At 50.5% G+C, this 136,812-nt stretch overlaps 11 protein-coding genes across 15 annotated transcripts in view; 7 read left to right on the top strand and 4 right to left on the bottom strand.

The window, feature by feature from the left end:
* FIS1 (fission, mitochondrial 1) overlaps nt 1–545 on the top strand; it is a 3,743-nt gene extending 3,198 nt beyond the window's left edge. The window contains exon 5 of the mRNA XM_070412724.1: nt 235–545. Within this exon, the coding sequence (XP_070268825.1) occupies nt 235–332 (98 nt within the window). The 3' untranslated portion in view covers nt 333–545. The remainder of the gene's footprint in view (nt 1–234) is intronic.
* A 1,736-nt stretch (nt 546–2,281) lies between these two features.
* On the top strand, nt 2,282–8,031 carry CLDN15 (claudin 15). Its single transcript, XM_070412723.1, has 5 exons — nt 2,282–2,787; nt 5,769–5,933; nt 7,151–7,232; nt 7,313–7,429; nt 7,513–8,031. Exons 1-5 carry the CDS (start codon nt 2,571–2,573, stop codon nt 7,637–7,639), a joined length of 708 nt encoding a protein of 235 aa, XP_070268824.1. The 5' UTR covers nt 2,282–2,570; the 3' UTR covers nt 7,640–8,031.
* An 8,106-nt stretch (nt 8,032–16,137) lies between these two features.
* Nucleotides 16,138–21,769, bottom strand: ZNHIT1 (zinc finger HIT-type containing 1). 2 transcript variants are annotated; one of them, XM_070412721.1, is made up of 5 exons: nt 21,260–21,769; nt 17,314–17,484; nt 16,782–16,861; nt 16,488–16,678; nt 16,138–16,392 (listed from the first exon to the last, which is right to left on the bottom strand). In XM_070412721.1, exons 1-5 carry the CDS (start codon nt 21,279–21,281, stop codon nt 16,371–16,373), a joined length of 486 nt encoding a protein of 161 aa, XP_070268822.1. In that variant the 5' UTR covers nt 21,282–21,769; the 3' UTR covers nt 16,138–16,370. The 2 variants fall into 2 exon arrangements, with proteins under 2 accessions (XP_070268822.1, XP_070268823.1); XM_070412722.1 differs by having other exon boundaries at nt 16,488–16,657; nt 21,260–21,753.
* A 139-nt stretch (nt 21,770–21,908) lies between these two features.
* PLOD3 (procollagen-lysine,2-oxoglutarate 5-dioxygenase 3) lies at nt 21,909–29,363 on the top strand. 2 transcript variants are annotated; one of them, XM_070412720.1, is made up of 19 exons: nt 21,910–22,389; nt 22,720–22,811; nt 22,955–23,091; nt 23,214–23,377; nt 23,534–23,646; nt 23,817–23,880; nt 24,351–24,448; nt 24,787–24,888; nt 25,028–25,153; nt 25,441–25,562; nt 25,827–25,931; nt 26,044–26,169; nt 26,458–26,599; nt 26,684–26,797; nt 26,986–27,054; nt 27,559–27,663; nt 28,151–28,297; nt 28,459–28,584; nt 28,923–29,363. In XM_070412720.1, the coding sequence occupies exons 1-19, from the start codon at nt 22,275–22,277 to the stop codon at nt 29,076–29,078; spliced, it is 2,223 nt and encodes a 740-aa protein (XP_070268821.1). In that variant the 5' UTR covers nt 21,910–22,274; the 3' UTR covers nt 29,079–29,363. The 2 variants fall into 2 exon arrangements, with proteins under 2 accessions (XP_070268820.1, XP_070268821.1); XM_070412719.1 differs by having other exon boundaries at nt 21,909–22,389; nt 26,458–26,797.
* Nucleotides 29,364–32,667: 3,304 nt separating this feature from the next.
* LOC139008198 (2-acylglycerol O-acyltransferase 2-B-like) lies at nt 32,668–34,454 on the top strand. Of its 2 annotated transcripts, XM_070411517.1 has the most exons (6): nt 32,668–32,750; nt 32,958–33,136; nt 33,258–33,462; nt 33,642–33,816; nt 33,914–34,095; nt 34,260–34,454. In XM_070411517.1, exons 1-6 carry the CDS (start codon nt 32,669–32,671, stop codon nt 34,412–34,414), a joined length of 978 nt encoding a protein of 325 aa, XP_070267618.1. In that variant the 5' UTR covers nt 32,668; the 3' UTR covers nt 34,415–34,454. The 2 variants fall into 2 exon arrangements, with proteins under 2 accessions (XP_070267618.1, XP_070267619.1); XM_070411518.1 differs by lacking the exon at nt 32,668–32,750 and having other exon boundaries at nt 33,016–33,136; nt 33,230–33,462.
* Nucleotides 34,455–34,726: 272 nt separating this feature from the next.
* MOGAT3 (monoacylglycerol O-acyltransferase 3) lies at nt 34,727–37,612 on the top strand. Its single transcript, XM_070411515.1, has 7 exons — nt 34,727–35,081; nt 35,321–35,428; nt 35,503–35,573; nt 35,847–36,051; nt 36,320–36,494; nt 37,055–37,257; nt 37,340–37,612. Exons 1-7 carry the CDS (start codon nt 35,009–35,011, stop codon nt 37,492–37,494), a joined length of 990 nt encoding a protein of 329 aa, XP_070267616.1. The 5' UTR covers nt 34,727–35,008; the 3' UTR covers nt 37,495–37,612.
* Nucleotides 37,613–52,307: 14,695 nt separating this feature from the next.
* Nucleotides 52,308–59,889, top strand: NAT16 (N-acetyltransferase 16 (putative)). The gene is given in 8 exon segments (XM_070411514.1): nt 52,308–52,636; nt 56,191–56,335; nt 56,401–56,568; nt 57,553–57,625; nt 57,628–57,761; nt 58,365–58,408; nt 58,410–58,543; nt 58,546–59,889. Coding segments are annotated over 7 exon segments (828 nt in total). The 5' UTR covers nt 52,308–52,636; nt 56,191–56,194; the 3' UTR covers nt 58,680–59,889.
* Nucleotides 59,890–64,710: 4,821 nt separating this feature from the next.
* Nucleotides 64,711–67,853, top strand: VGF (VGF nerve growth factor inducible). Its single transcript, XM_070412717.1, has 2 exons — nt 64,711–65,080; nt 65,555–67,853. The coding sequence occupies exon 2, from the start codon at nt 65,575–65,577 to the stop codon at nt 67,435–67,437; it is 1,863 nt and encodes a 620-aa protein (XP_070268818.1). The 5' UTR covers nt 64,711–65,080; nt 65,555–65,574; the 3' UTR covers nt 67,438–67,853.
* Nucleotides 67,854–68,955: 1,102 nt separating this feature from the next.
* On the bottom strand, nt 68,956–75,096 carry AP1S1 (adaptor related protein complex 1 subunit sigma 1). The gene is made up of 5 exons (XM_070412718.1): nt 74,996–75,096; nt 72,508–72,686; nt 71,760–71,868; nt 71,023–71,160; nt 68,956–69,736 (listed from the first exon to the last, which is right to left on the bottom strand). The coding sequence occupies exons 1-5, from the start codon at nt 74,996–74,998 to the stop codon at nt 69,689–69,691; spliced, it is 477 nt and encodes a 158-aa protein (XP_070268819.1). The 5' UTR covers nt 74,999–75,096; the 3' UTR covers nt 68,956–69,688.
* Nucleotides 75,097–90,437: 15,341 nt separating this feature from the next.
* On the bottom strand, nt 90,438–96,629 carry SERPINE1 (serpin family E member 1). The gene is made up of 9 exons (XM_070412715.1): nt 96,516–96,629; nt 95,671–95,942; nt 94,526–94,759; nt 93,784–93,978; nt 93,002–93,200; nt 91,889–91,989; nt 91,686–91,772; nt 91,115–91,198; nt 90,438–90,823 (listed from the first exon to the last, which is right to left on the bottom strand). The coding sequence occupies exons 2-9, from the start codon at nt 95,939–95,941 to the stop codon at nt 90,786–90,788; spliced, it is 1,209 nt and encodes a 402-aa protein (XP_070268816.1). The 5' UTR covers nt 95,942; nt 96,516–96,629; the 3' UTR covers nt 90,438–90,785.
* Nucleotides 96,630–124,686: 28,057 nt separating this feature from the next.
* Nucleotides 124,687–128,384, bottom strand: TRIM56 (tripartite motif containing 56). 2 transcript variants are annotated; one of them, XM_070411512.1, is made up of 3 exons: nt 128,306–128,384; nt 127,087–127,163; nt 124,687–126,991 (listed from the first exon to the last, which is right to left on the bottom strand). In XM_070411512.1, the coding sequence occupies exons 2-3, from the start codon at nt 127,131–127,133 to the stop codon at nt 124,699–124,701; spliced, it is 2,340 nt and encodes a 779-aa protein (XP_070267613.1). In that variant the 5' UTR covers nt 127,134–127,163; nt 128,306–128,384; the 3' UTR covers nt 124,687–124,698. The 2 variants fall into 2 exon arrangements, with proteins under 2 accessions (XP_070267613.1, XP_070267614.1); XM_070411513.1 differs by lacking the exon at nt 127,087–127,163 and having other exon boundaries at nt 128,306–128,376.
* Nucleotides 128,385–136,812: the final 8,428 nt, after the last annotated feature.

Here is a 136,812-nt window from a genome sequence, read left to right as displayed (position 1 = left end):
TCTCTCTCCCCACCCCATGCCTGGGCCCTCTGATCGCTCTTTAAATGACTTCCCCTCCCAGCAATTCCTCCTCAAAACCCCAGAAGCCTTTGTCCAACCCTTGGAGTCCCTCACCCCATGCATCCAGGTGGAGAGGCACAGCTGTTGAGGAGCAGTGGGCAGGAAGAAGATAGTAGCCAGGGTCCTAGTGGGCGGGGGCTCAGCTCCTGACAATTTCCCTTTTCTTCTCCCCAGATGGACTGGTGGGCATGGCCATTGTTGGAGGCATGGCCCTGGGTGTGGCGGGACTGGCTGGACTCATCGGACTTGCTGTATCCAAGTCCAAATCCTGAATGAGACTGCACCTCTGCCTCTGCCCAGGGATACATGGGAGCCCATGGAGATCACTCAGAGAGGGCCCATCCGTTCTCGCTGCGTCCCTGTCTTCTCCTGCACCCTGTCGCTGTCCTCTGTGGCCTCAACCTCCTCTCCCCAAGATCTGTCCTCTAGCCCCAGATCGTGTGCTTTAGGATGAGTGTAAATAAAATTGGGCTTTGACTTGCGAACTTCTGTGTCTGTGTTGAAAAAAGGGCAGGTTCCCTTGGGCCCAGAAGTTGGGGTAACACGTGCTCCTTTCCTGCGCTTTGTTCTTCTATTACCTCCGTGCTGGTATAGGGTTCTCGGGTTCTCCTTTGTTTGCAGAGCTGCCCAGATCCCACGCCCTTCCTCCCTCAACCCCACCAAAGCCACGTGGCCTCCACACAGCCCTCGGATCCTGAGAGAAAGTGACAGGAGGTGGGACAGGTTTGGATTTATGTCTCCTGTCTCCTCTGACCCACTCAGCTGCCTTTTAGCACGTGGAGTTTTCCACACCAGGGGGCCCCCCCACTCAGTTTCCTCCAAAACCTCCGCCCTTCCCCTCCCTTTGTCTTCCTGCTTCCTCCCCTTCCTCCTACCCTAGCCTCCTTAGGAGAGGGGGTGATGTTGGGGGCGGGGAGGGAGATGGTGGGGAGGAAACAGGCATTTGGCATGGAGTTGGCAGGAATTTTAAAAGAGGTTTGGAACCCAGGACACCCCAGTTGTAGCCTCCGAGTGGAAGGTGGGGACCCAGTCCCCACCCAGCCTGCTTTGCCCCACACCCACCTTGTGCCAGGCTCAGCTTGGGCCTGTCTTGCTTCACTGCATACCTCTCATTCCACAGCCAAGCCAGCCCAGCTGGGGGATCGATTGGGGAGGAGGCCCCTGCGGGGAGCGGGGAGCACAGAGCCGCCTGAGGTGGGGAGGAGGGGAATGGGAGCTTACACTTTGGTTCAGCGATGTGTTGTGCGATTGCCTGGGTGTAGTAGGGTCAGCCCCTTGGAGACTGAGCCCCAGCACACTTGCCAGAAGAGAACAGGGCTGCCCTGCTGTGGCCTTGAAGCAGGAAATGAGACTGGCTACACCAGGACAGGTGCTCAGCTTGGGGTGGGAACCCAGAGGTTTCTAATCCATCATAATTAGCAGAGCTGGTGACAGTTCTGATAACAATGAGCTGCGTAGATTAGCCATGGGATCACCTAAGCCTGAGATTCATCCCCGCTCTGGGACCGTTGGCAGCAAGATCAAGCTTGTTGCTGAGGGTCAAAGACCAACCCACCAAATGGGAGAAATCAAATTCAGGAAGTTGAAGTTTGCAGGAAAGCAACCTCTGATGGCTTCACGCTGGGTCTGTAGGACCGAAACCCAGGACAGTCAAGTATCGAGTAATTCATACGTGTGGGCAGCTTGGATCTGTGGTCACAATTCTTACTACAACCTATGAGATTGTAGAGGAGGAGGAGCTTTAGTTCACAGAAGCAGAAGTAAACCCATGGGGCTCCAACTTTATTCTGTGTCACTTTGGTAAATGATGGGATCTGGTGCAAATCTAGGTTGGTTGGACTCGAGAGCCATTGGTTTCCCCCACAGACCCTGTTCCCTTCTTCAACCTTAATCTTCCTGGAAGACTCAATGCCCCAACCCTTAGGTCTTCCAGTTTCCTGAATTGTTCTCACCAACAGCAACAGGTAGTGCCTTTGCTCCCTGTTCTTTCCCTGTTGAAGGCTGCCGTGCCTGTCCGTGGTCACTGTCTCTGTCTCTTCTTGTCCCTCTTATTCCATTCTCTGGCCCCTGATGAAAGCTGAGTCAGAGACACGCTTCCCCTTGGCTCCCAATGCCTCCCGTGGGGGCCCCTCCTTGGCTGCATCCGTTAGTCACTCCCCGGTAAGTCCCCCCCCACACCCTGTGGGGCGGGGAACCCAGGGCAGCCAGAGGCAGTGGACTTTTGGCCCGTTTCGTTTATTCCTTACATCTCATCAACATCTGCCACGGGCTCTTGGCTCATTCTTCTGGCTGCTGGCCTGCAGGGAAGCAGAAACCCAGAAAGAGAGAAGGAAGGCAGAAATCTGGAGACAGACCTGAGGCCGAGGCTGCCGCTGGCCTTCCGCCCTTCCCCTCTCTCTCTTCCCACCCTGCCCTAACACCTCTCCCTAGCCGACGCCCGTCAAGGTCCCCTGGGGCTCAGCCCTTATCCCTCTGGGGCCACAGGTGCCCCTCAGGGCCTGCGTCCCACCATGTCAGTGGCTGTGGAGACTTTTGGCTTCTTCACGGCAGCTGTGGGACTGCTGATGCTGGGTGTGACTTTGCCAAACAGCTACTGGAGAGTGTCCACTGTGCATGGGAATGTCATCACCACCAACACCATCTTCGAGAACCTCTGGTACAGCTGCGCAACCGACTCCTTGGGAGTCCACAACTGCTGGGAGTTCCCGTCCATGCTGGCCCTCTCCGGTACAAGGTGGAGGGTGAAGGGAGCAGAGGGAGAGTGGGAGGTTGGAGAGAGCTCTGGGAGTTTGGGTGCTGCCTGGGTCTGGCCTTGGGTGCCGTACAGATGAGAGAGGCCTGACCAAGCTCAGAAGGGCTCCTGCAGAGGGATTGCTGGGGGTAGCTGCCTGTCTAGAACTGCAGCGGTGACCTGGTCACATGTGGCCCCCTGCCCTCATGTGCCACTCGGTCTCAGTGGTGACAAGTGCAGGCACCAGGATTAGACGGCCAGGCCAGCGCCTGCTGTGTCCTAGCTCTGTGCCTTGCACAGGTGGTAAAATGAGCTTTATTTGACCCATCTGTAAAATTAGAATCCTAATAGTTGTGGGGACTTTAAGAAATAAAAGGTGAAAAATGTTAACATGATGTTAGCATCTGTATGCACTCAAACAATGTTAGCATGTTAGTGTTGGGTTGGGAGTGCTGGGGTTTGTGGGGTGAAGAGGAGGCCCCATCTTGGATTCTTGGGAGTTGAGACGATCTCCGTAGCCTCATAGGCTCCCACGGAGACGCCAACACCGTGGCGAATGGGAAAGGACTGTTTTAAGGAGTCCTGAGTGTCTAAGGCAGGGGTCCTCAAACTTTTTAAACAGGGGGCCAGTTCACTGTCCCTCAGACCGTTGGAGGGCCGGACTATAGTTTTAAAAAAACCTATGAACAAATTCCTATGCACACTGCACATATCTTACTTTGAAGTAAAAAAACAAAACGGGAACAAATACAATATTTGTATTTGCATGTGGCCCGCGGGCCGTAGTTTGAGGACCCCTGGTCTAATGTGAGCAGGTGAGAGGGTGTGCATGTGTGTTCGAGGTTCCTGGGGGTATATTTTTTCAGTTCTTGGTGAGCTAGAGCCTACAGCTCTTTTGGCCGAGAAAGATTCTCCCTGGTAGCTGTAGCATCTTCCTGTTTCCTGCTCACCCTATGAATAGCCCCCCATTATTCCCTAGGGGAGTCTCCCTTCAGTCAGCCCCATACCAAAAACCAAGAGGGGATCATGACCAGAAACCCTCTGTAGTGCCATTCCCAAAGCCTCACTGGGTTCTCCCGGAGCCTTCTCACTCTTCCAGGTCCCCTCCTGCAGGTGCCGGAGGCAGGGGAAGGAACAGAGGCCAACACTGGGTTAGAGCAGGGCCACACCAAATCCCCCAGGAATGTCAGAGATGCTCTGAGCAGTTAGGGGGTCCAGGTGGGTCTCTTGTGTCCCCACTGTTTCCAGAATCTCCCAGAGCAGTTGCAGAGGCTTCATCCTTTCATCACTTTCTCTAGGACTTAACAAGGCAAGTGCCCCCATCTCCCCCCGCCCCCCCCCAAAAAACTATAAAAGCTAGTATGAACTGGGCCAGAAGCCTAGAATGCTGAGTGGCCAGAAGGGACACGGGAGGCAGCCAGCTCAGCAGCCCTGGTCATCCCACCTCACATACCTCCCAACCACACCGTGAGGAAGGGCCTTTGCTGTGAGCCTGCCCTTGAACTGCTGCTCCTGACCTGAGAGAAAGCATGCGTGTGCATGAGAGATGAAGAGGCAAGAGTGGGCTTGGGGGAAGGGCAGAGTGCAGCTGCCCATGCAGAGGGGCATCTTGGTTCCGGGTGTGGTGCTGGGTACTTCACTGTTTACAATAGTTCTGCTGTTGGGGGTGTTAGTATCCTATTTTTAGAGAACTGGGGAAACTGCAGGCATAAGCATTAGTGTACCCCGAGGCACACAGGTTGGAATCCTGACTTGTGTTTGAGTCCAGAGCTGGCTGACCTCCAAGGCTGGTTCTAGTCCTGAGAGGGGTCCTGCCATTTAGTCACCTCCAAGCTGTGCACCCCTAGCCTGCAGCCTTCCAGCCCATGTTCTCACAGGCCCTTTAATAATCTACCCTTTGTCTACCAGAGCTGGTCTGCCCAGGTGGAGGTGGGTAGATGGACGGGTGGGAGGGAATAGGGTATGGGGTAGGTGAAGAGGGTGGGAACTCCAGAGGGAATGGCTGGGAGTGAGAAAATCCTCCCAGAGAACTTTGTCCCTCCTCCCTCCCCGCAGCTCCACGCCACTAAACATCCTCTTGGCAGGGACCCAGCCTTTCCCCTTCAGCACTGATGGCACTGCCCCACCTGGGAAAGGAGTGCAAGGTCCTTGGGTGCTTGGCAACTATCAAAGTCAGGGAGGGGGGAAGGGGAACCAGGAAGGAAGCCAGCCATTTCCTTCAGCTTTGAGAAAGGGGAAACTGAGGCACTAAAGCACATGTGCAAAACTGACTTGGCTTGGTCCTGGGCCCAGGTATCCCACCTCCCAGATTAGAAACTGTCCTGGACCCAGAGACCCATAGGCCACTGCTGCCCCCTACTGATCACTCAAGGAAGAAGCTCAGGTCAGGATAGCTGGCACTGTGCTAGGTACGAGGTGGGACCTGGAGAGAGGCAGGTGTGGGAAGGGGCTGGGGTTACACAGGTGGTTTCCGCTATGCACAGCAGAGAGTGGTGGTGATGTAGCAGAATAGTGTTCTCAACTAGGCGATTTTGCCCCCCAGGGGTCATTTGACAGCCTACAAATTTAATTGTCCCCCTTGAGGAGACTACTGACATCTAGTGGTGGAAGCCAAGGATGCTGCTATACATCCTATAATGCGCAGGATGGCCCCCCAGAACAAAGCATCATCCAGCCAAGTCAGTAGTGCTGAGCAGCCCTATACGGAGGTGGAGGTGGAGGTACAGGGGACGTGCACTGGTGCAGGTGGCAGGGCAGGAGGGGCTGAGACTCCTTGGGACTGAGGTGAGCTGGGAAGGAGGGGGTGTGACCCCTCAGCCTATAGGCTGGATGGACCCCAAGGTGAAGAAGAGGATTTGAGGACTTCTAGGGACTGAGGCCTGAGCAGGGGCTGTAAGGGGCTGGCTGTCACTGAGGGGAGAGGAGATGGAGGGGCAGCGGCTGGCTCAGGGACCCATGCTGTCACCCACCTCCCCAGGGTACATCCAGGCCTGCCGGGCACTCATGATCACCGCCATCCTCCTGGGCTTCCTGGGCCTCTTCTTGGGCATGTTGGGACTGCGCTGCACAAACATTGGGACCTTGGTGCTCTCCAGGAAAGCCAAGCTGGCGGCCACTGCCGGGGCCCTATACATCCTGGCTGGTAATTGAGGGAGGGTGATGGGTGGGCCCTGCGCTGTGGTGGGGGGTTGGGAGTAGTCCTCGCAACAGACCCCAGGAGTCTCTGTCTTCTCCAGCTCCCACTCCTTCCCCTCTGCATTGACACCGGCCCTCCCAGGCTAAGCTCTTCTCTCTCTCCTTGCTCACCTCAGCGTCACCTGCACTCACCCAATCCCTTGGCTACAAATCAGTCCATTAGCAATGTTTCTTGAGCCCCCACAGGAGCTAGGCAGAGGCGAGGTGGGGAGAGATTCCAAAGGGAAAAGTGAGGGTCTGCCCTCCCAAGCTTACAGCCTGGCTGGGAAGATCAGAGTCAGGGTATGTGTCCACACACACACACACAGGGAAGATCAGAGTCAGGGTATGTGTGTCCACACACACACAGTGCACAGAAACTGGATCTCCCTTTTGGTTTGTAAAGCATACCTACACACATCACTTCATAAGCCTGTGAGGGAAGGAGGGTCTCGTCCTGAACTCCAGATGTGGAAATGGGCTCAGAAAGGTCAGGAGACCTACTGGAAGACAAGCCCCTAGCGAGTGGCAAGGCTGGTCCTGTAGCCCACTGGCTTCAGGCTTTCCCTGAGTGGCAGAGGCACGTCACAGGCTCTGAGGCAGTGGTTCTCAACCTTCTGGCCCTTTAAATACAGTTCCTCATGTTGTGACCCAACCATAAAATTATTTTCGTTGCTATTTCATAACTGTCATGTTGCTACTGTTATGAATCGTAATGTAAATACCGATATGCAGGATGGTCTTAGGCGACCCCTGTGAAAGGGTCGTTTGACGGCCAAAGGGGTCGAGACCCACAGGTTGAGAACCGATGCTCTGAGGGCTTTGGGAGGTTAAAGGACACAGGTGTCAGGGCAGACAGGGCTAGCTGGGCCTTCTAGGAAGGATGGGGCATAGTCCAAGTGAGGACACTAAATGATCAAGGCGCTGGAGGGCAGGGAAGAACAAAGCTGGCCAGGGATGAAGAGGGGGACAAGGGCTGGCTGAGGAGCAGAGTATGGGTTGGGTCTTGGGTTCACAATTGGCCCTAGAAAGGTCATGAGCTGGGGAGAGGGAAGAAAGGGAGGGAATGAAATTTGCTCTTGGACTTGATAACCCCACAGCCTACTCTCTAGGCTGCTCCTGCTTGGCCCTCCCCCTAGTTCCCTAGGGGCCTAGGGCTCCAGTGCAGTTCTCTCCCTACGCTAGGTTGCTGCGGGATGGTGGCCATCACCTGGTATGCCTCCAACATCACCCGGGACTTCTTTGACCCCTTGTATCCCGGAACCAAGTGAGTGTGGGAGCCCCACCCTGGGGGTGGAACTTGGACATGTCCCGGATCTAGCACCCCTTGCGTTGTTTTGTCCCCAGGTATGAGCTGGGCCCTGCGCTCTACCTGGGCTGGAGCGCCTCCCTGCTGACTATCCTGGGTGGTGTTTGCCTCTGCTCCAGCTGCTGCTGTGCTGCGGAAGAGGACCACACCACCAAGTAAGGGAGGATGAGCTGCGGGGGGGTGGGGGGGACACACAGCGAGGGTTGCACCTCCTTCTGACCGGCCCCTCCCTCGCCAGCACCCGGCTGCCCTACAAGGCCTCCACAGTGCAGTCCACTGGCCCCGCTGCCCATGTGCGCCCCACAGCAACCTCGTATGAAGACGACATCAGCTTCGGCAAATACGGGAAAAACGCTTACGTGTAGGAGGCCTGGCCTATGGATTCTATTCCCTTCCCACTGCCCCCAGTGGAAAGGGGTCCCTCGAACCCCGGACAGCAGGCGCAGGCCCCTGCTTGGTATTACCACCTCAGAGGCAAGCCATGCCCCAGGGCCAAGCCACTCCCAGGACTCCACCTCAGGCCTGGAAGCCACACCCCGCTCAGGCTCCTCTCTGTAGTCGGAGCTCTGCCCTGGCTACGCTTCCCTCCTCTGGCCAAGAAGCTGCCTCCTGAGGACTCACTTCGGACTCCTGAGACTGCACCTGACCCCTCTCTATCCTGAGTCTGGGGTCTGAGCGATTAGGCCAGCGGGGACACCCCCGAGTGCTTACATTCTATATAAATACATGCTTAAATAAATTTGTATTGTGAACTGTTCAGGGGCAACTGGCCAAGCAGGAGTTGACTGGGGCAGTACCCAGAGTCATCTCAGTTCTCAGACACCCGACTGTCACCTGTCCCCTCTCCATCACCTTTGGACTATCTAATCCCACAAAACAGAGGCAGGGTTGCAAGTAATTTCAAGAGTGTGGCGCTCTTTTTTATTTTTTTGGTTAATCCTCACTCAAGGATATTTTTTCCATTGATTTTTTTTTTCCTTTTTAGAGAAAGTGCAAGGGAGGGGGAGAGACAAAGAGAAACATCGATGTGAGAGAGACACATCAACTGGTTGTCTCCCACATGCATGCTGACTGGGGTTGAGGATCAAGTCTGCAACTCAGGTACAAGCCTTTGACAGGAACCAAACCAGAGACCCTTCAGTCCATAGGCCGACGCTCTAACCCAGCGGTTCTCAACCTGTGGGTCGCAACCCCTTTGGCGGTCGACGACCCTTTCACAGGGGTCGCCTAAGACCATCCTGCACATCAGATATTTACATTACGATTCATAACAGTAGCAACATTACAGTTATGAAGTAGCAACAAAAATAATTTTATGGTTGGGTCACATGAGGAACTAAATTTAAAGGGCCAGAAGGTTGAGAACCACTGCTAACCCCTTGCCACAACAGCCAGGGCAAGAGTGTGGCACTCTTATAATTACTGATAAGAGTCATCAGGGAGCAGATGGGGAAGGCCCAGCTCTAGGAAACTGGTCAGCCTGAGATAACAAGTGACTCGTTTACTCTCAACCTTTCTTCACAGCTGTACAAGGACACAGATGGTCTAGACCAGTGGTCGGCAAACTGCGGCTCGCGAGCCACAGGCGGCTCTTTGGCCCCTCGAGTGTGGCTCTTCCACAAAACACCGACTTCTGCACATGGACCACGAAATTTCAATCACACTGTACATGCGCGCCCGCACGTGGTATTTTGTGGAAGAGCCACAGTCAAGGGGCCAAAGAGCCGCATGTGGCTCGCGAGCCGCAGTTTGCTGACCGCTGGTCTAGAGCAGTTACTTTACCTGGGCCTGAGAGTGGATATCAAACTGACCAGCCCTTTAAAATTGTGCCACATCAAGGGTCTGGTGCAGGTACATTTTTCTGGGGAAGGTTCAATAACTTCCAGAAAAGGCTCTGAACATCTGTTCACAGAGTCTTGCATATCAGTGGCATGTGTATGACTCCATGGTGTCCAGTTCAGACAAAGCACTGGGTACTGAACAGCCTTGGTACCCACTTAAGACTGGAAAGTGAGGTGATTAGAAAGAAGCTGGGCATCTAGTGGAAGATGATAGGGCCTTAACCTGGTACCTTCCCTTGTAGCACCGACTACAGTGACCTCAGCCTTTTCCCGTTTCCTTTTCATCCCATCTGCTCACCTGTGCTCTCTTCTGGGATGTAGAGATGCTCACAACTACATCCTCACAGCCCTCTCTCCAGAGCTTCAGAAGTACATGCACCCCCTGTGTTTCACAGGCTGGGCGAATCCATTCCTTTCTCCCAAAGCCACAGTTCCTTTCACTCCTATTAACATTATCGTCAACTTCTCAGTCACACAGATCGACAACCTCAATCATCTCTGGCTTCTCCCTTCACTTCCCCTCCCCTCAGCTGCCAAATCCCATCAGTTTTCCCTCCAGTGTCTTCACATCCACCTACTTCTCTCCCCTCCCTGGTCCTGGTCAGGCCCTCATTCTCCCTTGCCCAGATTGGTCATAGGGTTTCCCTAATTGAGTTTGTTTTTGTTTTTTTAAATGTTTTTATTGATTTTAGAGAGAGAAAGGGAGAGTGAGATAGAAACATCGATGAGAGAGGATCATCGATTGGCTGCCTCCTGCGGGGAATCTCACTCACAACCTGGGCAAGTGCCCTGACCAGGAATCAAACCAGCGATCTCCTGGTCCATGGGTTGATGCTCAACCACTGAGCAACACAAGCCGGGCCTGGAACATCATTTATTGTCCTGCCCTGGAAGTTCCCCGATGGCTCAGAAAAATGAACAAGGACAATTAAGACCCTGACACACTGCCTGGCCCTAGCCCATATTTTTTATCCCCACTTATCCCTCTGTACAATTGTACTCTTCCAGCAAGCTGGACTGTTCCACTGGCCTTGGACACACATTTGCATCAAGGCTTCCCACTGGGCTTCACCCAGAAACAATGGTGTTTTTTGAGTCCACAAAAATCTGTATATCCTACCCACTTCAGACTCTGCTTTTGGGCAGTCCCCTGGCTACGTCCAAAGCCCATAAGGGACTGTAGAGTGCAGACACCCGGAAGTGTGTTTTGTAGGGGTCTTTACTGTAACAATCTACCATGGCACGTACCAGGCCACCTGACTTGCTTTGTTAGCAAACCAATTGTAGTTTCTCTCTCTGGATGAGACACACATCTTTAAAAGGGTCTTACAATTCTGAAAGACCATGAAAATGCCACAGGGATGCCTGTATACCCACAGTGAAGGACAGAAGCCAGTTGCAACTCCTGATAACTGCCACCCAAGCACCTCCAACCCAAATTCTCCCTCTACCATCCCCCACAGCTTCTACCTCCTTTCCCACACTCCATCCTGCCTCTTCTCTCCTCCCCATTACTGGAAAACTAGCCTTAGCTAGGTCTCACATTTGAGCATTTAAATAAGTGCCTTAATGTGATCACCAGGTTAGGTTTTAATTTCTTTGTCAATCAGTCATGGTCACATGGCTGTAAAGGGCTATCGACATGTTCTTCTTTCCTAGAAGTTAGAGCACTAAGACATAACCCCTGCCCTAAAAAAACTCACAAGATAGGAGCAAAGAGAAATGTAAACAGCTAGTTACCATATAATGGACAAGATGCCAGGTTACTCCAAAGAATCCTCTAGTTTTTTAAGGACCTGGCTATGAAAATGCTCCACAACAAACTGCTTAGGTCTTGGGCAATAAGGTCAATAGCTATCATTTTCGGAGTACTTTCTAGATGCCAGACGCCGGGCTAGGTGCACTGCCTCACTTAATCCTCACAATATCTGGGAGGTGGCTATGCAGTCAGAGAGGTAAAGTGACCTATCCAAGCTACACAATCCGTAAGTAGTAGGACCAAGATTTGTCCAAGACTGAAGGTACACCTGGTCTGCTTCCCAGAATTCCTGGCTCTCCAAACTAATTCACATCAATTAGAGTCAGTACTCACTGAGGTCTTTAGCTACGAGCCCCCCAAGCCTCCAGCCTTCCAGATCATAGCATTAACCTCTTCTGCTCCTGTGTGCCCAGGCAGGGGCTGTGGGGCCCCAACAAACAACCCTGGCTTTAGCCGCTAGTAGCTTTTGGCATAGTGTATGTAGATTTCCCAAAGGTCTGGGTGCCTCCTAAGGTGGGGACCAAGTTTCCACTAGTACACAGGAAGTGGCAAAAGTTGGTCAAGGCTTTTCTTGAGGAGCCATGGTTTTAAATGGGAGTCTAGAGACCCTTCCTAGAGAATGTCAGCGATGACTGGTAGAGACAGCCCATGTCAGAGCAAGGGAGGGCCTTGAGGTCTGGCTCTGTCCTATCAAGGTCAGTTGGGTCAGGCCAGTGGTCAGCAAACTGCGGCTCGCGAGCCACATGCGGCTCTTTGGCCCCTTGACTGTGGCTCTTCCACAAAATACCACGTGCGGGCGCGCATGTACAGTGCGATTGAAACTTTGTGGCCCATGTGCAGAAGTCGGTATTTTGTGGAAGAGCCATGCTCAAGGGGCCAAAGAACCGCATGTGGCTCGAGAGCCGCAGTTTGCCGACCACTGGGTTAGGCTGAGTGTGTCAGTGAGCAGACAAATCTCACACCAAGCAGAACCCGTGTGATTGTTTTTAGAACAACAAAATATGAAATAAAGTCCGTGAACTTAGGAAATAAACCAAAGAGATTGTGCTGACTCAGTGGAAATCTGACAGGAATTCCAAGGCAGGTGGAACACAGCGAAGCACAGGTGGTGCTTCTCTGCAAGGAAATCGTCTTTTCTTCTGGTTTCTCTCTTGAGTGTACTTCTCCGTGGAGAGGAAAAAAGAAAGATTAGAACCCAGGAAAGTTTCTCTTCCTGAGAGAGACAATAAACCGAGGCCAGGAATTAGAAGCCAGTAAGCTGGATTAGTGATGTCCCAGTTCCTATTGCATAACAAACCATCCCAAGACTCAATGGCATAAACTTATTACACACACAGATTCTGCAGGTCAGGAATTTAGACAGGACCCAGCAGAGATGGCTAGTGCTTGTTCCATGATGCTGAGGACCAAGCTAGGAAGACTCAAATGGCCGAGGCTGACTTGGTGCCTTGGCTGAAGTCATCAGGAAGCATCTTCACTCCTATGATGGAAGCCTGGGCTGGGATGGCTTGAAGGCTTGTCAACTGGACCTGTCACCGGGAGCACCTGCACGTGCCTCTCCATGTAGCCTGGGTTCCTCAGAGCATGGTGGCTTCAGAACAGTTGGATTTCTTACATGGTGGCTGGGGGTTACAAAAGCAAATGTCCTAAACCTATATGGTCCTATTAACCAATGTCACCTCAATAAATTTAATTTAAAAAAACAAACAAACAAGTGTCCTAGGGACAAGGCAGAAGCTGCACTGCCTTTTACACCTTGCCTTGCACGTCACATGGTTTCACTTATGCTACTCTCTCCTAGTTGAAGCAGTCTACCCAGATCCCAGAGGAAGGGGACAAAGACCCCCACCTTCAATGGAAGAACAGTCAAAAAATTTACAGCCATCATTTAAAACCAACCACTTGCCCAACTGCAAGTCTCCAGAGAAAGGGCAGGCAGTTCCTCAGGAAGACACCAGGAACATCCGAGCCAGCCTGAAGAAAGTCCTCTGAAATGGGGAGAAGAGCCTAAAAAGGTGCCTAACTCTGACTTGGCTGGATGTCGTTAATATTTTATTGAGGTCATATGTTCAACCAATACTTCTTAAGTACCTGCTTGGTTATGTTCCAACAGAGTCCTGGGCAACTAGGAGAGCAACTCCTATATAGCAGCTCTTCTACTGTAGATGGCTGGTCCTCACAGCCTATCGGCCTGGAGGCCAATTCCTCCCAGTGATGCCAATCAAGGCTCAACTACAATAACACCGTACACACAGCCCACACAGGGGCACACCTAGAATGCCCAGCTCTGATGACTGGAAAGGCTCAGCCACTGGGCCCTGTACCTATTACACAAAGCCACTCTACCAATTCCAAGAAACATAACAGCTCTACCTAATACATTGAAACAAACACAGGGAAGCAGCCAAAATGCGGAGACAAAAACATATGTTACAAATGAAAGAAAAGGAAGCAAGTAAGTTATTGGATAGAGTTCATGACAATGGTTGTAAGATTACTCAAGGATCTTAGTGAGAGCTTCAAGGGACTTAATGAGAGCTTCAAGGAACTTAGTGGGACTTTCAAGGATCTTAGTGAGAATGTCAAAGACATTAAAAAAGATCCGAGCTGGTTTGGCTCAGTGGATAGAGTGTTGGCCTGCGCACTGAAGGGTCCCAGGTTTGATTCCGGTCAAGGGCATGTACCTCGGTTGCAGGCTCCCGGCCCTAGTCGGGGGCATGCAGGAGGCAACCAATCGATGTGTCTCTCTCACATCAGTGTTTCTCTCTGTCTCTCCCTCTCCCTTCCACTCTCTCTTAAAAAAAAAATCAATGGAAAAAAATATCCTCAGGTGAGGATAAAAATAAAGACAAGTCAGAAATTAAGCATACACTAACTGAAATAAAGAATCATTTGTAGGGATCCAACATAAAGTAGAGGATTCTCAGAATCAAATCAAGGATTTGGAATACGAGGAAGCAAAAAACACCCAATCAGAAGAGCAAAAAGAATCCAAAAGTATGAAGGTAGTGTAAGGAGCCTCTGGGTCAACTTTAAGCATACCAACATTCACATTATGGAAGAACAAGGTATTGAAAACCTATTTAAAGAAATAATGACAGAAAACTTCCCCTACCTGGTGAAAGAAATAGACTTACAAGTCCAGGAAATGCAGAGAAACCCAAACAAGAGGAATCCAAAGAGGCCCACACCAAAACTCATAATTAAAATGCCAAAAGTTAAAGACAAAGAGAAAATCTTCTTTTTTTAAACATATTTTATTGATTTTTTACAGAGAGGAAGGGAGAGGAATAGAGAGTTAGAAACATCGATGAGAGAGAAACATTGATTAGCTGCCTCCTGCACACCTCCCACTGGGAATGTGCCCACAACCAAGGTACATGCCCTTGACTGGAATCGAACCTGGGACCTTTCAGTCCGCAGGCCGACGCTCTATCCACTGAGCCAAACCAGACAGGGTGAGAAAATCTTAAAAGCAGCAAGAGAAAAGCAGTTAGTTACTTACAAGGGAGTGCCCATATGACTATCAACTGATTTCTCAACAGAAACATTGCAGGCCAAAAGGGAGTGGCAAGAAATATTCAAAGTGATGAATAGCAAGGACCTACAACCAAGATTACACTACCCAGCAAAGCTGTCATGTAGAATTGAAGGTCAGATAAAGAGCTTCACAGACAAGAAAAAGCTAAAGGAGTTCATCACCACCAAATCAGTAATACACGAAATGTTAAAGGAAGAAGAAGAAGAAGAAAGAAGACGAAAGAAGAAGAAAAAAAAATGAACAATAAAATGAACATTTTAGATTCAACATTTGAATCTAAAAATCAAAATAAACAAACAAGGAATCTAATGAACAAAATAAACTGATGAATAAAATAGAATCAGAGGCATGGAAACATGGAGCAGACTGATAAATCTCAGAGGGAAGAGAAGTGGGGGTGGGAAGAGATTAACCAAAGATCTTATATGCATACTAGAGGCCCCGTGCACAAAATTCGTGAGGGGGGTGGCGGTCCCTCAGCCCGGCCTGCAGCCTTCTCGCAATCCGGGACCCCTCGGGGATGACGACTGCCAGTTTAGGCCCGATCCCATGGGGATCCCTACGAGATCGGGCCTGAACCAGTAGTTGGACATTCCTCTCGCAATCCGGTTCCACTGGCTCCTAGCCACTCGCCTGCCTGCCTGCCTGCCTGATCACCCCTAACCACTCTGCCTGCCTGCCAGATCACCCCTAACTGCTTGTCTGCCTGCCTGATGGCCCCTAACTGCCTCTGCCTCAGCCCCTGCCACTGTGGCTTAGTCCAGAAGGACGTCAGAATGACGTCCGGAAGGTCATTCGGCTGTCCAGTCTAATTAGCATATTACGCTTTTATTATTATAGATATGCATTACCCATGAACACAGACAATAGGGTGGTAGGAGGCCTGGAGCAGGACAGGAACCAGTTGAGGGGGGTAATGGGGGAGAAAAAGAGGGACATCTGTAATATTCTCAATAAAAATGATTTTAAAAATATAAAAAAATTATTTCCTTAAAAAAACACACACACACACTTAGAAGAGGTATGGGCGGAAGAAGCTCTAGTCCCACCCAAGAGTTATAACATCCAGGGACCCCAAGAACAGGAGCCTCTACACCATGAATTCCTCCATGCCTCCCAGAAACTTCTGGGTTTTCTCTGCTAATAAGTTCACATACCACAGCCCCTGATAATAAGAGCTTCCTCAGGACAATCCTCAGACTGGCCATTCGTGGGGCCTTGCTGTATTCAAAAATCATTCAGAAGAACTAGAAGAACAAAAAGCAAAAACAGCCGAAGCCGGTTTGGCTCAGTGGATGGAGCGTCGGCCTGCGGACTGGAGGGTCCCGGGTTCGATTCCGGTCGGGGGCATGTGCCTGGGTTGCGGGCACATCCCCATTGGGGGATGTGCAGGAGGCAGCTGGTCGATGTTTCTCTCTCATCGATGTTTCTGACTCTCTGTCTCTCTCCCTCCCTCTCTGTGGAAAATCAATAAAATATATTTTAAAAAAAAAAAAAAAAGCAAAAACAAATTAACTAAATCAATAACCAAAAATGTGACCTAAAGAAGCAGCCAAGAAATGCAGAGACATGGAGAATAGGACAAAATCTTTCATGGTCAGGGACCTAGAGGGGCAGAGAGTAGGAGCAGTGTTTGACAGGTAGGAAAAAAAGGACAGAGTAGCGAGTAGGCAAAACAGATGACCCATCACCCTCACCCCTGAAACACCATGTGACCAAAAGGCCGGTGCCTCCTCACATAAGACCTTTTATTATGATAGTACCCTGGGGGGTGGCCCACTTCCCTGCCACATCCCTGGGAGTAAGACTGGTCTTCTCTGGAGGAGAAGACACAAGGTTTGTTGGGTGAGTGAAAGTTCCTCTCTTGGTCCTGGGGAGCACCTTTCATTTCCGTTGTGTCCTTTCTGAGGACAGGTTGATGCACAGAGGGTCTTCCTCTCCAGGGACACCCAGGCTCACACAGTCCACTTCAGGCATCTACAGGCAGAGAAGCCCAGGATGAGAAGAGGGTCTGGGAGGATGTGGGGTGTAGGAGGAAAAGGGTGTGGACCTGGGGCACATTCCAAGCTCACCTGGTTTCCTGGTGGGTGCCCAGACAGCGCACAGTGCAGTACCGGGCGCCACAGCTGACGCAGGTGTATGGGGAGGGGAAGCCGCATACAGCACAGAAGGGGCGCTGGGGCCGGGATGGGGGTCCCGCACAAGCTGTCAGGTAGTTGGGGCCCTCGGCCACACTCAGGTTCTGCAGATACAAGGGGGCAGACTACACAACTCCTCCACCCACACAGCAAACACCCGCCAGGGACAAGCATCTCTGTGTGCTTGGCCCTTCTCTGTGGGTTCCTCCCCGCCAGCTCCTCTCTCACCTGCTCCTCTAGTAAGGCCTGAAAGTTTTTCCGGAAGCGAAGTTTAAAATGATCACCTCGAGTTTTCTTCTTTTTCTTTCCTAAAGGTCAAGAGAAATGAGTTACTTGGCACGTTCCAAGAAATACACCACCTTTCCCTGCCCCCTCATTCCCAGTGCCTCGTCCATTCCCTACTCACATACTCACCTGGGCTCTCAGTAGGCCTCTGTCTACCATCCTTTTCCCTTCCCCCAACTTCTCTAATCCCAGCCTTTCTTCATCTCTACACTCCCTAAATCTAAGCCTTTATATTGGAACTGGAAGGGAGTTCAGAGCTCACCTACTCCATCATCTTTATTCTACATACACAAGAGGAAACTAAAGCACAGAATGGGGAGAGTGACTTGGTCAAAGTCACAGGAGCCAGTTCCTGGCAGAGCCAGAGGAGCTCCTGGGTCGTCTGCCCCCCAGCCCAATGTCCTTCCACAACCCTAATCTAGGCAGACGCTTTCCCCTTCCTTCAGCCATGTCTCCCCAGTCCCATCCGCCTCACCTGTGTCTGCATCATCGTCAAATTGAGGCAGTCTCTTGCCAAGCTGGGGGAGTCCTGCATGGGGGTCATCCTGGAAGTTGTCATTCTCCAAGGCCTCAAGCTGCCTGTTGATACGGCGCTGCCGGGCAGCCCTGTCCAGCACCCGCCGCTGTCCAGGGTCCTGGGAGCGAACTAGATGGGGCAAAACCAGAAGAGTTATTGGGGGTGGGACACACAGAGAAGAGAGAAGCTGGGGTGACCCAGGCTCTGGGCAGTGTGTGGATGATATCCATGGGGTGTGGAGTCACAGTTCTCTGATCTCATCCTAGTCACTGAGCCCTCGGCCCCGATATCTTCTACCAATACAGTAGTTCGCCCTTATCTGAGATTTCATTTTCTGCAGTTTTAGTTACCTGCGGTCAACTGTGATCTGAAAATATTAAATTGAAATAAACAATTCATAAGTTTTAAATTGCACACTGTTCTAGCTCTAGTACCACATAAGAGTTACAGCATCCAGGGCCACCAAAAACAGGAGCCTGTGATGAAATCTCATGCCAACCCACTCCTTTCTGTGAATCATCTCTTTCCCAAGTATCCATGCTGTATACACTACCTGCCCGTTAACCACTAAGTAGCCATGTCAGTTATCAGATCAATTGTTGTGGTATCGAAATGCTTGTGTTTAAGTAACCCTTATTTTACTTAATAATGGCCCCAAAACACAAGAGTAGTGATGTCAAAGATATGCCAAAGAGAAGCTGTAAAATATATATACGTATAGGAAAAAACATATGTATAGGGTTCAGTACTATCCGAAATTTCAGGCTCCACTGGGGGTTTTGGAACTCCTCTGTGGATAAGGGAGGAATATATATCAGCCCCTGTTTTGCTTCCTTCCCAGCTAGTTAAGTCTGCCATTTCAATCACTCATGCCTGTTTTCTATTTCTTTGGCTGCAGCCTTTCCTCCCAATCCCGGAGGATCCCATCAAAGAAACACTGGCAGAAATCACACAACCGTGCTGAGGAGACCACTGTAAATTCAGGGCTCCCAGGCTCCATTGGTACCTTAATGCACTTGGCCTTCATGCAGTTTCATTTCCTACCTCAAAGGAAATGGGCCACTGACACGCAAAGACACTCATCTTTTATCATTGCTGGGGCACCCCCACCAAGTCTCACTGCTACATCCAGTTCTTCACCTGCAGCTGAGTCCTTCCCTCCCTCTTGTAGCTTCAAACTCTCCTCCTCAACTGGTACTTTCCCTTCATGGAAAAACCTACTAAACTCTCTCGTGTCTACCCAACTTCACAGCTACTCTTCTTTGACAGAGTGGTCCATGTGATGTTTCATTTCTTCATCTCCCATCCACCCCCAACCCCAGTAACCGGCTGGTTTTTTATGAAAACCACTCACACTCAGGACACTGGTGACCTCCTCAGGCCAAGCCCAGGGTGCATCTTACCTGAGTTCTCTGCACTCTGAGACTGTGTTTTCCATCTCCCTTGCATTGAAAGAGTCCCTTCAGAGGCTTCTTTCACATGACTCCAGTTTTCCTTCCACATCTGGCCATGCTTCTGTTTCCAACCTCGCCTTCTCTCTCTGCCTCTAAGGAGATGGCTGTCCCTGTTATCTTTCCTGAGATTTTTAATCCAAACACAAGGCTCTCTCACCTACAAGCAAATGACTCCAAAAGTGATTTTCTCAATCCAAAACCTTCTCTTGAGCTCCAAAACTGACAATTCAACTGGCGGCAGGAGATTACCTGCGGACTCCATTGACCATGCAACTCAAATTCAAAAATCTTCCCACCCAAGTCTGCTTCTCCTCCTGTAGACTTTAAGTGAAGGAAACCATCTACATAGACATCCAAACCAAAAACCTAGGATTAAAGCACTCTCTTCATCACCATTATCAGCTGTTCACCACAAAATGTCTCTTTATTCATTAAACAAATATTTGTTGAGGGCCTATAACCATAATAATCACATCAGTGCCAGTGACTAACACTGGGCATGTACAATGAGCCACACACTATATGAAGCTCCATATAAATGGAATCCTTTAACCCTTACAACAACCCTATGGAAAAGGTATCATCATCATCCCCAGCTTACTGAACTGTGCATAGCTGGTAAGTGGCTGGGTCAGAATTCAAATGCCAAACTGCCCAGCATCAGAAAACATGCTCTTGATCACTGCACTGTTCTGCCTCCCTTCTAAGTGCCAGGTTGTGCCCTAGGCTCTTGGAATACAACCAGCGCCTATAGTCTAGTGGGGAATACAAATGACAAAACAAGAATGGTCAAGTATAGTATATGCTGGTATAGGGAAGTACAAAGTGCTACAGAGTGCATGACAGAAACACTTAGCCTGGATTTGGGGTCGTCAGGAAGATTTTCCAGAGGAAAATATGCCCAGGTTGAGGCCTGGCTGATGAGTAGAATTTAACTTGGTTGGGAGAGAAGGGAGGGTGTCTCAGGCCTTGGAACCAGCATGAGAGAAGGCCTGGATGGGAGACTGTGGTGCCTTCAAATGAAAAGTTCTGTATGGCTGGTATATAAAGTGTGTGTGGGAGGGAGGGAAGGTATGAAGTCATGTAGACCATTAAAAATCTTTCTTTTTAAGTATCTATAAAAATTTGGATTTGAGGATTGTGTGGTGGTGAGAGTGATAGAAATATAGTAAGGAGTTTTAAGAAAGTAGTGACGCTCGGCTGGGGTGGCTTAGTAGTTGAGTGTCAACTATGAACCAAGAGGTTGCTGGTTGGATTCCCCGCTAGGGCACATGCTCGGGTTGCCAGCTGATGCCCAGTAGGGGGTGTGCAGGAAGCAGCCGATCCATGATGTTTCTCTCTCATGGATGTTTCTATCTCTCTATTCCCCCTCCCTCTCTAAAAAACAAAACAAAACAAAAAAAACCAAAACATTTTTTTTTTAAAAGAAAGGCGTGACATGACTGGATTTATTACGAGTCTATCTGGAGGTATTCTGACCCTCATCTCATTTTATCTGGACCACTTAATGGCTTCTTAACTGGCCTTCCATCCTCTAGACCTGTGCTATACAATCAAGTAACCACTAGTCACATGTGGTTATTTAAAGTCAGATGTAGATTAAGATGAAATAAAATCTGAAATTCAGTTTTTCGATTGCACTGACCACATTTCAAGTGCTCAACAGCCACACGTAGCTAATGCTGCCATGAACAGTGCTGATTAAAAACATTCCCATCATCCCCCAAAATCCTACTGGACAGTGCTGCCCTAGTCCCTCCCATCCATCCTCTGCACTGAAGCCAGAACTGCCTTTCTAAAAGATAAATTTGTTTCAGTCACTCCCCTGGTTTAAAAGCCTTGGATGGTTCTCTACTGCTCTGAGTTAAAATTCATTGGCAGTGTGTATAATGCCTTTCAAGTGTGCCTTTCCCTAGCCCTCCAGCCTCTTTTACTATGCCTCTGCAAACCCAGAACTGTGAACTTGGCTTCCTAAGCAACTTGCTTTTTCTTGCTTTCTTGCCTTTGCAAGTGTGGTTCCTGCTGCGGGGAATGAGCACAGAGGCGCCTGCAAGGAGCGAAATCTAACGAGGCTTTCAAGCGTTCTCTTCCCCTCCAATCCTTCACTGTCCCGTCCTTTCCAGCTGGATTGGGTGCCCCTCTTTCATGCGCCCAGGCGCTGTGCATCCCACTACCATAGCACGTACAAAGGGCAATGGCAGGTCTGCATGTCAGTCCTCCTCCCAAAAAGCCAGTTCTAGGAAAATAAGGATCTTTTTTCCTTTCTCCACCCCAGAGTCTCACTGGGAAGAGGCATCAATAAAACGTGAATGGATGATTTGGGGGAGCCCCGATTCCAGGACCCGAGGACCGAGGAAAGGATTTGAGACTAATAATTAGGTTAGAAAAATCTTAGGCCAGGGTCGGATTTGAGAGAAGGAAGGGAGCAAACCCCCCGGGGACTCACATACCCGAAGTTTTCTTCTCCACCATTTCCACAACACAGCTGACGGAAGAGCCTGTTACGCACGCACACGCTTGCTAAACCAGCCGCGTTAATAGCGGCACATCACTTCCGGCGATGTATGCTTCTACGCGTGCGCAATAGTACGCCTTGACTAATTACGCGATGTTCCCTTGGAGATGAGCACGCTTTTCTGCCATATTTTATAGGGGCAAAAGTACTTCCGGCCTCAGTGTCGTTTTGTATTTTGCGGGAACCTGCAAATGGGTCATTTTAAAGATGTGGTGCCAGTGGTCTTTCGAGAAACATCATTTTCCTTTGGTCCTTCTTTTCTTGCCATTGTCAGAAAGGCAGCCACTGGAGCTTCTCCCGGGACGTAAAGATGACTGCCGGGACTCCCAAAGACTAGGAGCAGCAGGCTTGAGTGGGCGATCCGAGAGGTCCCTGAGGACTCTCCACAGACACTTCAACAGCTCGCCCCTATGGGGCTTCAGTCTCCTCGGCCTCTCTCTGCCTTCCGCCCTCTCCTCTCCGCCCCCGCTCCGCGTGTCCCCACAGCCTCGCTCTCCAGTCTTCCGCCCCGCCGCCGGGGCAGGGCAATGGCGAAGACCCGCCTCTCGTCGGACCGCAAGGGGTCACTTCCCTCTCCGGGTTTCAGTTTTCTCCGGTGTCCGGCGAGCGGTGGGTTGGGCTGCCTCTGACCGAAGTCCTCAGCTCGTGACCGCGGGCCCGAGCCCCCGCCCCTCTTTCGCCTAGCGGCCCAGCGGCCCCTCCGCTCGCTCCGCGCCGCGCGCCCGCGCCCACGGACAATCCTCTCCTTGTCTGGGGCGCCGGCATCTAGAGTTTTCTGTAACCTCCGGCTACGCCTTTTTTCCAGGGCGGAGCCGCCGCCCTGCTCCTCCTCGCAGGGAGCCGCGCCGCAGCCCGGGTCGCCTTCCCAGAGCCCCCGCTCCGCGGTTGGGATCCAGGCGCGCACGGGAGCCCGGTGCGGACCGGTGTGCGGTCTCGGCCAGCTCCCCGCCATGGCCTCCAGGGGCCCCGGACTCCCGTTCCTGCTGCTGCTGCTGCTCCTGCTGTGGCCGCCTCCTGCGACCTCGGCTTCCGACCGTCCCCGGGGCGGAAACCCTGTCAACCCAGGTGAACCCCCAGGGAGAGCCGGGCGAGCTCGGGGCTGCAGTGTCGGTCTACCGGGGCCGGGGGGCAGGGTCGCGGGGGGGGGGGGGGGCTCTCCCTCGCCTGTGCTCTTGGGGACGGAACAGCTCACTCCCACCCGGTGCTGGCTGGTCCCGTATTCCGGGTGTCACTGCTCCCACTGGGGTCGCAGTTTCCTTGGGGGAAGATCTAGGAGGGATGGGGAAACAAAAAGTAAGGGGCACGAGCAGAGTTTGGAGGAGAGGAGGAAGACCTGAGATGAGTGCATGTGGGGCGGTGAGCTGGGGGAGTGTCCTCATTCCCCGCTGGTCACAGAGAAGCTGCTGGTGATCACCGTGGCCACAGCCGAGACGGAGGGATACCGGCGTTTCCTGCGATCCGCTGAGTTCTTCAACTACACAGTGCGGGTAGGAGAGGAATGCCTCCTGGCGCTGGGGGGACGGGGGGGAGGATTCCAGCTGGAGGAGTGCGCTGAGGGCTGGATGCCTGGGGTCCCACGGTGAGCCTGGCCCGCTGAATGCCTGCCTGGCGCGGCGGATCTCCCCCGCAGACACTGGGCCTGGGAGAGAAGTGGCGAGGGGGTGATGTGGCCAGAACAGTCGGTGGAGGACAGAAGGTCAGGTGGCTAAAGAAGGAAATGGAGAAATATGCAGACCGGGAGGATATGATCATCATGTTTGTGGACAGGTAAAGGGGCTGGGGTAGGGAGAAAGGGGGGGGGGGGGGGGGGCGGTGGCAAACAAGAGGAAGAGGGTGAGGATACTACGGTTCCCAGTGGCTGTCCTGTTCATCCTCCCCTTCCTTGCCAGCTATGATGTGATTTTGGCTGGCAGCCCCTCAGAACTGCTGAAGAAGTTCGTCCAGAGTGGCAGCCGCCTGCTGTTCTCTGCAGAGAGCTTCTGCTGGCCTGAGTGGGGGCTGGCAGAGCAGTACCCTGAGGTGGGCACGGGGAAGCGCTTCCTCAACTCTGGTGGTGAGTGGCAGAGTGCCTGAGGCAGAGGGAGCCGGAGTGATGGGGTCTAGAGTGTTCCAGGCACCTGGAGCCCAGAGAGGGCATGGAGACAGGTTCATGGGACCCAGGGAGTCTTGGAGTCAGCTCCTCTCCAACACCACCCCCCCACCCCAACAGGATTCATTGGCTTTGCCCCCACCGTCCACAAAATTGTCCGCCAGTGGAAGTACAAGGATGACGATGATGATCAGCTGTTCTACACTCGACTCTATCTGGACCCAGGACTGAGGGTAGGGACGGACAGAGAAGGGGTGGCCACGTGCAGCTCTATGGGGATGGCAGGCCTTAGCTGAAGGGGAGAGAAGGGGTAGAGAGGCTTTGGGAAAGACGTAAAGAGAAAAGAGTGAGAAATGATGTCCCACCCCTTCTTGAATTAACTGCTCCATCTTATCCCATCCAGGAGAAATTCAGCCTTAATCTGGATCATAAATCCCGGATCTTTCAGAACCTCAACGGGGCTTTAGGTGAGGAGAAAGGCACATCAGAAGGGGAGATGAGAGAGGCTGCTGGGGGTCCTGAATTAGGAAGGGGCTCCTGCTGGAATTGGGGTTGTCTTCAACTCATGTTTCTGTTAACGTCATCAAATGCCTGAATGGCTGATAGATAAAGTTGCATGGTGCTAACAGTGGTAAAAGCAGTGCTGTCGTACCTAACATCTATAAAACACACTATGTGCCAAGGCCCGGGGTCAGGGGCTTTACTTCTGTAATTTCATTAACACAACAATGCTACAAAGGAGGACTGGGGTCTGTGGTTATCTACAGGTTACAGATAAGGAAACCGCCTCTCTGAGGGGCTGGTGACTTGTCCAGGTCACACTGAAGGACATCCCCGGGGTGGCATCAGAGTAGCTGGATTCCCCCATATTTTGAAGCACCTGCTGCAGGGCAGCTTCAAGAGAAAGCAAGTCTAAATCCTGGCATGTCTTCCCCAGATGAGGTGGTTTTAAAATTTGATCAAAATCGTGTGCGTATACGGAATGTGGCCTACGACACGCTTCCTGTTGTGGTGCATGGGAACGGTCCCACTAAGGTACCCCAATGGCTCATACCCTCAGCCCCAGCCTCTGCCCCCTTCAATCCTGGCCTCAGGCCTGGCCCCAGCTCCTGCCCCATACCTAGCCCCAGCCCCTTACCCCTGTCCCAGGCTTGGCCCCACAACCTCTGTCCCTGCCCCAGACCTAATCCCAGCCCCTGAGTACCTCCTGCCCTTCTGAGCAGTTGGTCCTTCCCAGCCCCAGCAAGAAGAGATGCGAGGAGAGGTTCTCAGTGCCCACTGCTCCCTTCCTTGTTCCTGTCTGTCTACCCGACTTCCCTCATCTCTGGTGATGGGCTCCTCTGCCTAGCCTCTCTCCCTGTCTCTTCCAACAGCTCCAGCTGAATTACCTGGGAAACTATGTCCCCAATGGCTGGACTCCTGGGGGAGGCTGTGGATTCTGTGACCAGGACCGGAGGACACTCCCAGCGGGGCAGGTGAGGAGGGGTCGGGCAGGAGAGCACACTGAAGCAGGGGCGGCAGAGCTCCTGGGAACCCCCAAACCTGGCTAGGTTGTAGAGGACAGACCAAGTGGGAGTACCAGGCTTTCCACAAGCCCTGTCATGTATCTTCCAGCCTCTCCCCCGGGTGCTTCTGGCCGTGTTTGTGGAACAACCGACCCCGTTCCTGCCCCGCTTCCTGCAGAGGCTGATGCTCCTGGACTATCCCCCCGACAGGATCACCCTCTTCTTGCATAACAACGTGAGACACCCTGACCGTCTCTCCATGTGGCCCTTCCAAGGGACCTGCCCTGATCAGAGCTCCCCCCTGCCCCCCGATTGCTTCCTACGCTCTGTTCACTCACCACCTTTCCTATCCCATCCCTCAGGTGCCATCTTCTCTATTTTTTTTACTCTATCTTTATTGTTGAAAGTGTTACAAATGTCCCCCTTTTTTCTCTCCATTGACCCCCTCCACCCCATCCTTACCTCCCAGGTGCCATCTTTTCTGCCCTCTCAGCACCTTCCCCCATTTCCTCCCATCTCCAGGAGGTGTACCATGAGCCCCACATTGCCGACTCCTGGCCCCAGCTCCAGGACCACTTCTCAGCTGTGAAGCTGGTGGGGCCGGAGGAGGCCCTGACCCCAGGCGAGGCCAGGGACATGGCCATGTGAGTGAGACCTGGGCAGGGAGGATCAGTGGGGGAAAGGAGGTGGGAGGTGATGAGGCTGCCACCCACTGCAGCACCCTTCCTTCTCCATCCACCATCCAGCTTCTCCATGGCCTCCATAGTGCTGCCTTCCTGGCCTCCATATGTACTGTCCCTCCCTTGCCCTCTCTCACAGACTGGACAACCTGGAGGTCCCAGAGTGAGGGGGAGTTTCACCCCCTCTGCAGCTGCTTCAGTTTCAGCTCCTCTGTCTGTTGGTCGCAGGGACAAGTGTCGGCAGGACCCTGAGTGTGAATTCTACTTCAGTCTGGACGCTGATGCCGTCATCACCAACCAGCAGGTCCTGCGCATCCTCATTGAAGAAAACAGGTTGCTTGCCTGGCTCAGCCAGAGGGCCCCCAAGTAGTCCCCCGGGGACCCCAGCTCCTTCCCTGGGCATGGGGCTCGCCTTTGCCCAGTCCTCACATCCACCTGTTCATAGGAAGGTCATAGCACCCATGCTGTCCCGCCATGGGAAGCTGTGGTCAAACTTCTGGGGAGCCCTGAGTCCCGACGAGTACTACGCGCGCTCCGAGGACTACGTGGAGTTGGTGCAGCGGAAGCGAGTGTGAGTCCTGCCAGGGCTGCAGCCCCTCTCCTCCTCCCACCTGGGCCTGAACAGATGCCCCCATCCTCTCCCAAAGCCCCCGTCTCAGGGATCTTCTGGTGCAGCTGTGGGTAGAAACTGACTGTGGAGGGGGACACTGGTGGGTTGTGACCAGCAGTGCTTGATAGAGGAAGTGAGATGGCCTCTCAGCTCAGAGAGTGGGTGCCCTGACGGAAGAGGCTCCCAGGCTGAATTGGGCAGAATTTGGGGGGCTACCCACCTAGCTGACCCTAGTGTCGGTACCTCCAGGGGCGTGTGGAATGTGCCCTACATTTCCCAGGCATATGTGATCCGGGGGGAGACCTTAAGGACAGAGCTGCCTCAGAGGGAGGTGTTCTCCGGCAGTGACACCGACCCAGACATGGCCTTCTGTAAGAGCCTGAGGGACAAGGTGAGCATGGCAGCAGGACCCAGTGCTGGGGTGCCGGGAGGCAGCCACCTCGTGTCTCCTTCTCACACCCTCTCCCCACTCCAGGGCATCTTCCTCCATCTCAGCAATCAACATGAATTTGGCCGCCTCCTGGCCACTTCCCGGTATGACACAGACCACCTACACCCCGACCTCTGGCAGATCTTTGACAACCCCCTGGTGAGTGGGGGGCCCCTGGCTCAAAGAGTGTGAATGCCCTTCACTATAGGAGGATGCACATGGGCATGACACCCTTGCAGGACCTGCGACTGCCCAGGGAGGGGCTGTCCAGGTGCTGGGGTTTCCTGGGTGGGACCAGAGGAAGTAAAGAGGACACACATCAAGGTGTACCCCTACTTCCTCCCCAGGACTGGAAGGAGCAGTATATTCACGAGAACTACAGCCGGGCTCTGGAAGGGGAGGGGCTCGTGGAACAGGTGAGCCTCTCTCAGGACCCCTTACTGCCTGATGGCTGTCATCCCTTGGATCCACCGTCTGGATTAGTGGTTTCCAAACTGACTTTCCTCAGTTGCCTTAGGCTTTTCTGCTCGGGCAAGATGAAGGCAAAGGCTGATCAGATAGGCTTTCAGCTCCCCACCCAGCATGACTCAGTGAGCCTCTTGTCTACAAAATGACACTTTTGTGGAGAAGTTTGGAAAGCACTGTCTCAGAATCTGCGCCTCCAGGACTCTCCTGCCGTTTGTGCTGTGTTCTCCGTGCTGCTCCCATTGCCTCTGGCCCGGCCTCTCCTGGCCGAGCCCTTGCTGTGGCCCATCCCCTCACTCAGACCCCCATTCTCCTAGCTTCTCTCATCTCCTGGCTTCCCTTTCTCCTCCTGCTTTTTCTTTCCTTCGTTGGCTGCCTCCCCCCTGTGCCCCCCTCCCCACGTGTCACCCAGCCCTGTGACTGAACAAGTTATTCTTCCCCTGCCCTGTCCTTAGCCATGCCCAGATGTGTACTGGTTCCCTCTGCTCTCAGACCAGATGTGTGATGAGCTGGTGGAGGAAATGGAGCACTATGGTCAGTGGTCAGGAGGCCGGCATGAGGTGAGAGGGGCTGGGGAAGGGGAGAAGGGAGGACCCCTTCCAGGAGAAGGGAGTTGTTGGGTCTGATGGAGGGAAAATAGTATCAGGAGAGTGGGAACAGAGAGCGGTCCCCAAGGGGATTGGCCCACAAGGGTCACAGCTGCATTTATTTATTCATTTATGAAGAAATCCTTATTGGGCAGGTCCTCAGTGCCAGCCCCTGAAGTGCACTGTTGAGTTGTGCAGGCCAAACACTGCCCTCTCACCTGTGCTGTCACTCCAGGTGCTGTGGGAGCCACAGTAGGGGCCCTTGGCCCAGACTTGGGGGACCAAGGGACCTCACAGAAGAGGTGCCATCTTAGCTGATACTTAGACAATAAGAGTGGGTCAAGCTAAGAAGCAGTTGAGGCTGTTCCAGACGAGGGAACAGGGGCTTTAAGACCTGGGAGCAAGAGGAGAGGAGAGGCTGGCACGGCTCTGTCAAGGGCTCAGTGCCCACTGTCCACAGGACTCAAGACTAGCTGGAGGCTATGAGAATGTGCCCACCGTAGACATCCACATGAAGCAGGTGGGCTATGAGGACCAGTGGCTGCAGCTGCTGAGGACGTACGTGGGACCCATGACCGAGAGCCTATTCCCAGGCTACCACACCAAGGTGGGTGCTGCTCCTGCCACTGTTGCTCCCTCAACCTCCCCACACCCCAGTCCCAGACCCCTGTAGCTACTCCCACTCCTTGGACAGCAGCTATCACTTCCTCAGAAGAGCCCCAGGACCCTGAGGGTCATCCCTCCACCTCTTTTCTCATGTCCCCACAGACCCGGGCAGTGATGAACTTTGTGGTCCGCTACCGGCCGGATGAACAGCCTTCTCTGCGGCCACATCATGATTCATCCACCTTCACTCTCAACGTTGCTCTCAACCACAAGGACCTGGATTATGAGGTGAGCCCCTAGCGTCTTCCCACTTCAGGGCACCACCAGGGCGCACGCACACACACACACACACGTGCACCCCTACTAGAACCTTGTGTCCACTCCCTTACTCCCCTGCACACAGCCTGCCCCCTGCACATTTCCCAGTTATTTTGCTGCTATCCTCTCCTGGGTCACTTCCAGGCTGGCTCCTGCCCGCTTCCTCCTGTGTCTCCCCATCTGCTGACCCCCCCAGTCCCCTAAAAGCCCCCTCCCTTATAGCTTTAGTCTGCCTCTTGTATCTGTCCTTGTATCTGTCTGCCCCCAGCACCATGTCTACTCACTCTCCCCTTCTGTCCCTTTCCCAGGGAGGTGGCTGCCGCTTCTTACGCTATGACTGTGTGATCTCAGCCCCACGGAAGGGCTGGGGGCTTCTGCACCCGGGCCGTCTCACCCACTACCATGAGGGGCTGCCTACCACGAGGGGTACTCGCTACATCATGGTGTCCTTTGTCGACCCCTGACGCTCAACCACTCTGCCAAACCTCTCCTGCCGTTGTGCCTTCTCATGCCCCACTCCTTGGAGAGGGTCTGTCTGGCTCTTCATCTACTGAGTGTATGTTCGGTGTGTCTGGGACCGGATGTCTCACCTCGCTCCCCAACCCCCAACACACAGCCCTCTCAAGAAGCTCCTGGAGCTCCCTTGTCCCTCCCTTCAGCCCCCAAGAGTTCATGGGAGAGCTTCTGGGGTTCCCCATGTGATAACTTATTGTTTCTTAGCCTCACTCCCAATAAAGGAGGATTTGTAATTTTCGAGTCCATTTATTATCTTTCATCTACCTATTGACCTTGCACCCCTCCTGCCACCCAGAGTAGAGAGAGACCAGAGTTACTCCAAAGAAAGAGAACAGAGAAGAGGAAAAGGCAGAAGCAGAATGTGTGGGAACCTGGGAGCTTCCCCGGATCCCAGTTCTCACTGCCCTTCATTGCCTGAGCTTGGGAAGTGCCTTAGAAGGGCCAAACCAAAAGGACTTCACTGTCAGGTTCTGTTGAAAGCCACCCCCGCCCCACTGTCCCCACTCCTCCCTGATAGCATCTGTCATCACGTGATGGCATCTTTACATGAAAGGTGGGTGGCATATCCCTGAGCTGGGCTCCAGGGACAGTGCTCAGAGAAGGAAGGCTCCCTGGGGGCATGAGTTCTATGAGGGAAGGCAGGCAGGGGCCCTACTGCTGCTGCTGGGACCTAAGCTTTTAGTTGGGGGGTATCAGGAAAGGAAAAGCCCTGGTGGGTCATTCCAAGGAAAGCCTCCTGGAAGAGGAATATGAAACAGCCTCGGAAAAGAGACCTCCTGAGAGCAGGTCTTGCTTCCAGCCTCTGGGGGCCATCAGGCCCTTATCAAGACCCCTTCACCCAGGGACCCTGAGGCCAGCCAGCCACGCCCCTTCGGCTGGGTCTTTCCCAGCCTTGCATCAGCCTATCTTCCCTGAATTTATCTTCAATTGTTCGCTTGCAGAAGAAGCCTTTTAAAAACCAAACAGGCCTGTTCACCTGTCCCAGGAAATTTCCTGCCTCCTACACCCCACTTGCTGTCCATATATTCCTGCCTGACTCCCGGGAAAACTTCCCTACGAAACCTTCCTTCCTTGGGGGGGTGGGGCAGGTCACCTGAGTGGGTGGATCGCCTTACCACGAGGACTGAGCATTTCTCTGGCTAGACTTTTTTATTATTATTATTTTTTTTATTAGTTAAGGTATTACAAATGTGTCCTCATTCCCCCCCATTAGCCCCCAACCTCCCCCCATTTCTCTGGCTAGACTTTTAAGTTCTCTCACCCTGGTGGTGGAAGTATGCTGAGCAGGGACAGCAGAAAATGCCTCCTGGTAAGGTCCCTGGACAAGGAAGCCTGCGCCAGAATGGGACAGAAAGGGTGTGCCAACCTGGGCATTGGAAGCTGTCTCCTACAGTGGGCCCATTCATTTACAAAGCATCTCCCAGGGCTGCAGTGATGAGGACATTACCTGCCTCTTGTTGCTTACAGTGTAGGGGAGACCTTAATCTGAAAATTACCATAATGGGGGGGAAATCTTTTTTTTTTTTTTTTTTTTTTTAATATATTTTATTGATTTTTTACAGAGAGGAAGGGAGAGAGATAGAGAGTTAGAAACATCGATGAGAGAGAAACATCGATCAGCTGCCTCACGCACATCTCCTACTGGGGATGTGCCCGCAACCAAGGTACATGCCCTTGACCGGAATCGAACCTGGGACCTTTCAGTCCACAGGCCGACGCTCTATCCACTGAGCCAAACCGGTTTCGGCAGGGGGGGAAATCTTTTATGCTAGGAAAGCATGTGACAGAGGCACTTGGTGGGATGGGTGTCAGACTTTCCTAAAGAAGTGACATTTCCTATGCCAGTGCATTCTGTCCTTAACAAGGCCGGACCTCCAGAGAAGCTATTTTACCAGAGCCTAACATATTGGAGTTTTATCAGACCTTATCAAACCTGGAGAAAGAGAAATGTACAGTCGGCCCCCTCTAGCCACCCTGCCGCACCTGGAGCAGACTGAGAAGTGTGGGAGACCGCCTATTGTCTTCACTAGCAGAGAGGTGTGGACAAGGAACCCGGAAGGCTGGTGATCCTTGAAGCCCTTGCAAAGGTCAGCAAAGGTCAGCGCTGTGCACCCATTGTTAGTCCAGACAATGGTAGCTGAAGCAACTTCCCCATTTATTATTATGTAAATCCTTGCTGATGGGCTAGTCTGCCTGTTACTGGAAATTACCTGCCTAAGGGCTATGGGTGTATCCCAAACCAATAAAGAGTTGGCACGGCCTGAGCACCAGTGGAAGTCCTTCTCCTTGAGTTGGACTTGCCCACATGGTCCCCCAATATTTCCAAATTATCTCTTGTCTTTTCTCTTTCATTTGTGTGCGGCTCCTCTTCCAGATCCTGAACCCTGAACCATGCGGGACGTGGAGGGAAACATTTACCACAGAGAAGCATGCGTGGAGTTCACAGTTCAGGGATACAGGCTCACTAAAAGACTGAGGCCTTGGTCATAGGACTGTAGACGCTTCCCCTTCCCCACACCTTACCACCACACCACTAAAGGCCTACTTACTATATAGTTCCTTTTATCTAGTACTAGAGGCCCGATGCATGAAGATTCATGCAAGAATAGGCCTTCCTTCCCCTGGCTGCCAGCACCGACCTCCCTCCAGCACCTGGGACCCGGGCCTTCGCTCCAGGCCTGAGCCACCTCCCGCCTTTGCTCTGGGCCGGAGCTGCCGCCTCCATCTTTGTCATGTCAATTTGCATATTCCCTCCTTATTGGCTGTGGGTGCCGCCATCTTTGTTGCGAAGTGATGGACAATTTGCATATCCTGTATTTATTAGATAGGATATCATGCCTGGCTTTCAACAAAAAATTGCAAGATATACTAAAAAGCAAAAAGCATAGTTTGAAGAGACAGAACAAGCACCATAACCAGATTCAGATATAGTAGTGATGTTGGCATTAGCACACCTGGAATAAAAAAAAATAAAAGAAGTGACTTTCCCTGACCTGGAGAAGGTGCCAGCTCCCACAGGCCTCTGGTCACGGGTTGGGTAGGGTCATGGAGATAGTGAGGACTGGCCCCATCCCACTTGGAGGGGTGCCCACTGTTCAGTGGGCCCTCTCTTGAGGGGCTCCCCAATCCTTAGCTTTTCCCACAAAGCCCTTCCCTCTGCAGTGTCTCTGCACAGAGTCCTAGGCTGCCTAAAGGTTTTCAGGCTGTTCTCACTCATGTTGGGAGCCCTGCCATTCGACACCACTCTGGCAACCACCCCCCTCCCCCCTCTGTTAGCTCTTCACAGAGGTGGGACAAACACCTGACAAACACAAAGTCCAAACACCTTCCTCCCCCATCCACCACCCCCACCCCCCGCTCATTTCCATGAGCCCAAGTAGTGGTTAACCCTTCCTTGCCTGAGCTCATCAGAGCCTAGTGTGCAAGTCACCAAAAGAAGTGAAAATGGGGTGGAACCGGGGTCAGGGCCAATGGGTTGGGCCAAAAGGGGGTATGCTTAAGAGCTCAGCGTGACCCCTGTGCGACTCCCCTCTACAGAATGCCGGCCTCTTCCAGCCTCTTCTGCCGGAGTCTCCAGGTGTTCGCTGTCCTACAATGGCTCTTCCTCTTCTTGGGGCTGTGTGAGTCCCTGAATCCCTGGACCTAACCTCCACACACACACCCGAGGCTCTGCTGCCCCATTACCACAAGGGGGGAGGTGGGGCAGGGATCTTCTGGGTCCTTCAAGGAGTGAGAAGGAATTAGTTGGGACAGGGAAGGGAATGGGCAAGGGGGAGACCTGGAACTTAAATGCCCAGGTTCTGAGACCCCCCTTCCCCATCCTCCAGCCCAGGTGTGCCTGGCTGTGCTGATCCTTGCACTCCTAAGCCGGGCCTGGATACTAGGGGTCCTCTACCTGGTCTGGCTCTATGGAGACAGGGACACGCCACAGACAGGAGGTCGCAGATCTGCCTGGGTCCGCAACTGGGCCATCTGGAGACATTTCCGGGACTACTTCCCCATCACGGTGAGGGCCCCCAGGACCCCCCTACTGGGTTGGGGACAGATACAAAATAGACCCTTGGAGTCATCTTCCCCAAACGTCCAATCTCACCGCCAGGGCGGGTTGTGCACCCTCTGCCCTCCAGCTGGTTAAAACCGCAGAGTTGGATCCCTCCCACAACTATCTCTTTGGCTTCCACCCTCATGGCGTCCTGGTCATCGGGGCCTTCAGCAACTTCTGCACAGAGGCCACCGGCTTCTCCCGCCTCTTCCCTGGCCTCTGCCCGCACCTGCTCATGCTGCCCTGTTGGTTTCACCTTCCTGTCTTCCGGGACTACAGCATGCTTAGTGGTGAGGAGTGGGGAACCCGAGCTCGGGAGCCAAGACCCTGCTGTCACCTCTTACCTGCCCTCCTCCCGCCTGGGGGCTCCTGGTCCCAGCTCTACTTTCCCGGTGCCCTCCCCTCCCGTCTCCTCTAGAGGACCCAGGCGCCAGGGCCACCCCCTCCCCAGCCTTTGCCTCCTCCCCAGGTTTGGTGTCAGCAGCCAAGGCCAGCGCCGCCTATCTGTTGTCCCGGCCTGGGGGCGGCCAGGTGGCCGTCCTGGCGGTGGGAGGGCCCCTGGAGGCGCTGGAGGCAAAGCCCGGAGCGCTGAGCTTGCGGATCCGGAATCAGAAGGGATTTGTCAAGCTGGCGCTGGAGCACGGGTGAGGATGCTGGGGTGGTCGCAGGAGCACGCCGCTGCTCGGTGCAGGGGGAGCGCGGCGCCCGGCCGGCCGGGAATGAGGCTGCCTCTCCCCCCAGGGCCTCTCTGGTGCCTGTCTTCTCTTTTGGGGAGAACGAACTCTACCAGCAGTTCCCGAACCCACCGGGCTCGTGGGTGCGGACGGCTCAGGAAGCGCTGCAGCCGCTGCTGAGGGTGTCCCTGCCGCTGTTCCACGGCCGCCTGGGCCTCCTGCCCTTTCGCAGGCCCATCTACACCGTAGGTGAGCCGGGGCCCGCGCGCTCCCCGGGCCGGACGGCACGGTCCCTGGTTGGGGTCTAAGGTCCTGAGCAGCCGCCGGTGGCGGCCACGCCGACCTCACCCTCAAGCTGGCCTTTGACAACTGTTAGCACCATGACCTCGGTTCGCTCCGCATTCCGCCCACAGTGGGGGCCCCGATCCCAGTGCGGCGGAGCCCGCGGCCCGCCCGGGCGCAGGTGGACGCGCTGCACGCGCTCTACGTGGAGCGGCTCACGCGGCTGTTCGAAGAGCACAAGGAGCGCTACGGGATCCCGGCCGACCTGCACCTCGTCCTCACCTAGGCGCGCCGTCGCCTCCCACCCCTCCCGGCCCCCTATGACTGTGGATGGGGGTGAAATTAAAGGCGGGGACAGACTGGCGGTGTTTGTGTGTTTTGCCCAGAGGGGAGGTCTGCGCGCTCGACTCAGCCCTGCCCCACCCTCGCCTCCTCCCTGCTCGGCTCCACTCCCGATCAGACAGTCTCAGTTGGGCTTCTGGGCCCCCCAGCTGCTGGGGCCCAGCCCTCCGGCTCTCCAGCGTCATCTTAGTCTCCCACGGTAGTTGCCTCACCTCCCTCCCACAGCCCCTCGCTCCTCCCAGACCCGCCCTGCAAGCCAGCCCAGACTGACTGACTCAGGAAGCTCAAAGATCAATCCGAGAACAGCCTGGACAGGTCCGACTCCAACCATCTCCCCGTCCACACCCCCCTCCACTCACACACACATACACACTCACACCGCCCCACCACACACGCAATCCCGGAGGTCCAAAAGGCTCGGCCCCTCGGACTAGAAAGCCTTCCCAGGTACTTTTTCTTCTGCGGTCCTGGAGCGCTGCTGGCCCAGGACTGCTCCTGGGATAGGAGTCTCCACCTTCCTGCCGCCCTCTCCTGCACCATGAAGACCCTGAAGAAGCAGTGGCTGGAAGTAGTGGGTGCCTACCAATTCGTGCTCACTTTCCTTTTCATGGGTGAGAGAAGTGGAAGAGGCATGGGTGCTGGGGGTCCGCAGGGGGAGAAAGGACTGGGGGAGAAAAGCCGGAGCGCCACTAATCTGGGTGCCCAAGAGCAAAAAGACAGGGAGAGGGCCAATGTGGGGCTGGGAGATAGCGGGAGGGTATGATCCCTGAGGGTGGAGGAGCGGGACAGCTGGATGACATGACTGAGTTTCAAAAGCTAATTCATTTTTATTTTCTCATCTTTTACACAGGCCTTTCTTCATTTCTTCTTGTCTTCTCCCTCCTCTTCACATCCCTCTGGTCATTCTCTGTTCTCTACTTGGCATGGCTCGTCCTAGACTGGAACACACCCAACCAAGGTGAGTACTGGAAGGGGGCCATGTATTGGGAGATGGCAGCTGGGCTTCCTCCACGCATATCTCTCTACCCTAAGGTGGAAGGCGGTCTAAGTGGATAAGGAACTGGACCATTTGGACACACCTAAGGGATTATTATCCTATCAAGGTGACTGGTTACCCTCCAGAAAGACTCTCTGCCTCCTTCCTCTCCCCTGCCTCCCCCACCTATTCACCCCTAGTAGTGCAGAAGCCTGAGCCCCAGCTGCCTAAGCTAAGGCAATGGGGCAGGGGGTGGAGTGATGTTCAAGAGTAGCCCCTCTGTGCCCTTAACCCCATCCTTGATCTCTGAAATCAGTTGGGGTGAGGGGGGAGCAACACTTTTCACCTGGTGTCCTGACTTCTATGCCTTCTTCCCCTCATCCTGCCCAACACCCCAAAGCTGGTGAAAACAGTAGAGCTGCCCCCTGACCGGAACTATGTGTTTGGCTCTCATCCACATGGGATCATGTGCGTCGGAACTGCCTGTAATTTCTCCACCGAGAGCACTGGCTTCTCCCAGAAGTTCCCTGGGCTTCGGGCCTCACTAGTTGGGCTGGATGGACTCCTCCACATTCCAATTTATCGAGACTACCTCATGGCCACTGGTGAGCCTCCATGTGAGTGGGAGGAGGTGCTCTCTGGCCAGGGTTACCTCCACCCACCTAGCTCAGAGACCTGGTCTGAACACTGGCCAGGGTCACAGTGGGCATCAGTGAATAGCTTTGGAGCAAGTGTCCTTGCTGGGACAGACACTGTAGGGCACAGTGACATGGGCATGGTGGGTAGAGGAGTTGGGAGGAATGGGTAGGCTGAGGGGCTGGGGAGCCAAGGAGGGTGTGGTGACTGCTCCCACTTTCTCATGCCTGCCTGCAGGAGTATGTTCTGTGAGCCGCCAGAGCCTGGACTTTATTCTGTCACAGCCCCGGCGTGGGCAGGCCGTGGTCATCCTGGTTGGGGGTGCCCAAGAATCCATGTATGCACTCCCAGGGGTGCATCAGGTTGTTCTCCAGAATCGCAAAGGCTTCGTACGCCTGGCGCTGAGGCACGGGTGAGAGGGGTGCGGGTGACCAGTCCAAGGCTGCTTTCAATGGTGAGAACTTCACAGCGCACCTCCCCATCCCTACACACCCGGGACCCTATAGATTGTTCTGCATCCACACTGGGCCCTATACCCGGAAGGTGCTCATGTCAGTGCTTGAGTGTTTACTCTGTGCCAAGCACTATGTCCACTTTGCAAGCTTCCTCCCACTCCGAGAGAGCCAGGGACATAGTACAAACAGCAGGGCACAAAACCTTCTCTGATACTATCTCAAAGGCAAGACCTGAGGCATGTTTCTTTACCTGTGAAAGAGTTAATACCTACCTTGCAATGGTTTGGTTGTAAAGACTAGATGAGGAAATGTATACATGAAGGTTCAGTACACAATCTTTTCTCAGGAAATGTGAGTCCCTTTTTCCAGATTTTTCACAGTAGCCATTGTCATTTGCTTTAAAGGGCTTGGGAAGTGGAATTATGAGGTTATACTGTCCTCTGGGGCTCCCATCCTTGGGGTACTCCAAGAGCTGCTGGCCCAACCACCCTTCTTCTCTATTGCCCTTCTTTTCCAGGGCCTCCCTGGTACCTGTGTACTCCTTTGGTGAGAATGATGTCTTCAGACTTAAAGTTTTTGCCACAGACTCTTGGCAGTATCTGTGCCAGTCCATCATCAAGAAGTACCTGGGCTTTGCTCCTTGCATCTTCTGGGGCCGCAGTCTCTTCTCAGCCAACTCCTGGGGCCTGCTGCCCTTCCCTGTGCCCATCACTACTGTGGGTGAGTCCTCATCTCCAGGGAAGAAAGCTGCCACCAGCTGTGTGGGCACTTCTTACCTCGTCTGTCTCCCCTCTCCCTGCAGTGGGCCGCCCCATCCTGGTGCCCCAGAGCCTCAACCCCACTGACGAGGAAGTTGACCACTACCACACACTCTACGTGAAGGCTCTGGAGCAACTGTTTGAGGAGCACAAGGAAAGCTGTGGTGTCCCTGCTTCTACTCACCTCACCATCACATAGCCCTGGCCTTGCCCTGCCCCCAAGCTCCTGAGCTCCTAATCCCAGTGCACTGAAACACCCCCCACCACCACCACCTACTGCTGGATCTAGTCCTCCAATAAAAGCTGGTTCTCACCTAGCTGGTGTGCTCAGTGGTCGACCTATATGAACCAGGAGGTCACAGTTCAATTGCTGGTCAGGGCACATGCCCCGGTTGTAGGCCTGTAGGAGGCAGCTGATCAATGATTCTCTTTCATCTTTGATGTTTCTATCCCTCTCCCTTCCTCTCTAAAATCAATAAAAACATTTTAAAAAATAAATAAAATTTAAAAAACAAAAGCTAGTTCTCTTCCATCACTACTTCGTAGAATTGGATGCCTACAGAGCTGATGCTCTCGCTCTGGGAGTTAGCATGCCCAGGCATAATCAGCCCCCATTCTAACGTGCTAGAGTTGCTGCCTTAGATTGGGCATCTGGACCCTAAATTCTCCTTCCAGTGAAAATTAATTCTGTTGCATGACTTTGCATAAGTCTCTTCCCTTTTCTGGCCCCTTCTCCCTCTGTAACTTAAGGCATCTGCTTAGCTAAGAGCTGGGGGATATTTGGACTGAGTTTGGGAGGGTGGCTGCAGGAGGGTTAGGCTTTGAAGGGGAAGCAGGATTTAGGTGAGTGGAGAAGATAGTGTGGATAGTGGAATACTATGAGTAAAAGCTGAGCTTGGTCAAGGGTACCTGACAGTATAAAGAGTAGAATGATGCCCAGTAGTAGAAAGACAGTTAAGTACATAGCTTGCTTCTCTGTACTTCTTCCTCATCCTTAAAGTTTCCTTGGGGATGGGAGATCAGATGAAGCAAGGATTTGTTTTACCATTCTTAAGCCCTATTGCTAGCCCAACATTAGGTCACTATTTACTCATTTGCTTAATAAGCATAAGATTATTGTGAAGACTAAAGAATTAAGATTTAGGGGCTTTGAACAGAGATAGGCAACACATGAGCCAATGAGAGTTGGCTATAATCATCATTGTCAATATAGTCAGGGTATGAGTCAAATGAGAGAGAGGATAAGGTTAAACAGCCTAAGGGTCCTTATGTGGTCTGACTTTTGTCAGTCCTATTTGTTGACTGGCTTTGTGTCTGTATCCGGGCTTTAAACAAGAATAACTTGTTGGAATGTACTAGTAATTGGAATGCAACTGTATTTGTCTCCCACTTTCCTATAAAATTTATTCAATGGAAGAATTTTCTCTTGTCCCTGAATGAAAATCTGGGCAGTACCATGACTTAACTGGGTCATTCTCAGGTGAGAAGTTCTACATTCACTTTAAGTTAGTACATAGAAATGTTTAGTTCATAATCAACACTTGGATCTTCATTTGCAGCAGTTCTCAACCTGTGGGTCGCGAACAATGAAAATACATCCTGCATATCAGATATTTACATTACAATTCATAACAGTAGAAAAATTACAGTTATGAAGTAGCAACAAAAATAATTTTATGGTTGGGGGTCACCACAACATGAGAAACTGTATTAAAGGGTCGCGGCATTAGGAAGGTTGAGAACCACTGATTTAGGGGTAGGAATTTTCCCCACTCCAACAAGGGCTGGTTCAAGTGGGCTGCCTGCTTGTCCAGAAGTAGCAGATGGGGAAGGTTGAGTAGACAGGGATGGGGTATACCTCTTTCTTCCCCCTCCCTTCCTAGCTGCTGTTATTGATCTTCATGGGGCTGAAGTGTGGGGCAGAAGGGAAAGGGGGCCCCAAAGTTGTTGATTGCTCTGTTATATATTCTCTGGGCCTCCAGAACCTCAAAGACTTTCCCTTCTGGGTACTTTCATGGATTCTTCAGTTTTCCCTTTACAGCCCCTCTGGCAGCTTCTGTACTTTCTCTACCTTATCATCTGTCCATGGTTTTCTGCCCATGCACTCGACAGGTTTCTCTGTAGGAGTTCCTTCACTCTTCTAGTTTGGGGGTTGGGGAGAGGGCTGGAATAAACCTGCTTTAGCCTTCAGCTTCCTTGGCTCCTATCCCCTTGGAGTGCAGGTTGGTCTCAATGCAGCCACTTGTTCTTCTTTCTGTCCTGGATGGAAGGTCCAGTCAGCCACAATCTGGCCACTGGATTTCTCCGGTGGGTACATCCCCCAAATGCTGGGACTTACCAAGCTCTTTGTGTCTTGAAGCCTTTTATCACTGCTCTTGTTGAAGTGAGCCTTGCTCTCTAGGGGTAGGGCTTGCAGCCACCTAAAAGACCTTCCCCAGCCCTGGCCGATGTTGCTCAGTGGTTAGAATGTCAGTCTGAGCACTGAAGGGTCTTGTGTTCAATTCCCAGTCAAGGGCACATACCTGGGTTGTGGATTTGATCCCCAGCCCCAATGCAGGTTTGTGTGGGAGGCAACTAATTAATGTGTCTCTCTCATCTCTCATCTCTCTCTCTCTCTCTCTCTCTCCCCACTCCTTCCCTCCTACTCTCTCTAAAAAGCAATAGAAAAAATATCCTGGAGTGAGAATTTTAAAAATAAATAAATAAATAATGAAAGTCTTCCCCCAGAGCAGTGGGGGGGGGGGGGGGGGGGGGAGCAGACTGGATGAAAGTAGGTGAAGGGATTAGCCAAAGAACATATGTACATAACCCATAGATATAGACAACAGTGTGTTGATGGCCAGAGGGAAGGTGGGCTGGGTGGAGGGGGGATAAAGGGGAGAAAGTGGGAACATCTGTAATAGCATCAACAATCAAAATAAAGAAAGAAAAATATCATGCCCTGACTGGTTTGGCTCAGTGGATAGAGCGTCAACCTGTGGACTGAAAGGTCCCAGGTTCCATTCCAGTCAAGGGCATGTACCTTGGTTGTGGGCACATCCCCAGTAGGAGGTGTGCAGGAGGCAGCTGATCGATGTTTCTCTCTCATCGATGTTTCTAACTCTCTATCCCTCTACCTTCCTCTCTGTAAAAAATCAATAAAATATATTTTTTTAAAAAGAAAAATATCATAACGATTAAAAAAATAAAATAAAAGTCCTCCCCAACCCCCCTCTCCATCTCTAAACTGATTTTTGTCCCGGGTAAGGGGCTCAAGAGTTACTTCTCAACCATTTGCTTGAAAAAATGTGGCATGTAGTCTGATCTGACCCTTTTGGAATGGAGGACCTATTTATCGTATCTTCGTGCCTCAGCCCAAACTTCAGTGTTAGCATCATGTGTGCTTTTCTCTGGGTTCTTCCCCTGAGGGGCAAAAGCACCAACTGGCCACCAAGAGCTGGAGGTATGAGGATTAGATCACTGTGGGCCTTCCACCAAGAACAGAGGTCTCTGTTCTTCTGCTTTCAATGTGAGCAGTGAGTGTCTCTTTCTAGAGTGGTGGGCTTGGGCTGGGTGGTGGGTGAGGAATGGGACCTTTGTGTGTGTTTGGGGCAGGGAAGAGGGGAGTTCATTCTCCTTAAGGCCCCTGTCTGAAATCCAAGACCAACGAAATCATGGTGGAGGGAGCAGATTGGCCTGAGGCTGGAGACGAATAGGAGCAGCCAAGAAGCTTACTTAAGAAATGGTGTTTGCCCAAGAACCAGAGATATGATAAAAAGGACAAAGTGCTCTCAGTACCTGAGAAGCCAGTAGGGCAAGGTTCTCCGGAAAGGTGCCAGGTCTGATCTTAGAGGAAGACTTGCGTGGGGACATTATCCTCCATGTGGAAACATCTGGGTTGGGGGAAAGAGCACAATACGAACCAGAAATGTACAGGGAGATCAAGATCTGGTTTCTGTCTCTGGGAGAGAGACTGGGCATGAATATGTGAGTGTTGGGGATAGAATACAGCAAGTAGAATGTGTTGCTACTGCGCAGTGTTGTGGAAAGATTATCGGGACAAGACATGGAAAGGGCAACACTGGACAATGACAGGTGTGCCCCTCCATTAATATCCCTCCAGAATCATTTGGGTGAGATCAGTGCCACTTCCTTGTTCATCATGCCAGCTTGGCATCCTTTCTGTTCACTATGACAGGCCACAGGCAGCCTTCCCCACCACCATCCACCTCTGAGTGTGCTGTCCTCCCCAGGAAGCCAGCCCAGACTAAGAGGAAGCCCTAGGATTCAGAAGTCCCTGCTCTGACTCCCAGCCTTTCTTGAGCTTCCCCAGGTGACCTCTGCTTTCACGCTCGATCCTAGCCTCACTAAGGCAGAGGTCCTCTGGTCCCCATTTTCCTGGTCATCTGGTTTTCTAGCCTTCCCTTATCAAGCATCCATCTTGGGTGGGACTTGGTCTAAGACAGTGGTTAGCAAACTGCGGCTCGCAAGCCACATGCGGCTCTTTGGCCCCTTGAGTGTGGCTCTTCCACAAAATACCATGTACATACAGTGCGATTGAAACTTCGTGGCCCATGCACAGAAGTCGGTTTTCGGCCTGGGAGAGTCTATTTTGAAGAAGTGGCGTTTGCCGAAACCGGTTTGGCTCAGTGGATAGAGCGTCGGCCTGCGGACTGAAAGGTCCCAGGTTCGATTCCGGTCAAGGGCATGTACCTGGGTTGCAGGCACATCCCCAGTAGGAGATGTGCAGGAGGCAGCTGGTCGATGTTTCTCTCTCATCGATGTTTCTAGCTCTCTATCTCTCTCCCTTCCTCTCTGTAAAAAATCAATAAAATATATTAAAAAAAAAAAAAAAAAGAAGTGGCGTTAGAAGAAGTGGGGGGTGTTGGTCGGTCGGGCGACAGAAGACACGGCTCGGGGGAGGTATATTGTTTTGAGGTACGTTCGCTGAGGTTGACCCCTTCCAACTCTCCCATCCACACTTGTCTATCTGAAACAAGTATACAAGACGAGTGTGGATGGGAGAGTTGGAAGGGGTCGATCCCAGCGAACGTACCTCAATCAGATTGAGGACGTTTTTAGCGAAGGCCAGCTTAGGAGTACCCTAATTAAGTTAATAACAATGTACCTACCTATATAGTTTAAGTTTAAAAAATTTGGCTCTCACCCTAACCGGTTTGGCTCAGTGGATAGAGTGTCGGCCTGCGGACTGAAGGGTCCCAGGTTCGATTCCGGTCAAGGGCATGTACCTTGGTTGCGGGCACATCCCCATTAGGGGGTGTGCAGAAAGCAGCTGATCTATGTTTCTCTCTCATTGATGTTTCTAACTCTCTATTCCTCTCCCTTCCTCTCTGTAAAAAATCAATAAAATATATTTTAAAAAATAAAAATTTTGGCTCTCAAAAGAAATTTCAATCGTTGTACTGTTGATATTTGGCTCTGTTGACTAATGAGTTTGCCAACCACTGGTCTAAGAGGCTGGAGCTTCACATGGAGAAGAGTAGAGAGTCCAGGTGCCATGTCCATGTCATACAACTCCCAACAATAAGTGCAGACCCCAGACCACAATGTCCAGACAATGGGCACAGCCTGCTAGACTGAGCTACTAAGTGAAACACTCAGAAGGGCATTTTGCACATCAATCAACTACTTCCCAGCGGCTGCTGTCATAGGGGTTCCAACTAAATCTCATATTGGAACTAAACCCTCCAAACAACTGTCAATTTGGCCTTTGGGCTGAGCTTGGCTGATGCGGGGCAGGCTCAGACCCTGGCCAGTGCTGGAGCTCCCTAGTAGTAATCAAGTCTCAAAACAGGATGAGCTCAAGCCCAGGCCCCAAGAGCAGGAGGCCTGTCCCTTCCAGTTCCCGCCTCCAGGTCCTAGTTCTTGACTGAGAAATATGCCCCAGGGCTGCCCTGGTGCTGTGATAATGGTCATTTATTGGAAACAGAAAGAGGACAGAGTTGGAAGGTATATATATCAAGGGGCAGCTTGTCAAAAACCTAGGTGTCATCTTAGCATATTAAGGGAGCAACAGGGAGAAGGGTCCATTGAGTGGTCAGAGGGAGAAGGGTTCCCATCTTTGAGTCCCACAGACCTGGCTTTGAATCTCAGCTACTGACCCTGACCTTGGCCACGTCATTTAATCGTTTCAAGCTTTAGTTCCCGCCGGTAACATGGGGCTACCTACTTCAGAATTGTGTGTTGTTGTTTTTTTACTTGTTATTGAAATACAACACAGACAAGTGCACAAATCATATGACAGAGCTTGAGTTTTTCCCAACTGAACACAAACAGGGTTATTTTGGGAAGTGAATATGATGCATACAAGCTCATGGGACAGCAGCACAAAGGTCTTTGTGTTAAGGTTGAGGAAAAGTGTCATCCACTGGCTTCCCACCACTCTCTACTCTGAATTTCCCTGCTGGGTGGGTGCTCACTCACCCACAATACAGCTGGGAAAAAATATTTGAAAGCCTTTTTGGAGCAAGGAGAAAGGCCAGCTCTGCAGAGGGCTGAGGTAGGGAGGAGCCCTCAGAACAGAGAGTGGAGTCGACCCAGCAGGCCAGAGGAAATTAAGACAGGTTATGTATCACTGCAACTGTTTTGGGAGCTCCAGACCAGACAATGAGAATCCTGCTAGAGTTGGACTTGAGCCCTGTGCCATCTCTATTCACTGGCCACCTATGCAGACCCTAATGTGCTTTGGGACTCCAGCCATAACTTCTCAGAGGTGGGCTCCTCTCCAGTCCTTCTGCTGGTCCTCCCGAGCCTCACGCCTGTGGATCCTTTCCACCTACTCATCCCTCTGGCTCTGAAAAGTCATCTTATCTCACCTGTATATCCAGTGAGCTCTGTCTCCTGAACTGTCTGCTGCCCCCAGAGGTTATCATTGTCCAGTTACACACTGGAAACGCTAGAATCACCTTTGCCTCCTTCCTCTCTCCCCACCTTCCAGAATCCCACTCAGACTTCCCGGTCTCTTCTGTTTTCCTTCTAAGCCATTTCTAGCTTCCTCCTTCCCAACCCTCTCAGGGATTCCCTCTGGGACCATTCATCAGAGATCAGAGGTCTTGCCTCTTATCTTCTATCTAATGCCTTCTCATGCTGTCAGGATGCTCTTCCTTAAAAGTATTCATCATGTCATTCTTCTTACTCACTGTCACTGGATCATCATTATTAGAAGGTGAAACTCCTCAGCACAGCATTTGAGGTATCCCACAAACAGAGCCCAGCCCAGTTTCCCATCCGTCCTTAACTTGACTCTCCTTCCTAACTGGAGTGCTGCCCACCATCCTTGGAACACCTACCATCAAGTCACAGCTCGACTCCAGTATTTAGGACTTAATAGGTGTAGGCCTTGTTAGACTTGCTTGACTTCTCTAAGCTTTAAATGAGATGAGTATGTAAAATACTTAGCACAGCCTGGGCAGGGTGCTCAATGCAAGTTAGCTACTTTCACTATTATCTCACCCATCTCTTCCACAAAATCTTTTCCAAACCATGACTACATCACAAGAATTACATTATGTGGTCACATTATGTGAACCATCACATTATACAAACCATTGTTTTGCTACACCAACATATGGCTTGTTTAGTATCTTCCATCTCATGTTATTAAATGCCAATATTAAGGTCAGGAAGTGTGTCTTGTTCATTTTTGCATTTTGACTGTGCCTTGGTGATCATGATGCCTGGTGCGTAGTGAGTGCTGAACAAATGAAGCGAGTCCAATAGACCTAGTGTACAGGGAATCAGCCACATAGTTTGCAGGTTGGGCCCTGCATCGAGTACCCAGCTGGGGGTGGGAGTGAATGGGGGTTTTCTTTACAGAGCTGGAAGTGGGGTTGCATCCAGCATGGGAAGAAAGGGTGCTAAATTAGTTTCCTAGGACTGCCATAAAAAAGTAGCACTCAGTTAGAGACTTAAAACCACAAAAATTTATTATCCCACAGTTCTGGAGGTCAAAATCGAGGTGTTAGCAGGGCCATGCTCCCTATGAAGTCTTTTTTTTTTAATCCTCACCTGAGGATATTTTTCCATTGATTTTCAGAGAGAGAGTGGAAAAGAAAGGGAAAGACAGAGAGAAATATCAATGTGAGAGAGACACATCGATTGGTTGCCTTGCATGTGCCCTGACCAGGCACAGGCCTTGGGGGGTGGGGGGGTGTGGGCAGCCTGCAACCAAGGTAAATGCTCTTGCCTGGAATCGAATCCAGGACCCTTCAGTCCACAGGCCGATGCTCTGTCCACTGAGCCAAATCAGCTAGGGCATTTTAGGAGAAATCTTTCTTTTCTTCTTCTAGCTCCTGGGGTTGGCCATCAATCCTTGGCTTACAGCTGCAACACCACAATCTCTGCCTCTGTTGTCACATGACATTCTCCCTCTGTGTCTGTGTCCAAATTTTCCTCTTATAGGATACCAGTCATATTTGATTAGGGCCCACTCTTATTCAGTATGATTTCACCTTAACTGGTTTATATCTGCAAAGAACCTATTTGAAATAAGGTCACTTTTCACAGGTGCTAGGGGTTAGGACTTCAATATATCTTTTTGGGGAACACAATTCAACCTCCAAGTGCCTTTTTCCCTAGAGTTGACATTCGATATTATTTTATATTAGTTTCAGGTGTGCAGCATAATGGTCAGACAATTACGTAGTTTCCAAGCAATCCCCTGATAATTCTAGTACCCACCTGGTACTACACATAATTATTACAGTACTATTGGCTATATTCCTTATGCTGTACTTTACATCCCTGTGACTATTTTGCAACTACTAATTTGTACTTCTTAATCCCTTCACCATTTATTTATTTTTTAAACATATTTTTTTTATATATATATATTTTATTGATTTTTTTACAGAGAGGAAGGGAGAGAGATAGATAGTTAGAAACATCGATCAGCTGCCTCCTGCACACCTCCTACTGGGAATGTGCCCGCAACCCAGGTACATGCCCTCGACCGGAATCGAACCCGGGACCCTTCAGTCCGCAGGCCGACGCTCTATCCACTGAGCCAAACCGGTTTCGGCTTTTAAACATATTTTTATTGATTTCAGAGAGAAAGGGAAAGGGAGAGAGAGATAGAAACATCAGTGATGAGAGACAATCATTGATCAACTACCTCCTGGACGCGACCCTCTGGGGACCAAGCCCGCAGCCCAGCCCTGTGCCCTGATTGGGAATCGAGCCAGGATCTCCTGGTTCATAAGTCGATGCTCAACCACTCAGCAACACCAGCCACGTTCCCTTCACCTTTAAAAAAAAATTCTAATTTATTAATTTTTGAGAGAGAGGAAGGGTGGGAGAGAGAGAGAGAAATATTGACTTATTGTTCCACTGATTTATGCCTTTGTTGTTTGATTCCTGTATGTGCCCTGACCAGCAGGGATTGAACCTGAAACCTTGATGTATCTGGACAATGCTCTAACCCAGTGGTCGGCAAACCAAGACTCTCAAACCACATGCGGCTCTTTGGCCCCTTGAGTGTGGCTCTTCCACAAAATACCAAGTGCGGTATTTTATTTTATTTATTTTATTTTTTTAAAATATATTTTATTGAATCTTTACAGAGAAGAAGGGAGAGGGACAGAGAGTTAGAAACATTGATGAGAGAAATCGACCAGCTGCCTCCTGCACAGCCCCCAGTAGGGATGTGCTCGCAACCAAGGTACATGCCCTTGACCGGAATCGAACCTGGGGCCCCTGAGTCCGCAGGCCGACGCTCTATCCACTGAGCCAAACCGGTTTGGCGAAAGTGCGGTATTTTAAATATGAGGGATAATGGAAACCCACCCCCTGGGGCCTGGGCTGACGGTTGAGCTGACAACACTCCTGCCTCTGGCAAGGCGTGTTTCCAGGACGTGGCTCTGTCAACGCCACTGGATTCAGCTGACAATAATTAAAGAAATGCCCATGTGCTTCCCAGGCGCTCTCTACAATAGATTAATTGACCATATTGGCATGGTTTTATTTCTGGGCTCTGTATTTTGTTCCATTGATTTATGTGTCTGTTTTTATGCTAGTACCATGCTATTTTCATTACTTTTTTATAGCCTTCTCGCATAGTATATCAGTTTCTCCTTGTAGATCTCTGGCACACACATTTCCCACCCTGCCTGGTACTGTCCCTCTTCTGGAGCCCAGGGTGAGGGCCTGCAAATGAGAGTTTGTGTGCAGGCTCTTTAAGGAAACACCTGAGTTTCCAACAGGCTTCTCTTACTTGGATGGATGAAATTCCCACTGATTTTTGCAGCCAGATATTATGTGGGCTTCTCTTCTTGCATTGGTGTTCCCGGCTCAGGATCCTGATGTGGGATGGGACTGATCAGGGAGAACCTCAGAAGCTGAGATATTCCTCTGGATTCTTTTTAAAAATATATATATATATTATTGATTTTTTTACAGAGAAGAAGGGAGAGAAATAGTTAGAAACATCGATCAGCTGTCTCCTGCACACCCCCTACTGGGGATCGAGCCCACAACCAAGGTACATGCCCTTGACCAGAATCGAACCTAGGACCTTTCAGTCCACAGGCCGATGCTCTATCCATTGAGCCAAACTGATTAGGGCTCCTCTGGATTCTTAACTGCCACATGTGGGTGTGAGGACAGCCTATTTTGCCTCTCCACCCTTTCTACCAGTCTCAATGTGGCTTTTTCTTTATATCCTTAGTTACAGGACTTCAGCTAGTCTTCAGATGGTTATCCAGGTTGGTTGTTCTATAATTTAGTTGTAATTTTGGCTTGGTCATGGAAGGAGGTAGTACAGTGTAGTACAGCGTCCTACTCCGCCATCTTGACCTGAACCCTGCTAGCCCCAGTTGAGTGACTTTTGATAATCAGTCTGGCCTCACTCTCCCCAATGCAGAAATAGATTGAAATAATTCATTCATTCATTTGTAACATACTTATTAAGAATTCACTGTGTGCCAAGACCTGAACTAAGTACCAAATAACTTAGTTCAATATATAGATAACTGTGATGTCAACCCTGTTCTAAAAGAGTTTATGGTCAGGCTCAGTGGTTTTCCAACTTTCTGTTCCCTGATTCATGAAGTTCCTAGCATTGTGATAGTCCTGAAAGAATAATAAATAATAGAGTCTTCAGTTATGTCTGAATTCCATAGTACAAAGTGTAATACACCCCATTTGAGAATTGCTTATCCAGTTGGCTAGATCATAATATCTACCATTAATTGAATTTCTATGCTATGCCAAGCATTTTACAAACATTATCTTATTCAATCTTTACTGGAAGTTAGGTACTATGTCCTCTTTACAGATGAAGAAACCATGAGTCACCAGTGAGTGTGTGGCATCTGTAATACCGGATGATTCTTCAGTGCTATAATTCTGTGTAAGGCTTTTAGGCACTCTGGCTCTGTGACTGTGGGCCAATAACTGAACCCTTGATCTTTGGTCTCCTTCCTATATGCAAAAGGGGCTTGGCATGAAGCTTGTACGACAGAGTATATGAGATACCAGCTCAGTTCCTGTAAAGCACTTTTATGTCTTTCATTTCACTGCTCTCATCCAAGTGCAGATGTTCCATACATAGCTGCAGATATCCTGGAAAGTTAAGACTTGACTTGGAGATTGGGGAATTGCCAGATAGAGGAGGGGCAGTCACTGTGTCAGGAGGAGGGAAGGGGACTAAGCATTAGGAGCAGGGGGGTCAGAGAGAACAGTCAAAACTCACAAATCTGGCCGAAACCGGTTTGGCTCAGTGGATGGAGCGTCGGCCTGCGGACTGAAAGGTCCCGGGTTCGATTCCGGTCAAGGGCATGTACCTGGGTTGCGGGCACATCCCTGGTGGGGGATGTGCAGGAGGCAGCTGATCGATGTTCCTCTCTCATCGATGTTTCTAACTCTCTATTCCTCTCCCTTCCTCTCTGTAAAAAATCAATAAAATATATTAAAAAAAAAAATAGCCTTGAAGCTTTAAAAAAAAAAAAAAAAAAAAAAAAAAAAAACCTCACAAATCTGGAGGAGGAAGTCCTAGTCTCTAGAATCCTGAGAGGCAGCAGTTTTCAGAAGACCTGGGAAGAAGATCCATGGTGGTCCATTGTGGGGAAATAGTGGGAAAGAAAAGGGAGAATGGGGAGGGCCCTGCAGTAGAAAATGGGCCCAACTGAAATGACACAGATCAAAAGTAGCACCCTGTTGACAGTAAGATATACCTGGCCCAGAGGGAAGACAAACACTAAGCTCTCCCAAATGAAAGGCCCAAATAAACAAGCCCAGCATGATGGTCAAAGCCAATACCCCAAGGTACAAGACAGTGTTTACAAATGGAAATCTCCAGCATTTATAGTGCTGACATTTGTTTTGTGCTTTATAGCTTGTAAAGTGATTTCATGCTTTCACAAGGTACACTTGACCTCTGAGGGGTGAGTGGTCAATGGGGTCTGAGACCTGATAGTGTCCCTTGCCAGCGATGGGACCTAGCCCAAGTCGTAGAACCCATGTTCTTCATTTATAAAGTGAATAAACAATCCCACCCATCCTATGGTGTTGTGAGGATTAAGCTACAGTGCTTTGCAAATATGCTAAGTGGTTCTATGGCTCACACATATTAGAACCAGTAGTGGGTACAGGCCTGAGAAGCCTTTCAACTAGCTGATCACTCTTCCATCCCCCACGGGCCTTGACCTTGGCAGATTTCAAAGCATGTAGCACAGGGTGCTGGCCCTCCTCCCTGCATCCTCAGAGCACTTAAGGATGCTGAATGCCTCTGGTTCTTTTGCTGGGAAGGGCAGCCAGAAGAGTAATCAGTCATCTTTCAATTTACCACCACTGCCCCCCTATCCTCCGGGACAGTCAGGATGGAGGAGCCTGAATATGGTGTTTTTAGAACCAGATGGCTTTTGACAGGCCAGCGAGCAGTGACATATTGCTCTGAATAACTTGGATATTAAGGAATTGGAACTTTGGGAAACTTTCAAGTCTGATGGAGGGAACTGGAAGTACATGAATGTTGGACCAGTCCCAGAGTATCTTCTTTCTTTCTTCTTTCTTTCTTTCTTCTTTCTTTCTTTCTTTCTTTCTTCTTCTTTCTTTCTTTCTTTCTTTCTTTCTTTCTTTCTTTCTTTCCTTCCTTCCTTCCTTCCTTCCTTCCTTCCTTCCTTTCTTTTTAATATATTTTATTGATTTTTTTACAGAGAGGAAGGGAGAGGGATAGAGAATTAGAAACATTGATGAGAGAGAAACATCTATCAGCTGCCTCTTTTTTAAAAAATATATTTTATTGATTTTTTACAGAGAGGAAGGGAGAGGGATAGAGAGTTAGAAACATCGATCAGCCGCCTCCTGCACACCCCCTACTGGGGATGTGCCTGCAACCAAGGTACATGCCCTTGACAGGAATCAAACCTGGGACCTTTCAGTCCCCAGGCCGAAGCTCTATCCACTGAGCCAAACCGGTTAGGGCAGTCCCAGAGTTTCTGATGGCAGAAGCTGAAGCTTCTGGTAAAAGGGGAGGGATTAGGATGTTGTTGCATCTCACTTCTGCCACTAGTGACTACTTCCTTCAATACCTTCAACTTTTTGAGGTGCTTTCCCACGATTGAGCATATCCACCTTGACTGCAGCTTTGGGAGATGCCTACGGTGTTAGCAGTTTCAAAAATCAGAAATGGGGAAGGGGAGTTCTATTAAAACAACCGCCCCCCCCCCCCAAAGGTTGAGTGATTTGTTTGTTACTTTATTGCTGACTTGGAGCTAGAATTCAAGAGATGAGGCTTATCCTTTTAACCACGCGGTGGGTGGGAGTCAAGGAACACTACCCTCCATTTCATCACACTCAGCCAATGGGCTCAGTTTACCAGGTTATGGAGTCCTCGCCTGGTAAAGTATAAAAATGGAATGAGATCGGGGAGGGATCAACTTTGGTGGGAGCGGGGAGCATGGGAGCTGGGCAGGTCCTGGAAAAGGACAAGGGCGGAGTCCCATCCTCAGCTGACTTCAATACTCCCTACAGAGCTTTACAGTTACTAAAGGGCTTTCACACCCACCATTTTCCTGGCTCCTGACAGGGGTGGAACTGCAGGTGTATGTATCTCACTGTATGGGGTGGAGGGAGCCCCCAGGAGTTAAGAGGCTGGGCCACAGGCTTATTAGAGTCAGGGACAGGGCTGCCTTTGGGATTCCAGGTCCACACTGTGCTTTTCCTCCCACGCTCCTTCTACCCACCCCAGGTGGCAAGGGGTGCGGAGCCCCGCGCGCTCAGAGCCCAGCGCGTGCCTGCGCGCAGAGGCCTGTGCCTGTGCTTGGTGTGCATGCACCGGAAAGTGTTTCCTTCTGCGTGCTGCCCCGCGGAGCCTTGCTGCCTGACGGCCCCTGAGAAACCAGAGGCTGTGAGCTGAGCCAACTTGTGCACCTGGGGGACAGGGCTGCTCTGCGACCCGGGGCATGGTGGCCCATCGGACCCATCTCGCCTCGCTGCGCCCCTTTCAGACTGGGTTTCTTCCGTCTCTTGGAGTCTCTTCGCTTCCCGATCTTCACGGGTTTCCAATTTCCTCTCCCAGTTCCTCGGACCCGGTCCCCAGGGCCGTCAGCTCCGCGCCCTTTTCTAGCCGCTATGACCTGTCCGCTGGAGTCGGAGAAAAGGGATGACGTTCAGGGGTGGCCCAGGAGGCGGCAGCCTGCGGGACGGTGGGGACTCCCGAACCGAGCACAGAGGTTTTGTGAGCAGGCGGCGATAGCTAAGCCAGCTTCACCCTCTCCACCCAAATCCAACACACCTTCCCACCCTCAGGGCCGCTCCCCCCGCCAGGACCAGGGGTGTAACCCCCTCTGCAGGGCTTGGCCACCCGCTGCGCCCGCCGCCAGGACCGCAGCGCCGGGGCTACCGCTCCTCTGCACCCCGCCCCGCCCCGCTCGTGCCAGCGCCGGCGGGGACGCGAGTCCGCTCCGGATCCGGGCCGCGTTTCCCCCACATCGCTGGGGTCTCCGCCCCTCCGAGTCGCCCGCCAGGGCCCAGCCGAGCGTCGCCGCGGGAGCCGCGCGCACCGCCGGAACCCAAACCAAAGGGCGCCGGCGCCCGGGGCCGCACGGAGCTGCGGCGCAGACTCCACTTTCGCATTCGAACTCGGAGTCTGGACCCTGGCGCTTCCCGCGCGTCACTCGGGCTCCGAAGTGACTCCTTCGCGGCCGTCCCGCTCCTCTTCTCAGCATCTCGTGGTTCCGGCTCCGGCTTCGGCTCCGAGAGGTAGGGGGGCCGCGAGACTTGAGGGGGCTGGCGTTCTCCTCCAGGGAGCCGGGGCCGTAGAGAGGCCGCCGTCCCCCTGCGCCCCCAGAGCCACGCCCCTCCCAGCCCCTGACCTGGATAACCGAGCCCGCGACTGCACCCAGGTACTCAGATGCGCTATCTATCCCATCAGCCCTCCTCCACCCCGTCGCCATTCCGTTCCCACCCGTCCCCAGGGTCTGCTGCTAGGGGGACCCCTGCCAAGTTAGGTAGCTTCCTTGTGATCTCTCTCCAGTCCGCTTTCCCCCACCCCAACTCCCGAAAGGGGCGGAGGGACACGTCTCCCACGGCTGAGGCCCTCTGGGCACCCCCGTCCCCCACTCCTGGGCGCGTCTTCCTCACCCCCTGCCTCTGCCCCACTTCATCTTTCCTCCCCCGCCTCTTCTCCAGGTCTCTGTCCTCTTCCAGCCTCTTCTCTGGCTTTCTCCGTTCCCTGACCCCGCCCCCCACCACACACCCGGGAGAAGGGGGTGTGTCACGATGCTTTCTATTTATAGGCTCCCTGGGGAGGGGGTGCAGTGCTAGGACTTTTTTGGCGTCAGCTGAGCCCTGAGTCATGAGGTGTCATGTCTGTGATTCGGTATCCATGCCTCCTCCCGCTCCCCTCTCCCATCCTCTCTCCACCGAATCTCCTGTCTGCCTTTGTCTCCTTTCTGCCTCCGTTCTAGTCCTTTTTACGCTCCTCGCATCTTCGGGCGCTTGATGTAGCTGCCCTTTCTTTGTCTCCGCCTCTCTGCTCTCTGCTCCCTCTCCTGCCTCTTCCAGTTCCCCAAAGCTGGGACTTCTAGGGCATCAGTATTTCAGGTGGGGGGCGGGTGTGGAAATGGGATGGGGACGCTCCCAGCGTGCCCGGTGATTACTTCAATCATCTCCTTCTCCCCAGAGTGACCATTCATATTTATGAGATTGAAAGAACGGATACAAGGATGTGGGGATATGGGTGGCAAGGAAAATGCTACCCCTCCTGCAGGAGCTTGGTCCAAGAGATGCCTGAACTACATTTCCCACAGTGCCCTGGAGGCACAGGGCTGCCTTGCCTAGACACTTTCTGGGAGTTAAAGTTCAAGGAGTGGGTTGGAGGGTATCATACTGGAGGGTGGGAAGTGGCTGGAAAGTGGAGCAAGGATTGTGGAGCTGGCCGGCAGCTTTGGCTTGGCCTGGAACCCCTAACCTATTTTTTCCCAGCACCCACCTCCTCCAAGGTTTAAGGACCTTGGAATCTTTGTGTCTCCAAAAAAGGGAATAGGAATAGAGGAGTGCCTTGAAAGAAAAGATGGGTGATGAATTGGCAAGTCTTTCTTTCTTCCTTGTGACCCTGGGAACTACTCCACCCCTTCCCCTTACAAACAACCTAGTCGGAGATGTAGAGACACCATTGGAAATAGTCTCATCTTGAAAGCAAGGGAGGGAAAGAAAAGCCTAAAGTCTGAGATCTATTGGATGTGTTCCAGTTTGCAAGCTGCTCACATTCTGGCCCCCTTAGGAGCAGGGGGGTGGGGGGTTGCTGATGTTACTCCTCACCTACCAGCTGGCATTTTCCAGGGGCCATGGACAGCTGGTGAGGTTGCCTGGAGATGCAGATGGGAGCCACAGGTTAACCTGCTCAAGTTAACCATCATCCCCAGAGCCTGATGCAAGGAGTCTGATGCTTGTTGTTGGCCTAGAAATTGCTGACAGTGGGGGGGAGGGTGGGGGGAAGGAAGCAGTGGGGTTCCTCCCACAATCCCATCTCTGATACTGAGTCAGCTCAGCCCTTAGCATTTGGGACCTCTGATTCCAGTCAAGGACCCAGTGATTCCTATCTTTGCTCTTCAGACTGGGTTTGGAGATCCAGACACACACACACACACACACACACACACACACACAGATTAAAAGGTTATGTGTGTGTTTTTTCCTGGCTCCCTCACTGGCCTGGGAGCCAGAAAAACTTACAGTCTTGGGCCTCGATTTCCTCAATGTGAAAGGAATGGTTGAACGTGGTGGTCCCCAATGACCCTAGCTGGGGCTCTAAGAGCCTCTGAGCCTGTGCCTCTGAACTGTCTGACCTGGAAGAGCCTTAGGCATCAGCATCAAATTGAAAAGAAAGAGGGAGATGGTGGCCATGTTTTGAATCTTGTTTGTGTAGCAAGCACGCTGTGTTCACATAAATTCTGTTTATGGTATGGAAGCTAAAATCACCCCTAAACCACCACTTGGTGCCTCTCCCAAGCCTAGGTAATGTTCTTGTTTTTTTAAATCCAACCAAGCCACTATCACCCTCCACAAAGTAGTTGTCCCCTAAGATGTTGGTTAATGAGATACAGGTTGGGGGGGGGGGTGTAATTGGCTGGAAAGAGAGAGGAGGGGGATTCGATCAGTCTGGAGGAAGGAGATCTGGAAATAGTCCTCAATACATGGGGAAGGCCTCTCTTTTTGGCCCTGTCTCTAGGCAGGGAAAAGAGAAAAGCCAGAGGCCAAACAGGTGCCAGATCCACAGGGGACTGACCCAAAAAGGAGACTTTGAGGAATGGAAAGGCCAGGAAAAATCCTGTGTAGAAGATGGGCAAAGATTACAGGAACAAATTTTAAAAGGAAAAGGGAGGAGAGAGAAGAGAAGGGATTCCATCTTTGGAGGGAAGGAAAATGGGGAAGGGACATGGGGGATCTTGGTGGACATTTGGTTTGCTGGAGCCACAACAGAACCCTTTTCAAAATGATCATCTCATACTGGAGTGGAGCCAAGTCTCCAAAGGAGGGAATATATTCAAGGAAGAAGGAAAAGGTGGTTTTGCTGAGCCTGGAAGGAATGGCTTGAAATTTTCTAATGGAGCTCTCCATGTGCCCACTCCCTTGGTTTATGTTTGAATGTGGGTGTTGGGTGTGGAGGGAACTGGGGCAGCAATGTGTGTGTGTGTGTGTGTGTGTGTGTGTGTGTGTGTGTGTCTGGGGTCTACATCGCCCTCCCTTTGCCCTGGAATGGTAAGTGGCAATGGTAGAAAAGGTAGTGGGAGCTGAATCCTCCACTTTCCCTGAAAACTGTCCTGGAGAGGGAGTGGAGATTATGGGAATTTTTTTTCTCATGTTGCTCTTATAGAGAGGTGGTAGGGCGCTTGAGGAGTGTCCCTCCATTATTTAAAATATATTTTATTGATTTTTTACAGAGAGGAAGGGAGAGGGATAGAGAGTTAGAAACATCAATGAGAGAGAAACATCGATCAGCTGCCTCCGACACACTCCCTACTGGGGATGTGCCCGCAACCAAGGTACATGCCCTTGACTGGAATCGAACCTGGGACCTTTGAGTCTTCAGGCCGATGCTCTAGTCACTGAGCCAAACCGGTTAAAGCCCTCCATTATTTATACCCTCCTTCTTTCCTTTGAGTCCTGGGGCTGACTGGGGATGGAGGGGGTCAGGGGCTAGTCTCTAGGGAACTCACAGGGTCCTGAGTTTGTGAGTGTTAAGACACATCCTGGTTGGGTAGAGCAGGATAGGATTAAGAGTTCTTGGAGCTGGTGTGAGGGGGGAACTGGAGGCCCTCTATTCCCAGGAAGGTCTGTGTGGAGAGAAGAAGAGAAGCAGTGCTTGTGTAGGAAGGGGTTGTGGGGACTGTGTAGAGGAGGCCAGATGTGGAAACAGCAGACTCTGACCCCAATGCTGGGTTCTCTCTTTCTGCAGGTGAATGAAGCTGGAAGCTGACTGCAGTGTAGCCACCTCAGAGGTCCCTAAGCCTGAAACTGAGGCTGAGCCAGATGCGAAGCTACTCTCAGAACACCTGCCACAGGAGGCCAGGACGAAGTCCAAGTCTGGGTCAGGGATGGAGGCTGAGAAGGAGCCTCTGGGGGCCAAGTTCTTGGGGCCAAGCCCAGGCCAGGATCTGGGCTCGAGACTGAGACTGAGCAGTTGGACCTCGTGGTGGCCACAGAACCGGAGTTTGAGGAAGTGCTGGCCATCTCAGGGGGCATCTACGGTGACCTTGACTATCTTCCCAGCTGCTACCACATCTGGCTCCAGGATCCCAACCTCACGGTGATGCTGGCCAAGCACACCAGAGAAGTGGTGAGAACTGAGCAGTGCCTAGGTGAAAAGGGGTGAAGCCATGTTTGGGTGCCTGAATCTTAGGAAGGAGAGGAAGCGAGCCTCTCTCCCTCAGCCCTTGTCAGATTGCTGAGGATATCGAGTAGGCTTTGCAAAGAGTAGGGCATTCAGATCCAGGGGCCTAGCCAGTGAGGGTGGGGTAGGGGACACGTAGAACACAGGAATAGTGGAGGAGCCCAGCTGGCTCAGTGGTTGAGCATTGACCTATGAACCAGGAGGTCACAGTTCGATTCCATGGTCAGGGCACATGCCCAGGTTGCAGGCTGAATCCCCAATGTGGGGCATGCAGGAAGTGGCTGATCAATGATTCTCTCATCATTGATGTTTCTATCTCTCTCCCTCTCCTTCCTCTCTGAAATCAATAAAATATATATATATTTTTTAAAAAAGAATAGTAGAGGGACTGGTGAGAGCTTTGGTATTTGAGGATTTGTTTGAGGAGTTTCTGGGGACAGGAGCACAAAAAGAGGGGAGCTAGTAGGGTGGAGGTAGGCTGGGGATGGGAGCAGGTAGAGTGGGGCCAGGAGCCCTAAGTAGACTGACTTCTCACGCAACGAAGCCTGGTTGCATGAGTGAGCAGAAGCAGTTCAGAGTGGGGCTCCGGGAGCAGCCAATAGGAAAGGGGCGTGGTAGGTAACCGGGGCGTGGCCATCTCCTGGGGGTAGAGCCAGTGAAAGGGGGCGTGACGAGTGGTCAGGGACCCCTTTGTACTCGGGGCTTCTGAATCTCTAGAGGTGGAAGCGGCCGGGCCAATGAGCAATGAGCGTTACTGCCAGGTCTGGAATCTGAGACCCAAGTACTGAGGAGAGCTCCCTGGACAGGTACCAGGTCTGGCCTGGCGCCCAGAGTAATGATGAAGGAGCGCTCAGCGTGTGGGAGGAGGCGAGCCCTGTGAGCCCAAGTGGCTGAGGCAGGGAACGGGCCCCCTAACGGCCTGGGGAGTCGGTGCACTTGATGGATGCGAAGACAGCGCTGGTGGAGGGGCTGCGCCTGGTGCCCTGGTAGCACGGTAAGGGCTGGCCTGCCTGCTGCAGCGCTTCTGCTCACAGCTGGTCAGGCGGCAGCACTCAGGGGTCAAGATGACACAGCCTTCCAGGGACGACCAGCCGGGCCCCCGGGAGCTGAAGAAATACCGCCTAAACACCAAGCGGGTGAGAAGCACAGAGAGGCTGGGCGTCTTCCCCCAGGCTCAGCCAGTCACCCATTTTCTTTCTCGGCCGGTTCTACCGAGTGCGAGCCCTGCCCTGGGGCTCCCAGTCCTTACCTAAGCCCTTTTGCCAAGGGGAAGTGAAACAGCTCCCACTCCCAGCTGCCAACCCACCGAAAAGCTCAGGAGCCTAGACTTTGGTGACCCTGCCTCCCATGCATCCATCCTGTCTCCCTACAGGAACCCAAACTGCTGAGCCTTTATCTTACCCTCTCCGCTTCCCCCATCCTACCAGCTGACCTGCTGCCTCACTTCCACCTCTCTCAGAGACTCAGGGGCCCACACCCCCAGTTCCCTGGACACCCCACACTGACTTCACCTCTCCTATTCAGAGGGTTTGCCCCTGGTTTGTCCTTGCTACCCTCGGGGACCCAGGCTTTCACATATTCCACTTCACCCTGCACCTCACGACATGTGCCCCATGTGGGGCTCACGCGGGAGCCCGTGGGTGTGAATATGGGAGTGAGGATACAGAGAGGTCAAGGCCAGTCCCCCCCCCCCCCCCCCCCCCCGGACCTCACCCCGTGCTCACTTGTGCCCCCCACAGGGCACCACTTTGGTCCAATTCAGCACATCCGTGCTTCTGGCAGGCAGCGCTGAGGGCCTCTGGCACTTTTTCACCGCTGCCCACCCAGGCCCTGTCAAAAGCAGGTGGCGATGTGGCAAGCCTCGCCGGCGTCAACGTCATGTGCCAGCTCTTCCTGGCGCCCCAATTGTAGTCACGGGTTATTTCTGCCAGGTTGGCTTGGGGCTTGAGCTGGTCAAAGGTTACACGGAGCAGTATTTGCTTGGAGGCCACATTTTAAGTCCCTACTATCTGAGAAGATGCCGCCCCCTTTCCCAGATCCCCAGAAAGCCCTGACCTCGTTTGCAAGCTCCATCCCCTCCCCTGCCCCCTATCCTTTCCCACTGCTGGTCCCTCTTTCTTTCCCCTCTTACCTCTCCGTTGCCCACTGCCAGATCAGAACCACCCAGTTTGGTGGAGCCCCTTGTGCCGCCATTGTCCACCCTTTCCCCTTCCTGGGCAAAGAACCTGTTCCGCCATAGGCTTCAGAGCTTTTTCCTGTCCTTCCTGGCTTCTGCCTTCTGACAGTACCTCTCCAGGAGGCAGCTGCCTCAAGCCCTCAGAGCTTGCCCGTTCTCCCCTCACTGCCCTGTGCCTTTAGGTCAGTGTCCTCTCCCTTTTCTCTGTACCCCCACCGTCCTCCTCCCTGGACCTCCCAGACACTTAGCTCCTTTTCCCCATTATGTCTGTATCTTCCCCCAAGTTCTCCATGTGCAACATGGAAAGAGACCCAGTAAATGAAGTAGATTTATAATGCTCCCCCTACTTTGGACCCCCGTTTGCCCTCTGGTGATGCACCTTTTGGAGCTTGCACCTCTGACTGGAGTTTCCTCCAATTTTGCACTATGATGATATTTCGCAGGCCCTCTCCTAACGCCCGCAACCAATGGCAGAACCAGGGGGTTCAGGCTGGAGAACTTGGTGTAGTGGAGGGCAGGTCCCTCCGCCAGTGTGAGGCCGTCTTCTGATTCTAACCGGGCTGCCTTCTAGTGAGACTGGAACCCCCACCTCCAGGTATTTCTGGACACTTTTCCCTTTCTCTCATTCCTTTACGCTTTTTGGACTTCGACAGTCCTTCTATTTAAATACAAGCAGTAACAGCTGTGTTTGCACAGCGCTGTCTTCTATGCTGCATCCTCACATCTACTGCAGACGGAGGAAACAGACCCAGAAAAATCGAAGTGACTTCGAGTCACTCGCAGTAGCTGGGAGCCGCCTCGCAGGGACTAGAAGCCAGGTGTCCCAGGCCCAGAGCCTCATTCTTTGACGGTGGTAGCTTGAAACTACTTGTTGGACAATGAACAGCTGCTAAGGACACATGGACATGAGCACAGGGTTCACTGGGATGGGATCCAAGACATGGGCGCCAGGAGGTGGGCGGTGGGCAAAGAGGAGCACCGCGCTTCACACTGTCCCCGTTCTGGCTCTGCCATGCCCTCCTCTGCCTCCTGTGCCCGACCTGCTGCTACTCTCCCTGTCGCTTCAACCAAGGCTATGTTGCAATAAAAACGGATTCTTAGTCCACCCTGTGTTTGTTTTACTTCTCAGTGTGTGTGTGGGGGGGGGGGGGGCGGGGGGGGATGGGACACATGACACCCATTATCTTCCCTCTTCCCCTGTATTAGGATCTTAGCCCTGTGGCCATGGGCTAATGACTTCCCCGAGGGGAGCTAGCCCTTGCCTGCCCCCACCCCAACCAAGAAGCAGAAAGGTGAGCGTTGGCGAGGGGCCCTGACTAGACCCGGCCCCTGCACCTGGCAGTAGGCTGCTCTCCAAATTCTATGGGCTCTTCCCCCAAGTTCTCCTTGGCAGCCAGAACCAGCCTCCCTCAAGCCCTGCGATCCAGGCGTCTAACTCCCAGCTCTCCACTCTTTGGCTCGCTTTTTCCATTCCTGGGTGGGCACCAAGCAGAAGGTGGAGCCGCCGCTTCCCCTGGGAGCTGACCTCGAGGTGGTGATGACTGCAATCCCAAAAAGTAACACGCGGGGGCGCCAGGACGTGTGCGGACGCGGGCGAGGCAGCGCAAGGTGGTTTCCGTCCGTGTGAGTGTGTCCATGGGCGTCTTTGTGTGTCTGCGTTTCTGTACATGTGTGTACGAGTAAGAGGGTGTCTGGGTGAGATGTGTTCGGGACATCGTGGCTGGTGTACCCCAGAATCAGGTACTCCAAGTGTCTTTGATGAGGACGATGCTTGATATGTTGCTATGTGCTGTGGATGGGGAGGCAGGGAACTGTGTGTGTCGTCGTGTGTGCAAGGCGTAGCCTCCGAGTCCCTGATCCGCGTCTTGGGTTTTTGAAGTCACATACCTTCAGAGTTTTTACCCCCTTCCACCATCCTGTGTAAGAAGAATGAAGGCTCTCAACGCGAATCTCCATTACCCTGTCACATCTTCAGCATGGGTCTTCTAGGCTAGGTGTGACATTGCGTTTGTGTAAATGGGTGTGTCTCAGAATGTCAGTGTGACTCTGAATGATAGTGGTGTGTGTGTGTGTGTGTGTGTGTGTGTGACAGGTGGGCGTTGGAGGAGGCTGACTCAGGATTATGGAAGCAAACAGTTTCATTTTTCTTGTTAGTTTGTGGATGTCACCTTCCTTCATGGCATGTATGTTGTGCTTTCTCAGTCTCTCCAGTAGTTGTCTCTCTTTGTGTCTCTCCTCATCTCTGTCTCCTTCTCTCTCTCCCTTTCTTGGTGACTCATCTCTGCAGCTTTGCCCTCCCCCGGCTTCCTGGGTCTCCCTTCCCCCACTCAGGAGTGGGTGGGAGTATGAGGGAATGGGACTGGGGACTGAAAATTAGGGTGAGCAACCCCTTCCTATTACTTATAATTCCCAGACCTGTCAGTGGCCCCCAGCCCTCTCCCAGCCCCGTTCCCAGGACTCCCCACCCTACTCAACTGGAGTGGCAGATAGGGCAATAATGCATTCTAATGGGGCCGTTTTCAGGGGGAGGGGGTGCCTCAGCAGCTTCTCTCTGTTCAAAGTGGAGACCCCTGCCCCTCTCATAAAGTTCCTCCGCCCTGCCTCCCCCCGCCCCCATCGCTGACGCAATGAAAGCCTGCAGAGGTGAGTCACCGGTTGGGGGAAAGGAAGAAAAGGAGGGGGACCTGGAGGTATGGGGGAAGGGGCATAGGAGGAAAGGGGAAGGGGACAAGCCCTTGTTCTTTTTCTCTCCCAAACTTTCTCAGGGAAAAGATCCAATGCTCCCCTCTCCTGGTTTTCCAAATCTTTAGCTTGAATCACTACTCTGCTGGACCCCATCTTCTCTTACCCTACTGGAGAGTGAGGGATTCAGAAACAAAGACAAAGAGAGATGCATTTGTACAAATAACTCAGCAAACACCAGGCATCCCCTCCAGATCCCCATCTCAGCTTTGCCTTTCCCAGCTCTCTTTCCATTTCTCTTTCTTTCCTGCCACCTCCCTCTCTCCCGGATCCCAGGAACATGTCCCCAATCCAGCTTCTTTCTCAGAAACCCCTAAAGACAGCAAGGTATGAAGAACGCAGTACATCTTCGAGAGGTAGAGTGTGCATGAATAAACTAGCCCAGGTAAGGAACTGGAAAGGAGAGAGGCAGAAACAGACCCAGATAAGAGGGATCCAGATCCAGATTGTGGAGTCACCAAGCCTATTGCCATTGGTGCCTGGGGCTCCCACCTTCTTGCCACCTCCCTCACCCCAAGATGGCTGAGACTCTTGGGATGTTAATTTCTGAGACGTTCTTCTGGGCTAGAGTGGAGAAAGGGAGGCATAGGGAGTTGGGGAAGAATGGAGGAACACCCTGAAAACAAGGGGGAGGACCCGAACTTGCGGGCTGCAGAGGAGTGGCTTGGATTCTGAGGCTTTGTGGCATGGAAATCTAGAGAAAAGGTGAATGTGGGGAAGGGGCAGGAAAGAGCACATAGAAGTCCACATAACCTCTAACATATACCAACAGACATGGAAGGACCCAGAGAATGCAAAAGACACACGTGCGTGCGCGCGTGCGTGCACACACACACACACACACACACTATCAACGCACCAACCCAGGCACACTTTCCAGACCCAGCAGATACCCAGACTCAAGACTCTTAACTACACAGGTATACTGGCTGGCAGGAGGGATCAGAACCAACACCCATTCACACACAGATACCTGGAAACAGGCAAAAACACAACCACACACATTGGGAAAGACTACATATTTAAATCAGAACACGACCACTCTTGCCCCCCCCCCATCCCTTTTCTTTTTCTTTCCTCCCGTATATTTCACTAATCTCTGTACACATATACACACATGTACATACATACATAGGTGCATGTCCACATACATGAGCCCACAGTAACACAGTTTCTCTAGGTGCCTATCTCCCCTCACACTTAGTCCCTTAGCTCCATCAGCCTCGCAGTCTCCTCCATGGCTCCCCCCCGCTTTGCCTGGCTCTTGGATGGCTTCCCCTCCCCCTCTCCAGATGTCTGAACCATCTCTCTCTGATTCATCCTCCTCGGGAAGGTAACGTGACCCCCTCCTCATTCCAATGCTCTCAGTAACCACACGGGGGAAAGAGGGAGATGGGGAGGGAAAGGAAGAATGAGGGGGGCCCCCAAGGGCAGCAGGAGACCCTAGATTTGTTGTGTGTGGCCGGGGGGGGGGGGGCGGGAAGAAGTACTGCTGTGGGGCCTGTTACCCCCTCCTCTCCCTTCTTTCCTTGGCATCTCCGCAGTCACCTTGGCTTTCAGTATCTTCCTTTTGCCTGTTCCCTCTGCCTTTTCCAGATTCCCTCCTTCCTTCTTCCCTCTCCTGCTGTCTTCTCTCTTTCCTCTCTCTCCTCCTCCCCACCTCTTTCCTCGCAGAGCTGATGGGCTTTCTTCTGGGAAAGTCGAGCCACTGATGGAACCGAGAAGCCACTGTTGGCTATAGAGGGAAAACACGTGAGTGATTGTGTGTGTGTGTGTGTGTGAGAGAGAGAGAGAGAGAGAGAGAGAGAGAAGGGGGAAGAGGAGGAGGAGGAGGAGGAGGAGGAGGAGGAGGAGGAGGAGGAGGAAGAGGAAGAGGAAGAGGAGGATTAGTGCTAGGAAGAGATGAGGAGGGGGCTGAGGACTGGCTCTGACAATCTGAGCCCTGTGTGTGCCCACGGGTACCCCTATGGCTGCAGTTCTTGTGTGTCTGGTGTGTCATTGTAACTCCCCCCTTTCACTGCCCACGCCTCCGCACAGCTCTCTGCCTGCACTGAAGCCCCCCTCCCTCCCCTTCATTCCTGCACTGGCGGCTCCCCTTGGCTCACTCCTCTCTCCCCTGCCCCCTCCCCATTTCCGTCCCCCCTCCACCCCCGCCCACGGCTGGTCTCCCTTCACTGGACCCGGCTTGCTGATAGATTCTCTTTGCGCAATCTGTGCGTCATCGCCCCCCACCCCCCGGAACCTCTAGCCGTCCATGCCCCCAGCCCCAACCCCTCAGGCCGGAGATATGGTCGAGGGGTCTGGTTGCAGTAAGGGGCGTTCTCTGACGTTGCATGCCCACTCCCACCTCCCGCATCGTGTTTCAACCTTCCCTTTAAGCAATGGAGAGAACTGGAGTTGAGCCACCGCCCCCCACCTGCGCAACCCCCTCCCCACCTGGTTTGCTCTTGCCCTCCAAACGTCCTTTTGGGGAGGGGGGAAGGAGCAGGAGAAAAAGAAACTGAAGGGGGATGGGGAGTGGTGGGCTGAAAGGGGGCACAGCGGAGGCGCCAACAGACGCTACAGAGTCAACTTGACAGGCACACCTTTTTCTTCAGACACGCACCGACAATGTACAGACACGACAGAGGCACACACATCCTCAGTCTTTTCTTTCTCTTCCAACTTGGACCCTTGTCGGTGGGATTACCAAAACCGCAAGATCCACCCATCTGCCCCGGCCCAGGGCCCGCACCCCGCACAGCCGATCCGCGGACAGCGCCCGCAGGCGCGCAAGTCTCTTTTCTCAGGTTCACGCCGTCCTTGGGCGTGTTCCCCATGGACCCTGAGATCGGAGGATGGGGAGACTGCCCCTACCTTCCCCGCTTTGGATTCCTTATTCTCCCCCTCCCCAGCATGGATTTCTTACTGGTGCCCTGTCAGACCTGGGAGTGCCCCATCCGTTTCGCGATGAGGGCTCCCGCCGCTGTAAATTGTTGGGTAAAACCCACCCTTCTGTCTTGCAGTGTCTCTTCATCCACCTTTCCATTCATTCATTCATTCATCCTTTTCTCCTTGTCCCTCCTTCATTCATTCATAGCCCCCAACCCCGCCCGCCTCGACATTTCATTCATTCATTCCTTCATTCATTCTTTTCCCTGGTGCTCCACTAGCGCACGCCCCTCCAGCCGAGGACCCCAGTGCGCAGTCGCAGGCCGGGAGAACACCGCATCCTCCAATCGTTGGGCATCCTCCCGCCTCTAGGCGCCCGCCCGCTTCCCCATGAATGAACATTGACGTCAATGGGGCGGGGCAATCCCACGTGACACTGCGCGCTCCCGTTTATAAGGCGGCAGCGGCGCGGGCGCTGTCCAGCGTGCTGAAGCCGGAGCGAGCGAGCCGCCCGGACCCAGCTGAGCCCAGCCCACTGGACGCCAGACCTCGACCATCGGTCCTATTCTAGCCACCTCTCGGAGCCGAGGCGGAAGCGTTCCGACCTTCCCTGTCCCCACCCCGCCTCGACCCTCCTCTCCATCTCCTGCGTCGTGACACCAGCTGGTAAATACTCCGCTGTCTGTCCCTCAACCCCTGGCAACGGTGGGTGTGAGGGAGGGTTCTCTCCTAGATGGGGGTGCTGAAAACACATTGGGGAGCCCCCCGTAAGGGTCTCTGGTAAGTGGGGAGTCACCGCTTTTTTCTTGCTGCTGAAGTCGCCCACGCACCATCCAGAGTGTCCTGTGGGGAGGGAGCAGAGATTTCCCCCTTATCCTCACTGCTTAGTACGTGGGCGCGGGCACTGAGATGGCTCAGAGAAGGGGGCGAGGAGGCACCGTGGGTGCGAGGGTTGTGGGCATTTTCCCATTTACACGACTTCAGAGATCGGCACATCTTCCTTCTTTGCGCCTAAAGGTCCCTCTTCTGGGAAAGGTTAGGGGAAACCCTGATTAAAGGTGGGGGAATGGAACGTAGAATCAGAGAGCAGAAAATTCTTAAAGAAATCCTTTCTTTCTTTCCACCCCTCCTATTTTTCAGTCTCCGACAGTCCCCTGGTCATGAAATCGCTCAGGTTGCCAGTTTCCGCCCTCTTCTGCTTCCTTCTACTGATTAAGGGGCTGGGAGGAGCGCCCCCCGGGCGCCTTGAGGCACAGTCACCTCCCCTCAGCTCTGAGCATAAAGAATCTGTAGCTGGGGACGCAGTGACCGGGCTGAAGGATGGTCGCACCCCAGAGGTCCGAGCCGCTCGAAATTCAGAGCCGCAGGACGAGGGAGAGCTTTTCCAGGGTGTGGATCCCCGGGCGCTGGCCGCGGTGCTGTTACAGGCACTTGACCGCCCGGCCTCGCCCCCGGCGCCAGGCGGCTCCCAACTGAAGCCAGAGGAAGAAGCAGCAGAGGCTCTGTTAACTGAGACCGTGAGAAGCCAGACCCACAGCCTCCCAGCGCCAGAGACTCATGCGCCCGCGGCCCCGCCTCGCCCTCAGACTCAGGAGAACGGTCCCGAGGCGAGCGACCCCTCCGAGGAGCTTGAGGCGCTGGCTGCCCTGCTCCAGGAACTGAGAGATTTCAGTCCGAGCAGCGCCAAGCGCCAGCAGGAGACCGCAGCAGCAGAGACGGAAACTCGCACGCACACGCTGACCCGAGTCAACCTGGAGAGCCCCGGGCCCGAGCGCGTGTGGCGCGCTTCCTGGGGGGAGTTCCAGGCGCGTGTCCCGGAGCGCGCGCCCCTGCCACCCCCGGCTCCCCAGCAATTCCAGGTTCAGATGCCCGAGAGCCGCCCCCTTCCCGAAGCCCACCAGTTCGGGGGAAAAGTGCCTTCCCCCAAAACACACCTAGGCGACGCATTGGCACCCCTGTCCAAGGCGTACCAAAGCCTGGGCACCCCCTTCCCCAAGGCGCGCCGGCCGGAGAGCTCACTCCTGAGCGGCTCGGAGGCGGGGGAGCGCCTTCTACAGCAAGGGCTGGCTCAGGTAGAGGCAGGGAGGCGGCAGGCGGAGGCCACCCGGCAGGCCGCGGCGCAAGAAGAGCGGCTGGCGGACCTGGCTTCGGACCTGCTACTCCAGTATTTGCTACAGGGTGGGGCCCGGCAACGCAGCCTGGGGGGTCGGGGGCTGCAGCCGGAGAAGGAGCGAGAGAGCGAGAGGGAGGAGGAGGTGGAGCAGGAGAGACGCGGCGGTGAGGAGAGGGTGGGGGAAGAGGACGAGGAGGCGGCGGAGGCGGAGGCGGAGGCGGAGGAGGCGGAGAGGGCGCGGCAGAACGCGTTACTGTTCGCCGAGGAGGAGGAGGACGGGGAAGCCGCCGCCGAGGACAAGCGGTCCCAGGAGGAGATGCCTGGCCACCGTCGGCAGGACGCCGAGCGGGCCGAGGAGGGCGGAGAGGAGGAAGACGACGACGAAGAGATGGACCCACAGACCATCGATAGCCTCATTGAGCTGTCCACCAAACTCCACCTGCCAGCGGATGACGTGGTCAGCATCATCGAGGAGGTTGAGGAGAAGCGGAAGCGGAAGAAGAACGCCCCTCCCGAGCCCGTGCCTCCCCCGCGGGCTGCCCCCGTGCCCACCCACGTCCGCTCCCCGCAGCCCCCGCCCCTCGCCCCCGCCCCCGCCCCCGCCCCTGCTGGAGACCAGCTGCGGGATTGGAACGAGGTGCTCCCGCCTTGGGATCGGGAGGAGGAGCAGGTATTTCCCCCGGGGCCCTACCACCCTTTCCCCAACTACATCCGGCCGCGGACACTGCAGCCTCCTGCTGCCTCGCGCCGCCGCCACTACCACCACGCCCTGCCGCCTTCGCGCCACTATCCCGGCGGGGAGGCCCAGGCGCGGCGCGCGCAGGCGGAGGCAGAGGCGGAGGAGCGCCGGCTGCAGGAGCAGGAGGAGCTCGAGAATTACATCGAGCACGTGCTGCTCCAACGCCCGTGACCGGTCTCGCCTCCGTGCGCCACCGCAGCGCGTGGTCACCCCCGCCCCCCTCCGTGTCGCTCCTGTCCCCTCCTGGGTATTTGCATGCGTCCCCGGCCCCGCCCTCGGCCCCCGCCCCGCCTCGCCCGCGGGCTGCGCGGAGGACCTGTCACACCTCTTCCTGGGTCCAAAGCCCGAACTCCCCAAACTCGCTCATGGCTGTCCCAGAGCCAGCGCAGGCGAACGGATGGTTTGTGCGAGCTCCTTCCCGCTGCTCCCACCTAGTTGCCCAGTTCCATTTGTGTCTGTCTCCTGCCCTTGGGGCCTCCCACAAGCCTCTCCAGATCGCTGTGAATCTTCTTTCCCTTCTGTCTTGTAAATACCCCTCACGGAGGAAATAGTTTTGCTAAGAAATAAAAGTGACTATTTTATTAGGACTTTGTTCTCGGTTATTCACCCGTCCCCTTGGGCCTGTGCGGTCCTTCCCAAGGGGCGGTGAGGGAAACGCCAGCCACAACACCCATCTCTTCCAGCTTAAAAGGGAGGGTTGAATGGCACCAACCCTTTTTAAAACTGTATTTGGGGGTAGAATTGGCTCACATCCATTTGGAAACCCTACATGGTGGTTAAAGTCATGGGTTCCCAGGGTCTGGCAGAGAGATGCAAAGTAGATAAGGAGCCACAGCTCTGGGCTCTTCTTCTTGTGACTCTGAGGGGCCACACAGGCAGTACTGGTGGCTCCCCACAGACCCTGTTCCAAATCAGACACACCTCCCTTAACTGCTCCCTAAATTCCCTGGCCCTACATACGTCACAATAAATATGGGGACAGGGGACGGTTGGCAGCCACAGAAACATTCTGGTTTTAGCCTCTTCTCAACCCTTTTCTAAGCATAGGAGGTAGAATATACCCTTGAACTAGGGAGTCTCCTTCCTAAATAAAACTAAACCAGGCAAATGAAGTCTCCCACAAAGAAATCTTAGAGGAGTGAAACCAGGTCCCAGGAAGTTTCTCCTCCCTGGCTGAAGACAGCTCAGGGAACTAGCTGGTTGCAGAGGCATTGAGCTAGCAAATATATTTTTGGTAGAGGGTGTCAGATAAAATGCAGGACACTCAGTTAAATTTGCATTTCAGATAAGCAATGGATACATTTGCATAGGATACACTTAACCTTAAAAATTATTCATTGTCCTGGCCAGTGTTACTCAGTGGTCAGACCATCAGTTGTGCACCAAAGGGTCTCAGGTTCAATCCCGAGTTGGGGAGGCAACCAATCAATGTGAGACACATGAATTATTCTCCCCCCTCCCTCCCTCTCATTCTCTCTAAAAATCAATGGAAAGATATTCTCTGGTGGGGATTAACAACAAAAATTATTCGTTATCATACAAATTGAACTGTGTGTTTTACTTTATTTTTTATTTCTGGCTCTAATCTGGCAACCCCTTTCTGGGGAAGAGTCAAATGCAGTGTTCCCTTCCCCTCCTAACTGATCCCAGCAGCCCTATCTTCTTTCACAGAGCCTCAGGCAGGCGAAATCCAGAAATGCTTTTCCTTTTATTTCAGAGGAAAGGAAATAAAGTCAGACACTTGCCCACCCCACCACCCCCTTAGTTTCTGCCTCACCCTGAATATGGAGTGAAGGAGAGATAGGGCCCAGTCTCCTATGAAGCCTGCCCTTCCCCCAACCCTCCCTCCCTCAAAGTGGCAAGGTTAGAAAAAAATTAACTATGTTTTCCTCCCCCAGCACTGGACAGAGGCCCTACTGCAGCCAAGAAGGAAGGGAGGGTGCAGGTGAGGGGAAAGGATAACCTAGTCACTACACAGATGCCCCCCTTCCCAGGTAGAGAAGCTGCCCTGGCTGGCTGCAGGGGGTGGGAGGGGTGGAGGTAGGATATGGGGCAGGGAGACGAGAAGAGCCCTGAAAACCTTTTCCCTTTAACCTGACATATTTATATATTTACAATTATAAGGGAGGAAAGGAAATTTGGAGTAATAGTTCTTCAAAGGCAGGGAATGAAAGCCAAATAGCACCCCCATCTTGGGTCTTGGTCATATTTTCCTGCCTCCCAGCTCCAAAAACCTTCAGTAGGAACAGGGGAAACAGGAGGTAGGGGGTGGAGGAGGGACTGTTTGAGGGTCCTGAGCCTACAGCTCACTCCAAAAGAAGGTGAGACAGCAGAGGAGGGACAGCCGAGTCCCCCCAAGAAAAGGGCCACTTGTGCCCTGCCTCTTCACCAGCTCCCCACATCTCCACGGCCTGGGTGGGGGCTATGCCAGACCCATCTCCTCCAACACACTGCGTGGCGACTCATCCTCCTGAGGCAGAGACAAACAGAGGGTGACGCAGAGACAGCAGGAGAGGCCGACAGGGAATGGGGGAGGTGGGTGGGCAAGACAACAGCATCACAAGGATGGAGGCAGAGTGGAGGAAGCACACAGAGAAACGGGGAAGGGGGGAGAGAGAGAGAAGCCAATGTGAGCTCAAGGCAGAACAGCTGGGGACCCTTCAGGGGAGTTTCCCAGCCCCCTAGGACTACCTCCCAGAGCCAACTGTGGCAAGGAGGGGGTCCAGGTTGAGCCCACCCCCCCCCACTCCACCCCCTCCAGAGAACCAAGGACCAGGTTGGTGAGCAGGGGGCCCAGCTTTGTATCTGAGCGAAAGGGAGTGAAGCTTCGACTCGAGGATGGGAAACTTTTCTGAGGCCTGTGGGGGTGGCAAATGGTTAGGTCCTTCTTTTCAGGGTTGTGGGGGAGTAAGAGGTTGGCATCAGGTCTCTGAGGTAAGGTGAACTAGACTGCAGAGAGATGAGTCATTGGGGTCTGAGCAGAGCACTAGTAACAGGGGTGTATGTGCCAGGGGATGTGTGTGCTAGTGTGTGTGTGTGTGTGTGTGTGTGTGTATGTGTGTGTGAAAGGGAACCTGTACCAGTAAGGTGGCAGGTTCAATTCTGCTCTTTCTCCTATTGCAGAGATGAGCCCCCTATCGCACCCCTTCCTCAGAGCCAGCTCATGCCAGCTTGTTTGTCACTGCAGATTCCGGTGACTCATCTTCCTGCACCAAGTCTCAGCGGTGGCACAGCAGAGAGGGGGCAAGCAGTAATGGGGTGAGGGCAGGGACACCAGAGAGCAGGGTGAAACAACAGCTAGGTGACCTGTACACCAACCCCCAAACCCCTACAGTTTTTTGCTTCTGAAAATCAGAGGCTCATTTTGCGTATGTGTGTGTAAAAAAAGGTGGGTGGGGGAGACACCAGGGAAGAAAAGCATTATCTACCATTTGCTCCTTCTCCAATTCTCTGAGCAACCCTTATATGCCAAGAGAAGCAAGGGACAAAGGAGATTTGCCTGGGGTGAGACACCCTGGGTCTTTCTGGAAGGAGAGAATTGGCACGGGTGTCTGCCACCCCCACCTCCCACCACAAGCAACCAGGGCTTGAGGGCAAGCCGGCCAAACAGGTGCGGGGGCCAGACACCACAGGGAGGGGGGCCCTTGGGTGGTAGTGGGAAGGGGGCAGATGTGGCAGGCAAGCAGGGTGTCCAGGGGAGGGAGGGCAACTTCTACCGTGATACTCTTCCTCCTCCTCACTGTCCCAGGCCCATACCTCCTGCAGCAGGTCAGCCTGCTCAATAGCCTTTAGCACACTCTTCTTGGAGGTGTCCTGGACATCACCCCCCATCAAGAACTCATCCAAGATGAAGTAAGCCTTCTCAAAATTAAAGATGATGTCCAGCTCGCACACCTGGGGAGAGGGGGGAAAGGCAGAGTAATGAAGTGCATTCCCACCCCACACGCCCCACCTTGGTTCTCAGTATGTCTCCTCATCTTCATGACTACCCTCCAACCTTAGGTTCCTGCCCCAGGTCGACGTCCTCCTGACCCCTAGGCCTTAGTAAGTACTTGGATCAGGTTTTCCTTCTCCTTCTCTTGCCTCTTTCTCCCTGATCATAAAATATTAGTTGCTCTTGACCGTGGCTTTTGTTGCCTTGACCCCAGAATCTGTGACATTGTTCCCAGCACTGGGCTAGCTCCTTCCCTAAATTCTGTGGGGCAGGGAAGGAGTCGTCAATAGCAGGAACTGCTGATAAAATCGGAATATGACTTTTGTCCTTTTGTGAGAAGTCCGAGCTGAGCTCTAGATGGATTGATTAAGAGGCAGATTCTGGTCTCTACCCCCTCCCCCAGACTGATTAAGGGGCACGGCTAAAGAGGGAGATTATTTACCATTCTCACTGCTCCCACTTCACCTCTCCCAAGCATCCCAGCGCAGAGATTCCAAGGACCCCAGAGTTTGGAGGGAAGAGGGGATTGCTGAGTAGGGAAATAGGGAGGGTGACTTACGCTGCCAAAGTATTTGTCCAGGAGCTCCACATATCGGTGGATCAGTTCCAGGGTGATGAGCTCATTGTCTTGGCCCTCGATGGCGCAGCAGAAGTAGAGGCTGGCATATCTGAGGAGAGGGGCACATGAGAGACAGCTGAAAGGGCTATTGGCCTGCTCCAGGCCTCTGGGCTCAAACCTCTCATTTCTCCTTATTCCCAGCCCAGGGTCTGTGTGGCTTTGGGACAAAGGTGGGGTGGCCCAGGGTATATAAATAATTACTTGCTCAGCCTCTTAATGCCTCTCACAAACAGGCAACAACCAAACTCTTTCCTCCTCTTGCTCTCTGACCTGCTCAGTGTGACTCAGCAAAACCCTGAGCCAAATAATTTCACCTCCTCAGAGAAGGAACTAGAAATGGTGGTGTGTGTGTGTGTGTGTGTGTGTGTGTGTGTTGGGAAAAGTGGCACAGGATTTACCATTTATGACTGAGACAGCAAGGGACATGTGTAATGGACAAGATAGGGCCCTTGGGACAGAAGTATGTGTGTGAAGTAGGTGTGAGACTACAGCAAAACTAAGTGGGGAACAAGAATTTCTTCAAGGTGAATGTAGAAAGGAAAGAAAGCTGTTCACCACTGCCCTCGAGACGTCCTTAGTCCCCAGTTCTCTCTGACCCAGGGACTGCTTATTACTCAGCCATTGAAACCCACTGCCAAGCCCCAACCAAGCAGGACCCAGGCGAGTCTGACAGTAGGTGGGGAGTCACCTCTTATAGACAACTTTGAGGTCTCTCCACTCCAGGAAACTGCACATTTTGGGCTTGCGAGCCAGAACAACCTGCATGAGCTCCCGAACCATCTTCTTTCTCTCCTTGTCTGATGTGGCCAGGTACCATTTTTGCAGCCTCAGCTTTCCCTGCCGGCTGAACAGCAGCATGAATCGCATCTGGGGGAAAGGCAAGGAGTAGGGGTGGGGGAATGAGAGGCAGAGCTGAGGGTCAGAGATTTGGTTTTCTGAGTTTCTTTCCTCCACAAACATACAGCCCCAAACTCATCTAACTCTTCTCCGCTCACAGCTTCTACTTTCTTCAAATAATCAGCCCTGGCTCTCAACTCTGGGTATTCCACCAGCTGGTGTCTTTCCTTCTGGGTGTGTGTCAGAGCTTCTGAGTCTGTCTGTTATTTGGATTCAAATCCTGGCTTTACTAGTTGAGTAAGTTGCTTTGGGCAATTACTTTATGTTTCCTGGTCTGTGAAACAGATTAATAAAAGTACTTACCTTACAGAGTTGTTAGGAGAGATTAAATGAGTTGATATATGCAACAGTGCCTGGCACAAGGTAAACACTGTAACACATTAGGTATAACTATTATTTTTCTCTGACCTCCTGTTTCCAAACCATTTCCTAAAGGAAAGTAAAATACCTAGCACAGTGACAACCAGCCCATAGCTGATGTCAGAGGCTCTGTCTGCTTTCTTCCATGCTCCTATTCACAACCACACTGAAACCAGGTATTTTGTCCCTGGAGAAGCTACCTCAATTTTCCAACCCATCCTGGCCATTCACCCTTAAAGAGGTCCCTAACACACGGTTTTCCCGCGCCAGTCCTATGCCTAGGTATCCTTCATGTCAGCACATGGTATTGAGACTCCTCCCCCTCCAAGTTCCAGCCTCCTCTCTCCTCAGCCATTCAGGCATTTGGCCATTGATATGCCTCTCTCTCTTTTCAATCCTCACCCTAGGATATATATATATATATATATATATATTTAAGAAAGATGGGGCTTTTATTTTTTTATTTTTATTTTTTAAATATATGTTATTGTTTTTTTACAGAGAGGAAGGGAGAGAGATAGAGAGTTAGAAACATAGGTGAGAGAAACATTGATCAGCTGCCTCCTGCACACCTCCCACTGGGGATGTGCCCGCAACCAAGGTACATGCCCTTGACGGGAATTGAACCTGGGACCCTTCAGTCCGCAGGCCGACACTCTATCCACTGAGCCAAACCGGTCATGGCTGTTTTTTTTTTTTTTTTTTAATTGGTTTTAGAGAGATAAATATTGACCTGTTGCCTCCCATATGTACCCTGACCTGGAATCGAACTGGCAACCTTTCAGTGTACAGGGACAACGCTCCAACCCACTGAGCCACCGGGCCAGGGCTCCTCACTTCTTCCTTTCATGATGCCTCCCTTTACATGCCCACTCCTTCGCAGATATCAGGTGACCAATTTCCCTTTCAATTTTTCAGTTAGCACATTGCCATCCAGGTGGCTCTCCAAGGGAATGTGTGGCACAGGGCTCAGGCTGGGTCGGGTGGGGAGGAGTGCAGAGCCCTCCGGGTGCACACCCGTTGCGCCCCAGCTACCCAGTTCCAAGGCGTCAGTCCCAGCCTGGAGTTCTCGCCTTCTCCCTGCAGCTCTCCTCTCCACGGACTTTACCGGGGCTGGAATCCCTGGATGCGTGGAACAGTTCTGGTTTAACACTGTTCAGTAGGCTGAGGACCACAGGGGGTTTTTTGGTGGTGAGGAAGGGGAAGCGCCGTTAGCGTGGTGGGAAGGCAACCGAGGAGCGCAAGGGAGCCGCGCACGTCTAAGACGGGGTGGAGGAGGGGGAGCAGGAAGACGGCAGGCCTGGGTTCCGGAAGGAGAACGGGGTCGGGGGCGGAGAGCTAAGAGCTGCGGAGCCGGGTGCCAAGGCCCGGGCCCCCCAGAGCAAGACCTCGAGTCCACTTGCTCGACCCGCCGCACTCAGCCTCTCGGCGAGCCGGTGGTCCACCGAGGCAGGACGGCCTCTCCTGGGACCCGGAAGCGATCCCCTCGCACACACTCTCACCCCGCGGCCGCCGCTCCTCTCGGGGCTGCACCGGGACGGAGTGTGACCCGTGCCCCCGCCGCCTCCCTCCGCCCACAAGCCCTCGCGCCCCTATTCCTCGGGGGACTTCCCTGCGGCAGTGGTCGGGACCCCTTGGACCGCGACCCGCGCGCTCCCCCTGGCTCGGGACAGTTCCGCCGCCCCCCTAAATCAGCCCCCTTTCGCTCCACTAAGGCGCCCTCTGCCCGCCCCTTCTACCTAAAGCCCTTTCCAGCTGCTCCTGCTCCCCGGCCGGCTCGCCCACCCGTCCAGGAAATTGAGGTCCTCTGGGGACCGGAGGAAGAGAGAGTGGCTCTCACCGAGGGCGGCCCCCAAGGACCCCCGCAGGTACAGCCCACGGCCCTCCGTCCCCCTCCCCTCCCGCTTCGCACAACCTACCATCCTGCAGTCTCCGTCTTGGCGAGTCCCTCTCCGGCCGCCGTAGGTGCCAGCTCCACTCCCTTTCTGATCCTTTCTCTTCTTCCTCCCCCTCCCGCTGGAAGCCTGGCCCCGCCCCGCCCCTTCGCGGTGAGTACCGCGCAGGCGCCAACGCTGCGGGGCGCGCGGGCGGGGCTGGAGGAGGAGAAGCGGAAGCCATGGCAACCAGGTCCTTCAGCTTGGAGCAGCTATGTTGTCATGGTAACAAGGCTGTCCTGTGGGCTGCTTGGAGGATGGGGGAGAAAGACAACGAGGTCCTCGTGCTTTGTAACCTTGGGGGAAAAGGGCGGGAAAAGGGGTGCGAGGTGAATGGGAGGATCATCGGAGTCTGTGAGGAAGTAGGGAGCACTAATGGAGGGGTGTGGGCAATTGGGAAGGAGCAGGGTAGGAACTGGATGTAGGGAAGGATGAGTGAGGAGGAAGACTGGAAGACAAAGGGTGGTGGGGCAGACATGAGGAAGAAGTATAGAGCTCAAAATAGATCTATACTGAGAACCTGCTAGATGTAACACTTTTTAAAAACTTTTAAAATTGAATTTATTGGGGTGGCATTGGTTGATAAAATTATATAGGTTTCAGGTGTACAATTTTATAATACATCACCTGTATACTGTATTCTGTAGTCACCACTCCAAGTCAAGTCTCTCTCCATCAGCATTTATCCCCCCTATACCCTCTTCTACCTCCACCCACCCCCTTTTCCTCTGGTAATAACCATATGTTGTCTGTGACTATGAGTTGGTGTTTTTTATTTTATTTTATTTTTTGCTTAATCCCTTCACCTTTTTCACCCAGCCCCGCACCTCCCTCCATACCTCTCTGACAGCTTTAGTCTGTTCTCTATTTATGAGTCTGTTTCTATTTTGTTCATTAGATTCCACATATAAGTGAAATTATATGGTACTTGTCTTTTTCTGACTGGCTTATTTCACTGAACATAATGTTCTCCAGGTCCATCCATGCTGTCTTAAAGAGTAAGATTTCCTTCTCTTTTTATGGGTGAGCAGTATTCCATTAGGTAAATGTACCACAGCTTTTTTATCCATTCATCTACTGATGGACACTTGACTATTATAAATAACACTAGGGGCCCAGTGCACGAATTCATGCACCTTGAAAGGAACTGTGGGCCATGAGGCTGCTGTGGCACAGGGGCGAGTCTCAGCCCATCCTCCTTGCCCCAGCCCGGCCCCTCCCACCAGCCAGCAGCCCTGCTCCCGCTCATGCCACTGCCACTGCCACTGTTCCCATTAACTGATGGCTCAGGCCCCACCCACACCCAATGATGGTGCGGAGCGATTGGGACCAGTGTCAAGAGCAGGTGAGAGCGGTGGTTTCTGCTCCTGATCCCCCCTCAGGAGCAAAGGGAGGTGGAGAAGCCCTTAAGGGCAATCGGGGCAGCAGCTGCTGCTTGCACTTACTGACGGTGCCGAGCTATTGGGGTGTGAGCGGGGCCAGCTCCTGCATCAGGTGAAAGCGCTGGGCGGGACTGCAGCACGGGGGAGCAAAGAATCTTCAGTAACCACCAGACGCTCGCCCCAATGACAGCAATTGGTGCCTCGCCTTGGTCTGGCACCTCTGCTCACCTGCTCCACCATCCCACCGCAGCCGACGCTGCCATGTTCTATGCTCTGCTGCCTGCTGCTGACACCCACCATATTCTGCATGCACCCCCTGGTGGTCAGTGCACGTCATATTGACCGGTTGTTCTGCTGTTCAGTCTATTTGCATATTAGGGTTTTTATATATATAGATAGGGGTGCATATATTCATTCAAATTAATGTTTTGGGTAGAAACCCAAATAGGGTCTCCCAAAAATGTATACACATACTTTTAATAACTATAAAGTGTTTATTAAAATACATCTTATTTTCAAAATTGAGCCATTAGCTGTTAAAGTGTGTATACATTTTGGGGGGATACCTTGTATATTCTCAGAAGTGGAATCACTGGGTCATAAAGTAGTTCTATTTTTAATTTTTTGAGGTAACTCCATACTGCTTTCCACAGTGGCTGCACCAATCTGCATTCCCACCAACAGTGCACAAGGGTTCCCTTTTCTCTACATCCTCTCCAACACTTGTTGATTGTTTGATTCTGTCAGGTATGAGGTGATATCTCATTCTGGTTTTAATTTGAATTTCTCTGATGATTAGTGCCAGGGAGCATCTTTTCATATGTCTATTGGCCATCTCTATGTCCTCTTTGGAGAATTGTCTATTCAGATTATTTGCCCACTTTTTAATTGGATTGTTTGTTTTTGGTGTTGAGTTTTATAAATTATTTATAAATTTTGGATATCAACCCCTTATCAGATGTATTATTGACGATCATGTTCTCCCAATTAGTGGATTGTCTTTTCATTTTGTTGATGGTTTCCTTTGCTGTGCAAAAACTTTTTAGTTTGATGTAATCTCATTTGTTTATTTTTCTTTTGTTTCCCTTGCCCTAGGCAATATATCAGAAAAAATATTGCGATGAGAAATATTTGAGATTTTACTGCCTATGTTTTCTTCTAGGATTTTCATGGTTTCAAGTCTAACATTTAAGTCTTTAATCCACATTGAGCTTATTCTTGTGTGTAGTGTAAGAAGGTTTGTTTTGTTTTTAAAATATATTTCTATTGATTTAAGAGAGGAAGGGAGAGAGAGAGAGAGAGAGCTAAAAACATCAATGATGAAACAGACTCATTGATCGGCTGCCTCCTGCACATCCCCCACTGGGGATGGAGCCCACAGCCTGGGCATATGCCCTGACTGGGAATCACACTGACCTCCTAGTTCAGTGGTCGGCAAACTGAGGCTCGGCAAACCGCAGCTCGCAAGCCACATGCGGCTCTTTGGCCCCTTGAGTGTGGCTCTTCCACAAAATACCAGCTCTTCCACAAAATACTGACTTCTGTGCACGGGCCACGAAGTTTCAATCGCACTGTAAGTGAGCGCCCACACGTGGTATTTTGTGGAAGAGCCACACTCAAGGGGCCAAAGAGCCACGTGTGGCTCACGAGCCACGGTTTGCCGACCATGGTCCTAGTTCATAGGTTGACACTCAACCACTGAACCACGCAGGCCGTGCTCTTTCTTTCTTTTTTTTTTTTCTGTAAAATTCTGTCCAATTTTTTCAGCACCATTTATTGAATAGACGTCTTTGTCAAATATTAATTGACCATGTAGTATGTGTATCCATGTGGTAAAGGGGTTTGCATATAAGAGAAAAGTTTTAAGTTTTGTCATGCTGAAAACTTAATGTCTCTAAATAATTTTTGGTAACTAATGGTGCTATTATTTTTTAGTAACACTTGAAGCAATTGCCGATAAGGTCTTGTCTGTCTCCACTATACGTGTTTCTTTTCTTACTCTCTGTTATGGAGATGATATTGTTTAGTTGCAAGAGGATGGGCTTAATTCATCCTGGGATGCAATCTTGTCTCTGACCCTTACTCGCCTCAGGTAATTTAACTCCCTATTTCATCATTTTAAACATGAGGCTAGAGATTGCAGGATTGTTCTGAGGATGTATAGAAAGTATGTGGCACACTCTAAACACTTGATAATGACAGCAATTATCATTATTTCTCTTTCCCAAATTCTTTCTTCTACTACTTTTTCTTCTTCCTTTTTTTTTCATTTCCTTTTCCTCCTCTGCTCGCTCATACCTTAGGCTTGCCAATGGCATAGACATTGGCTGAACTATCTTGGTGTTGTTTTTTAGGTCAAGAACAATATAAATAAGCGAGTTATTAGATTTAGAAAGAGTAAATCATTATGGAGTGAAAAGAAGGAATGGAGGTGTGTAAGAAGGGCAGAAAGCAAAACATCAAAAGAGATGTAACCCCTCTCGTGGGGGAAAGGAGAAGGTTGTATATAAGGGAGTAATGAGAAGTTAGGTAAGGATGTAAAGCAGACAGCGAGGCAACAACCTCTGAAAGTTTGGAAGCTCTAGAGGTGTAAACTCCTGCATTCCTGGGAAAGCAGACATTGCCTAGACTTCCTTGTCTCAATGAGGTATTCCTGCCGAAACAATAAGATTCTTGAGAGAATTGTTAGAAATACGAATTTTGCTCACGTAGAACCATAGAGTTCAAGTAGTTTTAACCAATTAGAAAACATTGGACTGGATTTCTTCATTGTTAGCAAACAGTGAACGTAGAGACCCTATGAGTCAGTGGGTCCAATACAGCTTGTGTCTGCAGATGAGTTCAGGTTTGATGCAGTGGGAAGTTGGGAGTTGTTATGATTTTCTGAGCAAGTGAATAACTTGGTGAACTTTGGCTGGTGTGGCTCAGTTGGTTGAGCGTCATCCCCATGCACCGAGAGATCTTGGGTTCCATTCCCGGTCTAAGCATATGCCCAGGTTGCAGGTTCTGTCCCCAGTTGGGGTATGTGTGAGAGGCAACCGATCGATGTTTCTCTCTCCCTTTCCCTCCTCTCTCTAAAATAAATAAAAACATATAAAAAAAGAATAACTTGGTGAAAACAGTTTTAAGAAAATTAATCCTTGGGGCTAAGGGAGAGAGATCAACCAAAGGACTTATATGCAAGCATATAGGCCTAACCAATGGACACAGACAACAGGGGGGTGAGGGCATGAGTGGGGGGATAGGGGGTAACGTGGGGATAAGGACACATATGTAATAACTTAATAAAAAAATTAAAAAGAAAATTAATCTTAAACTAATGTGGGGGACAATTTGCAAAGACAGATGGAAGACTGGAAGGTCATCTGGGATGCAGTTTGAGGAATCCAGGCACAAGGATGAAATGGAGAGAGACCAATTGGAGAGATACCGGTAATGGGCCAATAACTGAAGTTGATAACTCATCTAAGTGGAGAAGAAAAAAGGAGAACCAAAGTAGTTGCATGTGTGAGTTGGCCTCATCTCTGCGGCTGGATTATAAGCTCCTTGTTGGATGGTGTCTTATTCATCTTTATTTCTTTACAGCACCCTGCACAGTGCTTGTTGATTGGCTAAAAATATGATTGTATACCTGGTTGTCAAATCTAGATATTTAAATCTTACTTCTCTGTAATATACAGATCATGTATCATAGAAATGTACACTTGAAACCTATATAATCTTATTAGCGAATGTCATCCCAATAAATTTAATCTATATATATATATAAGTCTAAGTGACCGAATGACCAGTCAACCAGTCGCATGATGTGCACTGACCACTACAGACACTCAACACAGGAGCTGCCCGCTGGTGGTTAGTGTGCTCCCATAGCCAACCTCCCGCAGCTAGCCAACCTCACACCAGGCCGAGGGACCCCACCTGTGCACGAAATCATGCACTGGGCCTCTAGTTAATAAATAAAATTTAAAAATTTAAAAATCTTCTCACCCAAATATGCTAAATCTATTTTTGTATAAATGGAAAAATGGGAGAAATGAGATTCTCCTCCATAGGTACAGATGGTGTTTGTGTTGTCACTCTACAAACCGTGCTGACACCATCCAATACCTTCCCTAATCTGGTTGTAGAGGTGGTTCCTGCAGTGGTTGGAAGAGTGGCTCGGATATCCTCTGAAGCCTTTCATCTCTATAAGTCTATGATCTGAGTTTCTCTCTTGTGATGCTCTCTGCACCTATTTTTTGTGCATTCTTTAAGTAGTTCATAGTTCCCTGATGATGTCATTTGCAGTCATCTCTGGCTTTTTGAAACATTTTTAAACAAAAACTGAGCAATTGGGATCTTATCATATGATGTTCCTAGTGGGCCTGGCAATTAAAATACTCTCTGTGGTAGATATTTGCCATTCTTTTTCACCTCCAAGCTCTAAACCCCCTTCCTAGGGTTTAGGAATCTCCACCTTATGAAGCTATGGGAGCTAGAACAACCTTCCAGGGTAGCATTTAAAATGTCCAGATATTGGCTTTCACAGCTTTCTTTGCACCCATAGCATGTCTACTGGATTTGCCAATCTGTGCACCCACCAGGACTTTGGTCCAGGAGGGAATGAGGTGGGGATGGGGCGGTAGAGGAGCAAGAGAGCCATAGGAGCAAATTCTAGGATAGCAGTGGGGTGGCCCCAAATTACACCAGTGCTCCCACTCCACCCTCCCTGGACATGACAGTGCCATAGTGTCACTCATGCTATGTTGTCCATTGGCTGAATGTGTGAACCAGCCTCATGTCGCCAGTTGGATTGTAAGCTCCTCATTGGGCAGTGTCTATTTTTCTTTTTCTTTTTCATTGTTGTTGTTTATGGGCGGTATTTTATTCATCTTTTGCTTCTTCACAGCACCCTGCACAGTGCACTTCAATTACGATCATTGTCAAACCTATATGTTTAAATCTTACTTCTCATCCAAAATGTGCTAAATTCTAATTTCATATTTAATAGTACATATTTAATATCTATCCTTTCTGCATGATAAACTATATCCTTTTGCTGTTTCTACTGTGCCTGTCACAGTGCCCGATACACAGCAGAGCACCTGATATTTGTTGAATAAATGTGTATAGGATCATCCATTTGAAAATTCCATTGCCATCTCAGACTTCACTTGCCAAAAAGAATTACTTCCTCCTGCCTTTCCCTGAGACCATCCCATCTCTAGGTTTCCCATGTGGTCAATGTCACTGCTTTTTCCTAGGCTTGCAGACTGTAAGTCTGGGACATGACAGGTAACATGAATGTATGGCTATTCAAGGGACATTGATTAGACTTGCCTGACTAGACTAGGAGAGATTATCTGGAAGAGAGGGAGAGACAGCTGGCTGGGTTATCAGAGGGAGAAGGCAGCATTCTGAAAACCAACCTGGTGACTTGGGATTTCATCCTCAGGTCTATGCCTTGAACCTGCCTTGCTATTATTGTTACTTTGTGATTTTTTTTACAAGGTTTTCTGGAATGCCCTGCCATTACCTTCCCCACAGACCTAAATTCATTCTATTCATTCTTTAAGTTTCAATCAAGCCTTTACTCTCTAATCTGGCCTATAGTGATCATTTCTACAGTGTTCCTTTCTATCATTTTTGCAGTTTCAGCTTGTTTGTGTCTATTCTTCTTAGGTACTTTATAGTCAGAAACATCACTTACACTTTTTAAAAAGTGCTTCATAGCACCCAGTATAAAGTTAAGCTTTTCTTCTTTCCCCCTTTTCTTATGCATGCATTCATTTGTTTGTTTATTTATTTTTCTTTCTCTCGCTCTTTCTCATTTTTTAAAAAGTTAAGCTTTTAAAATAAATACTTATTCAATTGAATGGAGTTCAAACTTGGCAAGATTTTGGTGGAAGCCACAGCTGCTTTGCTTCAAAGAAGAGCTTTCCACTGGAGTCAAAGCGACATCTGGTGGCTAGGGGATCAAAGGCTACATCAGGACGCTGGTGTTCAGGTTGGTAAGGCAAAGGTGTAAATGCAGGACATGCTGATGACTGGCATGAGGGCAGCACCTTTGCTCCTGACTTCAACTGAGCTTTGCTCTGTGTTCACAGAGACCTGTGTTCACTGATGCCATCAAGAAGGCATACCCATGAGGTGCAGTGGCAAGGAGCACAGACATGTCCCATTGCCTGGGCCTACGTAACAATAACAGCAGCAAGTTATTCAATATCTCTCTGTCTTAGTTTCCTTATCTTTATACTAGAGGCCCAGTGCATGAAATTCGTGTACGGGTGAGGTCCTTAGGCCTGGCCGGTGATCAGGGCCGATTGGGGCCTTCCAGCTGCTGGCCGGGGCCTGCCCAGCAGGTAGAGAGGCCAGGGGAGATTGGCTGGCTGTGGGAGGTTGGCTGTGGGAGCACACTGACCACCAGGGGGCAGCTCCTGCATTGAGTGTCTGCCCCCTGGTGGTCAGTGCACGTCATAACGACCAGTTGTTCTGGTGTTCCATTCGCTTAGGCTTTTATATATATACTAGGAGCCCAGTGTGTGATTCGAAACTGCGCAGCGCCCCCACCCTCGAGCCGCTGGTCTGGCCCTGCCTCCCTCTCTGATCCTTGAAGCAGCCCCGGCTGCTGCTGATCAGGCCCTCCCCCAGTGCAGGCGTGCAGAGGCCCCTGCCGCCCCGCCCCTGACGCTGCGCATTCAACCTCCTCCTGTCTGGTCTACCCGTTATGGCATCCTGGTTAATTAGCATATTTCTCTATTTTATATATATATAGATAATAAGTGTTCGCTACTATTAGTACTGTAACTGGATAACCAAAGGGTCTTGGGCTGCCTGATACTACTTGAGCCAATTAAGCAGATAGGGTTAAATCATATACGAGCATTTACTCCAATAATACTGGCAGTAGGGGAGAGCAGGAGGTCATCCACAGAAATCTGCTCTCCTCTCCCCATAAACCAGCTGCTTATATTGGGTAGAAGGACAAAGACGATGTGGGGAAAGTAGGGATTACAGGTATGGAAAGTAGGCACGGGATAATCACTACAGGTTACAGGTCATGCGGGCCGGAGGGGTTTACGGAGGACAGGTGCCCTCGGGCGCCCAGGGACCAGATTACAGGACATGGGGCTGGGGTTGTAAAGAGCAGGTGCCTCCACTAGGTTGTTCCAGCCACGAGGCTGAGTGTCTTTCCATAATGACAGGCAGTTCTCAGGACAGGAGGATGGGCTGCGTTCCAGTGTTAGCCCCCATGTCCCAGGGCGTACAGCTCTCAGCCAGGTTAGGGTGTGCTTTCTCTAATCAGAACAGAATCATCACGGTTAACAGAGCATGATTAATATTATAATTGTAGCTGGTCCCCAATATCCTATTTCTGCCCCTAACAGTGCCATAAACACACTTGAGGAACCATCTTTTAAAAATTGGCAGTAATGATGCTGGAAGCAGATCTTGTTTGTTTGTTTGTTGGTTTGTTTTTTTTAATCTCTAAAGAAACAGAGAAAGGAAGAGGGACTTGGGATGGCCAAGGAGAGGGCCCAGACAAAGCCAAGCAGGGCTGGGCAGGCTTTGCACCACTGTGAGGCTGCATCATTCGCTTTGTCCTCAGAACATCTGAGAAAAGCAGAGGGCACTATTAAATGGGACACTTTCTGGAGCAAATGCCCTTTGCTGTCATGAGGCCTTCTGAAGAACTCTTTTCTTCTGAGCCTTCTTAGCATGTAAGGATAGTTTTTGAACTGTATGTATACTGAAGAATTAAAGCAAATTTGTTAGATGGGTAACTCCTCAACAGCTAGCCCAGTGCCTGTAATTGGTCATATTTTCAGGGTGTAAGGAGGATGAAAGATATATCTGGGTCTTGGTGTCCCTGAATTCTTGGACTGTTGCCTTCATCACCCAGCTACCCCTATGAGCTTAAAGGGAGATCTGTACAAGAGGAAGAAATTATTCCTGCAGAAAGAGGAATATATATGTATATCTTATATAATAAAAGGGTAATATGCAAATCGACCAACCGGCAGAACGACTAGTCACTGAGATGCGCACTGACCACCAGAAAGCAGACGCCCAATGCAGGAGCTGCCCCCAGTGCTCAGTGCGCCAGAAGCCAGGGAACGGGCCCAAGCTGTCAGTCAAACATTCCCCGAGGGCTCCCGGACTGCGAGAGGGCGCAGGCTGGGCTGAGGGACCCCCCTCCCCCTGAGTGCATGAATTTTGTGCACCGGGCCTCTAATATATATATATATATATATATATATATATATATTAGAGGCCCGGTGCACAAAATATATATATAGTCAACTGCCAGTGGGAAAACAGCCCTCTGTAGGCTGTTATTATATAGGATTTATTATAATAACGACTATATAAAAACGACTTTATTATAAAAACGACTATAATATATATATATTAGAGGCCCGGTGTGTGTGTGTGTGTATATATATATATATATATATATATATGTATATATATATATACATATATATATATATATATATATATATGTATATATATATATATACACACACACACACACACACACACACACACATATAATTGATTTCAGAGAGGAAGGGAGAGGGAGAGAGAGATAGAAGCATCAATGATGAGAGAGAATCATTGATCAGCTGCCTCCAGCATGTCCCCCACTGAGGATCGAGCCCACAACCTGGGCATGTGCCCTGACAGGGATTCGAACCCGTGACCTCTGGTTCATAGGTTGACCTTCCACCACTGAGCCACGTTGGCCAGGCAAAATGAATACTTTAGTACCAGCTGAAGTTCTGGCCACAAATCTCAGTGTAGAAGTATCTTGAGAACTGGATCAGGCCTCATGTAGTTTTTGTATCTATGGTCTAAGACAGAAGTAGCCCAAATGGCCTCTTTAGCCTGTTTTCTCTACTTCTACAACCATATCTTTGTCCTACAAAGCTTGTCAGCTACACAGGAAAGGAAAGATGAAAAACTTACTGAGGTTAAAACAGCCTCTCTGTCTAAATCTGAGAGTAGCTTTAGTGAACCACCCATTTTGGGTCTCCTTTCCTCTGGGTATTGTCCTGGCTCCCACTGGTTTTCTTTTTTCTTTTTTAAATTTTTATTGATTTCAAAGGAAGAGGGAGATGGAGACAGAAACATTATGATGAGAGAGAATCATTGATTGGCTGCCTCCTGCACATCCCCTCCTGGGATCAAGCCCACAAACCAGACATGTGCCCTGACTGGGAATTGAACCATAACCTTCTGGTTCATAGGTCCATGCTCAAGCACTGACCCACACTGGCCGGGCACCACTGGTTTTCTAAGGAGAGAGGGAAACCTTCCTTCTGGGCTTGAATGGGCTTTGGGTCCCTTCTGACTCTATCAGCTTTTGGCGAAGAGAAAACTTGAAGAAATCGAACCTGAAGAGAGGAATCCATTAGGAGGAGGTGTCAAACAAGCACATCTTCTTTGAATATTTTACTGCAGTGATTTTCAATCTTTTTCACCTCATGGCACATGTAAACCAATTACGAAAATTCTGTGGCACACCAAAAAATATCTTTTTTGCTGACCAAAAAATTAATTTTGATTCTTTCACACCGGGTGACCATTGTTGTGTTGGCTGCTGTCATTTTTTTATTTGATAGTCAGAAAAGAGGTCAGTGCCCCTGACTAAATAGATATTGCATCTTTTAAAAATTCTTGTGGCACACCAGTTGAAAATCACTGTCTTAGTGTATCATGATGAGGCACCCGAGAATGCCCCTGATGAACCTTGATAGGAAAACAGGAAGGGAAAGGGCAGTGAGACGACCTTTAGTACTGTTGAATGATTGGGGAGTGAGTGAACGCGTGAATACCCTTTCTGGATTGGCATCTTGATAAAAATTTGCTCCAAGGAAGTCTAACAATTTTAGAGAGAATGATAATGTGAAGGTTCTTTTTAGTTCAAGGTCTAAAATTTATCTTTATTTATGGCAGTGGGCTTATTTAGGAAAGTTGTGAAGGCTTATTTAGGCTCGAGAAAAGTCAGGATTCTACAAATGATCACTGTTGGTTGTTTTATACCATTTGAACATGCATGTTTTACCAGAATCACAGAATTGTGGGATTGGAGATTCTTAAAAGATACCTAGTCCCATCACTAGGAAGTGATTCTATGGATATACAAACACTTGTGTATAGGGATAAATGTGCAAGGCTGTTCATCTCAGCATTGTTGGTAGCAACAATGACAATTTAAAAAAGCCATGAAACAACCAAAATGTTGATCTGCAGTAGTTAAGGAATTATAGTACATTATATATGTGTAGGATGTATCATTAGGTAAATAAAGCAAGCTGCAGAACACTTGCTTTATATATATCCTATATAATAAATCCTATATAATAAAAGCCTAATACGCAAATTGACCGAACGGCGGAACGACAGGTGGCTATGATGTACACTGACCACCAGAGGGCAGATGCTCAATGCAGGAGCTGCCCCCAGCCCGCAGGCCCCAGGCCAGCCAAGGTAGGTGCCAGCCAAGGTAGGTGCCCTCCCCCTGATTGCCCCGCCAGTTGCCCCACAGATCGGCCCTGATCACTGGCCAGGCCTAGGGACCCTACCCATGACACTAGAGGCCCAGTGCACAAAATCGTGCATGGGTGGGGTCTCTCTGGGTGGCCTGCAGGGATCGGGCCAAAACCCGCAGTCCAACGCCTTCTGCAGCTCCTACCTGCCACTCCCACTCATCCCGGCCCTATTGTGCCTGCCAAGGGCTTGCACCCAATCAGTCCCGATCGATCGGAAGAGGCTCACACTGCTGCAGTAGCACTCACCAGCCATGAGCCTTGCATCTGGTGCCCTCCCAAGGGGAGTGGCCTGTGGGATTGGGCTGAAACCAGCTCTCCCACATCCCCCGAGGGGTCCCAGATTGCGAGAGCGTGCAGGCCAGGCTGAGGGACCTCACTGTGCATAATTGGGATGCGGAGGGACCACGGGAGGGCTCCAGGGTGTGTCCGGCCCATCCTGCTCAGTCCCGATTGGCCAGACCCCAGCAGCAAGCTAACCTACTGGTTGGAACATCTGCTCCCTGGTGGTCAGTGTATGTCATAACGAGCAGTTGAGCAGCCTTAGATATCATTAGCATATTACACTTTCATTGGTTGTTGGGTTGTTCTGCCGTTCAGTCTATTTGCATATTACCCTTTTATTATATAGGATAGGATGGTATGATCTTATTTGTGAGAAAGTAACAAATATTTTAAATATTCTTATAAATGCTTACCAAAGTTCTGAAAGAGCACCCAAGAGACTGGGGCTTACTAAGTTCCCACTTTTAATCTGTTGAGCTGTTTGAATGTCTTACAATAAGCATGTGTTCTTTTTAAAAATATATATTTTTACTGATTTCAGAGAGGAAGGAAGAGGGAGAGAGAGATAGAAACATCAATGATGAAAGAATCATTGATCGGCTGCCTGCTGCACACCCCCTACTGAGGATCAAGCCCATATCCCAGGCATGTGCTCTTGACCAGAATCAAACCAAGGACCCTTCAGTTCGCAGGCTCTATCCACTGAGCCAAACCACTAGAGCAAGCATGTGTTCCTTATCACTTAAAAAAAAGTCACCTCATCTTATACCCTGACTGCTGAAGCATCCTTACCAAGTGGTCATCCTGGCTTTCTTAGAACATTTCCAGTGGTGGGGAAATCCTTACCTCTGAACTACCAGACAGTGTTTTTTACCAGTACCCTTCCAGATGATAATTCCTTTCTATTATGATATGCTCTAGGATTCCAGGGGCTGGGTCTATCAATCTTGTCTTGAGGGCCTGGAGCTGGATGGTGCACAATTTTGACAGATCTTGGTATTTTTTCAGTTAAAAATTATTTTTGAATATATGATCAGAAACTAATGTCTTTTGGTGATCTCACTCATGTGGAATATAATTAACAAAATAAACTGATGAACGGAGTGGATCACGAGACATGGAAGCATGGAACACAGTGCGGAATCTCAGAGGGAAGGCGGGGAGGGCCGGTGGGTGGGAGGTAATCAATCAAAGACCTTGTATGCATATATGCATAACCTATGGATGCAGACAATAGAATGGTGAAGGCCTGGGGGGGGGGGGGGCGGCAGGGAGGCTAGAGGGGACCAGTGGGGGGGGGGACGGACATATGTAATACTTTCAACAATAAAAAAAGAAAGAAACTAATATCTTCTGGGAAGAGTCTTCAAGATACTAGAATAAAATGCTTTTTAGGATGTCATTTTAAGGATGATATGAAGAATGTATATACCAAAAGAGCTTTGGTTTTCAAGGAACCTGATATGTAAATGGGGGTGGGAGTAGTATGCACACCCGAGCATACATGAATAAAAGCACGGTTACACTCCAGGAAAAGGAAAAAATCAGTAAATGCCAAGGGGAGTGTGAGGATGTTGACTGAATCCATGGAAATGCTGGTTGGAGCAAATGGACTTAGTCTGGATTTTGATAAATGGGGAGGGGGTAGGTGCAGGGGATAGCAGCATTGGGTGGTAGAAAGAAATGGTGTGAATAGAGATGGAAACCCAAGGGGACAGTGGGTGTGCAGGCCTGTCTGAGTGGTAGGTGTTTGGAGGAACTCCCTTTCCCTTTTTGAGGATGATGCCCAGGGGAGAATCGTGCCCACACAGTATGTCCCTGGAGCCTTCTTGTGGAGCCCCTGAGGCCAGTCCTGTGGACTTGCTGTGGCAAGTCAACGTGCCTGGTCCATGCGCGTATGTTTCCCAAAGATCCCTTTCACCTGAGACGGCTGTGAACTGACAGAATTTTGATTTTGTACTGTGTGAGACGTGGAAAATAAAGGCGGGGACTCTTTTTGGAATATTCTTTTTATTTATTTATTTTATTGTTTTAAAAAACATTTTTTACTTTTTATATATCATAAGTGAAAAAGCATATAATTCAACACAATTTCAAAAACATTGGACCCTACATTTGGGTCTCCTTGTGAGTATAGTTGTGGCTATCACTGTCCAGTGCATAATGAAGAAAGAAAACAACAACGAAGGACCAAGATTTTTTGCTGAAGAACACATTGGGATGATGAGGATTCTATTAGTATGCATTCATTTGACATCTATGTGTAATTCTTCAACAAATTGGTCTTCATGCCATCCCCCTTAGCTAGCTGGTTTTCAGGAAAATTACCTAACTAGGATAGTTGAGCCTGAATTCACTGTCTCTCTTTCATTCCCCCTCATTTTCTCTCTCCCTTTCTCACGTGTCCACCGCTCACACACAGCAGCCGGAAATGACACACTGAAGTGAGTCACCGGTGCAGCTGTGAGTCACCCTATAATGGGGGGAAGTTCTGTCCTGCTAGGTCGTGCATCCCTTTGCACTCCTGCTCCTAAATGCATTGGAAAATTTTAAAATCTCTCTGTCCTCACTCTAGTCTCTCTCACCCACCACATCCTTTGGGTCCCTAAAGTGGGAAGTTGGGTAATCTTGGCAGGAGTCCTAATCCATCAAGTGGAAAGGAAAGGAAAGAGGAGCGGCGGCGTGCAGGCAGCCACAAGGTGGCAGTGTGGGCCCCTCACGCTCGCTCGCCTCAGCTAAGAGACCAGACTCCTGAGATGCAATCACACAGATCACAAAGGAACACTAAGCAAGTTTAAATAATATGCTTTTTTGTTAAATAGTCCTCTTTCTCTCTAACAAGCACACAAGAAAGTGATAAATATTCAAGCACACCTCTGTCATCCTACCCTCCCCACTAGGAGATTAGAGCACACCTTCCTCTATTCCTGCAAAATAAAGTTTGTGGGAAGCAGAAACCTGCTTCTATAAGTAAACAAGTCACCTACACTCAGAAATAATAGATGCTCACTGTTTCTGGGGAGGGAGACAGCCAGGCCAGGGTGAGACCCTGCAACTGGTCACAGCACCTCTGTGCTGGAGACGGGTGGATCTTGCAATGAAAGGTGTTTCTTCCATTGGTCTTCTCTGGCCCGACGCCAGCCTCCTCAGCAGTGGCAGACAGTGCAAGAGTGAGGGCCACGTGACTGGAACAGTTTCTCCTGTAAGCCTCGCGGGGCCATCTGCCAGGGCCTCAGTGGGATCCAGATCTGAAGACCCGAAAAGGCAGAGTGATGGGCAGAAGCAGCTGCACACGTGGCTCTGAGAGTTTTACGGTCGGATTTGGAGACCTCCGGGGAGCAATGCTTCAGCAGTCCCTGCCAGGGTCTCCACTGGGGGGAGTTTATCGAAAGGTCCCCTTTTCTCCCTTGGAGAGGCTGAGTTCTAAAAGCCAGATTTACCATTAAAAAAAAAAAAAAGCGAATATCTTCTCTTCTCCAGAAAGGCTAATTAAAAGTTCTTTTCTTCGCAGTTTCTTCTTCTCTGATACATCTCCAGTTCTGTCCCAGTTGAGAACTACTTTTTTCATGGTCAGGGTTCCATCACTTGGCCCATGAAAAGGACCGTTCCTGAGGACGGAAGAATCGTGGGAAATGAGAACCGGAAGGAATGGCAGAGCTCACCAAGCTTGTAGTTATGGGTGAACTAAGATGAAGGAGATGTCTGGAGTCACAGCTGCTTTAGTGACTAAGCTAGGACTGGGGTCCTGGCACAGCACTCCATCTATGAGAGAGCACTGCCTTTGAGGAGGGAAGAGGAACAGAGTTATGGATTCCTTGCCTAGAGTCCTAGGGTAAGAGGGTGTCTACACCTGTCTGGACCAGTGCTGGAATGGTGGAGCATTGTGGCCTCGGGCTCACCTGTGGGGTTGTGCCGCACCACAAAGAGGAAGGGTCTGTCCATGATGATCTCCTCAGGGGCCATTCGGGCTGAGACGGTAATAGCTGGAAGAGAAGGGACAATGTCTTAGAACAGAGGGAAGTAGGCACTGGTTCCTGGACCTGAACCTTAAAAGTGTAGGGAAGTCTCCTGAGGCCTGGTTTCTTCCAGGAGCTTGGTGGAGATCCATCAGCTGCTCTCCTTCGAACAGACATTTATCTAAACCCTTTCAGGGCATATTGAGAACCAAGTTCCTTAAGGTGACTAGCCCCCGTGAGAACACCCCAGACTTTCCTTTGGGAGGTCTTTCACATTCAGAGGACCTCAGGAGCCACTGGAGTAAGGGAATGGGGTTCCAGGGAAAGCAGGCCCATTTTTCCTGGCTGAGAAACACCAAGGAAGAAAGGGCAATACTGCCCGCACAGGAAGTGCTGCTCTGTGAGGCCTGGTGAAACAGGGCAGAGGGAGTTCATCCCAGGTGTAGGTGCCATAGGGACCCCTCCTGTCAGCCTTGGGCCAAGACTTGCCAGGCCTCACCTGAGCCTGACTCACCTGTAGAGGAGGATGCCTCCGTGCCTCTTTCATTCACCTTGATCTTCACTTTTTGCAGTGCCTGCGATACGTAAAGAGGTTCTTGATCTGAAACAGGAGTGGATACAAGAGTAGATCAGGTCTGGTTTTCCGGGAAAAGCGCCTTTATCCTCTAAGGGGCCGCACAGCCCACCCGGATAAGAAATGAAAGGAAAATCTCTTACCTGAAAAATTTGAGAAGTCCGCCTGGCTTGGACTAAAGATGTTGGTCATCCCCAAGTTCTCCAAGGGCCTCCTGAGGTCAACTTCACTCTCCAGGGAGAACCTATAGACAGGAGCAGAAAACAGCTCAAGCTCAGGCTACCTCCGGCCACCTCTCCCCGTCCCTACCAGGTATCACCCTGGCAGCCTGATAGGATTGGGACTGATGTGAAAGTAGAAGAGAGAGGCTTGTGATTTCAAGGTCTCTCCTTGCTAGAGGTCTAATATTAATGAACATTCTTATGACTAATTACTTTTCTCAAGTAAGACAGTAGTTTATTTTGTGTTAGGGAAAATTCTGGTCTGTAGATTGTGTTTCTGAGAGCTAACCAGAAGAAGACTCAAGCAGCGAGGCTTTGGGCTGTTCTCTGCTCCCCATCAGGGCACAACTAATTACTTCTATTCTTTGGTGGGAAGGAGGAAGGGAGGGAGGGAGGGAGGGAGAGAAAGAGAGAGAGAGAGAGAGAGAGAGAGAGAGAGAGAGAGAGAACTAACCAACTAAATTCTCCTCTTTCCTAGGGCCTCAAATGAAAGTATTGGAAATTTGGGGTAAGCATGGTGGGAGGCTTTCCTACAATTCTGGAATTACCCAGCCCCAGCCTTCTCCACCCTCTGCTTCTGCAGGAGGATTTAAAAAATCTGTTAGACACTATAATTCCAGCTGCTCCATCTACAGAAGTGATTCCTTTTGTTCCCATTTTGGATGTTGACTTGAGAAGATGGGGTGGGAGTGAGGGGCATTCATAAAAAGGTGAAGGCAGATTTAGCCTCCCACCTCTCGTATTTCTCTGGCTCTTCCTTTGGCTGGCTTTTGTTGGATATTCTGAGGGAGGCATATGCAGGGGCATAGTCTAGAAAAACCCTCCTTGCCCTCTAGCAGAAATGGGAGGAGGGATGATGAGAGGAATCTTAATCAAACCCAGGCAGTTTCCCATCAGCCTCCCACACATGTCCCTGCCCTGCAAACATCACATTTGGGAAACTCAACACGGGGCTGTGTTTTCAGGAGAGAGGGGAGGCGGGAGATGAGGGGATTAGGGCAATGGCAAATGTGGCTGGAGCAACGGGTGGCTTACTTGGGCAGAATCAGGAGGCGGGGCAGACGGGTCATATTTCCTTTCCACTGGCTGATGAGCTGGGCATCCAGAATGTTGGTGAGGGCTGAGAGAGGCACCTCTTTTTCATAGGGAGCAGCAATGAACATGCTGAGAGTGTCCCCATGGTAGGGCAACTCCAAGATGTCGTAGTAATGGCCATCAGGGGTGGAAAACTCAGCTGCGAAGACACCAAGATGGCGCATTGAAAATGATTCCGGCTCTTGTTGATTCTAACCCAGCACTAGATTTTCAACTAGTTTTCCTGTCCTCTCCATTCTTTTGGAAGCCAGCTTTCCGTTCTGGCTTTTGAGGCTCCCACACCCACAGCTCCCCTATTCAATGTTTTCATTTCCATTTCCCTTATTTCCTGCCAATTCCGTTTCTTCTGGTTTCTCTGTCTCTTTCTGACTGTCTTTATATTCACGTCTGCTTCCCCACATCCAGCCACTAATTCATTCCAGTCCTCTTCTCCTGAATCTCAACTTCCACATAACCCTTCCCACAGCAGGATTTGTGGGCCACATGAGGATGTGAGACGGGGTCAAGTGGCCAAACATGGGCCTGAGGGAACTGCTGGGTTTCAGCTTCATCTTGGATAAGATAAAGCTATTTTCTGCTGCTCCAATTATCCTCGTGTCTCCTATTTGGGAAGTGTTTCCTAAAGCTGAGGTATATTCTAGGGTTTCTCCTCCCTTAGAGAGGAACACCCAGGGATGGGGTCCAGTAGGTACAGGGTTTGGGGAAGGGAGTCTTGCACTTACTGTAGTTGAACTTGCTGGTCTGAGTCATCATGGGCACCGAGACAGTGCTGCCATCAGACTTATGGAAGAGGCGGTGGTGGGTGCCCAACTCTGGGAAGGGTGTCTTCCAGTGGCCATTGAAGTACAGGGCATTCACTAGTACCAGGCGTGTCAGACTGTCCACGGCCCCTTCACCAAGTAAGTCACTAATCATGCCTATGGGAAAACCAGGTGATCAGGAGCTAGATCTTTTCTTAATCCTCTTAGATAAGTTCTCTTCAACTCACAGGCTTCAAATGGATGGATGTGTGTCTATTGAAGTGATCCAGTCAGAAGATAGTCTGGGGGTTTAGATAAACCAATCTAGCTGTTTTCAACCTGTTTCATCTGCCTAAGGATCTCAGAAAGCCTCCCAGCTCACCCCACTTTCTTGAGCCTGGGATCCTGTCTAGGATCAGACCTGGAAACTTAAGTCTTCCCTTATTTTGCTCCCTAAGCTGTAGCCTTGAAGGGGTGTGTGTGCTCCTTATCATGGTCATTACCATGCTAATGACGTTGTACAGCGCTTTTTAGGGCTGCCTTTTGAGTTGGTTCATGAGAAGACCTAATTATGAAAACTATGACACTGATTCTTAAACCACTTGACCTTCTGCCTACAAAGAAAAGAATGCTGAAAGGGAGAGGTTGGTATATTTGGGATTTGTTTCCATAACCCCTTTCTTGGCAGGCCCTTGGGCCCGGCTTCCTTTCCTTGCCTGCTCACCTTTTGTGTGTCTCTTCACCCAGTCATTGATGATGAACCTGGCTCTCTCAATCTCTGAAAAGTCCACTTGCTTGACTGTGGTGCGGAACAGCCTGAAGAAGTGAGGCATGAAACCTTGAACCAGCTTCAGATCCCGCTGGACGAAGATGGCATCGGCGATGCTGATCTCATCCTTGTTCCATGGCCCCATGAGTTCCTTGTACAGTTGACGAAGGGCAGGGGCCATACCCTTCTCTGTGCCGGAGGAAGGAAAGGACACATCAGGCTCACGTTCAACCAAGGGGTCCCAGCTGGGCCAACCCTCCCTCATGGATGGGCTCTTCTGCTCCCCTAGGTTTCTCTAGAGCAGTGGTTCTCAACCTTCCTGATGCCACGACCCTTGAATACAGTTCCTCATGTTGTGGTGACCCCCAATTTCATTGTTACAAATTGAACATAATTAAAGCATAGTGATTAATCACAAAAACAATATGTAATTATATATGTGTCTTCCGATGGTCTTAGGTGACCCCTGTGAAAGGGTCGTTCTACCCTCAAAGGGGTCGCGACCCGCAGGTTGAGAACCTCTGCTCTAGAGGGAGATTTCATTCCAAATCTTAACCTCTTTTGCATCTCCCTCTTTTTCTCAAAAATCTCAGGTCTTAATCCTTTGTTTGGATTAGAATATTTTTCTGTTTTTTAAGTTATGAACCCTACATTTTTTCTCATAATAATAATAATAATAGCTATGCAAAGCATTTCATATAGACAATTCTGTTTAATCTTTACAGCAGCCGTCTGTGCTAGGTACTTTTATTATCCCCATTTTGTTCATGAGCAAACTGAGCCTTGTTTCTCTGTCTCTTTCTGCCCTTAATTTGCCCCAGAGGGGTTAATGAGTGAGATGAGTTAAGATTATGCTAGGGGCTAAGATTATGCAGCTAGTAAGTGGTGATGCAAGGTTGTTTTACACCAGATCCACTGGCCTGTACACCTTGCGACTGGTCAAGGGTCAAGTGACACAGGGTATGGTGGTCCCTATGGCATGCAGTACAGGTGTTGGCTCAGCTAAGCTGGAGTCAGCCTTTCCTCTGCTTTTGGTTGGTTACACCCTGGTTCTGTGAAGGCTGCATGAGTGCCTGCCTCCTACTTTGCCCATCTCTCACCTTCAATATCGAATTGCATTGCTGCTTGGATCTGCTGCCTGGTTTCTCCTCTGGTTGTTAGCTGCAGCATGGCGAGGACTGAGGCCACCCCATAAGGTGAGAAAATCACATTACGGTCCTTGGAGGCCTCGGCCACCTGCTGAAACACCTTCACTCCAAAATCTGTGACCATTTGGGCCGCCTCAAGCTGGCGATGGACTGAGGCAGATCCTTCACCAAGGATGAAGGCCAGGCCCAGAGCTAGGCAGGCAAAGACTGGAGACACTTTCATCCTAGAGCAAGTGGGAAAGAATCTGATGAGAGCATAGTTCTAGAAGAATGGGGAATGGGGAGGGGAGATGACATCCCAGCCATGGGCCACGCTTCCCATGTTTGTTGCTGACAGGTGGTAAGTGAACACAAGGGCAAGATTCACTAAGAAACCATGATGGGGCCCTGGCCAGTGAGGCTCAGTTATCCTGTAACCCAAAAGGTGGTGGATTCAATTTCCTGTCAGGGCACATACGCAGGTTGCGGGTTCAATTTCTGGTCTGGGTGATTGTGAGAGGCAACTAATCGATGTTTCTTTCTCACATTGATGTTTCTCTCACATCGGATGCTTCTCTCTCTCCCTTTCTTCCTCTAAGGTCAATTTTAAAAATGGTTAATAATAATAATAATAATAATAATGAAACCATGATGGGTTCAGATTCTGCCATCACTGCTATGGAGGCAATTTAGGCTGCAGGTCTTGGGGAGGGGATGGACAGAGGCAAAGTGGGGATCTTGGACGGGGAAATTCTGTACAGGGACATTCTCTACCTTAACCCAAGGGAAAAGATGGAGAGAGTTTGATTTTCTCTTACCTGAAGTTCTCAAAGTGCCTTGTGAATGGTGGTTTGTCCAGCTGCTGCTGCAGATGGTGGTGATTCTGTTGCTGCTGGAGAGTGGTGTGTCTCTCTTGACAGTGTCCTTAGCCCTGCAGCCAAACACAGCTGTGCTGTTAGGGAGGCAGCTGCCTGCCTTTATACCAGAAATGGGCAGGAAATAGATTAACTCATGGCTCAGCCCCACCTACTTTCTGGCTTTGGAAGTCTGACTCCCTGAGGCATGTGTGTGCGTGCTGCTGCTGTGTATGTGTACGTGTGAAAGGGCTCAGAAACGATTGAGCAACCACCACAGCCTTGACCTAGGGGCCTCCCCTGATTTTGCTGCCTTCCACCTGTGTCCCTCTCTCTTTGGATGTTATGCCAGCCTGACCCCTGGCAGTGCCAGACAGTTCGAAATGCCCAGTGTTTGAGATTACCTCCCCCAGTGCTCAGCTTGGGGGAAAACATTTTACATTTCCTCTTTTTCCTTTGGGGAAATGGGTCACCACAGATTTATCAAAGAAGCTACGGATCCTGTTGACTTCTGTCTGCCAGCATCATCTGTCTACACCATGTGCACGGTAGCTGAGGAAGAATGCCTCTCCCTCCTCTTGGCCACATCCCAGTGGCCACAGGGCACGGAGCGTGCCATGTGATTGTCTGGATTTTGACTGTCTAAGACATGAACCTGGCAGAGGACTCCCTCCAGTCTTTCCCTCTTCCCTTTTAGAGTGTCGTGGCGGATGATGCATGGCTGACTCTCCCACGTGTCCAGACTCTTGAGCTGCCTCTGAGGGCTCTCTTTTGTGTAAACAGCCCTGTCTGGCAGGGATTTGAGGTGTACTGGGTGGGGTGGTGGAAGGACCAGGGGTTACTCAGGTAAAGTCTTGCCAAGGAATTAGTAGCCCAACATGTAAGTTTTGTTTCTCTGAGCTGCCCACTGTGACTGGGGAGAATTAAGTCTTATTCTTTTCCTCCAGATGCAGACATTGGAGGGCTGGAGCAGCACAAGGAGGGATAGAAAAGAGGGCTTCAATTCCTGGCTGGTTTTTGGGGTGTGCTCCTAGGGCATTGAGTTTGAAGTGGAAGAGTGACCCAAGAATTTTATAGAGATGGAAATTGGCTGGAGGCAAGTGAGTGGAACTGGACTAGTGCATTGGGGGGCCTGGCAGGGTCAGGTACCCTTGGCCATGTGGCCTGGATGTTGTGGCTAAGTGCCAAGGGGTCCTGAGGGATGGAGAGAGATGGTGCACTTGACCTGGGGTCCACACACTGTCATGATTTGTGTAGGTGGTAGTGTTCAAGTGGGAGTATCCATGGAGACAGCCAATAACAGATTCACAGGAAGTTTAAGTGGGTGGAAGTGTCAGGATATTTGTTTTGGATTTTTTTAGTAAACAGATACCAAGGGCAACCACAACTGGATGGCTTTCCCAAGTTTACTCTGATTCTGCCTTTGTTTTCTCCTGTTTCTCTTGGGAATCAGGTGGGGGTGGGAGGGAAAAAGGGACAATCCCTGTTGGAAAGTTAGAATCACTGACCCATTACAGGACTGTTCCCATGCAGTTATTTATTTATTTTTTTTGTAGTTGCTTCTTGTTTATTCCTTTTCCTTTTCTTAGTTGTGGTTTGGAGTCCCTGAGAGAGTGGTTAACCATGAAGAAGAAGCAGTCACCCCTGACTTCTCTTGGGTGGAGAGGACAGAAGTCCAGCATGCCCCCCCCCCCCATCTTTTATCCCCAGAAATGCCCCCAGTGCCTTGTCATACACCCTTGGGGCTCAGAGAGAGACAGGGACTTGGGAATCTGGGTTGGGTTTGCCAAGTCCCAAGTTGGAAGAGCAGTGGGTTGAGACTCAGTCAGAAACTGCTCCCTCCTGGCACCTCACTGCCTGGCCTCTCCAGCCGCTCCAGCTGAGCTTCCTTCCCTGCTCCACCGGCTATTCCAGTAGCCCTTGTCCATGGCCTTGCTGGGCCTCAGCCGTAAAGGCCCCTGCTATTTTCTGTGGATGGCCTGGACCCTGCCAGCGCTGTGACCAATTCTGTCCCCACTGCTGACCTGATGGGCGATCCTGATGTCATTCCAGAAAAGACACTCTGTTCTCAGGCTCAGGAGCCCGGGAGCAGCTCTGTGTCCTATTGGAGGGAGAGGGGGTACTATACATTGGAAACAGAAAGGGCTGACTTACTTAGGGGTCTTTTCCTAAACTAGAAGGGACTTGTAAGCATCTGGTGGATGTGTATTAGAAAATGAGGCAAAGCCTCTTGTATCCAAGTTCCATGCCAGAGTTTCTGATGAGCTAGGGCCACTAGATGACCTAAAACCAGACTGGACTGTGGTCCCTCCTGCCCTTCCCTGTGAAATGGCCTTGCTTTGACCTTGTCTGTCCTCTGGAGACCTTCCACATGGTGCTGCCTGACCACCCACTGCCCCCCAGGAGACCTCCTTGCAATGCCTTTCTCAGAATCTGACCTGACTCAAGGGGTTGTCACTTTCTCTCCTTTCCCTGAACCCCAACTAATCTCCTTGACCCAATCCCCTCTTTCAAGCCTTGGCTCTTTTGTAAGGGGTCAAATGGACAGAAAGAGAAAAGTCCCTGCTGTTGAAATAGCTGGATCTCTGATTCCGGGAGAGTCAGAGATAAGAGGATGAGTTGCAGGGCTGTGGATTTTGGGGGAAGTTCCAGTTCCAGCCAACTGGAAAGATGTTTCCATCTGTCCTTCTGCAGGTGGTTCGTGACTAGACCAGACTCAGACTCACATTTTCCGTTACTGACCACCCCCCACCCCCCCACACACACCCACACACCCATGCCCCAGGAGCCCTGCTTCAGTTTGGGCCTCAGGGCCACTGATGTCAACCTCCAACCCTTCACCTCCTGCCCTCCAGCTGCACTCTGGCCTGCGCGTGGCTCTTCCCCTTTGCTTCTCCGTTGCGCTCCCAATACCAACCATCTGCCCTCTTTTCCACTTTCCTTTTCTCGATCTCTGCTGTTCAACCATCCATCTGTGGGGTTATCCCCCTTCCCTTCCCCAGGTCCCCTCAAGCCGCAGCCTCGCGAGCTCACTCGCATTTCTCCACTCTTTCTTTTCTACTCTCTATGACTCAATCCCTCGTTCCCTCTCCTTTTCCAGAATCCCTTTTACAGTCAAATGTCTGTTCCAAGCCTTCCTGTGAGGAGGAGAGGGCTGCCTCCTCTCAGTTACACAGGCTCCCTGGAATGTTGGAGCAGGCCTCCTGATTCTTGGTGATTTCACTGGGAGAGCTGGGGGTGGAAGGACAGGGTCCTACTAATTCACAGCACTATTTCTGGCCTGGTTTCTCTCCAAACAACACAGCGACAAAAATAGCCTGTGTTTGGGCTGGGCCAGCTCTGCCTGTCTTGTAGGAGTGAGTGAGGTGTCTCAGCCTCTTAAGATCATGGCCTTGGGACAGCCTGACAGGAACAGGGCCTTCATGGCCTTTCCAGGGCTCCTCCTCACACTGATGCCACGCCTGACTCCCCCTCCTCTGCCTCCACAGCCTTTCTCCTTTCTGTCTTCTTCAGCCCCCACCTGCCATGTCTCCTAAAACTCCCATAACACTAAAACCTGTGTCCCTCGTGCCACCCCCTAAACCGCCCCGCCGCCAATGTAGCCCTTGCTTTCTGCAGTTGCTTTTTTCTCCATTTATATCTAGAGTTTCAGGGGTAGGGAGGCCTCTAAGAACCACTTAATCCAGTCCTTTGAATTTGCAGGTGAGGGCTCGGGTCCAGAGAGGCTAAGCCATGTAATGTGTTTGAGAGCACAGAGTAACATACCACAAATGAGAGAACAGTGCTCATTGGAGCAGACAGAGCCAGCCAGCCTGCTCAGGGGTCTGTAGGCAAAACTTTTGGGAGCCTTGGTTTTCTTATTTGTGGATAGATAGGTAAATAGGGGTTTAGAGATGGGTAGGTAATGACTTCCACCCTTCAGGGCTGTTGTGAGGAGTAAGTGAAATGTCATCTGTCAATGTCCAGCATATTCTAGGCTCTCACTAAGGGGTGGCCACTCTTGGTTGGGGCAGAGCCAGGACAGGAACCCGGACAGCGTGAGCTGTGAATTTTGCTGCAACACCAGCTCCTGGTTTCGGGCATTCTCTTTCACTTCCCTCAGCAATTAGCGAAGTAGATTAAATGCCTGAGAAGTGGATTGACTGGTTACCTGAGAGAATGGCTGCCAGCCCGTCTTGTCCATTTCAGGCCAGATCTTCCTGCTTCCACTCTGGTCCCGACCCGCTCCCACTGGCCACCTTCGCAGGTTTTAGATACCGAGAGTTTCCTCTCTCACTGTGGGGTCACAGGGGAACCCCCACTGACATGTGACACATGTGCTGATCTCCTCAGGTTATCAGAAAGTTGGGTTGCGGCGGGACGGGGCGGGGGTGGGATGGGGGGGTTGTTACCAACAGGTCAAAATAGAACTGAGCTGCCGAACCGGTTTGGCTCAGTGGATAGAGCATCGGCCGGCCTGCGGACTGAAGGGTCCCAGGTTCGATTCCGGTCAAGGGCATGTACCTTGGTTGCGGGCACATCCCCAGTAGCGGGTGTGCAAGAGGCAGCTGATCGATCTCTCTAATCGATGTTTCTAACTCTCTATCCCTCTCCCTTCTTCTCTGTAAAAAATCAATTAAAAAAAAAAAGAATAAACTCTTAAAAAAGAATAGAACTGAGCTTGGCCTACTCTTCTAGTCTCAGCCCTCTTGACCATTCTCTGCCACCCATGTCTGCTATCTCTTGTTGATCCCTCTATCCTTTAGCCACTTTTACGCATATCCCCTTAGACAAGGGTCTTACAGTCATTTCTTTACTTATCCTTAAATTTACTGTGGCCATTGCCATGTCTCATCTATCTTAATTTCCAAGGGGGAGGTAATGGGTCAGTATCCTCTTGAGGGGCCACCCATAATGTCAGTGTGCAATGAGCACCAGAGACCCTCACGGCCTCCTACTCTCCTCCCCGGCCGGCAAGCATGAACCTCCTCTCTCGGGGAAAAGAGACAGAGGGAGCAAATGGGACCCTGTATGGCCAGAAGGGGAAGTCTGCGGCAGGGAAGGGTGGAGTGTGTGATTTCTGGGGCAGATATGACCACGGAGCCTGATGGTATTCGTCAGAATGACTCAATGCAGGCCCCAGGGTCCTCTGGGCCCCCCAGTCAGATTCTGTCTCTTATTCCATTTCTTTTTACCTATGTGTCTGATTCTAACTGATTCGCTTCTTTCATCTTTACCAGAACTTGTTCCTCGTTCTCTACATTCCTGAATCTCCCTTTAGAACTCTCTCTGGACACATTCTGTTTTATTTTACTCTGGCTGTTGTGTAAATCTTGGCTTCCCCAAAATGGCCAAATATTTATTGACAATCAGCGCTTCATGGTGTGATTCAGAGAAATATAAACTTCTCCCTTTCTTGGACATATACTCTTAGTGAGACAGAAGATTACATACATGCAATAATTGGATAAAAATGTAAAGTTGTCTGTATGCTATGCTGTAAGACTTAGGCTGTCAGGGTGCAAGTTGGGGGAGGGCTTCCCAGAAGAAGAGGGACTGATGCTGGATTAGGAGGAAGAGGCCGAGTGGCCTCAGCAGAAGCAGAGGGCAACGGGTGTGGGACGCACAGAGCCCAGGAGGGGAAGGGGAGAAAATGCTCCCATCCTCGCTCCACCTGTTTTCATCTCTAAGGAGCAATCTTTTCATTTCTGCCTGAGGCACCCCCTCTTTGTTTTGCTCTCTGTGTGGACTTTCATATCACAAGTCTGCTCTTTCTGTATCCTCCTCCCATTTTCTTGAAATAGATGCTCTTATTCTTATTCAGCCAGTGTATGGAGCTGGGCAAACGCCCAGAGAAATGATGACCCTTGGTCAGTGGGGAACCTGCGGGTGGAGGAGATCCCAGGGATGAAGCAGCCTCGTGATGCAGCCCAGATGGAATTTGCCACTGGAGAGCCAGGGACGCCCCTGACCATTCCTTCTCTCTTACTTCCTCACCATAGGCAAGCAGGCCCTTTCTGCCTGTCTCTTCATCTGAGTCACCCTGAGCTACTGCAGCTGGCTTGGGCTGCTGGCTTGCTTGGATCTCCTGGGGCCCTCGTGGTTTCGTGCTGTAAGGGCTGGGGAAAGCGGGTGTACGGTGTGAAGGAAAGGGAACAGGAGCACTTTTGCCTGCTCAGGAGGTCACGGAGACAGCGGCCTTCCCTTTGTCCTCCGGCACAGCTGTGCCTGCAGCAGCTTCTTTGGGTCTCCTCTGGGTTGGATTTGATGTGACAGTCAGAGATGTGAAGGAGGGGTGTGTCCTATCTTTAAGGATCTTACACTGTCCTAAGCAGACCCTGTACCCCAGGCAGCCTGGAGGCCACAGGGAGGACTTTCCTGACTCTTCCCACTCCTACTTTCTCATCTCCTGTCTCTGTGCCCACGCCCTTCTCTGGAGCACCCAGATCCTCCTTGCCGCTGCCCCCCACCCCGTATGTCCCCACTGCTGCCTCCTTGTCCTGACCGTATAGAGCTACCCTGATTAGGAAAGACAGCCCAGGGGACCCACCACCACAGAAGATGGCCCTCCCTTCCTGCCAGGTATTCATTCAGATCTGCTTAACATAGGATTCTCTGATGGTCATCCCTGTGACCAGACAGTCCTGGCTCCGGTTATCAGGATGGTGGTGAGAAAATCATTGTACCTTCCTAGAGCCCAGTCCCTTGGACAGACACCATGGGCCTGAATAAGAGGTTTTCTGAGGAAAGAGGCAGATGTGACCCGAGGACTAGGAGGAAACTCTGGGCGACTTCCTTTTTACCCCTGAGCCTCAACTTTCTCTTCTGCAAAGTGAGGAGAATGATGCCACGTCCATAGCAGGGTTGGGATTGTAAAGGGTGGCATGAATGAAATGATCAATGGTGTGTATCCATGGAAAGAAAGTGATGAGCAAGTTTCAGTTGACTTTAAAAATTGTGGGGTTTTGATCAGATCCTGATCAGTTCCTAACCAGAACTCTGACCAGAACTTTGGCTGGAGATCCTGGCTAGAGGTCCTGACTAGGCTGCTGATCAACTGAAGGCTGTCTTCGTGTCATTCCTTCTTCGCCGACTCCGTCCATACCTTTGGGGACCCCTGGACCCGCTGGGATTGGACCCCAGCAACTGGCGCCCAACGTGGGGCATCTAGTGCCTGGTACGTTGTGCCTTGCTCTGTTGTATTTTGTGCCTTTAAATCAACGCAGCAGATCCAAGCAACAGCAGCCCCCTGATCACCGCAGCCTCCTGATCACCACAGCCTCCTGATCACCACACCCTCTGTCTGTGGAACAGCAACTGTACGTGAAGCCTCCCCCCACCAGCCAGAAGAGCCAACACAGCTGTGAACAACACCCACCAGAGGAGCTGCTGCCAACTGGAACACCTCAACATCTACATATGTCAGCGAGATCAAACATGGGTAGGCAAAGAAACCCCCAAAGGAAAGAAAAGGAGGACTCGCCAGAAAAGCAGCTAAGTGAGACAGAGATATGCAACATGACGGAAAAAGAATTCAGAATAAGGTTCCTAGAGTACATGCACCACATGTTCAAGAAGCAAGAAGAAACAGATGAAAAACTCAACTACTTATGCAAGAAGCTAGAAGAAACAGATGAAAAAATCAACAACTTAAGTAAGTCCCAAGAAGAAATAAAGAGTGACATAGCTTCAATAAAAAACTCCATTGAAAGTATCAACAGTAGACTGGGAGAAGCGGAGGACCGAATTAGTGAATTAGAAGACAAGGAAGCAAAACACACTCAAACTGTACGGCAAATGGAGAAAAAAATTAAAAGACAGGAGGAGAGCCTAAGGGAGCTTTGGGACAACATGAAACGAAACAACATACGAATAATAGGGGTGCCAGAACAACAGAAAGATGAACATGGATTAGAAAACCTATTCGAAGAAATAATATCAGAAAACTTCCCTGAGGTGGGGAAGAAAAAAGTCACACAAGCCCAGAGAGTCCCAAACAAGGTGAACCCGAAAAGACCCACACCAAGACACATCATAATTACCATGGCAAATGTTCAGGATAAAGAGAGAATCTTACAGGCTGCAAGAGAGAGACGGAAAGTAACATACAAGGGATCTCCCATTAGATTATCAAATGATTTCTCAACAGAAACACATCAGGCCAGAAAAGAATGGACGGAAATCTACAAAGTGATGCAAAGCAAAGGACTGAATCCAAGAATACTCTATCCAGCAAGGCTATCATTCAAAATTGAAGGGGAAATAAGAAGCTTCACAGACAAAAAAGGGCTAAGGGAGTTTATCACCACCAAGCCAGCCATGCAAGAAATGCTAAAGGGACTGGTGTAAAAAGAAGAAATATCAAGCTCAGAAAGAAAACAGCCACACACACACACACAAAAAGAAATGGCTACAAACAAATACCTTTCAATAATAACTTTAAATGTAAATGGACTAAATGCTCCAACCAAAAGACATCGAGTGGCTGAATGGATAAAAAAACATGACCCATACATCTGCTGTCTACAAGAGACCCACCTCATTAGAAGGGACTCACACAGACTGAAAGTGAAGGGATGGAAAAATATCTTTCACGCAAATGGAAAGGAAAAGAAAGCTGGGGTAGCAATACTTATATCTGACAAAGTACATCTCAAAGTGAAGGCCATAACCAGAGATAAGGAAGGCCACTTCATAATACTAAAGGGATCAATACAACAAGAAGATATAACCCTGGTAAACATATATGCACCCAATGCAGGAGCACCCACATACATAAGAAAACTTCTGGAAGATATCAGGGGAGAGATCGACAACAATACAATCATAGTAGGGGACTTTAATACACCACTGACATCACTGGATAAATCCGCTAGACAAAAACTCAGCAAAGAAACAGCAATCCTAAATGACTCACTAGATCAGATGGACTTAATTGACATCTTCAGAACACTTCACCCCACAGCTGCGGAATATACATTCCTCTCAGGTGCTCATGGGACATATTCAAAAATAGACCACATATTGGGTCACAAGCAAAGTCTCCACAAATTCAAGAAGATTGAAATCATAAAAAGCTTCTTCACAGACCACGATGGCATAATGTTAGAAATAAACTACAATAAAAACAACCCAAAATACTCAAACACTTGGAAGCTGAATAGCATGTTATTAAATATTGATTGGGTTACCGATGACATCAAAGAAGAAATTAAAAACATCCTGGACACTAATGACAATGAAAACACAACAATCCAAAACCTCTGGGACACAATGAAAGCAGTCCTGAGAGGGAAGTTTATAGCTCTACAGGCCTATCTCAAAAAACAAGAAAAAATGGTAGTCAATCATCTAACTCTACAACTCAAAGAATTAGAAAGAGAGCAACAAGAAAACCCCAGAGTGAGCAGAAGGAAGGAGATAATAAAGATTAGAGCAGAAATCAATGAAATAGAGACCAAAAAAACAATACAGAAAATCAATGAAACCAAGAGCTGGTTCTTTGAAAGGATAAACAAGATTGACAAACCCCTAGCCAGGCTCACCAAGAAGCAAAGAGAGAGGTCCCAAATAAACCAAATCAGAAATGATAGAGGCGAAATAACAACAGACCCCACAGAAATACAAATGATTGTTAAACAATACTACGAGCAACTCTACTCCAACAAACTGGACAACCTGGAGGAAATGGACAAATTCCTAGAAAAATACAACATTCCAAAACTCAATCAGGAAGAATCTAAAAACCTCAATAGGCCAATAACTATGGAAGAAATTGAAGCAGTCATCAGAAAGCTTCCAGCAAACAAAAGCCCAGGGCCAGACGGCTTCACAGGGGAGTTCTACCAAACATTCAAGGAAGAACTAAAACCTACCCTCCTCAGACTACTACAAAAAATTCAAGAGGAAGGAACGCTTCCAAGCTCATTCTATGAAGCCAGCATCACCCTAATACCAAAACCAGGTAAAGACATCACAATGAAAGAGAATTACAGGCCAATATCCCTCATGAACATAGATGCCAAAATCCTCAACAAAATCTTAGCAAATCGGATCCAGCAGTACATCAGAAGGATCATACACCATGACCAAGTAGGATTCATCCCAGAGATGCAAGGATGGTACAACATCCGTAAATCAATAAATGTGATACATCACATAAACAAATTGAAAGAAAAAAACCACATGGTCATATCAATTGATGCAGAAAAAGCATTCGACAAAATCCAACACCCATTTTTGATAAAAACTCTCAGAAAGGTGGGAATAGAAGGATCATACCTCAACATAATAAAAGCCATATATGACAGGCCCACAGCCAACATCATACTCAATGGACAAAAACTAACACCATTTCCCCTAAGAACAGGAACAAGACAGGGATGCCCACTCTCACCACTCCTGTTCAACATAGTACTGGAAGTATTAGCCATTGCAATTAGGCAAGAAGAAGGAATAAAAGGCATCCAAATTGGAAAAGAGGAAGTAAAACTGTCCTTATTTGCAGATGACATGATATTATACATACAAAACCCTAGAGACTCCATCAAAAAGCTACTAGACTTAATACATGAATTTGGCAATGTAGCAGGATACAAAATTAACCCCAAGAAATCTGAGGCATTTCTATACACCAACAGTGAACTTTCAGAAAGGGAGATCAGAAAAACAATCCCATTTACCATCGCACCAAAAAAATTAAGATACCTAGGAATAAACTTAACTAAAGAGGTTAAAGACCTCTACTCAGAAAACTACAGGACGTTGAAAAAAGAGATAGAGGAAGACATAAACAGATGGAAGAACATACCATGTTCTTGGATTGGTAGAATCAACATCATTAAAATGTCCATACTACCCAAAGCAATCTATACATTCAACGCACTTCCCATTAAAATACCAATGGCCTTCTTCAAAGATCTAGAACGAACTCTCCAAAAATTCATCTGGAATAAAAAAAGACCCCGAATAGCTGCAACGATCCTGAGAAAGAACAAAGTAGGTGGGATCTCAATGCCAGATATCAAGCTGTATTACAAAGCCACTGTTCTCAAAACTGCCTGGTACTGGCACAAGAACAGACATATAGATCAGTGGAATAGAATAGAGAGTCCAGAAATTAGCCCGAACCAATATGCTCAATTAATTTTTGACAAAGGAGGCATGAACATACAATGGAGCCAAGATAGTCTCTTCAATAAATGGTGTTGGGAAAATTGGACAGACATATGCAAGAAAATGAAACTAGACCACCAACTTACACCATACACAAGAATAAACTCAAAATGGATAAAGGACTTAAATGTACGACAGGAAACCATAAAAATTCTAGAAGAATACAAAGGCAACAAAATCTCAGACATATGCCAAAACAATTTCTTCACTGATACAGCTCCTAGGGCAGTTGAAACTAAAGAGAAACTGAACAAATGGGACTACATCAAAATAAAAAGCTTCTGCACAGCAAAAGAAACCATCAACAAAACAACAAGAAAACCCACCTCGTGGGAAAACATATTTGCCAACGTCATATCTGATAAGGGCTTAATCTCCAAAATTTATAGGGAACTCATACAACTTAACAAAAAGAAGATAAACAATCCAATCAAAAAATGGGCAAAGGATCTAAATAGACACCTTTCAAAAGAGGACATTCAGAAAGCCAAGAGACATATGAAAACATGCTCAAAGTCACTAATCATCCGAGAGATGCAAATCAAAACAACAATGAGGTACCATCTCACACCTGTCAGAATGGCCATCATCAACAAATCAACAAACGACAAGTGCTGGAGAGGATGTGGAGAAAAAGGAACACTTGTGCACTGCTGGTGGGAATGCAGACTGGTGCAGCCACTATGGAAGGCAGTATGGAGGTTCCTCAAAAAATTGGAAATGGAACTCCCATTTGACCCTGTGATCCCACTACTAGGAATATATCCCAAGAAACCAGAAACACCTATCAGAAAGGATATATGCACCCAGATGTTCATAGCAGCACAATTCACCATAGCTAAGATCTGGAAACAGCCTAAGTGCCCATCAGTAGATGAATGGATTAGAAAACTGTGGTACATCTACACGATGGAATACTATGCTTCTGTTAAAAAGAAGGAACTCCTACCATTTGCAACATCATGGATGGAACTGGAGAGCATTATGCTAAGTGAAACAAGCCAGTCAATGAAGGAAAAATACCACATGATCTCACTCATTCATGGATAATAAAGACCATTACAAACTTTTGAACAATAATAGATACAGAGGCAGAGCTGCCTCAAACTGATTGTCAAACTGCAGTGGGAAGGCCAGAGAGAGTTGGGGGGCAGGAGGGAGGGGAGTAAGAGATCAACCGAAGGACTTGTATGCATGCATATAAGCATAACTAATGGACATAAGACACTGGGGGGTAAGGGAGGGTAGGGGTTTGTCAAGGGCGGGGGGGGAAAAAGGATACTTATGTAATACCCTTTGTAATACTTTAAGAGGAAAATAAAAAAAAAAAAATGTAAAAAAAAAAAAAAAAAAAAAAAAATTGTGGGGTTTTTTTTTTTAGCCCTGGCTGGTGAGGCTCAGTTGATTGGAGCATCATCCCATACACTAGAGCAGCCGTGGGCAAACTACGGCCCGTTTGAAATGAATAAAACTAAAAAAAAAAAAAAAAAAAAAAAAAAAGACCGTACCCTTTTATGTAATGATGTTTACTTTGAATTTATATTCGTTCACACAAACGCTCCATCCATGCTTTTGTTCCGGCCCTCCGGTCCAGTTTAAGAACCCATTGTGGCCCTCGAGTCCAAAAGTTTGCCCACCCCTGCCCTAGAGGCAGTGGGTTCGATTCCTGGTCAGGGCACACACCCAGGTTGCATGTTCAATGTTTCTTGCTCACATCAATGTTTCTCTTTCTCTTTATCTCTCTCTCTCTCAAAAAAAAAAAAAAAAAAAAAAATTGTGGGATTTTTTTTTCTTGTGTCTTCTCTCGAGCTCCTTAGTGTCCTGAGGGTAGAGACAGGGCCTCCTGTGCTAGAGAAGGGTTAACTAATCAGGTCCTCAGTAGGGGATGCCAGACGTCTATCAGGTGGGGCTAACAGGACCCACACTGGGGCAAGGAGGCCACCAAGGGCTCTGGCCCATGTCTGGCGGGGCAGAGGAGGACCAGGTCCTGCGGATGCCTGACAAGGCATTATGACCTTGTTAGAGCTTCAGTCTAAAGCAGGCGCTCAAGGCTGGCAGTGCCTGCTGCGCCTCCTATTCCCAGGCCCAGAATTATAGCATGCCTTCCTCCATGGTCTCTTGCTTTCTTGGGGGGGGGCTTGCTGTGCACCCTGTCTGTCAGGAACTAGCAGGACTATATGGGTAAAGGCTGATGCAGGCAGAACGAGTGATATTCACGTCGCAGCTCTGCCTTGGGGGGTGACTGAGGGACGGGCTGGGCTGTTGGGGTGAGGGGAACTGAGGTGGCAGAGATGAGGCAATTCAGACCTGACAAAGGGCTCCAGGGCTGGCAAGGCAGGCTGACCTGGGGTGCACCTAACACTCCAGGAATCAGACTTGGGCTCTTTCCTAGAGCTGGTGTGTGGGCTCAGGTCTAGGATAGGAGAGGGAGGCATGAGCCACCCCCCTCCACACCTGCCTCTTCTCTCTACCTTGTTCAACCCTACAGGAAGTGCCATGGGCAGGGAAGCTGGCACAGATTGAGCAGTCCTGCCCCACCCTGTGACCACATTGGAGATTGGCCTCAATATTGGCTTGTCTATCTGGGCTCCTTGCCTTTCTTAGCACAAGGTGGGTCTTGCACCAACTCTAGGGGACAACTGATTGGGGACTACGAAGTCCAAGGTTGTAGGGTGTGTCCCCAACCAAGTGGAACCTCCTCACATGTCTACCCTGGGCTGGCTCTCTGGGCATTCGCTGCCCCACTGCACACACTGCAGGCCCCACAGAAGAGGCCCAAGACTCTGACCAAGGAGGAACAATAGCTCCCCACTTCCTGCTTCCACCCTTTGCTGCCTCCAGCCCATCTCCCCACGAGTCGTCGAGGTCCTGGCTGGTAGCCAGCACTGTCTGGACAGGAGGAAACCGGGGTATGAGGAATGGCTGAGGGGGAGTAACACAGAACACTGAGTCCTCAAGAGCAGAAATTCCACCGGAAAGAAAACAATGTGCAGGGGCCAGAGTCACCGTCTGGGGAGTAAGGGGGCAAGGAGAGGGACAGGGCTTTCCTGCCCCAAGCAGATAAACAGCCTTGGCCTGGGGAAGCCCCGCCATGATCTGTCTTCCAGGTACGGACGCCGCAGTGTGGCAACATGGGGGTCTGGCTCCCACCGGAACTGGGAGAAATGGTCCCCTGCACCCTTTCTGGCCTTCGAAGGTAGATGAGCTCCTAGGAAGGAAAAACAGGGTCCTCTGTCAAGGGCAGGAGGATTGCAGGGAGGGTAGGGGCAGAACTGAAAGAGCACCCAGCAAAGAAACCTAGCTCTGCTCACGCTGTGATGGCCACAGCCTCCAATCGGCCAGTTGGCTGCTGGAAACCGAGTAAGAAAATTCTATCAGTGGTCGGCAAACTCATTAGTCAACAGAGCCAAATATCAACAGTACAACGATTGAAATTTCTTTTGAGAGCCAAATTTTTTAAACTTAAACTATATAGGTAGGTACATTATTATTAACTTAATTAGGGTACTCCTAAGGCTTAGGAAGAGCCACACTCAAGGGGCCAAAGAGCCGCGTGTGGCTCGCGAGCCGCAGTTTGCCGACCACTGTTCTAGGTTCTAGGGCAGGATTTTCAGAGACTGGAATGTGCAGGAGTTCCATTAGGGATGGAGGTCGGGCCAAGTCAGAGTGGAGGCCTGCCCACGGCTTCCCTCTGTGCCTGGTACCAGAGGGGGACATTTCTTCCCCTTTCAGGGCCCAGAAGAAATCTACAACCGGAAGGGATGGAAAGAAACCCCCCATAGGGTTGCAGTACCCCTAGGGTCCCTTTCTGCCTTCCATGCTGCTAAGGCTGGTGGAAGGATGGGTGCTGAGCATCTGAAAACTTGTGCCAGGCAGGCTGGATTTGTGGCCGCCCCTGTTAATTTAATCTATTTAGGTGGTTTCTGGTCTGCAAATTCATTTATTTCTAAGGTGTTGTGGTCTGCATGCCTTTTCTTTAGAGTTTTAGGTAAAGCCCCCTCCCCCAACTGCAGCAGTAACGAGGGCTAAGACGTGCCGAGCAGCTGCTGTCTGCCAGGCCCTGTGTGATAATACACTCATGATCTTAGTTCACTCTCACCCGGCTCAGAAACAGCGAGGGCACTGTCCCCCTTCTATAGATGAGGAAACCGACACACAGGTGCGTTGGGTCTCTTGCTCAGGGTCACTCAGCTAACGAGAGGAGCTGACTCAGGCACCCCCAGCTCTTAACCAACCTCCACTCCGTTTTCAGTGCCTCAGCTGCCCCCCTGCATGCCTGTCCCCCTAGCCCCCCAACCCAGAAGAAGTCCAGGTCCCTCCCTCAGTGTGTCCCACTGCTCCCCTCCCCATCCTGACTCCTTCCTTCAGAACTCTTCTCATCAAAATGTTGTCCCCTCCTCCCCACTCCCAAATCTGCTGCTAAGGAAGAAATGGATTGCAACTCAGGCCTCGATGACTTAGTGTTTTAAACTGTCCCAAGTCACACTCGCTTTAGAATTGTGACCTTCTGTGCCTTGGTCCCGTGGTTCTCAGCCCAAGGGCACACTGGACTCACCCGGGAACTTTTGAGAAGTCCCGAGACCAGCTCCACCTCTGATGATTTGAACCTTGGATTAGAATTCTGGGAAACTGGTTTTGTTTTGTTTTTACTAGTAGCGTCTCCAGGGCTGAGACCACTGGAACAGTGATGTGGGCTTTCAGGCATCTGCTGCCCCGGTGAGGAGTCTACCTGACTGGCCCAGGCAGGTCCGTCTCCCCTGAGGCCTTCAGCCGGGTCTCCACCTGTGGAGGAGGAAAGGGGAGGAGGACTTGCCCGGCTGCCCTTTGACTCATTTGCTCAGTTTTTGTTCATATCTATGGATGGTTTTCTGCTCACCTTGGACTTCAGGCTTGGCTCTGAGGCGGGTGGGGAAGGCATAGAGGAACTGTCTTCACCTTCAGGAGACAGAGCAGGCCTCGAATGCCTCGGAAGAGCTGCACACGCAATGCTCAGGAGGGCTCCCTGTGGGAGCTGACCTGTGCCAGGGGCCCGGAAGGGTTACGGTCACTATGAAGAGCACCATCTGCCAGCATTCCTGGAGAGCTGCTTCATTGTGCTGTCTGCCTGCCCGTGGGGCACGTAAAGCTGCCGGGCTGGGCATCATGGCTCCAGCCCTGGAGGGACTCAGGGCCCTGTTCCAGAGAAAAACACAAGTTTATGACCATAAAGAGTTCCAAGAAGGACTGCGCTAGATGCCTCTTGAGTGACACCTGAGATCAGACATCCAGCCAAGGGGTGGGGTGGGGAAGACATGTCAGCCTGGAGAAGCGGTCCTGCAGGGAAACGTCGTGTGGGGAGAAAAGCCCGGAAACGCAGGACATCAAAGAGCCCGCCTGGGGATTTGCTCTGTGTGTGGGAGCCTGGGGGAGCCTCCCTGCTCATCACCCACTCGCCCGCCGGAACTGCTCTTAGTCAGTCCCTGTGCCGGCTGCTCCTGCCCCTGCAGCTCTGGGGTGGTGATGAGGCCCCCGTTATTCACAGCCTAGATCGACAGCTGGCTCCCTCAGGCCCACTCCCTCTTTCCCAGGGTGCAGACTGGCCTGCCAGCTCATCACACGATGGGGTTGGCCCCAGACCCAGACAGCCTCCTCAGTGCCAGGGTCAGCAGGCGCTCAGGGCCCCTGCAGGCAGAGCCCTCTCCCTCCTCTTCTGTCGTGCTCCACACTGGCCAGCTCTCTCAAAGGACTGGGCGGGCTCAGGAGGCAGAGAGGCCGTTGTCTCATTTCCAAGATCTAGCTCCTGCAGAGGGAACAGCCGTGGCTTTGGAGCACAGGAAATTTGGGGACCCCCTTCTCATTCTGAGCTCCTACTGTTGACTAGGGTTGATGGAAACATCCTGCTTTCGTTGGATCAAGTGTTTGGTCCCTGAACGAAACTCCCAGGATGGGCTCCGGGGACCCTGATCCTCAAGTGGTCCTTCAGGAACCGGCATGACAGACTTCATTCTGTTCCTGTTTGCTGCTGGTGGCAGCTCACTCAGGGAAATGGGGGCGGAGGTGGAGGCAGCAGCTGAGCCCGGATGGAAAGCCCCTGACTCGGGAACCCCTTGTTATCACTTCGGAGACAGAGGGGCTCGGAGGTGAGGGGAAGAGGTTGTGCTGTGTCTGGCGCACTTGGCTGGTTTCCGGGCTGAATCAGGCACATGGTCAGCGCAGCAGGTGGAAGGCGCAGGGCTGTCCCTCCGGGTTTGGGCAGAGGCTCCCTGCCCTTCCTCTCTGAAAGGGCTTGCCTGCCTAGCAGGCGGACAGCTCTGCTGCTGGGCAGGAGTGTGCGTTTGTGTGTTTTGCGGGGGAGGGATGCTCAGGGCTCCCTGAGTTTCCTGGCAAGCCCAGTGCACATATGGGAATACCAGCAGGAGCAGTGTGGGTGAACTGGGAAGGAGTTCATCCTGGGCTGGGTGGGGTCTTGGTCTGTCACATCTGTCCCTTCTCCATCTATACCATCTGATTTCCATCTTCCCACCATCTCTGGCCCCTGGGATGTGCCACCTCCCCTGCTTTCCTTATGTAAGTCAGCTGTCCACGAGCCTCCCTAGGCGGCTTGCATTCCACCTTCCCCGCAAAGCCTCCCCAGGCTCCCCCAGGCCCCCCTAACCTGTCTGTCCTTCGAAGTTGAACACTCCCAGGATCAGACCCCACACGGTCAGACACACCCTTTACCACTGGAGTGTAACACACGTGTTCATTTTGTTTTCCTTACGGGTTGTACACTATTGAGGGGTAAGAGCTGTTTGGGTCTACAGTTTCCCCCTGTCCCTCAATACTGCCCCACGTGGGAAGGACTCGGGGTCTGGTAGCTATGTACATTGAAGTTAAGGTCGCCTCCTGAGAATTCAATTAGGAAGAAACCCAGTTTAGGGGAGGATATGAGCCCTCTGTAAGACAGTACCTAGGAGACTGACTGTCTGTGAATATCCCAAATCTAATTAAGGAGACCTGGGTGAAACCTTGGAGGACAGATAAGATTGTGATTGCATTTTAGCAAAATAACTGCATTGCCTGTTCCTTCTCATTGTAAGGGGGACCCAGGGAAACCCAGCTTGGTGCTGTGCAAAAGAGTTGGCGCCCTGTCCTGCAAACATCCAGGGCCAGGCCTCGGAACAGGTGAGTTCTGAGGTGGCACAGGCGCCTCAGGCCATACAGCCTTTAGATCATCCACGGCCCTGGCCTTGTTCTGATTCTATGCTCAATACTTACATTCTGGGGTCCCCAGAAGAGTCGTGCCCTCTGTAAATCACTAAGCTGCATTCCGGTTTGCTATTGTTTGTGTGTCCAGTTCCCGTTAGTCTGTCCTGAGATCGGTGTGTCCGTGATGTGCACACAGTTGAGAACCAGGTGCTGTGCTGTAGCGAGCACCACAATAAGGCCACCTGTCTACGTGACCAGCCCCCTTCCCCAGCTGGCTGAGTCTTTCCCCGACATCTTTACACTTGCCGTTTGCATTGGTTGCTTGAAGGCAGGGCCCAATAAATACTGGCTGTATGGCAGGCTGATGGATTGGTGCTTGGGGCGGAAGGAAACAGCTCAGCCCAGGTGTTTGTTCTCCAGAAGGCATGAGGAGAAGGCCCATGGTCCCCCGGGTGAGGGGAGAAGAAATGAATGGATGTTGATGAGCCAAGCACTGGCTGAGTGTGTTTACGTTCTTTATCGCATTTATTCGTCCTGGAAGCCCTGTGGTGTATTTTACCGCATGGACTTCACAGATAAAGAATGGAGGTTCAGAGAGGTTAAGTGACCTGGGCAGGGGTCACCTGGTGAGTGAGTGGTAGAGCTGGGATTAAATGCAGCTCTCTTCAGCCTGAATCCCTTTCCGGGGCGGGTGGGGGGTGGGGAGAAGACCCCAGAGGGAAGGTTCATATGCCTTCTGTGTTAGAAGAGGGGCTTTGGGGCGGAGAGGTAGACAGGGCCTGGAGGCCCTCCTGGAGGTCTCTGCTCCTTGCCCACGCCCAGCATTTGCCCTTCAGGGACAGACTTGGCAGCTGTGTTCCTTGACTGAGGATTAAATGGTAGGAAATGAGCTTCAGGGAAATTCCAGTCTTGATTCTTCGATGAGATGAAGGCTGGCAGGATGCCCTGCCTGGGAACACCCTGACAGCATGTCCCCCACCTCCATTTGCTTGCAGATCACAGAGCTACTCCTCCTCCCCTCATCTAAACACCAGCGCAGATGCCCGGCCCCAGCCACAGGCAGAAACCCTGTGAGTGATGCGTGGCGCTGCTTCTCCAACATTGGGACACAGTCTTCCTGACAAACTCCAATCCAGCTTCCGCCTGCCCTGATGACCCACCTGTGGTTGTTGCTCAGACATCTCCGTTCCATCCCCTTCCTCTCTCACTGCCTCCCCAAGCTCTTGGGTGGAGGCAATGTGGCGCTCTGTGTCCTGAGCGTGGATATGTGTGTGGGCCTCCGGGCCCTGCGGCCTTCTCCCTGCCCCTGATGTTCTCGGACCTCCATTCTTTTCTCCAGGGATCACTAGGAGCAAGTGGCTGGACAGATCAATGCCAGCTCTTGCTGGCCTGGGCTACCTCTTTGCTGCTCCTTGGCAAGGCACTGTACCTGAGGTTTTCCAGGGAAGTCACACCCACATTACCTTTGTCGGTGAATACTTTTATCTTCCTACCACCTGCTCCTATGACCTCATTCCACACCCAAAAGATATCTCTGCCCCAAAGCGCAGCTTCTTTTGAGCTGGAAAGACTTTCCCTGGCAGGAGAGCCGCGGAGGCTCAGGGGCAGAGAAGAGGACTGGGAGCCTGGCCTGGCTCTCTCTGCTCTGGCCCTGCAGAGCCAGCCTGGGGAGGAGACAGTGTCTTGGAGCTCTGGTGCCTTGGGGTGGGCAGGACCGCCCTATGTTCTAGCTCAGCTCCAGGCAGCAGGAAACCCATAGAAGAGTTCAGCCTTCCCCAGCTTGGGCCTGGCAGCCTCCCAAGCAGTCTGTGGGGTGGGAGGGAGTGGGCTGCAGGATCAGCACAGCCCCACCCCAGCTCTGCTGAGCCCAGGCAGGGAGAGCCAGGCCCAGGGTCTCCAGTCCCCTTCTCTGTCCCCAGGCCCCCAAGGTCCTCCCACCAGGAAATGTCTTTCCAGCTGAGGAAAAGCTGCGCTTCAGGGCAAAGGTATTTTCTGGAGGTATAATGGGCTCGCGTGGGAGGCTGGTGGGGAGAGTTTTAAAGATAAACATCAATCAGCAAAGATTATGTGGGGTGTGACTTTCCTGGAAGGCCTCCTGGGCAGCTCCTCGCCAGGGTGTGGTGAAGCGTTGGCCCTGGCGGCAACAGTTGGTGCTGGCCTCTCTCCGGCTACTTGCCCAGCTCCTGGTGATCTTGTTTGTGTTGCATAATCTCTGTAACCTGACCTTCCTCACCTTTAAACCAGGGATGAGAGTAGTATCTGCCTCTCAGAACTTCTGAGGGGACTACATGTTTGATACAGGTACAGCGCACAGCAGGTAGAGGGGCCTGGTTCAGAGTAAATGCTCAATAGATACCATTCACTCACTCACTCACTTATCTCAGAAACTATTCTGAGGGCATATCAGTGTACAAAACAGGCCAAATGTCCTGTCCTTCCGGGGCTTGCCGTCTCCCCAGGGTGGATATTGGGGGAGGAGACAAACAACAAACAAGAAGCAGGATCAATAATGAAATGGAATGCTACGTTAGGAGGTCCGAGTGCTATGGGAAAAAGAAAAAGTACAACAGGGAGACTATTACCTTTTCCCCCAGAATTTGGGTAAGTTTACTCTTACTCATGTCTCCCTTCTAAGGAAAAGAATAAACCTCTTTTGCCTCAGGCCGTGCCTGATGACAGCGGCGTCTCCTCCCAATGTATCTGACACCAATGCCGGTGACTAGGTTTTAACAGATTCACTCATGTGTTCCTCCCACCAGCAGATATTTATGGAGCACCTGATTATGGGATGCTCAGCGTGACTCAGAAGTTCTTGTCCTGAAGGGTCTTGCAGGTGAGGAAATTGCTGCATATGATCAGGCTTGGGAGAAGGGCAGGCAGGTGCGGTGGCGAGCAGGGGGCAGTGTGTGCCCTGCACGGTGTGCACCAGCCCCTGGTGCCAGCCCCTCCCTGGACTCGGGGCTGATCCACTGCAGCTTTCTTTGGCTGTTTTCTTCTGGTAAGTTGATGGATTTCCCTAATTTAGTATTAAAGGGAGGGGAAATATGCGTTATTATTTCTGAGGGGGGAAGAGATATTTTCTAAGTTGGGCTTTGAGCAAAATCAAGGCCTAGGATCCCACATCTCACCCCACGCCCTCAGAGGGGGAAGGGATGCTGTGACCATCTATCCCAGGGGTCCTCAAACTACGGCCCTCGGGCCACATGCAAATACAAATATTGTATTTGTTCCCGTTTTGTTTTTTTACTTCAAAATAAGATATGTGCAGTGTGCACAGGAATTTGTTCATAGTTTTTTTTAAACTATAGTCCGGCCCTCCAACGGTCTGAGGGACAGTGAACTGGCCCCCTGTTTAAAAAGTTTGAGGACCCCTGATCTATCCAGTTGTGTGCCCAGCCTGTGATGTTTATAGGCCTCCCCACCCTATAGTGTGGCCTCTGCTGCCCTTATTTAAAGGCCGGCCTGATCCTGGAAGAGCAGTGAAAGCAGAGAGGCCCCTTGCTGCAGATCCCACAGCTGTGGGAAAGGAGGTGGCCCTGATGCCTCCGGGGCGGTGACTTCTTGAATGCAGAGGAGGAGAGACCCAAGTCTGTGGGAGGCTTGGCCACATGGCTAGGAAGCCCAGGCCGTGTGTGTCTGACCACAGAAGCAGACACGCCACCTTGGGGTTTGGAGCTGGGAACAGACCGTTCTCTCCACAGTCACCGCTCACATGGACCACGGTGATCTCGCCTGCACCCGGCCCCCTCAGCTGCTGAGTCATGCTCCCTGGGGTTTGCAGAGGCGCAGCTCCAAAGCAGGCTGAGTCATTAGATGATGAATTGTGGAATTCTTATTCAGGCTGTCACCACGGCAGCAGTGGGCCCTGATCCACACCTCCTGTTCCCCCACCAAGCCTCTCAAAACATTCTCCCCTCACTTGTCATTCCATCTTCATCTTGGGGGGCCCTGACAGTGAGCACAAGACAACAGTGGGATGCGTAGGGGTGTCCCTGAGCTTCCCTTCTTGTGTCTGGATTCTGGACCTATTATAGCTACAGGGGTCTGGTCTGTTAGCTCAGGAAAGAACCTCAGATCTCATTTTGTTCAACTCATCGGCAAACAAGGAAACAGGAGACACATGCTCGGGATTTAGAGCTGTTTGGAAGGTCAGCTTTGGAGTCAGAATCTAAATCTACTTCGCATGAGCAAGTCTCGCCAGGCTTCCGTGTCCTTGTCTGTCAAATAATGTTAATGTTCCTACTTTGTAGGGGTTGAGGCTGCTGGAAGTCATGGGTGAAAAGCACAGGGAGGTGGGTGCTCAATTAGATGGGAGCCTGAGGCTGTGTGAATTAGAAATGAAGACCTGAGGTCTTTCTTCTTCCTGCTCAGGATACTCAGAGGGGAGGGGCAGGAGAATGGGGGGTGGGGGGTGGGGGTGGGGAGGAAGAGGCTTTGGAGACAGATCAGAGGAGGGAGGGTGGGTTGTGCCAGCAGGCAGATATTCCTACAGCCTGATACCTCCCAGCCCTGCAGGGGCCACTATGAGCTTGCAAATGCAGCATGCTAGAAGGTATTCACGATGTTCATTTGGTTTCCCCCAAACAGAACGCCAGCAGAGATCAGTAGTGGCCACAGCTACCCTGACCCGGGCTCATCACCCAGTCATACCTCACCTGAGCGTTCATGTGTGCAGTCCCGCTGGGCCAGATCACCTGCTGGCTCCCAAGCGTTAGCCTGGAAGGTACACCTTTTCGCCTAGAGGGCCCCTCTGCTACAAGCAGGAGTGGCCCAGGACAAGGGTGGGACCACAGATGGTGACTATGCCTCCCAAGTACTGGGTTGGCATATTTGGAGCTACAACAGGGGTGGCCATGATATATTTTCCCTTTGCCATCTGGGCCTGGGTGTTAATAGTCCCCCATACCCATGAACCACCCGAGAAAAGGTTCAACATTTTAAAAAGAATTTATTCAGCAACAGGATAAAGATATAAACACAACTGAAGGAATGAGAGTTTACAGCACATTTTTCAGCCCATTTCAACTAAAAGAAATTTACTGGGCTGACGCCATAGATAACGAAGCCCCAGTTACAATTTCAACCCTCTCTCTTGGCTGATACGCCAACCAGTTCAAATGTTCTCCTGAGACAAGTCAGGCTGCCTTCTAAAACCTCCCCAAGGCTACTTCCTGATTGCCTCTTTATACAGAGGCCCTTCTCTATTTGGTCCCAAAGATTCCTCACCTGGGGATTCAGGTGAGGTCCACCCTGACCCTGCTGCACCTTATCCACTCCTGCAACCAAAGGCATCTGTGGTCCCTCAAAGATCCTTTTTTGCTTTTGTCCTGATCCATTTAACTAAACTATACTCACTAACCAGTTGGGTAGGATGGTTCTGCTACCTCTGGTCAAGTTACTAATCTTCCTAAACCTGCATCGGAACTTGGTCTTCCTCTTGCAAGGAACATTTTTGCATGCTCTCTCTGGTAGCTCTCTACTCCAGCTAGTCCAAGACTGCATTCTCCCCAAAACAGAACTCTGGACCCTTGTCCAGTCTCCCATTTAATTCATGGGATAACTCTAACTCCCAGCTGACCTGCCAAGGAGAGATGGTCAAGTCCCATGATCTTGACACCCACCTACCCAGCTCAGGTCACCGACCCAGCTCAGGTCACCAACCTCACCAATTTTCTTGGAAGATCTGCCTTCTCTCTTGGACTCTGCCCCTGTGGAATTTTATCTCTGTAGATTTATTATATAACATGGCTTTATAGACACAGTAATAATAATACTACAATGAAAGGAGAGCTATTCCCTCCCAAATTGTATTTTCTCTAGATTATCAAGAGATTAGGCCACTCTCACCATTTTGAACCTCTAGGAATCTATGGTTATCAGTCCTTCATTAGTACAGTCTGGTTCTCAGCTGGCTTTTCGGAATAGCATCGCATCTTAGCAAGCTGGCCATTGGTCCCTTCTGCTCCTATAGTCACGGTTGTGTTATAGTACATGGCATCTTCAAATAACTGCTGGAATGCAAAAGAAAAGTCTTCTCCAAAGGAAAAGAAGGTAACCGCTCTACGCAAATGTTGAGCTTTTATCTGCAATATGTGCACATAACATCCCATTCAAGCTTACACTGATGTAAGAGTATTATGTTAGTACAAGTGAGCTGAACTTTTTTCTAACCAATACCTCGGATTTGAGCTTTATGGCATACAAAATACAAATAATTCTACTTCTCACCCAGTCCTCACAACCCTGTGAGGTGGGCATGGTGGGTAGTATTATCCCCACTTAACTGATGTAGAAACGAGGTGCAGAGAGGTTAGGGAGCTAGACCAAGATATAGTTATTAAGTGGAAGAGCCAGTACTCAACCCAGGTCTCTGCTTCTTCATTCACTCTTTTAGGTGCAAAGTACTAGTATATAAAAGAGGTTTTCTGCTCCCTTTCTCTCTACCTGAATGAGTGGCATTCTCCTTTCACCAGTACATGCACCAGCTGGAGAGTTCCAAACAGGAAAAGGAATGATTGGCCAAGTTAAGTGTCATGGTCCAGTGGGGATGGGGGCATATCTTTCACAATGTTCCTGATTGCTTAAGATCTGTAGTTTAACCAAGAACTCTTTCCCTCGCTGCTGAGTGGTGCTTTCTGTGGGTTTCGTTAAGATTCCCAGGTCACAGTTAAGATGCTGGGATTTTACCTCTAAGTTGGCTTGATGCTATACTCCCCATCTATTTCATATTTTGCCAGTGTTCTGTGCCTTCCCACCCCCACCCCTTAATGAGGAAAATTTAGAGTTTCTGTCAATCTTCCAATGCCTGGCTTTCCGGGATGCTTATAGCTTCTGGAAAAGTCACGTGGCTCCTGTATGTCTGGAGCATCGGGATTTCTTCTTGTAGTCAGGTGACAATTCCTTTCTAAAGGTCTCTATTCCTGGTCTGCCTCCTGGGTGAGCCGCTTGGCTGGAGCCATTTCACCAGCCAGGTCCTCGGCATATGGTTCCTATACAGCTCTGTAGAGCTGCTGCTCCAACCTGAAGATGTGTGATCCCCAGGTTCCCCTCCACACACATAAGCAGGACACCCCAATCTCAACTCTTTTGTGACTGGGAGCTGGGCCACGCCGCCCCACTGTCCCCTCCCCAAGCATATGGTGGACTGTGTCCACAGTGTCCCCCTGCTGGAGATTTCCCATAAGCCAAGGTTTTGGACAACTTGGTTGGATAGGGCTATGTCATTTAAGGTGGCAAATCTCTGGTATCTTACCACTGTCCCATCCCCTTTCACAGCTATTAATTCATTTCACACATGTGTGACCGAGCACCAACTATGAGCCATCATTTTGTTAACTCTGCAGACAGAGCTGCAAAGACAGACCCTCCCCACCAATGCAACTCACCCTACACTAGTTGGTTCCTTAGAACCACCACTTGGTTTCCAGTTGGTCTGAATTAGTTGGCAAACTCAACAAGACCTTCCCCTGCCTTCTGAGCACTCCACAATGATCTCCCTTAAGGGATCACTGACCTTGGTAACCCTTCCCATAGAGGGCTCCTTGGTCAGTCACCAAATAGACCCCTGCTCTGACGGCCTTTCTCCCTGCCACGCCCGGCCAGCTGGTACTCTCCCCCTGACTCCTGCCCCTCTTCTATCAGAACAGTCTCATTTGTGCTAAGAGACATATCCATTCGCAAATCCAGTAGCTCTTCTTGAATATCATTTATAGAGGTGTATTTTTAAAGTAAATATTCAAGCATATGTTACTTAATGGACAAAAATAACTAAGTAGTAATGTGCATATATGAGTAACAACAGCACAAAATAACTCAGAAAGAACCCAATCTCCCAAATCACTGACTATTTACATATTTTGAACCTATTTCCACTTGGTAATGATTCAGACATGCTTTCACCTTGTTGCGATCATCATGTGATCATAATCCAAATTCTTTTTTGCCTTGTGATTACATCACACAACATATTCTTGTAAATAGTTTTCATAGTTATCATATATGAAGGCAGTAGCTCATTGTCCTAACAGACCACAATCTACTTAGCTGTCCCCCACAGCTGAGCAGTTCCAGTCAAGACTGTAATTTATAGGGTGGCCACAAATACCTCTGTGCAAATACTTTTTTTCTTTTGAATTATTTTCCCAGAATGTATTCCCCAAAGAGAGATAACTGAGTTTTACAGTCATTTTTTTTTTTTGTACTCTTGTCAAGTATTGCTAAAATTCTCTCCAGGAAGCACCATTTTATAGTGCCAGGAGTCTGTTTCTCCACGACATATTTTAAAAATGTATTTCTGACACATGAAAGCGGCTGACTTTTAAAAATGGTTTTGCTTAGTAGTCTTGGCCTGTGCACGTTTCCTCCTGGGCACACAGCCTATTTGGTCCTCTGACCAAGTAAGATATGTTGGTCACTGCATATATGCAGGATCAGCTCTTACTCGGATCAATTCTACATATGCAGTTTTCTCATCTTATTGTTTTTTTAAATCTTCGTTCTTTGCTGTACACATTTCAATTTTTATATAATTGAATTTGTTCACCTGGCCTTGAAGATTTCCCCCATCACGTCAATAAACAAGCAATACGTCCCCTCCTCCATGCTCTGCGCTTTCAATTTGGACTTGTCCTAATTCCCCTGGTTCCCTCGAACAGTCCATTGTCCATGATCCTAACATTACGATTCCCTCAGGTCATCTCTCGACAGCCCCTGGCTAAACACGTCCACCTCAGTTCCACCATTGCCATGACTTATGCAAAGAACCAGTGGTTGTGGTTCACCTTCAACTAGGTTCTTCCCTCCAAGGTCCTCCACCATCCTGCCCCCACTACAACTTCTTAGGGTTTCCAGCCATTGTCTCCCCAATCCCACAGCAGGCCTCTAGGGTTGGGTTGTTGGCCCCGGCAGCAGTGGCCTACCGAAGGACACATTCCCTCACCCCTTAGTTCAGCCAATGAAAGCCAACATTTCTCCAACAGAATTTTGCTGGAAAACTAAGAGGAAACTAAAAATAGACTCCAGGAAATGTAAAGATATAAACACAGAAGAGATCCTACATAAGTCTTGGCTCAGAGGTGGCAGGGGCACCTGGGGTCACTTCTCTCACATTCAGAACCCCGGGTATCAGACTCTGAACCTGCCAGGTTGTCTTCCAGCAGCACATTCTCTTTGTGGACTTCGAGGTAAACCCCTCTTAGTCCGGGCTGGTCCTGCACTTGGTAGCCCATGAAGCCCACCCCATACTGCACGGGGGACGCCATTATCAGAGAAGCCTGTACTCCTGCCCACGGCTGTGGGAGATGCCATGAACTGCCGTTTCGAAATCCCAGGCCTCTTCTGACCTGCCGTGTCCCTGTCCCAATCCGGGGAGAGCCAGTTCAGAGGCATGTGCCTGACACACCCTGAGACCTTGTGGGCTCGGAGGACTTCTGCCCACCTCCCCAAGACTCCCGCTGGGCTCCTCCACCACGAATTGTTTCGAAGAATGCAAATTAGGACAAGCTTACCAATCTCAGAGACTTAAACTATAACAAGAGTAGCAGAGGGGGTGGCGGTGATGGTGGGGGCAGTCACCCACAAAAAGCAAGAGGTGGTTAACTCCCAGCACCCTGCCAGTCCTTCCTCCTCTGCTTCTGAGAACTTGGGTCATGCCCCACGCCTTGGTCCCTAACTCTGCACACCCAAAACGGGGTTGGCAGTGTGGCATGTTACAGGGAAAGGTTGCCAACACCTGCCCTCTGGGAAAATGCCTCGTCCACCTCCTCCCATGATAACCCTGCCCCACTCCCTCCCCAATCCCACCCAGTTCCACCCCAGTCCCAGTCCTTTAACTGTCAGGAGAGCGGACCCGAAAGATGTGGATGGTCCCATTACTGAGGGACACGACCAAGTACCTGCCGTCCACCATGGTGGTCACCCGGGGCTTTTCCAGGCCATGATAGGCCGTCAGGAAGTCGCCTAGCAATGACCCCTTCGGGTCCAGGATCACCACCTTGTTGACCTCTCGGAGGGTCAAAAAAATATAGCCCTTCTTATCCACAGACACGGAGCCTGGCTGGCAGCCATGCAAGCCTGGTCCTCCGTACTCCCCAATCACCTGACCCAGCCCATCACAGACTACCACACTATTCTGCTGCCAATCTGACCCCACAAAATTGCCCTGGGGACTGGTGGTCAGAAACACCAGTGCCCGAAGGCCTCGGTTGGCCTTGCCCCCCGGGATGAAGCGGGTGGCCAGGCTGCCTTCCATGTTGTACACCTCCACGTGCCCCGACACACTGACAGCCACCCGGTCCCCACTCGGCATCGCAGCCACCGCATGGCTGGCCTGGGACAGGCTCAGTGCTCGGCGCCACTGCACCTCACCGTCAGGGCTTATGAGGTACAGCCGAGCCCCAGCTGAGAAGGCCACCGCACCCTGCAAGGCGGCCACGCTGCACGGGGAGCAGCCCTCGGGGACAGGTATAGCGCCTTTGTAGTCGCCATTAAGGGAGAAGCGCTTCAGAGCCCTGTTCTGCTCATCAGCCACCAGGATCTCCCGGGGGCCAAAGGGACAGAGCCCAGTGATCCGGGGAGACCGCTTGTCCCCAGGCATCCGAGTGGGAAAGCTGCAGGAAAAGATGGGCCTGGGGAGGAGGCCAGAGCCCTCCAGGTTGGGCCCGGGCGCAGGGCTGGGCTCCCGGGAAATGGACTTGAGCCTGCCTTTGAATTTCCTCTTCTTGTTGGATCTGCCGCCCCCTGCAGTCTGGACTTCTCCATCCTCTTGAGGCATCTGCGATCTGCCTTCTCTCGGGGCCTGGGCTCTGTCTGTCTTTGGGGTCTGGGCTCCATTTTCCTGGGGAGGCTGGGCTCTGTCCTCTTTTGGGGTCTGGGCTCCATCCCTACTCTGGGGCTGGGCGGCACCTTGTCTCTCCATCTTGGCTCCATCCTCTCTGGGGCTCTGGGCTTCCTCACCTCCCTGGCTCCCAGTTCCATCTTTCCCACTGTCCTTCTGGGACTGCTGATTCTCAAAGGAGAGCCACAGTAGCTGGCTGTCCTTGTCCAGGAGCCCAGGATGGAGCTCCAGCTGGGGCAGCAGACAGGGGGCTGGTCCAGGCATCCAGGGACAATCCTGCAGCTGCCGGAGCCTCTGGGCAATCGCCCCCTCCAGCGAGAGGATCTCGGCCTCGCGACCGAGGCTGAGCACCCGACGGGCAAAGGCAGCGGCAGCCCGGGCCACCTGCTCCCGGCCCTCCAGCTCTCCCAGCCTTTCCCGAGCAGCCTCCTCGGCAGCCTCCATGTGGGCCTTTAGCTGCCCCAGCACCTCCTTCTTCTGGGCCAGGAGGGCCCGGAGAAGCCCCGCAGCAGCCTCCTCCACCTGTGTCCCCACCCTGGTCGTTTGCTCCCGCAGGCGGGCTAAGGCTTCCTTTTCCACCATCCGGGCAGCCTCTAGCTCGGCCAGGTTCTTGTCCACACCTGCTAGTAACTCCTCAAGGCCTGGTCTTCGGGCACGCACAGCTTCAGCCAGGGGCAGGCAGGGGTGATCCAGGTGGGGATCCAGGCGACACTCACGGCACAGTAGCTGGGAACAGGGCTGGCACAGGAAGCGCAGGGCCTCTCCTGGGTGCTGGGGGCACTGGGCTGCCTGGCGCTCCCGGGCCTCCTCGTCATACCACCCTGCCCTGTAGCCCACCAGGTCCACCACTCGGTGGGTGTGAGTCTGTCGGGTGCAGCGGTGCCCATCGGCACAGGCCTGGCACAGGTCATCAGCACAGTCTAGGCACCGGGCTGTGGCTGGCCCCCCGGCACTGGCACCCCCCATCAGAGGGCACAGCGCACAGGCTGGCTTTCCTGCGTGCAGGTCTCCACCAGCCCGAGCCCTCACCAAATCCAGGAGCCCATTGACAAAGAAGTTGGTCTTGAAGGCGGCCACGCCGGCTGGTGGCACTGGCACGGTCTCGCGGCACTCAGGGCATCGGAGGTGGCCGCCCTCGGCCAGCTGGGCGAGGCAGTCCTGGCAATAGGTATGCAAGCAGGGCAAGGTTTTGGGTGCCCGCAGCTGCTCCAGGCAGATTTTACAGGCCAGGAAGTCGCTGCTCAGGGCCTCCAGAAGGGAGGGTGAGGATCCCTGGGACATCATGCTGCAAGCCAAGAGTCAGGATTAGCAGAGCACACCACCAGCCTGCCCTCCTGCCTCTCCCCCTATGCTCAAGCCCCACCAGGACTGGAGAATCACCTGGATGGCCAGGAATTTTCTTCTGGTCTTCTGAGTTCTCTGTCCATTTGCTCTTGAGCCAGGGAGCTGCCCTCCTCCTTGCATACATTCAGCAAATATGAAAAAAGTCAGTGCTGCTTGCATGTGTTAAGAGATATAAGAAATGACAAGACCGAGAAGAGAAACCCCTGGCCTCAGAGAGCTAACAGAGTAACGACAAGCCTGGTGGCAAGTGAGACCCAAGCCCCCTGTGAAGAGGTCCTGGGGATCCTGCTGGGGCCGAGGTGCTGGGTTGGGGGGGGACACAGCAGGAGGCCCAGGTGGGTGGAGCTGTCTTGACTCCTGGCGTTTAGGGCAGTACAAAGGGCCCCAATTTCCCCCAAGCATACACCTGTCTTCTAGACCCTGGGAGTGGCTTCATGAGGAGTGGGGGCCCCACTTCATGCCCTGACTTCCTGAAATGGGTTCTAGAGCAGGCAGCAGGGAGGCTGAGGGGAAGGGGCTGCCCTGCCCGCTCCTTCCAGCCGCTGGGCCTGGGGGTCACAGTAGCCTTTGCCTCAACTCCTAGACCAGTGATGGCGAACCTTTTGAGCTCCGCGTGTCAGCATTTTGAAAAACCCTAACTTAACTCTGGTGCCGTGTCACATATAGAAATTTTTTGATATTTGCAACCATAGTAAAACAAAGACTTATATATATATTTTAAAAGATTTATATTTTTGATATTTATTTTATATATTTAAATGCCATTTAACAAAGAAAAATCAACCAAAAAAGTGAGTTCTCGTGTCACCTCTGACACGCATGTCATAGGTTCGCCATCACTGCCCTAGAGTCCTCTTCTTTCAGTCTTTCCTGCTGCAAGAGGCCCTCTGCTCTCCTAGAAACCTCTGATGGGTCTGAGATACTTGAGGCTCATCTGGGCATCCCCCCAGCTCCCAGCAGGATGGCTGTGAAATACTGAAGGGACTTAGGGAATTTCCCCCAAACTTCCGGAAAGTGGGGGCTGGGGACAGAGCTCAGAGAGTGGGAAGGGGTCTTTCCCAGGGAAGCCTCAGACCTCTGGCCCCGTGGGGTGAAGTGGGGGTGCTCCCGCCCAGCCTCCCCTCTCCTCCTGACTTCCGGGTCCCTCTCCCCGCCTCCCCCCTCCCTTCCTCTTCCTCCCGTGCGCTCTCTCCCTTCCCCCAACTCCCTGCAGTTTAGCTCTTCCTTCAGCTCCCCTTCCCCCGCCTCTCCTTACCTGGCCTCAGCTGACCCTGGGCTCCAGCACCAGGAGTGGGGGGCCGAGGCTGCGGCAAGGTGCCTGCAAGAGAAACAAAACTGAAACTAACTGTACTTGGCAACTTCCGTCCCAGCTCCGGGACACCGACTAGCACAGCCTCAGGCCCCGCCTTCTTCCCCACCCCGCCAGGACCTCTTCCTGGGGGGCCCCACCCCCATCAGAGCTCGGGCCCCTCCTGGAGGCTCCGGGGTCTGCGGGTCAGGTGTAAGTAACCTCAGGGCTTGCCCCCAGCTGAGCGTGTTTGCTCCTCTGAGGGGAAAAGTTAGAGATCATCTGTGATTCAGACCCCAGTTCTCAGGCCGGCTTCCAGCGCTGCAGCTTATCTGCAAATCCAGCCCTGGGTGAGGCCCTGGTGGCTTACCCTTCGGCTGAGCTATGGGAGAGCCTGGGGGAACCAGATAAGGGGCCTCCATCCGAGGAGTTCAGCAAAAGCTTCCTGGAGGAGGCGTCACTTGAGATGAGTTTAGAGAGTGACCAGGGGTTTGGGGGTCGCTGGAGAAGAATACAGGGAAGAGTGTTCTGGGAAGAAGGAACAGCCAGTACGTGGGCGCAGAGGTGACCCGGGATGGTTTGTGGGAAGGGGACATGTGAGTGGAGGCAGATGAGGGTGTAGAAGGAGGCAGCATGGCCAGATCTTAAAGGGCCGTATGAACTGCATGGAGTCTTGCGTTTCATTCAAAAATCTAAAAGGAATCACTGAAGGATATTTCCCCCAACATCTTATGAAAAATTTGAAGCACAAGGAAATTGAAAGAATTGCAACAAACACTCCTATATTCACCACTTGGATTCCGCAGTTAACATTTTTACTGTAGTTGATTCATCATATACCTATTCAGGCACGCACCCCTTCATCCACAATGACAGGGTTTCAGCAGGAAACCCAACTGAGAGCGCACTCGCAGCAGCTGAGAGAACAGAGGAGAGCCTGACTACAGGGCCCAAGTGAAAAATGTCGGGGGGGGAGGGGGAGAGTCTGGGGAGCGGTCTGAGCTGACCCTGTTACCGCGCAAGGCAGAAGAAGCCATGGGACTTGTGATCAGCCCTGGGAGGGAGGTGAAGGAAGGAGGGCAGGATGCCCGTCAGGTTTTGCAGGTCTAGAGGTCAGGAGGGAGGGCTAGGCTGGTGACTTTTTCATACATCTCCCGTGTGTATCTGTGGTTTAGCCGAGGTCACTCAACAGTGTCCAAAGGGAGAAGAACAGGGCTGAGATGGCACTGTGGGGAACACAGACATTTAAGGCAAGTGGGGGAGGGGTTGGGGCTTGAAGGAGTCTGAAGTAGTTGCCAGAGGGGTAGGTGGAAATCCAAGAGATAGATCACAGGAGTCATCGCTGGAGAATGACCGGTGATGTGGAATGAGACAGACCAGAATGTCAGCCAAGATGAGGACAGAAAAATGTATTGGCGTAGGTGTGCCCTGAGTGTATGCACACACCTACGCATGCGCATGGCCTCTGAGTGTGCTTGTTGTGCACATTCAAGAATGATTTGTTAAAAGCCTACTGTGGACAGACAGTGTGCCATGCACTATGGAATATACAAAGATAAACAAGATATGCTCCCTGCCCACAGAGAGTTTGCAATCTAATAGGGGAGGTGAAATATGTACATGGTGCAATATGAGACAAGTAAGACAAATGTCATATTAAGGTGTCAAAATAATCACCACAATGGCTTCCTTTTCTTGGGTATTTAGCATGAGCTTGACACGGGGTGTTGTAAACGTGTCCTGATTTAATCCTCACAGTAACCTGGTGAGATAAGTATCATTATTGCCTTCATTTTACAGGTGAGGAAACGGAGTTAGAGAGAGAAAAAGTGATTCACTCGAGGAAGCCACATAAGTGCTATGATGATCCGAACGAAGGAGAATTTATCTGCTCCTGGAATGGTGGTGGTGGTATAGAAATCAGGAAGGCTTCCTGAAAGAGGAGACATTACAGTTACTGTCCTACCCAGCCTCCCTTAATGTTGAACAAAGCTTAAAGGGTCTACTGTGTGGCCAGGCCCCAGGATGATAGTTTCTCTAGTCTGAGAAAAGGCTCCTAAACCAAGTGATAACTCAACTACAGCTAATTGATAAGCATTACTGAAACCGGACAGTGAATGGCTCTGGGCTGCCTGTCATTACTTGAGCCAATTAAGCAGAGGCAGCATTGAATCATATATGAGTGTTTATTCCAATAATGCAAGCAGTATGGGAGAGCAGCAGGTCATCCACAAAATCTGCTCTCTCCCCCCCCCCCCACCCCCTCATAAACCAGCTGTTTATATTGGGTAGAAGAACAAAGATTACATGGGGGAGTAGGCAAAAGGGGTAAGAATGGGTATGCAAAGTGGTCAGTTTACAGGCAATGTGGGCTGGGGTTTGCCAAAGCCTCGGGGTATGCAAAGGGCTGGTGCCTCTGGTTGTTAATCTTTCCATGATAACTGGCAGCTCCCAGCTGTAGAGAATGGGCTGAATTTCCAGGTGAGCTCCCAGGTCCCCCTCCCAGCCAGGTTGGAATGTGCATTCTTTAATCAGAACAAAACAATCATGGTTAACATAGCACGATGAACATTTCTTATCATTATAGCTAGTCCCCAATATTCAATTTTTGCCCGTAACATTACCATGGTTTCATGTGCAGGGGAGAAGGAATTGGGGGGTAGGGTGGAAATAGTTGCTGGAAGCTGAGGGCACCTCAAGACGACTCTGGGGGAGGTGGTTGGTCTGAAGGTGGTTGGTCTGGTTGGAATGTGGTTGGGTGGAGAGTAGAGTCAGGAAATGGCAGTTGAGCAGGCAGAACAAACTAAAACTTCCTGTTTAGAATCCTATAAGGTCTTAAGGTCGTGGGGAGGCATTATAGGATTTGGAAAGTTTGGACTTTATTCTGCAGGTACTTGGGGGTGTTGGGAGGGTGAGCAAAGATTTTTCATCTTAATTTACATACATAATAAGGATAATTTAAAATACATTTAAAAATACACGTCATCATTGTAACAAAATATTTTTTCTGTGTATATTTCCTTTGTTCACTGTCCATATGAAATATATTTTACATAATTGTACTTATAGTATATGTTAAGTCTGATCAAATAATTGAATCCACACCCCTTCCCTTGGGAACTGACCTTTAGACCACTTCACAACCTACATTCCCTTTAGCTTAGACCACATTCCACTGGCTAAGACAACATTCCACTGGCTAAGACCATTATCTTTCCCCTCAGGACCTGCCCGGAGAATTCTCCACCCAGAAAAAGCCAATTCCTTTAAAATCTCTGACTCCCCGAGCCTGCGTGCTGGTGCCATTTTGGAGCTCAATCCATTTGGTAATCCAGGTGACCTAATACCTTTATAATTCTGTACCCTTTTGGCCTCGTGTGTTTCTTCTTCAGCAATCCTAATGTTTGGTGCCGAAACCAAATTCATGAATCCGTTTGTTTGTTTTTACACCTATTTTTACTGTGTGGAACCACTGTCTTCTACCCCTGACATATGTATTATGTGTGTGTTTTAGTTTTCTTTGCCTTGTATAGTTTTTGTTACCTCCAAGTTGTTTTTCCTCCCTCCCTCCCTCCCTTTCTCCCTTTTTAGATGGCTGTGCTTATTATTTCACATTTTTTTTGTTAATTCTCACCAGAGTGTGTGTGTATAGGGAGAGGGAGGGAGAGGTAGAAACATCAGTGATGAGAGAGAATCATTGATCAGCTGCCTTCTGCACGCCCCACACTGGGGATCGAGCCCACAACCCAGGCATGTGCCCTCGTGGGGAATCGAACTGTGACCTCCTCGTTCATAGGTCAATGCTCAACTACTGAGCCACACCAGCCAGGCGAGGATATATATATACATATATATAATTTTTGTTGTTGTTGTTAATCCTTACCCAGGGATATTTTTCCATTGATTTTTAGGGAGAGTGGAAGAGAGAGGGAAAGACAGAGAGGAACATTGATGAGAGAAACACATCACTTGGTTGCCTTCTGCACAAACCTGCAACCAAAGTACATGCCCTTGACTGGAATTAAACCCGGGACTTGGCCTCTAGGCTGATACTCTATCCACTGAGCAAACCGGCTAGAGCAAAGAAAAAAAAATTGCTCTTCAGAGAGTGGAAGAGAGGAGAGAGAGAGAGAGAAAAATGTTGATGTGAGAGAAAAAAACCAGTGGACTGGTTGCCTCCAGCACATGCTCCCATGGGGGTGAGGGGTGGGCGTGCAAACCCACAACACAGGTATATGCCCTTGACCTGGAATCAAACCCTCAACCCTTAGGTTGCCTGGGCTGACGCTCTAACTACTGAGTCACACCAGCCAGGGTTAGTTCACATTTTAAAATTAGCTTTCTGAGGTATAATTTACATATAATAAAAATCACTAATTTAAGCCTATAGTTGAATGAGTTTTGAGAAATGTTCATAGTCATGTGATTAACAACACAATCATATATAGTACAATATAAAAACAAGGAGATTGACATTGGAACAATACTATTAACTAGACTACAGATTTCATTCATATTTCACCAGTTTTTACATGCATTCACGTGTGTGTGTTCTATAATATATATAGTTCTATGCAATTTTATCACAAGTATAGATATATGTAATCACCACTATAATCAAGATACCAAATTGTCCCATCAATACCAAGACACTTCCTCCCTCCATCCCTAACCTCTCTCAGCCCCGATCTGTATTCCATCTCCATAATTTTGTCATTTCAGGAATGTTATAGAAATGGAATCATCATAAAGAATTACACATTTGGAGACGGTTACTTACTGTTCTTCAGACTCATGCACATTGTTGCATATATATCAATAGCCCATTTCTTTTTATTGCCGAGTCATATTCCATTAAATGTACCACAGTTTATCCATTCTCCCATTGGAAGACATTCAGATTGTTTCCAGTTTGGGGTTATTACAAATACTGAACATTTATATAGTTCAGTTGCTATGAACATTTATATAGTTTTTTGTATGAACCTAAGTTTTCATGTCTCTGGGATAAATGCTCAGAAGCATGATTGTTTGGTTGTATGGTTAGTGTATGTTTAGTTTTACAAAGAACTGCCAAAATATTTTTCAGAGTGGCTGTACCATTTTACCTTCCCACCAAGGATGTATGAGATCCATTTTCTCCACATCATCATCAGCATTTAGCATTGTAAGATTTTTATTTTATTTTATTTATTATTTTATTTTATTATTGACTAGAGGCCTGGTGCACAAAATTCATGCACTTGGGAGGCAGGGTCCCTCAGCCTGGCCTGTGCCCTCTCACAGTCTGAGAGCCCTTAGGGGATGTCTGACTGATGGCTTAGGCCCGCTTCCTGCTGTGGAGGTGGGAGAGGCTCCCACCACCACCGCTGCACTCACCAGCCGTGAACCTGGCTCAGGGCTTCTGGCTGAGTGGCGCTCCCCCTGTGGGAGTGCACTGACCACCAGGGAGCAGCTCCTGCATTGAGTGTCTGCCCCTTGGGGGGTCAGTGCGCGTCATAGTGAACAGTCATTCTGCTGTTTGGTCAATTTGCATATTAGCCTTTTATTATATAGGATTTCAGAGAGGAAGGGAGAGGGAGAGAGAAATAGAAACATCAATGATGAGAGAGAATCATTGATTGACTGCTTCCTGCATGCCCCACACTAGGAATCAAGCCTGCTATAGGGGCATGTGCCCTGACTGGGAATTGAACCTTGACCTCCTGGTTCATAGGTCGACACTTAACCACTGAACCATGCTGGCCGGGCATGGTTCATCAGCATTTAGCATTTAAATTTTAGTCATTCTAATAGATGTGATTCTTCATCATTAGTTGGCATTTTCCTGATGGCTAATGATGTTGAACATATTTTCACATGCTTGTCTCCCCTCCATATATCTGGTGAAGTGTCTGTTCTTTTGCCAGTTTTTTAAATTGGATATTTTAAACCAGTGTTGAGTTTTAAGAGTTCTTTATATATTCTGTATAAGTCACTTGTCAGATTTGTGATTTGCAAACATCTCCCAATCTGTACCTTATTAACAATGCTTATGGGCAAACATTTTTAATTTTTATGAATCCAATTTATCAATTTATTCTTTTATGGTTTATGTTTTGGTGTCATGTCTAAGAAATCTTTGCCCAACTCAAGGTCACAGTGATTTTCTTCTAGAAGTTTTATGACTTTAACACTGATATTTAGGTCTGTGATCCATTTTGAGTTAATTTTTGTACATATTTTGAGGTAATGTGTATTTGTTTGCATATGGGTGTCTCATTGTTCCAACCACTATTTTTTGAAAACAACACATCTTTAAAAAAAATATATGCTTTATTTATTCCAGAGAGGAAGGGAAAGGGAGAGATAGAAACATCAATGATGAGAGAGGATCATTGATTGGCTGCCTCCTGCACGCTCCCTACTGGGGATCAAGTCTGCAACCGAGGTACGTGCCCTTGACTGGAATCGAACCCAGGACCCTTCAGTCCATAGGCCGACACTCTGTCCACTGAGCCAAACCAGCTAAGACAATGCATATTTTTCTCCTTGAATTATTTTAGCATCTTTGTCAAAAAACAATTGACCATAAATGTGTTTATTTCTGGATTTCCTATTCTATTCCATTATTCTACATGTCTATCCTTACGTCAATGCCACACTGTCATGATTACGGTAACTTCACAGAAAACTTTGAAATCAGGTAGAGTTCTCAATCTTTGTTTACTCAAAACTATTTTGGCTAGTCTAGGTTCTCTGCATTTCCAAATAAAGTTTAGAATCAGAAGGGATTTTCATTGAATCTATAGATCAATTTAGAAATAATTACCATCTTAATAGTATTGAATATTTTAATTTATGAACATAATATATTTCTCTTCATTTACAAGGTGGAGCAAAAGTAGATTTATAGTTGTGAGTACATGAAGCAGAGTTTATTCTTGCATTCTTGTTTATTAATTGTATTTTACATATGAACAACTGTTAACCTATTTTTGCCCCACCCTGCCTTTGTCTCTTCTTTAAACCTCTCAGCAATGTTTTTTAGTTTTCAGGTATAGGTCTTGCACTTCTTTTGCTAAATTTGTTCCTAAATATTTTATTTTTGGGGTGCTTTTTTGAATAAAAAATTTTAATCTTAATTTTTATTGTTTATTGCTAGTTTTGGAAATAGAACTGGTTTTTTATGTTTTGGTCTAATAGCCTATGGCCTTGCTAAACTCACCTATTAGCTTTTTTGTTTTTCTTTTTTCTTTTTGTACATTCCTTAGGACTTTTTATATTCAAGGCCATGTCATTCATGAATAAAGACAGTTTTATTTCTTCCCATCAGTATGCCTTTCACTTTTTTCTTGCCTTTTTGTACTAGCTAGAATCTTCAGCAAAATGTTGAGTGAAAGTGCTGAGAGCAGACATTCTTGTCTTGTTCTTGGCCATCGGGGGAAAGCAGCCAATCTGTATAATTAGGTATGATGTTAGCTCTAGGTTTTTTGTAGCTGTCCTTTATCAGATTGAGAAAATTTCCTCTATTTCTGATTTATTGAGAGTTTTTATTTTTAATCATGAATGGGTATTAGATTTTGTAAAGATTTCCGCATTAATTGAGATAACGTGTTTTTTTCTTTATTCTATTAATGTGGTATACTACATTAATTTATTTTTAGAGTTAAATCAATGGTATATTTCCAGAAAAAAAACATTTAGCAATAGTGTACAATCCTATTTATATGTTGCTGGATACAATTTGCAAATATTTTGTTAAGAATATTTGTGTCTACCCTCGCTAATTTGGCTCAGTGGATAGAGCGTTGGCCTGCAAACCGAAGGGTCCCAGGTTTGATTCTGGTCAAGGACACGTGTCCGAGTGGCAAGCTCGATCCCCAGTAGGGGGTGTGCAGGTGGCAGCCGATTAATGCTTCTCTCTCATCATTGATGTTTCTGTCTCTCTCTCCCTCTCCCTTCCTCTCTGAAATAAATAGAAATGTATTTTTTAAAAAGAATTTTTGTATTTATGTTCATGAGTGATATTGGTCTGTTATTTTATTTTCATGTGATGTCTTTGTCTCTCTTTGATATTAGGGTAATATTAACCACATAAAATAGGTTGGAAAGTGTTCCATTTTCCTCTGTTTCCTGAAAGTGTTTGCATAGAATTGATATTACTTCTGTCTTAAATGTTTGATGGATTCCTCAATGAAGCCGTCTAGGCCTGGACTTTGTGGAAAGGTTTTAAAACATGAATGAAGTTATTAAAAGTCAGGGTATTGGCAATTTAGACTTTCTTTTTTTTTTTTTTAATATATTTTATTGATTTTTTACAGCGAGGAAGGGAGAGAGTTAGAGAGTTGGAAACATCGATGAGAGAAACATCGATCAGCTGCCTCCTGCACATCTCCTACTGGGGATGTGCCTGCAACCCAGGTACATGCCCTTGACCGGAATCGAACCTGGGACCTTTCAGTCCGCAAGCCGACGCTCTATCCACTGAGCCA

The sequence above is a fragment of the Myotis yumanensis genome, unplaced genomic scaffold (genome assembly GCF_028538775.1).
Source record: "Myotis yumanensis isolate MYYU_CA2020_CCGP unplaced genomic scaffold, mMyoYum1.0.hap1 SCAF_4, whole genome shotgun sequence".
NCBI lineage: Eukaryota > Metazoa > Chordata > Mammalia > Chiroptera > Vespertilionidae > Myotis > Myotis yumanensis.
The sequence above is the reverse complement of the archived record's forward strand: the minus strand, read 5'-3'. Positions and strand labels throughout refer to the sequence as shown.

Excerpts from the sequence above, each read along its gene's own strand:
- CLDN15 (XM_070412723.1), top strand. The coding sequence starts at position 2,571 with ATGTCAGTGGCTGTGGAGACTTTTGGCTTCTTCACGGCAGCTGTGGGA. Across the intron at positions 5,934-7,150 it reads GGCCCTATACATCCTGGCTG|GTTGCTGCGGGATGGTGGCC; the intron begins GTAATTGAGGGA and ends TCCCTACGCTAG. Across the intron at positions 7,430-7,512 it reads GAAGAGGACCACACCACCAA|CACCCGGCTGCCCTACAAGG; the intron begins GTAAGGGAGGAT and ends CTCCCTCGCCAG.
- ZNHIT1 (XM_070412721.1), bottom strand. The coding sequence starts at position 21,281 with ATGGTGGAGAAGAAAACTTCGG. Across the intron at positions 17,485-21,259 it reads GGTGGAGAAGAAAACTTCGG|TTCGCTCCCAGGACCCTGGA; the intron begins GTATGTGAGTCC and ends TGCCCCATCTAG. Across the intron at positions 16,862-17,313 it reads TGACGATGATGCAGACACAG|GAAAGAAAAAGAAGAAAACT; the intron begins GTGAGGCGGATG and ends CTTGACCTTTAG.
- PLOD3 (XM_070412719.1), top strand. The coding sequence starts at position 22,275 with ATGGCCTCCAGGGGCCCCGGACTCCCGTTCCTGCTGCTGCTGCTGCTC. Across the intron at positions 22,812-22,954 it reads TCTTCAACTACACAGTGCGG|ACACTGGGCCTGGGAGAGAA; the intron begins GTAGGAGAGGAA and ends TCTCCCCCGCAG. Across the intron at positions 25,563-25,826 it reads GAGGCCAGGGACATGGCCAT|GGACAAGTGTCGGCAGGACC; the intron begins GTGAGTGAGACC and ends TGTTGGTCGCAG.
- LOC139008198 (XM_070411517.1), top strand. The coding sequence starts at position 32,669 with ATGCCGGCCTCTTCCAGCCTCTTCTGCCGGAGTCTCCAGGTGTTCGCT. Across the intron at positions 32,751-32,957 it reads CTTCCTCTTCTTGGGGCTGT|CCCAGGTGTGCCTGGCTGTG; the intron begins GTGAGTCCCTGA and ends CCCATCCTCCAG. Across the intron at positions 34,096-34,259 it reads CAGGCCCATCTACACCGTAG|TGGGGGCCCCGATCCCAGTG; the intron begins GTGAGCCGGGGC and ends TTCCGCCCACAG.
- MOGAT3 (XM_070411515.1), top strand. The coding sequence starts at position 35,009 with ATGAAGACCCTGAAGAAGCAGTGGCTGGAAGTAGTGGGTGCCTACCAA. Across the intron at positions 35,574-35,846 it reads GGGATTATTATCCTATCAAG|CTGGTGAAAACAGTAGAGCT; the intron begins GTGACTGGTTAC and ends AACACCCCAAAG. Across the intron at positions 36,052-36,319 it reads AGACTACCTCATGGCCACTG|GAGTATGTTCTGTGAGCCGC; the intron begins GTGAGCCTCCAT and ends GCCTGCCTGCAG.
- VGF (XM_070412717.1), top strand. The coding sequence starts at position 65,575 with ATGAAATCGCTCAGGTTGCCAGTTTCCGCCCTCTTCTGCTTCCTTCTA.
- AP1S1 (XM_070412718.1), bottom strand. Across the intron at positions 71,869-72,507 it reads CTCAAAGTTGTCTATAAGAG|ATATGCCAGCCTCTACTTCT; the intron begins GTGACTCCCCAC and ends CCCTCTCCTCAG. Across the intron at positions 69,737-71,022 it reads AGGCTGACCTGCTGCAGGAG|GAGGATGAGTCGCCACGCAG; the intron begins GTATGGGCCTGG and ends TCTCTGCCTCAG.
- SERPINE1 (XM_070412715.1), bottom strand. The coding sequence starts at position 95,941 with ATGAAAGTGTCTCCAGTCTTTGCCTGCCTAGCTCTGGGCCTGGCCTTC. Across the intron at positions 93,979-94,525 it reads GGTGAAGAGACACACAAAAG|GCATGATTAGTGACTTACTT; the intron begins GTGAGCAGGCAA and ends GTTTTCCCATAG. Across the intron at positions 90,824-91,114 it reads GGTGCGGCACAACCCCACAG|GAACGGTCCTTTTCATGGGC; the intron begins GTGAGCCCGAGG and ends TTCCGTCCTCAG.
- TRIM56 (XM_070411512.1), bottom strand. The coding sequence starts at position 127,133 with ATGGACAGAGAACTCAGAAGACCAGAAGAAAATTCCTGGCCATCCAG. Across the intron at positions 126,992-127,086 it reads GAAAATTCCTGGCCATCCAG|CATGATGTCCCAGGGATCCT; the intron begins GTGATTCTCCAG and ends CTTGGCTTGCAG.